This window comes from Aythya marila (genome assembly GCF_965140915.1).
Source record: "Aythya marila genome assembly, chromosome: 14".
NCBI lineage: Eukaryota > Metazoa > Chordata > Aves > Anseriformes > Anatidae > Aythya > Aythya marila.
The window spans coordinates 1,264,427-1,408,605 of NC_139055.1; the positions used below are offsets into that span (position 1 = coordinate 1,264,427).

Below are 144,179 nucleotides of genomic sequence, written 5' to 3' on the forward strand. Positions count from 1 at the left end.
CATGGCTGTGATGCAGCCTCCGTCTCAGACAGGACTCATGTTGAGTTGTATGCCAGCCAAGGCATACCAGCAACCTCTTACGAACCTGTGCCATTGATTTCACAGAGAAAAAGTCCCAAATTACAATAGGTACTTTAATAATTTTACTCACATATCTTAGCTGAAGACTGATTGAAAACTGGCAGATCTTGTAGTCGTGATTCAGCAGGTCACATCCCTGAGCTCTCTGCCTAGCTCTTCTGCCAGAGGCCACCTCTCCTCATCATCAAACACAAGCCTGTGCCCACACCTCCAGTGCCTTGGGGCACCAGCTTAGGGCTTGGCTCCAACCAGAAAACTGCTCTGGGGCAGCATCAGTGAGCCTCCCTTCTGACTCCTTTACCCTCCAGTGACCCAGAGCTGAGGTTAGCAGCTTTTAAAACTTATGTAACAAGAATCACTAGCACTCATCTATCAAGAATGACTGCACGATCGTGTACAGTAGCAGGATAAATAGGTTGGGTGTTTAAATTATGTATGGCTTACTTGTTTGCTGTGGACAGCACTGAGATTTCAACTGTGTTCAGGAACTGGACCTTCAGAAACCACCCCACTCCTTGAAGAGATTCACAGGTAGCAAAGGCAGAAACTAGGGACAAACAGACTGTACTTTAAAATAAATAAGTAAATAAATATCTTTTCACATCAAGCGTGAATGCCCTCAGCTACCAAAAGCTTCATTTACAGAGAGGCAGAAAGCTTGGCTGAGAGGATGTTCAGGTAGCTCCAAGTTAAAACAGGAGCTGGTGGTAGCTTGCGTTATAGTCTTAATTGGCTTGTGAGAGACCAGTGTTACTGCAGGGGTCTGGGACAGCTTTTCCTGCTCCCTTCTTCTGCTTCTCTTGTCTTTGTCTGGTTGGTTTTGCTTCTGCAGTGCGGGATGAAAGAGGGTATCTCCAGTATTAAAGAAAGGGTTTTAATAATATTTAGATAGTCTGAAGAAGATATTGGCTCTATTACCAGAGAAGGCAAACTCTTTTCTCCTTTATACTGCAAAATGATTATTTAGCAACTGTCACGGAATTTAAGGTTAAAAGTCACAGATCAGTTCTAGGGCGGTAGGAATCGATAAACCTTTGCTTGGGAGTTGTATTCTCTCTCTCTCAGCGCTACCATATAAACCAGAAACAAAAACCTTCTGATCTCATTGAATTGATTTTATTGCGCTTTTAACTGTGAATCAGAATGTAAGGAAAAAATCCAACTGTAAGGAGACAGTTCGAAAGTGCTTTTGCAGGAAACTATTTCATGACTTTTACTAAGCATATGAAATGCAGAATTTTCTCAGAAGACCCTCTTACCTCACTTATTAAGACCAAAAAAGCTAGGAAGAGTAATTCTTGAATATTATTTTCTCTGACAAGCTTTTTTATAAGAAATTATCTTCTCTTTCTTCCTGTTGACTACTTCACAGTGTTGGAAACAGTTAACCAACAGCAAGTGCAACACAGGCACTATTTCAACCTATCTTGCTTGGAGCCCCTGGGCACAAACCATGGCAGTTTCAATAGTAATGTTGCCCTAAGACAGTACTGAGCCAAAAATATTTTTTCTCCCATTAACAGGAAATGATATTCACAAGTTGCTGCTAACCAAAATAGCAAAGCAAATAAAACACACTGTACAAGAACTTTAGGTATTTGTCATTTTATTTAGTCTTTGGGGTACAAAAAACATTAAACAACTCAAAATAGTATAGCCTATGAGTACAGAACATGAAGGATGCTCTTCTAGAAAACTCAGTCCTCAGGGTCAGATTGCACTACCAAAGACTTCTTAAATATTTTATTAAACTCATCGTTAACCTGACTGTTTTGTCTCCTATTGTTTTGATCACTCTTAACAACATGCTCACAATAAGCAGTAACAAAATACTCAGACTAGACTTCTGCTACAACACTGCTATTCCTCATAAATATAGTCAAAACATTAAGGTGTTTTTTTTTTTTTTTTTTTTTTTTTTTTTTTTCTTACAGATCCTGTGTCTCATGAGATTATATTACAAAGTGAGGGAAAAGACTCCTCTTTTTTTTTTTTTTTTTTTTTTTCCTGGCACCATCATACCACTTGTGGGAGTAACATAGCTGTCGCATCACCTACGTTTTCTCTCAGGTCAGGGAAAAATGGTGTCCAAATTGCCAGCTGCTAGCCAACCACAGCAGATGCAAGAGAAGGAGAATGAAGAAAAAGGGACCACTGCAGAGAAGACCTACATGTTCCCATTTCTCTCCCAGACAGGCCTGACACAGGAATATGGAAAAGATACAACCCCAAAAAATGTCAAAGAGGAGCAGTTTTAAGGCACATACAGTAACCTGATCTTCCAAAAGAATAAGCTTATGTTTGATAGGAAATCGTGTTAATTTCTTTCCTGCTTACTTTCATTTTTCAACAAAACAAATTTAATTCCACATACCTTGAAAAAGGTGAATAGTTTAATTAATGTTTGCGAATGATTGAGAGCTTCTGACAAGACACCATGCAAGTACATAGAGCAAATGCACAACTGTAAGTCAAATAATAAAGGCTGTGATCCTGCAAAACTACAATAAGAACACCTTCAGCTTCTGTACCTATTTGATTTATGTACTTTAACAACTATTTAAGGTCAGATTTCCAGCTGTGAGTAATACGTCTTTTCCCCAAAGGTGGCTAAAAGTAGTGATTCATGTCCTTCAAGTGCTTTGATACAAGCTTATTCAATGTGCCAAAAGGCTAAATTAAGAAAGAAGAGGTGCATGTACTTAATAGGATATTTGGCCTTCATATTTGCAACTCTTGCCAACTCACATCTTTAAAATCAGAAAAAAAAAATTCTGACTAGAAATCAGAGAGGAGTTTGGCCTGAAACCATGTACGCTAACACACACAGATGCCCAGATTCTACTGGCCACGCTGCTCAGAAAGCTGCAGAACTCCCCAAACCTCTGTCTGGCTAATTAAATTCCAGACAAGGTAGAAAATTACTGTATTATCTCTCTACTCTCTGCACTGGCTGCTTTTATAAGCAATTCCTAGTAGAATTACCTAGCAGCCTTTTGGCAAAGTAACATATTAAGTTGGTAAAAAGGAATAATGAGGATCACCCGCCTAGGCACATTTTACTTTACAAACAACAACCTGTACATGTCACATGGAAAGAGCACTTCTTAAGATAGCAATAAATCATCTTCCTAATCATGCTAATGAAGAAATGATTCACTGCACATGGAGGGAGGACAAGATGCAGAACGACAAAACACAGGAACTATGGCTTGGGAAAAAGACTCCATCCTTACCTGTTCCTTAATATCTCTTCAGTAAGTGTTAGCAGTTTGCTGTCTAATCTGGAATAGCCTATTTACAAGTTTCCTGCAGGACTCAAATCCACAAATGAATTTTAAATAAGAGGCTGTAAAATTGTTTCAGTGTGACAGCAACATTAACACTACCCAGTCTATGCAAGTATTATCTACATGAATTTCTGCTTTTGAAATGTATTTTTAACTATTCCAGGCTAAAATATGTATGCTGCATGCTCAGGCAAACCTCCAGCTGCATAGAAATGAAATATTACTGAAAGAGGTTGTTTACAGGAGCTGTCTGGAGCAGCTAATACATATTATAATACACTAAGCTCTGATAGTCCCACATCAGTTGCAATTACTTAAAAATGCAGTAGCTTTGAGATTGAGGCAAATTAAATTCTCTTTATCCATGAAGTAACTAAAACAATGGGCAGGGAAATAAAAGAATACCTGTGGTAAAAGGTAACAACTGGTAACAGGCAGATTGCAGGCAGCAAAATATACTTGTTGACAGTGCCCCAGAGAATGCTTAAGAAAACACCCAGTTTTGTTTAATTGTTTCTTAATTACATTGTTTCATCGAGGCACATAAACTCTATTAAACCAATAAAAACAGTCTCCTTTGGTTTACTCGTTACATAAAGTTTATTTCTAAATGAGACTCTGGGTACCTAGCAAAGGCTCTAAACTTGCCTAAAGAATGTCTCTGAGAACTGAATAGACAAGCACAAACCCAACACGCACGAGTGGAGAGAGAGGTGCAGCTCTGCACCTCTGAACAACTGGGACTACTCAATCCGGCTGTCTACACAAATAACTAAAATGCTTACCAAAAGCAAGAATTGAGAAGAAAAATGGTGTTGATTGGTTTGTTCTCAGTGATGCTGCACAGAACTCAAGGCAGGAATAAATGCATCACCTCCCAAGAACAAACAGCATTTGTCGTTCTGCAAATTTAAGGCTTGTAATCTCTGCTTATGTATGTAGAGTACCAGCAAATGTATGTAGAGTATCACCTTTGTTAGCCCTTGCAAGTGGCTAACAAAAACAAGTAGAAAAAAAAAAAAAAGCTGGATTACTTTCAATTTTGTAATTGGAGGAAAAACTACTCAAAGCATGCTCCCAGAGTTATTGAGACCACTCAGAATTAGATAACCTCAAATTAGGGCAGTTGTACGGAGAGACTTGTCTGCAAAGTTTCAGAGAAAAACCTGCCAAAGTACAGAATAACTCAAAGGTCTTTGCAGTCAGAGGTGTGGGAGGGCAGGAGATTGAGCACTTGCTGCAGAACCTGAGGTTGGCACAAGCCGAAGAAATGAGAAGAGGCAATTCCCAAAATAACATTATCTCAATGTTGGCACATCTCTGAAATAGGAAGAAAAAGCTTTTCAGCAGAAAACGTGTATGCTTATTAACGAACAAACCAAACCTCACTCAACAGAGCCCAGAGGTCTCCATTATAAAATATAATAGCAGCAATCTGACAAGATTAGCTTTGATTCAGAACAGTGATGGGTGAAGAGACCACGGGGTATAAGGTCTTGGTCTGTGAAATACAGGGGACATAGAGACTTAGAAAAAAGACAGAAAAAGGATATGGCTATTAGTAACATTAAATAATTTAGAAAATGGTTCTTGGGGTCAGGAAGCTTTGTAGCCCCTACCCTACCGCTTCACTATCTGCATTAACCAGTGCCCAATGGCTCAGAAAACCCATACAAGATTTGCAAGGAACAAAATGTGGGAAGAACAATCAGCTGTGCTAGTGGTCAATTTTAGTTCTCAGAAATGCAACAATATTCAAATATGGGTACAGGTTCCTAGTCCACACCACACAAATCCTCCTGAAACTACCATATAAATAAAGTGTCACTGTGGATTTAGCCAGTGATCACCTGCAGGTAAACCTCATTACCGGTTACATTAATAGGAAGATTGTAAAGAGATAAGAGAAACAAATAGCAAATAGAGTCTCTCATGATACTATAAAACAGTATTTAAAATGAACCTTTCAGAAATCTTAATAATATTATTGCAGAGATGGACAAAATATAGCATTAACGTACTTATCTTTCTGAAGCAAATTACCATTAGCCATCACAACCACTCCTCCACCCCACAACCTATACCCACAGACAAGCCTGACAGAGATTGATTTTTCAACATGTCTAATTGGCCCGAGGGTATAGGAAATTAACTAGATCCTTCTCTGCCTGAGCTAGCAGCTTTTTGTTTTGCGAGAAACAGAAAGCAAGTAAGATTGCATATTACTTATTGTTATATCAATTTTCTTGCTAGAAGAGATTAGAGATAGCTTTCTTTGCTGGGTAATTATTTCCTCTGCAGAGACACTTAACAGTTTTTGTTTTGTTTGATTGATACAGTTTGCTTTATTTATTTAATTTCTAAAAGCAATTTATTTAAATTTTTTTAAATTTAAATAATTTTTTTTAAATTATTTAAATTTTTTTATTTATTTAGATTTTAAATTATTTTTTTAATTTAATTTCTAAAAGAAATTTCTAAAAGAAATTAAATTAAAAAAATAATTAAAAAAAAAAAAGACTAGTGTTAAGGATATTATTCCTCTGGAATGGGGAATGGCAAAGAATGATTAGAATGATTCAACATGCTCACAGAGGTAAATGCAAACACATCACTGCTCTTCTCAAAGTTGACACAATAGCCCTGCAATGAAATACCTGAGAGCAAAAGAATATGCAGAGTGCTGACGCACCAGCATTAGTAACATACCGTGCATTCTTTTGAACTCTTTTTTTTAGACTTGGCAAAAAGTCCATCTCTGCATTATTTTTTTCTCTAAAAATTAATCTTTCAGTTCTTAAACCAGAATAAGGAGACAACCTCTGTGAAACACTGCTCTGAGCGACCCCACCATAAGGCTCTTTCCTGTGGCTGCCTCCCAGTTACACTTGGTGCCTAACACAGGGACTGAATGTACCCTGCAGCCTTTGCATCAGTGGGGTCTCTTACTCTCCACCTTCCAACCACATCCCCCTCCATCAGGAAAAAAAAAAAAAAAAGAGAAACTATATTTATGTGAAGCTATTTTAGATGATACTGGAATATGAACAGGACAACAGCCAATGCACACAAATGCATGAGCTCCCCTCCTTAACTACTTCCCAAACCAGATTTTCTTTAAAATATGAACCAGATATAAAGTTCACAAAAATTCCCAGTGCAGTATTCTCTTTTTTTTTTTTTTTTAACAAAAAGATTAAATTTCTTTTCATGCCTCTATGAGAATTCTATCATTTTCATATTTAAACTTCTATATTGCCTTTCTGAATCTCCCTGGAAAGAGCTCTTCTACCATCTTTCATGAAGTACTACCAATATTAGTATTCTGCTAATTCAGTTCCTCTGCTTCAGAGTCACACAGCAGAGTACCTTAACATAACCGTATTGCCTACTATCTACAGCAATAAAGATGATCTTTTCTGAACCCCGTCGCATATTGGCAGTCTGTGGTTTAACGGATTACTCTTCAGAGAAGTCTAAGTATGCATCTTAAATGTAAAACAGAAACATTAGCCTCAAAAGTCATCAAGGCAAGTTTTCTGTATTAAAACTGAAAGTTTATACTTCTTTATATTTCTTTCCAATGTGTCACTCAAAAAGACTCTATTCTGTCTCTTCAATAACCTGGGTGATTTTGAAGACCCTAGAAATATTAAGAAGTCAAAGCAGCAATGCTTATTAATGTTGCTTTTTGTATTTCTGAATTCTGCAGTAATGTTTACTGTTTCAAAGGGAGTTTATAATTATGCAAATTGCTAAGCAGTCTGCATAATGTACAACATGTTTGGGTTCACTGACTAGAAGCTGAAATACATTACTTTAATGCTGCCTGTATGCTATGCAATTCAGTTTGCATTTCTTACGCTCCACTGCTCTGTACCTGTCTCCAGCAGTATCCCTTGTGTTTCAGAATTTATATGCAACCTCAGTACCTTTGCAGACATTTGGCTCAGAAATTATCTAAATAATTTAGGTATGCCAACTTAACATTTTGCAAAGCAAAGCTACATTTTGATAGCCCTGTGGTTGCTGAATCCTAGTGAAGACTTCCACCTTTTCATTATAATCTTAGTTGTTATCATAGTTATAACTTAAACATTGTGAAAGCTGTTCTAAGCTGTGCATGACATTTAATAAAAACAAAAACAAAAAACCCCCACAATGTTGTTAAATGTACTCTACTACTTTAAATACAGCATACCTCTTTCATATCATAAACATCATGTCTGCAGTCAGTAATAGGCTGTTTACTGATCCTGTTTTCAAAGGTGTCCATCATTCTGACCTTGCTTGTGCAGGACACTTCTGAACGGATGTGTGCATGCTGCTCCTAATGTCTGATCATAGTAACTGCTGCCAGAACAGTCACAGAATATTTAAAACTGAGGTGTGCTGAAAGGCCCCCAGACCTCCATCATCCTGTTGAAATATTCTACTCTATGTGAAAGGTTGATCCACTTGATCACCTTCTTAAAATACCATCTAGGGCCCATGAAAGCCAAACTAAAGTGACTAAGTACCCCTACAGACAAGTGCAGGCAGTTATCAAGCTCTTGTGGTGTTCCCAGCTATGACTGGCTGTCACAACCTTATGAATCCTCCATCCCACATGTATAGTGTTGCTCATGAGTCAGGTTCCCTTGGCTTTGAGACAAAGATCAGGTTTCAACTGTAGACCAAGACCCAGCTAAATACTCCAGATTCACATTGTCATCCCTGCTCCAGCATTAAACTTCTCACCATACCCCAGGGTCACCTCAAAGGAAGGGACCAGGGAATAAAAAGACAGAAGTAGCATCAAGTTAAGCATGGAAACAGCTGGAAAATTTTACTCCATTCAACATCTGCTGCTTGTTGCAGAGGCCAAACAGTGCTTGCTCTCTCTCAGGGTTTGCCAGTGCTGGCCAGCAAAGCAGGGTTTCCTATTATAATTTTAATAGCAGCCTCTCAGGATCGGAGTCAAACACTGGTTTGTGCCCTGTCTGCTTATATTCCCCCCTGCCCCATGCCATAACTGGACAGTTTTAGTAGGTGATTAATTAGACCAATTATTAACTGTGGCCCAGCCTCAGGGTATGAACTATGCTATGCAAACTGATAGGCTCAAAACCACAGAAGGTCTTTGACTCAACTCTGGTTATGCTTTTATATGGTCTCTGTGGGACAGCAATGCTCAATTAACTTATATTACTGTCTATAAACTTAATAGAGTTTTTATAGCTGGAAGAAATCTGTGTTTTTTTTTTGTTTGTTTGTTTTGTTTTTTTTTAAAGCTCTCATGTTTCAGATTAGCTGAAAAGGGTTTTTGTCCTGCTGGTACAAGTCTACAGCAGGTTACACCAAGTAAGTGTAGTGTTCTAGGCATGGGAGAGGCCATGCAATGCCTGTCTTATTTTCCAAATTGTTCTCAGCAGTCAGTATGAAACCCAGTCTTATGAACTGTTTCTGAAAGAGAGTATTCAGTCCACACCCACACTTTCAAATAAAAGCAGCAAATAAAAAAAAAAAAAGCAGAATTTTTTTTTCCACCTTGTATCTGCTTTCCACATTAGTTATTTTTCATCTACTGTTCAACAGAAAAAGGATTTTATAATTTTCTTATATCCACTTATTTAAAAAAAGGTATTTCTTTCAGCAATTTCTAAGCTCCCTTGTGTAATTACATGAGGAATACAAACCATTCTTCCTTCAGGGAATAAGCCAGCTCATGCAGTTAAGAAGAAATTTTCCTTAGAGACTGGTAATTTCATAATTAGTCACTACAGGATTTCTTGCAGCTTCCAGCTATTATGGGAGAAAAGATACTCAAGCATCCTGAGTCACTGGCCTCAAAGAACATCACTGTCACTGTGTTCTGATAGAAGTGGAGTCAACAAACTCTGGTTAAAACAAAACCCAAACTAACAAAAAAGACCTCCAACAACAAAACTAGACTGCTGATGCCAGCAATGCCTTCATTTTATATATATATATATATGTATATAATATGCACACACACATTCACAACTAGTGTATACACACACGTGCACACACACTACTACTACTACTACTACAACTACCTCAAAGGAGGTTGTAGTGAGGTGGTGAGTCAGTCTCTTCTCCCAGGCAACAAACAATAGGACAATAGGAAATATCCTTAAGTCAGGTCAAGGGAGGTTTAGGTTGGATATTAGGAAAATTTCTTCACAGAAAAGTTTGTGAAGTATTGGCAGAGGCTGCCCAGGGAAGTCGTCATCCCTGGAGGTCTTTGAAAGACATGCAGATGTGGAGCTTAGGAACATGGTTTAGTGGTTATCGGTTGGACTTGATGCTCTTAGAGGTCTTTTCCAACCTAAAAGATTCTATGATTCTCTCTATATATCTTTTTCTTTTGATTTTTAATTGCAGTAAATTTTAGTTTGCCTACCAAGTTTATGTTTAATAAACAGAACATAATTTGTATTGGTTTGGTCAGAACATGAACCTTTTACATTTACTTATTTTCTGAAAGACCATTCATCTGCCATATTAGATGACACTTTTGCCATGCATTTTGAAAGTCCAATGCTGAACATGCATGTGCAAGATTCAATGACATAATGGTGTGTGGTTAAGCCAGTTGTTTCTTTGCAAGGAACTACATCAATCAGATCTTTCTTGTGTCAAGACGTGTAACTTATGAAAATAAGAAAAAGTTAGTGTTTGAGTGTCTAAACAATTTCACTGAACAAAATAATAGCAATAATGGAGTAAGAAAAAAGGATATAGAAGGATAGTGAGGAAATTACTTCTCCAGTGCTATAAGAGGCTTATCCCCAAGCCAAGTTTGTCAACAGCAGATCACTTTTATTCCTCTTTCTGAAGGTGCTCATTTTCATTGAAGAACAAGAACCATTTCCCAGCTATATGACAGGTATTGCAATGAAATAGGTGGTTTAAAGCTTATTAACATCATGGCTTGGACTTCACTGATCACTGTCACTAAACCAGATATTTAATCTCCATTACATTACAACTGTACAGTACATTAAATATCTTTCAGCCACTGCTTCCCTTTTAAGAAAGTTCAGATCAGTCATATCCTTTAAAATGCCATTCAGATGATTGGTGCCCAGTCAACTGATAAGCAAACAGTGCTTAACTAGTCACATCAGTGAATCTGGACAGCAAGAAAGCTTGAAAGAACACTTTGGATAAGAATAAATGACAACGTTACATCTGCATTCCAGACTGAGGAGTAACAATCAAAGAATAGCTCAAAGGCTGAGAAGATGAAACACAATGATGGATGGATGTTAAGGAGAAGGAAAAGCTATGACCTGAAACAGATGGAAGAGAACCATAATTTAAATATATTATTTTTAATTCAAGTTATTTCCCTGATGCCTTCTTTTTTCTTTGTTTTGTACATACATGGTCTGTTCTGAAAGTAGTAGGACTCATCTAAAAAAAAAAAAAAATCATTCATGAGAATAGAACAAACAATTTTTTCAAAGTAGCACCCTTCCGCGTCTACACACTGCTGCCATCGAATTTTCCAGTTTTCGAATGCCTGGACCGGAATGCTGTTTAGCTCCCTCATCACGGCCTCTTGAAGCGTCTCTACCGATGTGTGATGCTTCCCCTTGAGTGTTGATTTTATTCTCGGGAATAGAAAAAAGTCTGGCGGGGCCAAGTCGGGGCTGTAGGGGGGCTGAGGCAGCGTTGCCACCTTGTGCTGGGCAAGATACTCCACTATGCGGTACGCTGTGTGGCTTGGTGCGTTGTCATGGTGCAGCTGCCAATTGTTGACGATGGCTGGGCGGACACGAGCAATGTGTTTTCACAGTCTTGTGAGGACTTCCATGTAAAAAACTGCATTAACTGTTTGTCCGGGTGGTACAAACTCATTGTGGATGACTCCATGTCGATCAAAAAAGCAAATGAGCATGGACTTTTGCTTGGATTTGCTCATTCGTGCTTTCTGGGGGCGTGGGGAAGCAGGGGTGTGCCATTCTGTGCTCTGCCACTTACTCTCCGTGTCGTATTCAAACACCCACGTCTTGTCACCGGTCACTACATTGTCCAAAAAGTCGGGCTCCTCATTCACATGATGAAGAAGATACTGGCAGATTGTTTTCCGGTTGGCCTTTTGCTCCTCTGACAACACTCGCGGCACAAACTTCGCGCACACTTTCCTCATGGCTAAGTTTTCTTTCGCCATCTCAAAAACTTGGGTTTGAGGAATGCTCAAGTCATCAGCAATCATTCTGATACTCATCCTGCGAACACGGTTCAGTACATTTTTCACTCGTGACACATTTTCGTTGGTCTTGCTGGTCAAAGGGCGTCCGGAGCGGTCGTCGTCTTCCACTCTTTCCCTACCTTCTTGGAAAAGCTTGTGCCACTCAAAAACACATGATCTACCCATGGCAGCATCACCGTAGGCCTCCTTAATCACGTCGTGTGTCTCTTTGCCCGTTTTACCAAGCTTTACACAAAATTTGATCGTGTATCGCTGCTCCAGTAAACGCTCCATGATTCTCCATGACGAGGCGTCATGGAGACTAGGCGTTTCGACAGGTGTTCACAGTACAAGCAACCTGCTCTCTTTAACGGCCAACAGCCGACTGCCGATTTTTCCCAGAGTTCCCAATATCCCCCTCCACCGATCCTGTGCACACAGACCGCCTCTCGTCTGCCCATTCGCCCAGAAAAAAGCCAGTCCTACTACTTTCAGAACAGACCTTTCTCTCCTCATACAAGCAGGGATCTGCTTTGCTTCTTCATCTGCTTGGTATCATCTCCCTAATGAGGCTCAGTTGCTGTGAGAGGGGAGCATAAGCTCCTCATTTGGCAGGAGCTTGTATCTTGGCCAGAATTGACTCTTGAGCTCCTTGGTCACGGCCTTTACCTCCCTGCAGAACCTGGACTGTTCACCCTCTATGGCCTTGATATCTAACAGCACCATAAACATACAAATTAATGTAAACCAATACCCTTATAATCTTCAACACAACTTTAACACACATTTCCCTGCTGTGGAAGTGAATCAGACTACCTATTGTCTACCAGTTCAGGAAAAGTTTTAAGTTTAAGTGATCAAATAGCTTTAAATATAAATCTCTCATTGGGACTACACTCATATTGTCTATTAGTTATTATCATAGAATCATAGAATATCCCGAGTTGGAAGGGACCCATAAGGATCATTAAGTCCAATTCCTGGCACCACAAAGGTCTGCCCAAAAGTTTAGACCATGTGCCTAAGTGCACAGTCCAATTGCTTCTTAAATTCAGACAGGCCTGGTGCAGTGACTACATCCCTGGGGAGCCTGTTCCAATGTGCAACCACCCGCTCGGTGAAGGACCTCTTCCTGGTATCCAGCCTGAACTTCCCCTGCCTCAGCTTAATACCGTTCCCGCGGGTCCTATCACTGGTGTTTACAGAGAATAGGTCACCTGCCTCTCCACTCCCCCTCAGGAGGAAGTTTTAGACTGTGATGAGGTCCCCCCTCAGCCTCCTCTTCCCTAGGCTGCACAGGCCCAGTACCCTCAGCCACTCCTCATACGTCTTCCCCTCTAGGCCCTTCAACATCTTTTGTTGCCCTCCTCTGGACACTCTCCAACAGTTCAATGTCCTTTTTGTACTGTGGTGCCCAGAACTGCACACAGTGCTCAAGGTGAGGCCACACCAGTGCGGAGCAGAGCGGGACAATCACCTCTCTCGACCGACTAGCAATGCCGTGCTTGATGCATCCCAGGAAACGGTTGGCCCTCCTGGCAACCAGGGCACACAGCTGGCTCATATTCAACTTGCTGTCAACCACAACCCCCAGATCCCTCCCTGCCCGGCTGCTCTCCAGCATCTTGTCACCTAGTCTGTACATAAAGCCAGGGCTGCCCCATTCCAGGTGCAGGACCTGGTACTTGCTTTTGTTAAACTTCATATGGTTGATGATCGCCCAGCTCTCCAATCTGTCCAGATCTCTCTGCAAGGCCTTTCCACCCTCATCCAAGTCCACAACTCCTCCCATTTGGTGTCATCAGCAAATTTGCTCAGAACACCTTCTAGTCCTACATCCAAATCATTTATGAAAACATTGAAGAGGACTGGCCCTATAATGGAGCCTTGAGGAACCCCACTACTGACCATATTAGTGACCACCATAATAGTGGCCTAGAGCCATAGTACATTTATATTTGAAAAGACTCCTCAAGAAATGAACACAAACCAGTTTGATTAAGCAACACAAGTGTTTTAGGTCTGTACTCCAAAAAGGAAGCTTCCCAAGCTTCCCAAGGAAAACAAAGACTTAGAAGGCAGCCACACAGAAATCCTATCAAGGACCTTATCTCAGATAAGGTTGTCAAATTGGCAAGCAGATGAAAATGAAAGATTGGGTTTTAATTTATATAAGAGAAATACTACAACCTCAGTATTTCCAAGCAGAAAATGATTCCCTAAATGACTGATTACTATGGCTTAGAATTTGTAGACTCTCACAGTACAGTGGTACCTATACTAACACAGTTGCACCTTATGGCACCTTATTTATTTGTATAGAAGTCTGTAACTGTTATTTCTGATGGAAGTCTACAAATTAAAAAGAATAAAGTTTGCGAGAGGCCTACTGGGAATTCTGCTTTTTACTAAACTAAGAAACAGAAATATTCAAAAAATGGGGCAAGACCACTTTAGGACTAGAAACACAGTGGTTTATGGGTAAGAAAAGCAATTCCCTTGGTAAAAGGAGCACCAGCCTGACAATGTATGGTAATGTGCTAGCTTGAAATGGGATGAGGACATATGCAACGGTAACAAACAACTTAAGTGAGTAGTTATCATTTAATAATACCATGATTTTCACTAATGTAAGTGCAACTGTCTGAAAAACTAAACTTATTCAGAAGTTATTGTGAAGGACCTGGTCAAGAAAAATAGCTTACAAAGACATATGTAAACTGGACATATTAACTGATGAAAATAACATGACTGAAAGTTCAGTTAAAACATTGAGATCTCATGCATTTGCAGTCCTTTTTCCTCAACTTCAGAAACAGGTAACTGATAATATTTTACTTTTCTAGAATGTTATTCAGAGTTAACAACATACAGTGTCAACTTATATTTATTTTTTTTTCTGTTGTGAAAGAGTAAAAGAGTGGTAGTAATTTTTACATGACTATAAAATAATGAGGCTCAATAAATAACAAATATTTAACTTACTTATTTTTAATAGCATAGCCAGGTGCTCATTCCTCATATGGCACTAACATTTGCTTCCTAGAGGCTTATTATTTTTGAACACCTGTACTTATGTTAAAATAGCTTTAGAATGTTTTTGTTTTGTTTCCATTTCAGAAATAATGAAAAAAAAAATCTCTACTGTCATGTAGGAAGCTTTTTTTTTTTTTTTTGAGACATGAAATATGACAAGCAAAAAGAAAATAAAACAGTATGAGTTGTTTAATAAGTAATTCTAAATTAGGACAAATTATATAAAAGGAAGTTTGGCATACAATATTTTTTTTTGGGGGGGGGGGGAACAGATTCTAAACAGAGATACTTCTGTGACCAACTTGTAACAGATATTTACAAAACATCTAATCTTTTTTTTTTTTTTTTTTTTTTTAGTATAAACTATAGTGTTCAGATTTTTCATCATAAAGAACCCTGAGAAATAGATCAAGTCTAACCACAAAAGTAACAGATGTTTTTCACTAAACGTAGACAATGCAGTATCTGCTTTATCTCTGTATATCTTTCTATATTAGGTTTTGATTGCTTGATGATATTCAAAATGATTTGCAATTCTAATATCACTTTGTTTGGGATGAGAAACTGTAGCAATTTCAAGAGGTGAAGGGCTAATTCACATGCTATTTATTGTGTCTTTGAGTGCACCAAAATAGGAAGGACTAAGCTCCATTACATATGGATTATCAAACAATGCTGCTGAGATGATTGCTTTTGGTTTACTGACACATCTTGTGACAGTACCTGGTTATGCATGTTAGAGTGCTACTTACTACCCAAGTTGTCTCAGTGTCTTTAGAGGACTATTTTCATATCTTGGTATTCCTGAGAGCCTGGCAGAACACAGACATGGCTGACCAGCTGTTTCCTTGCTCTCTATGAGTATTACTTGAAGTGGACAGCACTTGCCTGAAATAAAGCTTCCTTCCAGTTATGGTAACATGAAGTAAAGTCCATTTAGATTAGTCACAAGAAACAATGGAAACTCCAGTTTCGACAGCTGAACTCCATTGCCGTAATGTTTCTCTGAACTCTGATACAAAGGATCTGCTGGCTGATTTCACCCATCTGATACACGTGTCTTCTTCCACATGAAATTTGAGCCACTGAGCCCAGGGAACCTTTCTGTCCTTTTAAAACCTATGACAGATATATGTATGTATGGATGACAAGCTTTATCTGAGTTCACAGCACAAGCCTGTTTAAACAACTTTAAGCCTGACATTAAGGACCTTGGAAAACTTTTACTTCCGGAGGGATAGATTCACCCCTCTAGTGTTAAAATGAGAAAAATAGAATTTTTGAGAAAATTAGAAAAATAGAATTTTAACACCTGCTGTTAAAACGAGAAAAATAGAATAGTTCTCCATAGCATGAGGCATAGGTATTTGAAGCAACTTACAGTACAGAGGAATGTAAAGACTTAATACAAGATATTAGTATGTTAAAGGAAGCCAACAATAAAATATTGCTTATCAACAGAAGTTGCTTCCAATTCAGTTAAACCCAATATGTACTTTCTATGCCAAATAAACATATTTTCCTTGCAAATCAGATTTTCAAGATTAATTTTTTCCAATTAATAGCAATTAAATATCGTAGCAATGAGATATTTGAGCAATTTTTAGCTAAAATATTTAATTTAAAATATTTTAGCAATTAAATATTGTAGCAATGAGAACCTACAAAATGATACATACTTAGAAAAAGTTTCATTATCTTTCACTGAACATAAAACAAACAAATGGGGAAAAAAGGAAAACAAACAAACAAAAAACACACAAACAAACAAACAAAAAGAACCCACAAACCAAACCAGAATTGCGTTTGTAATGCAAGTAAATCTTTCAACGTGATTTAGCAATTCTGAGTATCTTCAGGAATTGTATCATTTCATTAAGCAGGAATATAAACTAGAAACAAAACCCAGAGGTGCACTGTATAAACAAGACAGTAAACATAAAATATTAATTGGAGCAATTTATAAGTGTTCAAAAATCTGTAGAGAAATCTGTAGAGAAGTGAAGTTTCTCTTAATTGAAGAAATGCACAGGCCTAAAGGCACATTAACCAAACCTGCCCAATTTATTTCCTCATCTCACAGCCACACAGTTTAAAATTCTTACAGAAATTTTCAAAGACTAAGAATGTATAAAACACTGACAGCCACCTGCCAACTTTTTTATTTATTTTGTTAAGGGGAATCCCAGAAGGCTTTTTGGACATCTCTTGACCTATGCTTGTGTCAAGATTCAGAAAGTCTCCCAAACATTAAGAAATATTAAGAAGTATTAAGGTGTCTCCTAAAAATATAGGCAAAATACATTTCGCTATAGCTCAGCTTCAGAAAAAATAAAGTTACACCAACCACCTGTGATCACATTGCAGATCATGACTGTGAGGTCTTCTACAGTTTTCTGAAACACTGTAGTAATTGGGGTCTGACCTCCACACTTACTACCACACCAAGCTCTGCTGAAGCCCTGCAATGGGTGGACATGGGAGCAAGAGGGAGGGAGGCTGAGCTAAAAGTTCCTGTCTGGCTGGCACAGGCTGCACAGTCAGACCATAAAGAAATGCTCTTCAAAAGTGAAGGTGGTTAAGGTTCCTTGGCTCAGAAGGAAATTCATTGCATTTGTGTTTGAAGAGAGGATAAAAGAGATCGATAGCGGGAAAGCGTGCAAGGGAGTAAATCATGGGGGTGCAATGGAGCAGTAGATAAACATGCACTCTGACAGTCTGCTTGGAGCTATCAAGCTGCAATTTTGAAAGAAGCTTTCTGCGTGACAGTTCATTTTACTTAAGAAGTGGATAGACCTAAAATCAATGTATCTTTCAAAAAGGTACATCATTATATACTCTTAAGTGATGTTACAAGCACCTAGACTAGGAATGGCAGTACACTTAGCCTGCTTATTCTGCCACCCCACATGCAAGACACAAACACAGAGCCGTGGACAACCAGCTTTCTGCAAGCTCTCAGGGTTTACTATTAAGAAATGGACTTCCCCAAGAAGATACAACTCTTCTTTTTATTCAGGAGAGAGTTCATAACACAGCCTGTGGGTAGCTGGAGCTGCTAGACAGTTTTCATATTTTCCCATTTCCCCCTGCAATGACATGACTTGCATTTCAATGTATCTACATCATATTGAAACTGTTATCTTCTAACAGCACTTTTGCATAAAGATAGAAATTTATTCTTCTCAGTGTCCTGGACATGTTTCTTAAAATTCAAACAAACAAACAAACAAAAAAACACCAAACCAACCAGCTAAATAGAACCCCACAACCAACACAAAAAACAGAGCAGTAACAACATGTTTTCTTGAACTGCTGGGATATCTTGTCCAGTTTTTACAAGCTGAGCTAGACCTATGGTAAGACCTTCATTTGGATCAACCCAAGCTGTCTTCAGCAGCTCCTAGCAGAACAGAGAGAGGGACTGCATGAATAGAGTTTTGAGCTTCCTATCACTTTTCATAGTACTGATCACAATCCTTCTGAAATTGCACAAAAGCTCACATTCTTAACATCAACACAAAACACTTGATATTGGTATGATGTTAGGCAAAAAAAGTTATTCTTCTGAGAAAAAAAAAAAAAAAAAAAAAGACTAAAATGGAAATACTGGAAACAAACAATGTTTTTATCAATTAAGCATCTCCAGAGTTATAAATGATATTTTCCCCCACTATTATCAGAAAGGCTATTATCTGGTACCACTGGATTTTAAAAGTTCATATAGTCCAGTATTCGGACACTAGATGGCAATGTTCGATTTTATTTAGTCATGTGATTGAAACAATGATTATATGGGATCTTCTAAAAAAAGAAAACCATTTTTGGGGGGTTAAAAAGGAGGAAAGGAGCGTTTAATCTAGCTAAATAAGAATAAGGATCTAAATCTTAATAAATAATCTGTCTAAAATCATGGAAAAATCAACAAAATAGAAATAACCTGGATACAGCCATCAAGTAGATTAAGAAAAAAAGCACATATTTTGGTAAAAGCACAACATTCAGTAAAACCATAAGGTTTTATTATGTCTCAAAAAAACATTTTATGATATATTTTCAGTACTTCAAAGTAAATTATGATCAAAATAAATGTAGATTTAACAGTCCTTTGGCAAATTCTTCTCTTATCTGTATCGAGAGGCAATAGAGAGAGACAACTGAGTGTTGAGACAGAGGACGACAAGTTTCCTACAGTTGCCATAAATGTCTGCTTGAATTCCTTTACAACTCTGGACAGCCAGGTCTGCTTTAGTAAGGAATGGTAGTATTCATATTTGGAATATAAAACTTCAAGGAAGAAATTATTTTCCTGAGACAAATGATGACAGAAGATGAAGAGGAGCTGACAATACATTTTCAGGATATGCAGAAAACCCAGACTTTCTGGAGAACAAGTCCTACGAGGAGCAGCTGAGGGAGCTGGGCTTGTTCAGCCTGGAGAAGAGGAGGCTCAGGGTCGACCTTATTGCTCTCTATAGGTACCTCAAGGGAGGCTGTAGCGAGGTGGGGGTTGGTTTGTTCTCTCACGTGCCTGGTGACAGGACGAGGGGGAATGGGCTTAAGTTGAGCCAGGGGAGTTTTAGGTTAGATGTTAGGAAGAACTTCTTTACTGAAAGGGTTGTGAGGCACTGGAACAGGCTGCCCAGGGAAGTGGTGGAGTCACCATCCCTGGAAGTCTTCAAAAGACGTTTAGATGTAGAGCTTAGGGATATGGTTTAGTGGGGACTGCTAGCGTTAGGTCAGAGGTTGGACTCGATGATCTTGAGGTCTCTTCCAACCTAGAAATTCTATGTGATTCTGTGTGTGATTTTCCCAGACTATCTTTTAAAATACGATCTGTTTCACAGACATAAAGCTTGAGTCTTTCTTGCTACAGAAAATAAAATAAATAAAATAGAGGTAATCTCTTATTTCATCAGATTAACTACAGTACCATTTCCTGTTTGCCTTTATTTCAGAGAAGACCAAGAGTCAGGCAAAAATCTTGAGATCATACCCATTTCTGTTTCACCAGCTGTTTCATCTGCTCCTGCTGCAAAGCACCCTGTTAATCAAACCTATTTCCTGCTGAATGATCAAAAGGCTTAGTCTTGAGACTAATCAACATTAACAATCATTATAATAATTCTGACATGAGAGATGATTTTTTTTTCAGAGAAAACCAAGCCTAAGGTTACATAATTTCAAAAGGAGGTCAGGAGTAGTGATTTAAATTTTACAACAAGTTTTCCATTCTTCTTGTCTTAGGGTCTGCTGCTCTCTAACCTAAGAATCATAAGCAAATCCAATCTGTTCGGTATGATGCTATGCTACTGCCTTTCCAAAGCCACAGGGACAAAAATGCTTGGATGTTAATCTAATTGTCTTGTTGAAACACTTTAGATGGTGTGGTTAAAAAAGAAAAACACAGCAGGAGATACAATTGCTCTACTGAAACCCATCACAGATGTTTTTCTACCTGTCTTGGCCAAATTCATCTGTCATGTCTCATTCCAGCAGCTCTGTGATGGTTCAGATTTTGACTCATTCCCCTAAGTACAACCACACAGTAAACACAACAAAGAGAAGGAGGAAATAGAAAAGCTTAAATTTTATTTTTATATTATGTTTTAGATTCCATGAATTACAGATGAACATTCAGAGGCCAAGTTCAGAGCAACTTGGCCTTGGAAATGCAAATAAGTCACAGAACCTGCAGACTAAAATATTCCCTATATATTGGTTAAAGGAAATGAATAAAGCTGAAAAGAACTTTTCTATTAGTGGTTATGAGGCATAATTCTCTCTCCTCTGTTTGTTTGTTATTTATTCCTGGTGCAGCAATGCCTTGAGGTCTCAATAAAGTTGAGGCTTCCTAATACAAGACGACATAATTCTTGTCCTAATAGAGACAAACCAAGTGATGAAGAAAGTGTAGAAACAAAGGGCTGACAAAGCTAAAGGACTCTCCTAAATGATAAAGAAAGAAAAATAGATTGAGGTTTCTGGTGCCCTAGTCTAGTGCACTGACCTCAGGGCCTAGTCTCAAAGCTTGTCACCATCATTTTGTTCACTTCGGAAGTAACACATTCTGCCTACCCCAGGCTTCTGTCTCTCCATTAAAATCTCTATGTTTAGTGAACTAGTGCTTTACAGTTGAGTTAGCTGGGCTGGCAATGGACATAGATCCAAAAATCAACCATGGGCAAAACTACAACTAGAGAAGTGGGTGATAGTGCAGTTCATCGTTTACATCAGTTCAAATGAAAGTTCTTCGTGAATGACTAATACAATTGTTCTGTGAAACCAGTGTAAAGCTCTGAAGCATGGCTCACTTGAGATAAATGAGCTTGAAAATAATTCAGGTATATTAATTTAAACAAGCTTGCGTAGCAAGGACAATTGCTTAGTTTCACTAAGAGGAGGACAACTCCTGATGCTGGTTGCCATTCTCTTTTTCCAATGTGTTTGTTCCGTATAGAGAATGAGTGAAGGGATCAGGCAAAGTATTCCTGGAGGAGCTACTTTTAGCCATTGCAAAGGGGCCTCAGACTTAGCATGGATTTCCTCAGGACTTGATGCTGCCCTTTTTGGCTAGACAGAGCTCTGTGGTGGGTGCAAGCTTTAGGTCTACAAAGGCAGCAAGCTCAAACTCTTAAATCTGCACAAATAGAAAGATGTTGCTTTGTTGCAATACTGAATGATAATAGCAAGAAGTATGAAAAAATCTACAGCCTGCATTAAAGAAAGTTACTTTTTTCTACATGTAAAGACTCTAGATGTCACAATACTAGAAGCATGTACCTAACCATCATGTAGGTTTTCCTAATATATCCCATAACCACCTGAAGAGTTGCAAGAACTCTTCCACTTTCAGGATTCCCTGAGACTGAAGTGAAATCCATAAAGCCCCAAAGCACGCATTAGTGCATCTTTGCTCTGTAATAAACTGTAGAGCTTATTCTATGAACTGAAGGTCTCTCCAAAACATTATTTTTAAAATACATGATTAGCTTTAAAAAAAAAAAAAAAAAAAAAAAAAAAAAAAGAGAGAGAGAGAGAGAGAATAAAATATATATTTATTTTTTTTTAGATTGGAAAAAAACAGATTGACAATGCCAATTTTTGAAACATTTTCAAGATGCAAAGAAAGTGTATCAGGATATAGATAGTTCTGAATCCACAAGAGTTCTGAATTTATGTTGTTCATTCAGGTGAATAACACAGTTACATCAAAGATCAATAGGAAGAGAAAAGCGAAATATCCCAAATACCGCCTGTTGTTGTTTTGTAGGGATGTCTTTGCTCTGGGCAGTCTGGAATACCAAGAAACATCAACAGATTTTGTCAAATATAAAGACTGCATTATAAAACATCTATATAGCCTTTCTACTTAAATGTGTGTATTTTGCCTCCAAGGACTCGTTCTCTCTGAAGTTCAAGGACAGTACCACATCATGCACAGCTGGATGTACATTAGAGGGTATTTTGGCTTCACCTCTGGAAGTCTCTCAAGTTTCTAACAAAATCTTCTTCTTGGATTTTTCATTCTAGCTGACAAGCTAAAAAAGAAAAAAAAGAAAAAAAAAAAAGGCCATAGTGATTTTAAAGAGTTCAAAGTAAAAACCACAAAACAGAGCAAAGACCAAAGAATGGAGTCTTTCCTTTCCACTCTGACTCAAGTCACAAGCCTTTGAGCCTTTTTTTTTTTTTTTAAATGAAGGAAAGGTTTTAATCAAAACAAACAAAACCAGAACACAATCAACTGGTTTTGATATTCCACTAATAAAGGCTACATCATTTCTAAGACAAACACCTCATATTCTTTCCCTAAAAGATCTAGTACTTACATTAAAACTATAGTTCCAGTGCTCATGTAGCTTTCATGATTTAAGTGTGTAAATGAGGACATATTTATAGGGAGTTACACTTTTTAATCAGACTAACTGATGGAGTGTGGGGGAAAATAGATAAAAACGTACACAAAAAAAGAAAATCTTTCAGGCAGATGTAAACTGAAGAAGTCCCTTTGTTACTTAGAACATAACTAGTGAAGAATGCTATAAGATTGTATTATTACTGATAATCGAAATAGGGTAATATTTATTAGCTTCTTTTTCTCTTTACATAGTGCATTCTTGTTTTTATTGTTAATTAGAGGATTAAATCTGGATACCCAAATACTTTCATATGTTAGTTTTACTTGACCAATGAAAAGAATTTTCTGGGACACTTAATAATGAGAGGTTAGAAGTAAAGTAACACTGAAAAAAATCCTGGGAAGAACACCAGGGCCACAGGGAACAGACAGTCTTCATAACAATTGCCGCAGATCTTGGAGAACGCTCTAGAGGCTCCTTCTATTCCCGCTCTGCATTGCATCCAAAAGCTAATACCTGAAGCATATGCATTAAGAGACATCAAGGCACCTGCTAGGTCAGAGCTCCTAAAGGGCATCTAAGTAACACAGCTGTGTGATGAGGCACTTAACATTCAAGGGCTAGCCATTCAATGGAGTCTTGTGAGAAGAGCTCAAGTGTGTTTGTTTTTGTTTTTGTTTTTTTTTTTTCTGATTACTGAGATAGTTCAGTTAAAGGGACTGCAGGGATAGGATGCTTTTCATGGTAAGAGAGCAGAGGAAGACAATGAAAAGGTAAGTATGCCGGATGTTTCAGTGGATGTAACAGCTTTTTGAGTTGGAGATTTGTGTTGCTCTGCAAATACAAAAATACATGTTGTTGTCCACATTGTGGTACAGACACAAAGTACAGTGTCATTCTTTTTTGAGTTGAAATATCCAGTTAATCAAAACAAGAGCTTTATAGGCACTGGGACTTCAGATCAATGTATTTGTAAGATGTACTGAAATACTAAACTGCACCATTATTCAGAATTTAAGATATCAGTGCCTTATTAATGCTCCCTGACAACTTTGTGTATAGACAAAGAACATTTCTGAAAAGCTCTGAGCCATCACGAAGCTAACACAGCAAACAACAGCTAGCAAAGAAGTGGTACATTAAACACCATTTGTTGAAAACAAGCAATTCATACTCCAAGTAGTAACATTCCAAGAAAAATAGATAAATTCCAAAAATGCAGAAAACAAGCCAAGTTTAGTAAGTCTCATGGCTACTCCATTACAATAACCTTTCTTAGAGTCATGGCTTTCTTGGTGACAGCAGTTTCAAATGCAGTGTTAAAAGGCAGCAATGAAGGTACCAGACCTTGGGCTAAGCTGAATTACATTCAGGATAGAGCCAAAGGAAGAATGAAAGTTAGTCACCCTTTCTCTGAGTGATGACTGGTCTCTTTGAAACATAGGCATGCCTAAGACATAAAGCAGTCTTTAAAATCCACTTCACTGAATTTCTGAAGTTTTGCTCTACAACTCTTGCAGGCTTGGCTTAGGTCTAGAACAGATGGAGCAGATATAACACACAGCTCAGAACTGCATGCTTTTATTTGCATTTTGAGATTAAAAATATTATTATGCTAAATACGAATTGATTATCCAAACCATTAATTCACGATTAAGGAATATTAAAAACACACATCATGCATAACCACTAATCAGCAAAAAATCCAAAGTTAATAAACTGGTATTTAATTGTATCTTGTTAACTTTAACATTTTTCTTAATCATAATTTAAAGCAGTTCCAAGATGCAATTTAAATCATTACCAAAAACTCTTGCCAGTCCATTTCAAAACCAAAAATTATCTGAAGTTACTCTTGACTTTTTTCCTTCTCCAAACTGACTATAGTAATTTATACGCAACCTTGCATCCACCCCAGTAACTATGATTAACCCACATCATCCACAGCCAGAAAGCTGTCCAAAGTGACAGCCAAGACAGACAGAACAATAAAAATATAACTACACTACCAACAGCAACAAATTGCTTTGCTTCACCATACTGATTTCTTTGGAGTCTCACATGGCCAGCAGCAGGAAAGTCCTTTGCAAGATTATAAGGAGACTACAGAAAAAATGGGCTACATTTGTGCATGAACGTACAATGCTCTTATAGGTTACTGTGTAAAACCAAAACACTACAAAATGAGGCCTGTAACTCAGAGAAGTCAGATGTAACAAAGGGAACAAGGATCTTGGATTCATACATCCTAGTGAGATGAAGGATGGCAAAGCCCAGGTATGTTCTGCCAGCTGGATTTGGGTAGCAGGAAGCTTGTATTTTTTCTGTTGTCTTTCCTTCAGAAATGGGGAAGAAATTTTCAGGCAACATACACTGTGCACCAACACCTGGATGCTTTCCCTTGTCCCCAGGAATGGTCTGAACATAACCCACACATCTACATGAGAAGAGGGGAAGAGGCTGCCTGTAAATCGTGCACATAGGCATGGCTGAGGACAGAGCTGAGAACTGCTACCAGAGACCATGAGGAGGGTCCACTTTTGGGATCCAAATTCCATGGCAGCAGAGGCTGAATAGACTAGTCTCATATCTCCTGTATATCCAGCAGCACTGGCAAAAGTGGCCATGCTTATGTAATCCACCTTGAAGTTTTTTGGACACACAGTATACAACTGGATGGGCAGCAATTCGTAATGCATTTACATTATATCTGTAGCTAGGAGAAATAGAGCTCCAGTGAATTAGTGTGATAGAGACATACTTTAATTCATCTGTAGATAGTTTGAATACAGTGGGGAAAAAACAAAACAAAACAGCACAACACGTGTCTTTACCAGAGCCACTTGGATGTCCAGAACCACTGCCTGCTATGCAGGCATCCTAAACTTTATGATCAGTTACACCATTGCCCGTTTTTGTCCTAAAAATGCATTAACTTTGCCAAAAAGTACATTACCTGGAAAAAAAAATAAATTGCTCTTTTATTTTAAATCTGGTAATTCAAAATGTCACCTTTCTCGGTGTAACTGTGTTCCTACTGGTGGAGAATTGATCGTCACACAGTTTTCACCACTGAATCACCCCAAGTGTTTTTACTGTTTTGGAACTTTAAAATCTGTGGTTACAACTGCCTCACAATTCAGTTGACTTATACAATAAAATAGATGCAGAAAAAGGATTAAGAATAACCCTCCGTGGCCCAACTAATCAAGTATATATATATGGAAAACAAAAAATTGGTGCTACTTACGTGAATTGGCAAGTTTGTGGGTAACAATATAAGTAAAGATGTGTTTTCTGCTTGCTCTTTGCATTCTCCTATGTGGGCTGTAGAAATTACAGCCCTGGAGTTTTATTCTTTTACAGTTTAAATAAACTTTTTCTCTTTTGAGCACTTTGCCTGTATGCTCTATCATGGTATACATCTGTCTGCATTAAAGCTCATTTTATACACCTGTGCTAACACTTCAGTTTGGAATCCTTTTAAGTCTCCCTTACTATTTGTTCCACAGCCTCTGCTGCTCCAAATTTAGTTTCATCAGCAGCTAACTACTTCACTTTCCCTGTCAGTCATGTATATAGATCAGGCACCGTCTATGTTCAAGGACACTATGTTCCCTTTGGGAACCCTTCTTAATACTTCTCACCAATTTAGAAGAGCTTGTATGACAAGCAATTGCTTGTTTGATTTTTTTTTTTAGCTACTCTTTATCCTCTGTATCCACTCATTTACTCCCTTGGCTAGATGCAGCTTTCAGCTTAAGCAGGAGTCTGTGAAGTGGACCTTTTGCAAAGACTTTCCTCCAAATCCATAAATTAAAGCCATATATTGTGCACTATGAAGGCTACTGCTGCACCTTCAGAAGAAACAGCAAGAAAACTTGGTTTGGTAGGACCCACACTGCTCCTGCAATGTTGCTTCTGCAATCATACTGGCTAGTTCCTCTGAGATTAACATAAAAGATGAATGTTTCATCATGCATTTCATTCTAACGTGTCAAGGGAGATTCTGCTCTGGGTTGCATCAAATTATCCCTAGAGTAACTTTACAGATTTCAAAGGTTTAATGTGTCCTGCCCCTTTCCCATAGTGTAGCTGTCAAAACTCAACATCTGGTGTTACAGATTCTAGCATTTAGCACAGTTACAAACTAATATGCCTCTTAACCAATTCAGTGAGACTTCCGTGAAAACGAAAAACAATCAAAACAACTCCGAGATTGATGCAGTTCCTATGTATGGATCAAGGGCATGACACGTTTGATATTTGTTCTGTGGACAGCAGTTCAAATTGAGGATATTGCCCTTAGGGCCAGCTACTATCCTTAATCTCTGCCTACAGCTTCCACTATCATTACTGTAAGTATGAAGCAGTTAGATTTTTAATAAGCCTGCATCCAGCCAACCTTCATGGCTATTTAAAGACTCCATAAGGACTCTCTTATGATTTGTAACCAGAACATCTGCCATCTCTTGTTCAGTTGTACATCTTTTCTACAGCCTCAGAGAGCATCCTTATTCTTTGCAAATACTGGTCCTACACGCATTTGAAAAGATGCTGAAAATTGTTCCCCAAACTACTAAACACTTAACTCACTCCTCTCTCTGGGCATCTTAATGGAGTTGCAAGAACTAGCAATATATTTGCTAGTATTTTGCCCAGAAGCCCATTGACATGGAAGTAATAATCTAACACAGCCAATGCATGAGCATTTAGGAAAGTTGTTTCAGCACACTTTCACTACACTGGGAGATGATGTAAAGTCCTTCCCCTTGTGTCAAACCCCGTATCATTCAGAAGCCAATACAAATATGTACAAGAGCGAAATGAAGGAAAGAATAGGAACAAAACTGATCTGGAAGTATAAAGTAATTCTTCCTTGCTTCTCTTTTTGGACCTCCTAATGCAATCACATTTCTTTGAAGAAGAATGGAAACCGGATACAAGGAATAGATACCATACCATGTATTCTGAAAAATCAGGCATGCATATTACAAGCTAGGGTGCCCTATCTTATCTGTTCAGTAAGAATTCTCTCTCTTCTTTCAAAAAAACTTTCCTGCAGAATCCACCCATATCCAAACAATTAATCCCCTTAATTTTTTGTTCAGCCAGTTTCCTGGCAGTTGAACAGGAAAGAAAATATAAATCAGTAAGAGGTCTCTGCTATTGACAGGTTTGTTGCAACCCTGGGGCTGAGATGAAGGACCGTGCACAGATGTCCAGCCTAGGGCTGGAATATCCCCTTCATTATAACATGTTTGAAAATAAAAGTTGAAACTACACCTTCTGTTACAGTAAACAGCAAATAGTAAATATTCATTACTGTTGCTAGCAAGGACACGGGAAAGGTGGACTGCCACTAGAGCTGCTAGACTTTCCAGGTAGACTGACTGAGATCAAGGGTCCTAGCCATGCTAGGGACCCCTGCTACAAGTTATGAACTGAATAGAAAATGGCAGCCTACCAGACATCGTGCAGAGATGTTAGAAAAACCTCTCTAAAAAGTTTGAGGCTGAAATAAAATGTCAGAAGCTTTTTCTGAAGCCATTCGTAAACCCTGTTCCAAATTCTCCAATGAAGATTCAGTACAAGTTTCATTTCATACTTCCAATACAGTTTGTCATTCCAATTTTCAAGCTACACTATTACTTTACTTCAGTAACATATGAGCATACATATCATTACTAAAAACTCTGCTTAAATGACCTAACTAATAGAAAACTCCTACTGTGCCATGCATCATAAAGCAGATCATTTTTGAAAAGAAATCACAGCAGAAATAGGTAGCTGTTAACTTTATTATAGAAACAGAGGTAAAATTGAACCTTTTGTCCCAAATTCCATATTTGAAATACTGACAGAAATCAAATTTGCTTTGTCTAAATACTGTTCTTGTGCCCTCCCTCAGAAAGCCAACTTTTTTTTCTTAATTTTACTACCCTCTTTCATACATTTCCAACAGCAAATGAGCTCATGTTTATTTCTTTCATAAGGTTCTAGATATGAAGCTTGAATAATATTTAGTCTAAAATCCTGAATGAAATGTGAAACATAATTTCTTCATCAAGCCAGTAATTGGTGGTGAAAGGAGATTTACTGTTTTGGTTTAACAGCTACAAGCAATTAGCTGACTATTCCAGTAACTGCAGTTTCAGTTTTTCCCATCTCTTAGATTCTCCCACTCCTTTGCCTGCTAAATATAAAAGACACTTCCAAAACTCACTGCTCTGCCTTCTAACCCAGGATTATCTCCAATAAAATTTATTTCAGCCTTTCAATAAACATCTTCCATATCTCCAATTATTCCTGCATCATTTTTCAAAACCCTTCTCAAAATTTTCAGTGTCCTGTTTGCACTATAGGACAAAGGTAGCTGCTTCTGATAGGAGGAATAAGCTCTGTACAGGTATGAAGTCAAGTGAATGCTAGGTACATTGCCCATGAGAAGATAAGCAGTTCTGTAGTGTTCTTCTAAACTTATGGATAGGCTTCAAATTATCACCAATAGCTAAATTATTTTTGTGAGGTTCAATAAATGAACAACAAAAAATACAACTACATCATTGGATTTCCTTCATTTAATGCTTTGAACAGATTGTATTTATGCCAGCACCAAGTAATTATTTTCCTTATGTAACCACCAATGGAACTCTCATGATTCAGTGAAGAATCTATTGCATGGCAAACAGTATCTGACATTTATTCAGTGAGTTGCTTACTTCTGTTTCTCATACCCATCACTTCTGTATGCACTGCTTATACCCAGGTGTTACATGGCTCAGTTCTTGGCCTCCATCAGTGCCCCTGAGCCAGTTTGCTATAAACACTGTCTTTTCCTTTTCAGATTTATGATCAGTTATCACAGAGATCACTAGTGACTCAGCATTTAGCTGCTGCTATATTGCAGAAACCTTGTTGGACCATGAGCACAAAGAGGAGTAACTAGTGAAATTTTGCAAGATAGATTAAGAAAAGCTGCAATATTTTGAAAACTTTTTTCCTATTAGTAAGAAAAACAGTAAGCTCAAGGCACTCAAAAAAAGTCCAAAACTCACTAAACAGTAGGTGCAAGCCTTCCTTGGAAAGAACAAACAGTTTTAGTAAGAAGACAGGATCTAAGGAGCCTGGCTGTATTTACCTGCTTTTCTAGACAGTCAGAAATCTGTAAGTGAAATTGCTTGGTGTGGCTAGATATGCCATGCTGGACAGCTGCCACTGTAAAGAGTACAGAGAAGTGCATCTTCCTGGGAAAATGGAATAGAAAAGGAGGAAAATAAGCATGAAAAATAAAATAAAATACAATTTTAAATAACAAATATACAGCTGAAGTATTCATGAAAAGACTACTTATGAGCATTTATAGCTGAAGAGAGCAGGAAGTGTTGGAACAAAAGCTCTCCACTACTCCTGACATGGTACAGCTACAATGAATGATTGCTCGGGACTGACAAAGTTGTGGCTGTGCAGTCCTGTAATGGATCAGTCACCTTTGCCAACAGAAAAGAGGTTAGTGAAAGATGATATTTTAATGGAAAAGGAAATGTTTATAGTTTCTTCCAGTTGTTTTTCTGGCAGGTAGCAATCACCGGTCTACTTAGGCCAAATCATTACCACTAAATTCAGTGACAGTTGGTAGAAGAGTAAGCTTGGAGCTAACTAGGGAGAGCAGTCTACAAATGAAGCAGTATGTTTGCATCTTGTTTATTACCAGCAACAGGCATGTGGACTGCCAGATGCCAGCAATGACACACAGATGCTAAAAGTGAGATCTTGTCTCACTTTACTCCCTTTACTCCCTTGAGAATCTGAAGAAATCAGTTGTATTCACAAAATATAGTGACAAATGTGTTCTCCCACTCCCCCCCCCCCCTTTTTTTTTTCAAACCAGGCTCCAAAGGATTTAGTACAGTAGATGACAGAATCTCTTATAACATATGTTGTCAAAAGAATTAATAAAAACAAAGAAAGAACTAGAGCTGCACACTAGACAGCAAGCCCCTTAAGACAAACACATCATGTCACTGGGAAATGAAACTCTAATAATGTGAAATTTGTATTACCCTTGCAGAAAGCAGTTGTTTAACACAGCTGTTGCTTTAGACATGGACTTTGGCTGTTGTTTTTTTTTTTCCTCATCAGAAAACCTATCACATCTAACACTATGATGCCCTTTGTGGTGGACTATTCTGTCTCTCCAGTGAAAATGCCTGCCTTTATCCCCTCACTCCTCCCCCCATGTTTTAAAACGCTGTTCAGGATGTCCCCAACAGTGGAATACACATTCAATATCCCAAGAGATATAAAATTAATGGAAAAGTAAAAGGTTTAGGAACCACAATTTGATGACGCTACAGATAGCAAAATAAGAAATATTTACAAATTAGAATCAAAGCCAGAATTTACATGAGTTCCTATACATAAAGAGGAAAAAAGGGCCACAAATTCAAATGAAATGAAACATTCAACAGATGTTATTATGGGTAATTACGATAACATTCAGAAAAGAAAAACAAAACACCTGATTTGCCTGATTAGTAACTTAATACAAATTCATTTATTAAGAATCTAGAATCACCTGTTAATCCTGGCTGCATAAATTCTAGACTTTAAAAAAGTGGAAGATTAAACAGAACTTTGTGAGTCCAACCTTCCTCTCATCTGCATATAAACCTCAGCTTTCTTACATCTAAAAAGATCATATTTACAATTTCAGAGGGAAATCTCCACTTTAAGTTTGTAATGATGAGCCAGATAATAGCTTCAAATAGATCCAAGTAAATTCTAGCAAATGATGTATAAAAGCCCACAAAAATGTGGATTTTTAAAATGGCTTGGACTACACATTCTCTCATAGTGCAATGCCCCTACTATCAGATACAGATGGGATGTAATTCATTTGTTGCTGTACATATGTAATTCTAAACACAATTTACTATCTGCAAGGGAGCATTAATATAACAGCAGCTTGCCAACTGTGTACTACAGCATCAAAAAGGAAGGAAATGCTAGAACTATTCTATCACAGGGTACTCGCCTCCCACCTGAGGAATCAAAATGAAACTTCAACAGAATATGTCATAATATCACCATACCTGTCAAACACAATGCAGAGAAAAGTGGAGACTCCAGGCAAATTGTGTGAACCCTAATTCACCTTGCTTTATTAAAATGCAAAAAGCTGGGCTAAGAATACGTTTAAGAGCATAGAAATCACTTTTATCCTGCGTGCATCTTTTCCTTTTCTTGCCTCTGAAAACTTGGAGACTTGTCCATCATCTCCCTTGCCTACATTTCATGTCTTTAATCCAACACCAAGCTAACATTTTTGTGGCTTAAGTTGATCCTACAAGGATCAACCGAGACTCCAGAAGGGAGATTGCTCTAAAATAATAAAAACAGGTAGCAGAGACATACGGGTTAAACAAACATGGTATTATTACCAGTATGCAGACTGGCTGAAACAATAGCTATAAGAAAAATGGAATTTGTCAAGATGTGTTTGACTATGAAGTCAGTCAACTTTAAGCTAAATTTTCCACTACTGCATAAAGCACTGAGAAGATACAGGTTTTAAAAAGTCACAGACACTTGAAAATATTTTAAATTCCTACACAGACCACAAACTGCAAGTTGTTATTGTAATGTACAAATTACTGCAGCGGGGGATGTATACCACAGGCAGAGTTACAGAATCAACTTGTGAGCAGCCTGCCTTCAAGCCCCTTTTTTGTACTTTGCCTGTTATGAAGCAAGAGCTAAACTGCTATAGCACAACAGATCCTATGTGAAGAATTGCCAAAAGTCTTATTTTGCTTATGTGGTTGTAAAAATGCAGAGTAATCATTTTTCTGCAGTGGTAAGGACAGAAAGTGGAAAAAGAATTAAATTTCTTCATGCTTCAAAAAGGGTCTAGATCATGCCATTCATGTCACTGCTTCCCCCGCATTATCTTTGGTTTAGGATTATTGAAATGCATTTATTACTTTGTGGTATGGAAACCAATTCAGTAGCTATGTCTTAAGGACATTTCAGCTTAAAAGTAAAAGCTTTTCAAACTGATTTTTATGTGCATATTGGCTATTACACTGTGACCACGTTCTATAAATCTCTTAGTTGAAAGAATAATAGCTCTTATCGATTACTGTTTGATCATGCAAGATAAGGCAAGTGGGAATAATAAATTATCTTTAAGGATTATTTGTGTACATCAGCAAACGAGACTAAATGCATGTTTCATATGTTTGCTGATGAATCCGATTTGTATGTAACTAAGGATGTTTCCATGTATAACCTGTTAATGAACGGTCACATAGAAATGGAAGAAACATTTTTAGTCATTTCATAGCATCAGTCATCTCTCTTGAGCAAACACACTGCGAGAGCAGCACTGGGAAATACTGGCACATAAATCTCCTTATCACTGATTCTAAAAACACAGCGTTACATTAAGATAATCAAATGTCTGCATGGAACCACCACAGAAATTCGCTAAATGGAGGTAGATATGCTGGGAAAATTATGTATGCCTACTGTAATCATGCAGACAACAGCTGCTCCTTGGTACTCATAGGAATTAAACCCTTAAATTACAGTGACTCTATAATTTAACTAGATTATCTGAGTCACTCAGCAGGTATCTGCTACTTGTTAGGAAGAGCAGCTCACCGCTGGATTCTCCAGTCTTGAAAATTATGTCGAGATACTCTGATTTTATTTATTTATTATAAAGATAACCACTTAGGTACTTTTAATTCCATGAATAAACAGATTGTACAAATCCCAGAAAAAGAAGACACAAAAAATCCTCCTCACTCCTAAACTAAACTATCCCATTACTCTTGAAGTTAAAAGATAAACTATATTTGCAACAAACTTTCATAGGTGATTAGCTGAAATTCAGAATTTTGGTGAAATGCAAGGGAGTACATAACACAATAACCTTAAATCTAATAAATTTGGCATTTCCCTTCCCTGGTTTTCCCAAACTGACCTCCCATTCATTAATGCCAGCTCTAACACTGGTTTCTCTCTTACTTTTGGATCTCTACTTTTCTGCCTCCGTTCTTGCCTTTTCTTCCTTTGCTCACCTGCTTCATTATAAAAATGAAACATGGAGTTTTACTTAGCCTGTGCTCATTATAAGCAAACATAACTCAACTCCTTAGTCTTTAGTAAAAAACAACTATTAGGTATTGCACGGGGAAAAAAAATAAAATAAAAATATCAGATTTAAGTCCTCAGTTATAGGATTTGTAAGAATGCTAGTCTGGGTAAGCAAATATGCTTTATTAAACTTGTCAGTATTGGTCAAAGGATCTTGAAATGCTTTAATAAAATCATAGAATGGATTAGATTTGAAAGGACACTGAAGACCATATAATTTCAACCCTCTGCCATGGGCAGGAACACCTCCTGCTACACCAGGTTGCTCAAAGCCCCATCCAGCCTGGCCTTAGACACTCCCAGTGATGGGGCACCCACAGCTTCTCTGGGCAGCCTGAGTCACCTCATAGTAAGTATTTTCTTCCTAATATCTAAATATCCTCTCTTTTTAGTTAAAACCCATTACTACTTGTCCTATCACCACACTCCCTGACAAAGAGTCCCTCCCCAGCTCTCCTGCAGGCCTCCTTTAGGTAACGAAAGGCTGCTGAAACATCTCTCTGGAACCTTCTCTTCTCCAGGCTGAACAACCCCAACTCCCTCAGCCTGTCTTCATAGGAGAGATGCTCCAGCCCTCTGATCATCCTTGCAGCCATCCTCTGGACTCTCTCCAGCATGTTTGTGTCCTTCTTATGCTGGGGTCCCCAGAGCTGAATGCAGGGCTTCAGGTGGGGTCTCATGAGAGTGGAGCAGAGGGGAGAATTCCCTCCCTCACCCTGCTGGCCACACTGCTTTTGGGGCAGCCCAGGGTACAGTTGGCCGTATGGGCTTCAAGAGCACATTGCCAGTTATTTTGTTATTAGTTATCACAATATTCAGTGTGCCAGAGGATTGTTTCTCCCATTTTACAACCTGAAGCTGAGGCACAATGCACACAAGCAGTTACGTAGCTGAATTCACTTCTTCTAGCCACATGCCATTTATTATGGAGTGGCAATAATTGCTTTATCTACTAGTGGAACAAAGTGTCATCTCAAGGAGAGTTGGCTACACAATAAGATTATGTGGAGTGAGAAGGTTACATTCCCATTACATTACAGATTTCAGACTGCAATTACATTACTATGGTAAAGTCATGCTGGACAGAACACTAAAACTGTGTTATAACTGGGACACAAAGTTAAACAGACAACATAGCAGGAGGTAGCAAAAGAGAAGAACTGAACAGTCATCCCCTGCCTGACAGTCAAAAGCTAGTTTCTACAGAAGAGAGAGAATAAGGTATATATGAACAGTAATCCAGAAATATGCCAGATGTAAACTAAATCATGTCATATTCCTAATTCTAACCAGGACCTCTCAGACCAATGCTTAGGTCAAAATGCCATTTTATCAAGGCACTGAAAAGGTAGACTTAAACAAAACAAAAAACAAAACACACTGTCAAAACAGGATCTTCGATGTTTAGAAAGAACAGCACGTTCAATAATTTTTAACTGATAAAAACCAATTTCCTTTCTACACAGTAATGACATTGAAACTCAACTTTGGAATCCTTGAATTTCAAAGCAAGTATGATAGAGCATTGGTAAAAGTCATTAGACAGTTGTAAGGAAAAGCCTGTAACCTCTAGAATAACAATTAATTCAAATCAATATAGAAATTAGAAGGAAAAATTAGAAACTGTTGAAATTTACCCAGTGAGAATGAATTTTTATTACTAGCAAAATGAATCCCAATACATCCTCAAGTGAAGCTTCAGTTAAGATTCAAGCTGATGTTAGCAAGAAATGCAGCCATCACTATAGTTTGTAATAAACAGCTGTAAAGTTTTGGGATGTGGGCAGCTCAAAGCCTATAAAAAGAAATTAAAGTTTGGCAAAGCACACAAATAGACAAGGTAAGATTATTTAAGAGATCTAAGCTGCCTTTTTTTTCTTCTTCTTCTTTTTCCCTGTAAAATATGCAACCTAAAGACTGTAAGACTGTACTGTGATATTTAAACCTGACAGAAGAGTCAGTCACGGTGTGTTGGAAAGAATCATTTTCAGTGATCACTGAAAAGACAGACTGGTCTTACACATGCTGCAGCGACCAGCTCTCTGTGTAGGCACAGGTGTGGAGGACATGGTCACTGCCTTGCTACCCAAGTGCCACACATTTTGACATTTTGGTTCCAGTTCACCATACATGCATGCATTGAGCCACCATTCATTCAAACAGAAACAGTACACTGTAAAATGTAATACAAGACTTGAAAGCAATTTTCCCTCTGAATGTCTACCAACAAATTCTTATTATGTATCAAGGCTGACAGGCAAAGCTTTGCAACATTCTGGATAATTATCTGGACTTTCCCCTCAACAAATCAAATAAATAAGGACTCCCTACTCATGTTGCAGTCCTCCTCCTTCATTCATTTTCTCCTCATTTGACAACAAAAGAACATTTTTTTTTTTTTTTTTTTTTTTGAAAACCAGCAAGCAATGATTTTGAGTAATGATCATAAAGCATTTTTCCTACATTTTTTTTCCCCTCCAGGGGACAACAGTACTTACTGAATAGGGTTTCTTGCCTTTCCACTCACCTCATTTGCCTAAAGCACCACAACAGTGAATTAATGAAAGTCACACTTATACCAGAGGTGATAGAAGTCATTGTGGAAAGCACACTTTTGTCACACCTGCAGCCTTCTGGAAAGAAAAGTCCTGAGGGAAGCGTGCCGCTTTTCATTTCTACATGTCTGAACAACACCAATAGGTCTGCTATGACAAAAACAAGGGAAAATGGAATTTCTGGTAGAAGACTGCTTGTGGACCCCACCTCCTAATTCTGTACATTTCATTAAGAGAAATGAGGCATTTTCATTACCCTTCATTAAGGGTATCTGAAAGATAAGTGCCTATACATCATCAGCCTGTGACATGAAGAGGAAGGACACCACGTTCAGGTCAGGCTCTTCAAATGGCTTCATGGCACTTGAGAAGCCATCTGCTTCCAACAAATGCATTTGTACAGACACTGATGTTAAGCTGGTCAAGCCTTTTGTAGAACCATATGTTAACTGAGACACACAGCATAGGAAAGATGCCTGCAGGAAAACAGCTTGTGCCACCTCATGGCACAAAGACCAGAGTCACACAGCAGGAGGCTGGCATAGCTGAGATTACTTGGAGGCAAGAAGCATTACAGGTGATCCTAAAAAGAAGCACTTTCAGCTCATTAGCCTGCAAAACCATTACAATACAAACACCTTCGGATTGCTCAGTTCTCACTCATGTGTATGATGCACAGAGCCACTGCCATCTCCCCCTGGAACAGAGATTGTCATGTGTCATGTATCCTAGCCCAGAGAGGATCCCACAAGGACGCACTTGCCTCACTTTTGCTGGCCCTTCCCCATCACAGAGGTCCCTGCCAGCTGCACACTTCTGCACAGGGACCTGGCCTGTCCCTGACCAGATACCCATCTACACTTTCCAGTCTGAGAGGTGCCAGCTTGTACAGTAGCACAGTTCAAACCCTGGGGTTGAAAGGATTCTCTAGGTCCTAGGTAAAAGCAAAAAAGTTTGCATGCCATCATCTGGCGCAGGTAAAGGGCCCGTGTTGTAGTACCCAGTGAATTACTCAGCTTTGTGGATAAAACCCTTCAGGACATGAGAAAGAGCAGAGTAGGAATGTGGGTCCTAACAGCCTTACTGTGCACCTATGTTTTATTTTTCGTGGCCCCTTTGGAGGTCACTAAACTCAGTGAAAGAGCCTTCTGTTTCTGAGGGAAAACAAGGGGAGGAATAGTCAGAAGTATTGGCCAGATCTTTCAGGATAGATCTTTTCAAGACCAGCTACTGCTAAGCTCATCACCTGTCTCCCTGCTGCTGCTTTTTCAAGTAAAACCTTGATCCTATCAGCTCAGACGACTTGCCTGATGATTGTTGAACACATCCATGGAGAGGAGGGAGGGGAATTAATCAGCAGCCACATGAAGCATGCAGGGGGGATATATAGTTAAGATAAATAAAGGTTAGGGTAGAGTGCAGGTGAAGGGAAGAGGATGAAGCCATACAGACTGCAGAAATCTGGTCAAGAACCAAAGGCAGAGCATAACCTTCCTGCTGTGTTTTTCAACCTGTATTTGTGCATCCAGCAGGACCTTCTGATGAACAACAATACTGGAAGTTATTTAGCAAGCAATTATAAGGTGTCTTTATTTTCCATATGACTAAGTCACTGCAGCTGAACTCCAGCCAGAAATGCATCAACTCACATTTCATAACCCACAAAAATACCATTCCAGCCAGTATAACACAGGTTATAACCCAAAGCACCCATGTTTCCTTGCACAGGAAGAAAATAAGTGAGTCTATGGACTGTCACATGAAAACTTTAAACATCCTCCTCTTCCAATAAAGTTTTCTGTGACATGGAAGTTGCCCAGTACTATGAGCCTTAACAATGCCCACCACATCTGCATAGTAGCATTTGAACAGAGAACAACAAGATGTTTTCCTTTCTCTTTTAGGCCTATCTCTAATTAATGACCTCTTCAAAGGACTTCCCTTTTCTCACTCTTGCAACTTTCATTAAATCTGGCAGACTGGTTTCTTGTGCTGTAACTCATGGGAACTGGACTGCATTTAAAAGTGGAAAAACATGGTCAGCATATTAAGCCCTGAGCTAGACTTGCTTTTCAGTCAGCAGCTGGAGATCTTATTAAGCCCTCTATAGCAAACTTTCTAGAAATTAATGAAAAGCTGCAGATATACTTTGGTGTTAGAAACTCAGTGAGGAGGATGGGACAGAGAGTATCATCACGATGGTTGTGCAACTACTAAACATGCAGTGGTGTTAGTAATCCTACCATTTAATAAGTATTGAACAATATTATATATTACACACATATTTAAGTTTTATTCCAATATTTAAGTAACTTTTAATGTAAACTACACAAAATCAATTTTAATCTTTCTGCATGTCAGAAAGACTACATCATCTTAGGCACTGTGCAATGAAAGGCACTGAAGACATTCATTTTCATTAGTATTTTATCATATACTTTCAATTTCTAGCTTGTCCCTTTTCCAAGGAAAAAGGAAACTAGCTACAGGACTTTTTAATATGAAGATTGCATTGCTAACATATTTCCAGGCCTTCTGCACCTTATCTTGCCCTGATTGTGATAACTAGCAATCTGCTGTTATGAAATGGCCTCAGCAACAATTGTAAAACCACATAACCCATGAGCCAACAGCATCCAAAAAACATGGATGTGACCCTCTTGATCAGTAAAGAACACATTGTAGGCTGAAGGTACTGGGCACTTCTGTACCAACTGTGTGTTCACAAAATTCTACAAGCCTCTGTCCTACAGTCTTCAAGATTTAAAAGCCTCAAAGAGAAAAGGGAAACTACAAAAACAGGAAAAGTCTTGATGCCAGGTACAACTGATGAATCATGTTAAAAGACATCTAAGACATTAGTCACTGCCTCATTTGTCATTATATTTTTTTTTTGTCTTTTAATTTCTCAATAGCTGTCAGTATTTAAATATTCAAAACTTCAATATTTCACATAGCCTCACAAAGGACAAAAACTTTCACAACAGATGACATCTAAAAATCAACAGAACAAAACAATAAAATCTGCTAACAAAACAGCTTTATAAAAGAATGGAGGACTGCAGAAAAGCAGTAAGTTAAATAATCCTAATAGTAAATATAATATATCAGATGGAGATGTAAAAAACAAACAATAACATTTATGAGCACTCATTAGGCAAATTTAAGACCAAAGGGATTGAGCAGGACTGAAAGTGTTTTACATTTTTGCACTGATTTTACTACTTTCATCTGGAACCTCAAGAGATTAGCAGCAGTCACGAGAAATGGAAGATATAAGATTTCAAGAGATGACATGTGAAATGTTGCTTGAACTTGAAAAGCTAGAAAATGTGCTACCTGCTTATGTTGTGCTTTATGCAGAACTTATGGAACAGTTTTGATGCAAGTTTTGAAAACAGAAGAAATTTTGCTTTTATTTAACTGTAAAAGCCCCTTTCTAATCTAAACAGGAAGATTTGCTAACACCTGCCTATTTGGATTCCCATCTTTGCCAAATTGGAACCAGGCAGACTTGTGGAAGATAGCCACCTGAAGACAGCTTGAGTAGTGTCAAAGCATCAACTATGTCAATTGCAGCAAGTGACCTCTATTGAAATAAGGCAAAGAAGCCAGAGTAGATGTGAGCATGCCATCATAAATATGCTAGGAGCAGTACTTAATTAGAAGATAAGGAAAATGTATTAGTACAGGAAAAATAATGAGCTCGTAAAATTAAGTACATTTGACAAAGAAGGATACTGGGGAGAATACCAAAGGTTACAGGAGGAGCAACAGCAATTTCCAGCCTGAACAATATCTAAGCTTAAGATTTTAATAGAGTTTTAAAGTTCCTTTACTTTAAACTTTAAACTTAAACTTTAAAACAAAAGGCTTCTTAAGAAGTGCAAGCTATTTTGCTATTCTTGACATGTGCACTTTGGTTCTTTCTGTTCATGCTTTGCTAACAACTCTAACCCTGACTGTCTCTGTTCAAAATTAAAACTCTACCTCTGAAACACACATTCGCTCCTTAAATTCTTTCCCCACCTTGTCACAAAGACACTTCTTGGCTTTGGTGTTTACTACTTGGAGTATTGGAGTATGGGTACTTTATAAAATTGAGCAGCTCAACACAGGACAACTACAATCCACAAAGTCAAGAGAAAACTGAAAATTCAAGTATATTATTAACCACTGGAATTGGTAATAAATATTTTTAATTATTACAAATATTATTTATTATACTTCTATTCCCAGAAAGGCGGAAGACGGGTGAGATCTGACAACATTGATAGTTAAATATTTATATGTTGCCATGCTTTAAAGCATTTCATTTTTAGTCTTTGGTTGAAAATGCTAACAAATCTATAATATTTTATAGGAATTTTATTCCTCAAAATGGAGGCACTCTTAGGAAGTCAGAAACCATCGTTAGTGTATGACATTAGTTAGCTAAGTGCCTACTACATCATCATGACAACAACAAAAAAGGTTGATAACATTTTCAGAAACATTTTTCTGGTCATGCTCACAAGGCCCACCTTTTTGCCTATATTTTTGGAAGGAGTGGGAGACCTCTGAAAATTACTTACTTGTTAACTTTTGTTGACATAAGCAGTCATTTGTTATCACATATAATTATACTGTCTGTCAACACCACTCAGAGTCGGCAAGAAGCAAGAGGTATTTCTCACAGGGAGGTGCAAGTATTGAATGTAAAGAATTCACCAAGAAAAATATTAAAACAATAGGAAATACATATTTATTTAGAAAAGAAAGCAGAGCCAGACTGTTTCAGCACTGAATTCTGAAAGAACCTTAAAGTGTGTCCAAAACCCTCAGGATGTCAATGAGATTTGGGAAGCAATATCCCTTCTGTATTCGTGAAAATTTCCAGCTTATAAAGCATTGGCTATAAGTCATAATGATCTTGGTGAATTGGATGTCTTTTGCTTTGATCTTTTGGGCCAATCCAAATGCCAGAACTGAAGCCAAATGTGTGGCTTGGGAACCAGCAACTAGCAGAAACAGTAGACAGTTTACAAATCCCTGTAAAGAGATTAGTAAAGCCTGTACTTGGCTCTAATCAGAGAGGAAACGCTAAGCCATGATATAAATTACATAGACCAATGGCTTTGGTTAGAAAAAGAGAAAAATAACCCCTGGATATTTTCTATGAAGGTGTTGCAACCAGTGTGCTCTTTGAAGTTAAGTGAAAAGCAAAACTTTTAATCAAAAACTCATACAGCATACCGTAATCAAGATACCGCAAACTTGGTCATGCCTGTGCTTTTTGGCTACACAATCTTTGTCCATTGACATAATGTGAATCTCAACAGTTTGCTGTCAGAAAAAGAACACAGAACCAAACCAGTACCTCGTTATCACACTCACATAATTACCCACCAGCATTTTGAAAGCACCTGCTTGCCCTCCTGTACAAGCCAGCTTCCTAGCTAGCCTGAGCAGCATGCTCTGCCCAAAGCTCTCCCAACACTGAAAGGACAAACACACTTGAAAAACACTTTCAAAATTCCCAACGGTATTTCTGCTTGACTCCTTGTATGACAGAATTATATCCTTATTTTGCCATGGCCAACATCCATATAAACTGCTAACAGCAAATCACAGAAAAAGTAATTTTTACATCTGCACTTCCTGCCTTTAATTTTTTACAGTATTACAGAACAGTGACATTAATTTTTAACAGTAAGCACTTTTAATGGCACATTATAGAAAGAGACAGTGTCCAACAGAATCCTTTGCTGCAAAACGTCTGAATAAGAGCTCAGAAGTAAATTTGCCAACTGCAAACTAAGACCATGATTTTATTTTCCTTCAGCTATTATTAGCAGATTAAAAAAAGCCACCATACACCTCCCTCCCAAGAAACCAACCAACAAACCCCCACAACCTTCCACCCTCAAACCTAACACATTGAATTCCGTATTTCAGGATCAGTTACATTGAAAAATTTGGCAAGTGCTCCACAAAAAACAGTAACTAAATTAAATATCCGTACTATGCTTGAAAGTATTTATTTTATAACAACCCATCTGTTTCAGTTATGTTATTATGGAGTAAGGTGTCGCTAAACATGTGCAGAGTAGCAAGACAAATCCAATATTTGTTTAGAATTTCCATCAGACCTGAAGTCTGCAAATGTTTTATTCAGGTAGTTCTCAAGGTGTGTTCAGATAAATGGCTAGTGGAATTGTAACCATCCATTACATGGCTCACTCTTTTGGAAATTTCCTTCTCTAGAAAGCAGTAGTTTGAACCACAGGGAGACTGAAAGAGTAAGGGCATCTCTAAGGCGAGCTTGATCTTTCTGTATCTTAGAGAGGGAAATCTCAAGTTGCTACGCTGCAAGAACAGCATCAGCCAGTTGCCTCCAAACATAGGTGCATGCCTAATTGTGCCACTGTTGCAGCTTTGTTTTTTCCCAAAACCTTTCATTTTGTTATCTGTTAAAAACAACAACAACAACAAAAAAAAAAAACACACCACAAAAACAAAACATCAGTCACAGCAGGCAGATCTGTGTTAGTTTCAAGTCTGTTTAAAAAAAGAATAAAATAAAAATCACATCTTGTCTATGGCCTGCCTGCTTGCCAAATTGATCTTCAGTTTTATGGCTGTCCATTCAGCATCTTGCATGTTTGTAAGCAGCAGAGGAATGGCTCCTCAGCAGATCCCTAGCTGCATGACTCAGTGACAGCTAGTAACAGGGAGGAAAGAGAACAGGACTTCTGTGAAAGGTTCCTTAAAAAGATGAATTCAGCCCAGGGTGAGCTCTCTGCAAAACTCACTTGTAGAGAAAACAAATACTCCATGCAAGGAAGGCTGTGAAAAGCTCATTAGCTAAGCCGAGCACAGCATCAGCACTTGCAGGCATTCACTGCTCCAGCCGCTCTAATCACTGAGGCTTCACACATTTGCACATAGGAAGCCAATTTAAATTCCACCAAGAGTTGAACCAGAAATCAGATATCAAACCTGACTATGGAGCTATCACACTTTGCAGGCAGCACTTACTTTTTCAACAGTATAAACAGCAGATTAATGAAGATAACTGGTGCAGGTGAATCCAGGCCCTGACACAACAGACTGGAAGTTGCTCGTGTCTCTGCTTTTTCACTCAGACCATTAAGCAGGGCAGGGGGCATCTTATGAGAGGCATTTTCTTATGTGAAAATTTCAGAGGTTCTTACGAGACTGCCGAACTTAATGCATTAGATCCATCCTCAACACTGGGAAACCTTTAAATAGCAAGTTCACCAAACAATGCAAACACCGCACTGTGAACACCGCAGTTCCCTCTACCAGTTCATACTCTGAAATTATATAAGTGATCTGGATTAAACAAGAAGCACAACCCTTGGGAACATTTTCCAACAGCACTAATGAGAGAACATTGAGTTCTTTATGTCCAGAAACTGTCACCGTTTGCAGCAGTATTTAGAGCACATCTTGATGCTGACTTGCAGATGCCATCATATTATATCACCTTTCAGTGGTTCAGTTAAGTCAGCTATAAAGTTCAGCATCTGCTTCCCATTTGGGGGTTTACTTATATAGAACGTCTACTTATATTCTACACATAGGAGATGAACTGTAAAGATACAAAGGACTAATGACTAAATGGAGCATTAATGCTGATACAGAGGAACACATTCAGCTATATACATAGGACCTGGTCCAAGGAAAAAAAAAAAAAAAAGGATACAGATGATTTGAAAGGTTTACTCAGGTGTTTCAAGTTATGATTTTCAGGAGCCAGAATACATAAGTGGTTAAATTACCCAGGACAGTCACAGGGAAGATACATCCCTTATTCCTTAAATCAGTTGTAAGTTTTTAAGGTGCCCGTAAAAGTTTGTCTTATTTGCTGAATATTTTCAATGGATAAGTAAAATTGAAATACTCTGGTATTAGCACTCTCTTTAAAGGGGACAGTGAATGACCTGACGTGAAACTGTACTACTATCTCTAATTCTCACCAAAAGATTACAAAGTTTAACAAAAAGACTTATTAACAGACAACATTAATCATGCTCAAGTGTAGCTCCCCCCCACCCCAGTAGGAAGCAATGTTTCCTGTTTCTTGTCACTGTGCATATAAAGATAAGAAATTAGGTTGGTTCTGGTCCATCAGAGCATTCACTGTTGCAACAGGCTATGAAAAACAGTCTATACAACATTATACCTTAATAATAGTAATAATAATAAAGAATGTTAAAAATTGCCTTTTGGCATCCTTCATTTTCCTATGCTCACAACATCTGTTCCCCAACAATTTGTATTTGATCTTCAATTTTGCTAGAGACAAAGCTCTGTTCTTGCTATATTTTTCTGAAATAGTTTCAAACTGCAAACCCCAGCTCTCAGACCAACCTATATGCCATTCTCTCGTGTCAAAGCTAAGCCCCAGAGAGTGAGTAGGCCTTTAAACTTTGCATATTTATAACTGTAAGTATGCTGATTTCAACACAGCACCTTGGGATAGATTTAAAGGTTTAATTATTTATTTATTTTTTCTTCACTTCTCCACCAGCTGTGATGTGATGGATATTTCAGACATTTGCCACCAGAGGGAGATGACAAAATCCCACAAATACAAAGGATGGAAATTGACTAGGACTGGTAAAAATGTTCCTCTCCTGCCCCCAGTGGCTGGAAATCAACTACATTTCACAGTATAAACTAAACTCAATGTGCATGCCATATTTGATGAGACTATATACAGTCTCAATAAGAAGGGTACTGGAATAATCAAGTATAAAGTCAAACATAAAGCCTAGCTACGCTAGCTTACAAATTTCTTCCATCCTGGCTTGAAACACCAAAAGGGAAACGGATTGTATTGTGGATTTAAAATCTAAATTTTGATGGCAAAAAGCAGCTGATGGGATTCTCTTCACAGGAGAGGTCTCAAAGCAAAGTCCAGCTCAGCTTTTGGACCACAGCACACAAACGTTCCTTTGATCAGTTTATATTTAGCGCAAGACTCGCATGCAACACTGCCTTCCCCAGGATCTCCAACATTTTTGCTTCTACAAAGATCTGAGCTTGAGGAACCTATTTTGTATATGGGTAAAAAATGATCTTTCCAAAAAGCTTTGCTTATTATAAAGAGATATAATAGTAGGATAAATCTGTTCTGATTTTAAGTTTGCTTTTCTATTCTAAGGGATTTCATAACCTCTCTTTCCAAGCTGTAGGATTTATTCTGAATACATATATATATATTTTTTAATCTTTTGTAGCTAGAGGTCATATCTGTAAAATGCTCTCTTCTCATACACTGCTCTTGCCACTTCTCCAGATTACTAATGCTCCTAGTTTCTGAAGTTACATTTGGCAATTGCTGGACTAGAGTTATACCTGCTGGTGCATGTGCCTGGAGGGGAACCTACTTGGCCCAATGGCTCCTCACAGCTGTGGCAGGAAACCTGCAGCCCCTTGCTGTATGGCACAGTGGAGCTCAAGACTCTTTATATGCAAACAGTGCTGTGCTGTAGGGGCAGAGTGACCCTGCCCATGGGCCTGGCTCACTGAGGATCCTGGCCCACGCAGCTACAGTCCTAGGGCAGAAGCAGAAAGGAACATTGAAAGAGTGATGACAGTCAAACCAAGAGCAAGGGGCAGCTTCTGGGGTTTCTTCTAAACATCTCTTCTCATATTGTTAATATTCAAAACTGTTTGAGAGGGATTAGTATCACCTTAGAGAGAAATTGAAGGAGGCATATGAAAAAAATTATATTATGTGCAGGTTGGCTTAGACAGGTGAAGCAGCCAGCATAATCAGAACTAACTGCTTGGAGTTGTACCAAAGAAGCTTCCTCGAGACTGCTAGCTTTAAAAGAATTAGATGGACCTTTCCCCAAGTAGGATTTTTCTACTGGCTTCCCTTAAAATAATTAGCTTGTGACATACGGGTATCACAGACATTTCTGGCATTTGTTGCAGTATGATACACAACAAACTTTAAGACTCCAGGTGCTTGTCAGGCAGGGTGAAATACTGGACAGAGAGGTAGGTACTTGATGCAGTCATGCTTGTTCTAGAGTATGCAGCATAGGGCATAGTAGGAGGCAAATTATCAGACTGAAGGGATCGATGGTACACTCTGGTTTTCAACAGTTATCTTTCTAATAAGCAGGGCCAAATTTTTAACAGAATTCTCCTTTTAATTAGCTCCACTATTTTTAATTTTTTTTTTTTTTTTTTAAGTCTAATCAAGTAACAAGACAACAAAGAGCATTGTGCTGTAGTTTCTTGTGCACGGAGAACAATGATAAGAATGGTTCAAATGCCTTCAAACAAATGTGTTAACTAAGGCATTTTTTTCAGCACTTTTCACTTCTGAAATATTTCTTTCCCTTCAAGAGAGAAACTAAAACCCCTCTACTTATGTTATTAACCAAAATTTCTCAGTCACCAGACAAAGTTTTTGTTTGAGTATACGGAGTAAAAATGCACACCATATACTTTAACAATAGCAAAGCTCTCTTTTGAAGTCTCTACCATCACCTGGGACCCTTATTGATCCTATTTAGGATTCACATGAAAATATCTTCTGAAAGGAATCCAAACACATCTTGAGCTGTGTTTTGTCAGAGTTGCACCAAAGTCTCCGGTTGTAAGTCAGGAGCATTCCTACTTTTCCTAGCTATTCCAAGGAGCACTACCAACAAACATACCTGGCTTCAAAGTTTGTGCTCTAGAACTACCTGTGGCAGACAGGAAAAGTCCTTTGTGGCAACAAAAAGCTCCAAAGGACTGTTTCACGGAAGAAGCTGATTAGCCTATCCTTCAGATTACCCAGTAAAACCACTTCCAGTTTGTTCCTTTCAGCAAAACACTGTTTTTGGAGTATGGTTATTAGAAAACAACTTATCATTTGCCTTTTTTTTTTTTTATTCCACTGAAAAAGAAATTTTATTTCACGGGAGGCAAAATTTAAACTCCCTAACAGTCTTATTTTCCTCTCAAGAATTGCAGAGTTGTTTCAGTGCAGGAAAATTAATGAGAAAATTATAGAAAAAACACTAAGTTAATTCCAAGCCAAGCTAATTCCAAGCCCTGCTTACCAGAGAAGTGTAACTGGGTGAACAGTGTTCAAGCAGCCAGGGAGCTGTAGGAAGGATGGGTGAGATCACACCATATGAGCAAGGCCGGCTGGATCCCTTGGCTCAACAGGCTTCAGCTGGAGGATTGGCTTGGCCCAAAGCAGCAGAGACTCTCACCCACAGGTTCTCACCATGCCCCAGAAACCCCCAGCCCTGATGTGCTGTAGGTTATAGCCTCCAACAGAGGCAATTAAGAGCAAAGGTTCACCTCCTGCCCCAGGGCTACATTTCTAATTACATGTTGTTCACAGTCAGCAACTTTCCAACACCCTCTATTATACTCGGTGACTGCCATTAAAATAGTGCTTGCTAACTATTAGGGTGTTAATCATGACTTCATTAATGCATTTTTTTCCTGTATAAAATAAATTTATAGGCACTGGAATAAGAGATGGAACATGATTGAACTTGTAAATAAATCCACAGTGATTCACTTCAAGCAAGACAGCAATCTGTTAATGACTTGCAATTCTATGCTATGGAGTGGGAATAACCTCTAAGTTTATGCATAACTATATAATAACTGAGAAGAAAAGTTAGCTGCTTTTAACTCTATAGCCAAATGCCTATTGATAGACATAACCCAACTTTTGACAATGTCTTGAAACCTGCCTTCTTAGGAATATTGTTAGTTATTTTTTTTAGTAAACTGAGGTTGCAATTAAAGAAAAAAAGAACAAAATATCTACAGCTTGCATTACAGAATAGCATTCCAAACAAGTCAGATATTTGTTTTAAAAAAGAAAACTGCGCTATGGCTGTTTGTTACATCAACTAATAAGTCACCGCATCACATCCAGTTAATTACCAATTGTTCATTTTCCAAAGCTAAGTTTGAATTCGTTATCAGAACTCTCATTAAACAGTGTCTGTCACATCAGACATCACATTAAAAATTATACAGCAGCAGGAAGGGATACACTATCAGTGGATCAAGTGGACAACAAGTTGGGGAGAACAGACCTCTCCCAGTGCACCACAGGATAGAGGCAGCATAAGTCAAAAACTCCAAAATAAAAAGCAGATCATTTCATAGTTTCAAATAGTATAGATTTTCAATTGTGCTCATAAACCTTTTATGTCGTAACCTGTGTGAAACAATTTCTCTCTCACTGAAAAATGTAATTTTGAGGTCTGTAGAGCAAGATGATAATATTTAAACAGAAGATTTTAAAATAAATACAACACAGTTACAGTTGATAAAATAAATACCTATTTTATATATTTATTGTTATAATGTTACAAATATATGAAAGAACTCCTGCCACTAGAGCTGCTTGGATATTTTCTGCTATTTTTTGAATTACTACTCAGAAATCAAGTTTGTTTTTCAGACAAACTGGTAAGATCAGTTGTGATAAGCTTTCAAGTTCAATATGACTACAAAGACAAAGTTCTAGGTAGCATAATAAGATATAGAACTTATTTAAATTATAAATTTCAATTTTTAACAACACTTTGCAATTTAAATTAAAACATACTTTGAAGGTACAGCAGAAATGTCTAAAAAAACATTTTAGTTAAGCCTATGCAAGTTTACAAGGTTTTTAGTTTATTATTTCTAATAATTTTCTGCCCTACTTCAGGATGAGGTAAATTTTCACCTTGTGATGCTAAGCCAGGTAGTCCCAAAGTAACCTTTAGATGATAAGCACTACTCTAAAGCTCCTCCTTTGTTCAAGGTGAGAAAACTGGAAAGAAGCATTTTGGCAAGATGAACTGCCGAAACAGCTTGAGGCAGTGGCAGCTGCTCAACAGAACACAGCCGTATTCATTTCTGCTCGCTGCCAAATATACCAGCAGAAATAAAGAAAGATAACAGGACAGAATGAGTAGATGGAAACAAACAGACTTACCCCACTCTAAACACTCTTCAGCTTCCCTCGACAGTGTTTTAAAAATTAAATATACAGAAGTCATACAAGCAAGATAGTAAGTAGCACTGTCACACTAATAGACACTGGTGCGGGCAAAGAGGAGATAGAGGTGATGGTTTGATTTAGATATTCTTGGTGTAGAAACTTGAACAAACCAGTATTAGAAATACCGAGTAAGCTAGAGTAGGTTTATTTATTAGTTATTAATCAGTTAAGTTGCTTGCTAGTATGCACTCAGAAAACTTAACTTTGGCAAAAGGTATTTGGAATACAAAACACCTCTCCCCAAAGCATAGCAAAAAACAAACAAACAAACAAACAAAAAATGTTAAAACCATTCAGTGTTATGATCTGTTCTATATATCTCTGAATTCTTTAAAAGAAACCTACTTTTAATTTTGGCTGAAATTCTTCAGATTTTTAATTTTAAGGATTTAATATCAGTGGCAGATTCAGCAATAACGCAGGAAACAATTTCAGATGAACATAATGAACTGCAGACTCTAAACAGATATTAGAAATTGAGGACCTTATTATCAGAAAGGTTAAGCCCAAATCAATGTAAGACACAGCTACATATACAGAAAGAACTCTTATACCCTCGTAATGAAAATTTTGTTACAAGACAACTTGTCATGCAACTTTAAGCACCGCCTCCCAAATATAGCTCAATGAGCCTGAGAAGTGTGTATCATATCATTGTGCTGCCAGAGAATAATACAGGAGGAAAACCTCAACACCATCATAAACATTAAAATAGGCCATATTTGTATACTTGATCATACAGGGGTCCAAGTCAGACTGTAGTTTTGATACCCACCGGTCAAAATCAAAACTGGTGTGCTACTCTGTAACAGTATAATATAGTTCAGTCTACACAACAAACTGCATATAGACAATTACCAGGAGTTTGATGGCAGAATAAAACTGAGACTCAAAAAGAAAGTGACAGCCAAGTCACTGATGAGAGAAAAGTGGAAATGGAAGCCAAAGATCTGAACTTTCAGATCTTCTTTAGAGACATTTTACCTTCAGATAAACTTAGGGTCAAATTATTACCAATTTTATTTGTAAGCACAGAAACTGAAAAAAAAATTATCAAGTTGTCTTGGATAAAGCTCAGCTCTGAATCTTCCTGAAATTTGGAAACTCTCTAAGGGGACTTTATAGTTTCCTGCTCAATTCATCTTTTTGGATTTTAATGAGCTTTGATATGCACAAAAGTAAGCATATGCTTTTTTGTAACACCAACTGCAATAACTACAAATACAGCCTTTTGTCAATAAGCCAATTTAAATCATTGCATAAATATAGTCTAGTTGTTGGGCTTCATTTAGCTTCCCACTTCTATTGAAATAACTGCCATGCCTCCTTCAAGGAGGCAATTTGCACCAATTTACACTGAAGGCTGCTAAGGAGACTTCATCATCCCTCTAACTGACTTGCCAACTCTGTCAGAGTAAACACCATTTTTCTATTCTGCAAACGTAGAAGAGCACAAAGAATAATTTGTTCTGAGAAACAATTCTCCAGGACATTCCAAGAATGTCTTGTTTGATATAAAATAATTTGTGCCCAAAGCAGCAGAGGGTAAATGTCTTTCCATTCAATATTTTTAAAACAAGGTTTTCTCTGTGAAACATATCATTGGTGGCAGCAAATGTAACTCATATTTTCCTCAATCCAAGAACTATTTTCATTCAACTACCTCTATTCTACCTAAATATCATATTAATATAGATCAAACTAAGAAACATCGTATGTTAAAATCTGGAGAGGAAGCAGTTTACTATTCAGTGCTGCTGTGAGTTTCTTTGTACAAAGAGCTCAAATAGAGCTTAATTTTTTTTTTATATTCCCTGTAATGTAAAAAAAAAAAAAAAAAAAAAAAAGTGATGTCCATAAAGAGAAAGATGAAAAAGAATAAGAGTGAATAAATGACTTATTTAGAACACTACTCATGTTTTTCCATTCAGTTAAGCACAGTTTTGGAAAGAGTCCAGCGACCCAGGTTTTCGTCTTTTAGTCATGACCGCTTTGAAGACCTCCCAAACAGAAGAAAAATCCTTATACCTCAGAAAATGTGGACATTATCAGAGGATGAGTGAAAAGAGGCATGGGAGGAAACCAGAGCTAGGGACTGTACTGGATCTGGCTGGGATGTTAACTTTCAGCCCATACAGTGCTGTGCAGACACTTGTAGCTAGAACAGTAGTGGTATCACACCTGTATTGTGTCTGTTGCTGAGCAGTGCTGGCACAGCATCAGGACTCTCTCTAACCCTCCTAGGGAGTGGGCAAAAAAAAGTGAGAAAAGAAACATCACCAGGGCAGCTGACCTAAACCCACCAAAGGGATATTCCATACCATCTGATGTCACACTCAGCAATAAAAGGTGGAAAAAGGAAGAAGAGAGGAGGGGTGGGCTCTCATTATGAAAATCTTGGTCCTCCTCCAGAATACCGGCTATGTGCATTGAGGCCCTGCTTCAAGGACATGTTATCGCTCATTTGTGGGAAGCAGAGTAATTTCTATCCTCTGCACTTCCACATGGCATTTATTCATTTATTTATTTATTTATTTATTTATTTATTTATTTATTTATTTATTTATTTCCCTTTCCCCCTCACTTTTCCCCTTTCCTTTTTTTCCCCCCTTTAGTTAAATTGTTTAGTTAATAATAATCTTTCCTTAATAATTATTATAGTATTTTTTTCCTTTAATTAAATTATCCTTATCTCAACCCGTGAGTTGTTCTTTACTTCTCCCCCTCCTCATCTAAGGATGGGGAGTGAGAGAGCGGCTGTGGTGTTTAGCTGCCTAGCACGGTAAAACCACCACATACTGACAGACAAGAAGAGAGGCAAGAGCCCTGTCAGAGTAAATGCACCATACTATATGTGTGTTTATGATGACATGTATCCTCTGAACAGGGCTGTTGAATGAGCGTGGAGTAAGGAGTGGTGTTTAAAAAGCAATAATCCTGAATTGTGTGTGTGAGGTCCTATAATCAAGGCAAGTTCTCCCTGAAGACAATATACCCCATAAACATTAACAGTTTGGAAGAACTGGTTTCTAACTTTTTGGAGTGGCTCAGCATGAAGCCGTAACTGCTAAGCATGACATTGTTTGGAAGGATCTCTCTCATATGAAAGCAACTCACAATCTTTGATTTTTCCATCACAAAGCAGTTAAATTACATTGGAATAAACATGTTAGTCTGTGAATTTGAAAGCTTGAGCCACACACTAAAATTTAGAGAAAGAAGCAAAAATATTTGTTTTGAAAGCGTGACTCAAAAATTCATTTCCCCAAACTGGAATCCACACCGAGTACCTGAATTTGATATTTCAACACTCCCATGTTGCATTTTTTCCCTGCTAATCACTAGTATTAATATAGAAATAGAAATAATAGAAATATAAATAATTTTTAATAGATTTTTTCCTTTGTAACAATAAACCTATCCATTTAATGTGTCAGTGCTAAGACTCACAGAAATCTTTTTTACCAGATAAGTTAAAAAATTAATTAGAATATACTTGACTGTCTTTCAATTATTTTCTTTCAATTTTGCTTTCAATTATTTTGTCCTTTTCTTCTCATTTTTTTTGTTTGTTTGTTTGTTTGTTTTTTCATCTAATCACTTAAAATCAGGCAAATAAGATCTATAAAATCAGTTCTCAATATAAACATGCCTCAGCTATTTAATTCAGGTTGGACAAAATCATTGTTGCAAATGTTCCCTCCTGAAGTCATACAGATTGTGGGCATTGCAGGGGTCAAGCAGACAGGAAAGCTATACTGGCCATCCATCCCTGGGAATACAGAAGGTAGAGTCTAAGCACTTTGTAAAAAGGTTTGCCTATTAATGTTTGTAGCTTAGCCCCTGTATAGTCCATTGATGTTGTCACTTCTGTACCTATGCAGTGTGTACACAGAGCAAGACAAATTGCAGTTTGGCTGTGGCTTCATCTGGGATGGAAACAAATTGGATCTCTCTCACACTAGTGAGTTGCTGACAACAAAGCCTTCACAATCAAAGAGACCTGACTGTTTATATAACAAACATATTGATATAAATGTAGGCACCAAAGTAAGCCAGAATAAATCATTCATCCATGAAATAATGCATCAGAAACACAATAACAACTAACCAAAATAAATATTGAGAGAAGATTTCTATATTTAAAGAACATGAAAGATGAATATTTCAATTAGATTAAAACCAGGAACTATTACTCAATTTATCGTATACATTGACTACTTAGAGCATGAATGGATGAGATAAAGGACTGATCTTAAAGATAGAGTCATTTAAAGCTTATCTGTTTTTAGGCAGATAGTGAAGGGAATATGCTATTTTCTAGAAATCATTTTAAGGTCAATTAATTCTGGCCATATTTTTCCCAAGAGTAAATGCTCTTTTCACTAGAAGTGCACCAGAACTGAATTTGGCCTACAGGGCCCACTGATGAAAATAAGAGTATTTCAACCTGACTTAGGTGGGCATTATTGAAAACCACTTTTTTTATATACACAGTGGAGAGCTTCAGAGAACTTAATCCCCATGGAAATTACATAGACATAGTTTATTGTTATAGAAGGTGCTTCCCTCCTGCCCCCCCCCCAAAAAAAAAATCTTCCAAAAATCAATTACAGCCATTGAAAAATAAAAGTGTAATAAATGAAGTCTCAACTCAACCTGAATTTAGTAATATTCATAAAAGAATATTTATAAAAGGTATAAAAGGCAAATAAACAGCGCTGGGTGTGTGGGGAGTCTACGCTCCACCAACACACACACACGAACATCAAACATTGTAAATATATAGAACTTCGCTTTTACATACTAAAACTGAGTATGTCTATACATACGTACAATCAGGAAAGGTAACAATCCTTTAAGTTCCATAACTTACTAAACTCGAGTACGCCTATACATATGTACAATAAGAAAAGGTAACAAACAATCCTTTAGGTTCCATGACTTAACAGTCTCCATTTTCCATTCCTTTTGAACAATATGTCTCACTTTAAGTTGTCAAGCAACTCAGTCTTCAGGCCTTATGTATCTCGTTCTTGCCAAATCAAGGAAAAGCATATCCATCTCCTTTTCAAGGCCAATAGGGTTCAGGTCAACAGGGGGCGTAGCACCAAAAGACTTCGATGGCTGTAGCAGCAGAGGGGCCCACGGCATAGCAGTCAGATCAGTAAAGGAGCCCGCAGCTCCCTCACTGTCTGGTAAACCACACGTTTGACTGTGGTCCCACACGGCTCTTTAAGGCCTCAGAGACTGCTCGCCAGGTGCCAAGCAATCCCACCACAACCTTGTCGTTTTTAGTTGCAGAGTCCCACACCTTGACCTCAATTTGGTCCCATATTTCAGGCTCATAAACTGTCCGATTGTTAATAAGGAGAATAAGCTGTAATGTTAGCAGGACAGTCTTCGTTTCTAAGGATGTATGATTCCCCATAATGCACAGCTGCTTACCAGCTTCTTCCCAGCTCTGGTGCGCCTATTTCCAGTGACTTTCTGTATGAGCTTCTCTGAGCGGTTTGCTGAGTTTTGGCCGAATCTATCTTCATGAGGCAATCAATGTGCCTGTTCCTGTCCTGGTCTCCGTTCCACTAGCCTGTTCCTTTTCATTCCTTCTTTATTGATGACATAACTACATCTCTTTTTTAACCTGAGGACAGGCTCCCCTCTTATACCCTTCACCCCATAGCAGTTCTTTTCAAAACAACTTTTCATTGGTCAAACAACTTTGCTTATAACAACAATAGCAAACACACAAAAACTTCCATGCCTTAACAGCTGGAGAACAAGAAACCCAAGACTGCATGGAGTCTCCTGAATCACCCTTCGTTGTTCCCTCTAAACTCTTTTATATTCCTGATGGCCTTATTGTTAAGAGTCTAATGTTATCTCAACCACGGGGCTTTCCGACCCCCATGGCCACACTCCCACATCTCCCCCTTCTTTATTAATATCAACCATTTTCTCAACACGAATTACCACTCCATATATAACAAAAGTACAAAATTCTCATGTGAAACAAGCCTGGAGAAGTTTATCCCTCTAAAATTGTTAGGCATCCTTTTTGTTTCCATACAACCTTAAGTTTGAAACCATTCCAGTGAGCCACTACGGAAATTTGGAGTTAAGGAATTTAACAGAACATCACCAAAATGAATAACTTAGAGGCCCAAATATCGTAGAGGCCCAACCTACAATGTGTTTTACAGATAGTTGTATCCTTTCCACATCATTCTATCTAAAGAACTTAAGAAAAACAGAAAGACTAGTCTGTAAAAATTTAGAGACACTAAGGGAGTAATTTCTATAAAATTAACAGATTACTCAATGGAGACTTTATGCTCATGGCAGAGAATAATCAAAATCTGACATAACTATCCAGTATATAATAAACCCATCACATTTTCTGAATGAGTCTGAATGACCGGAACCATTCATGACTAGTGTGTTGTCAGTAGGCTATAATGTTTTTGGTTCCAGGTGAAAGGTTCCCAAAACAGATTTTTATTTTATTTTTTAATATTGTCTAACCACAATCTTATTTTATGTCTTGTATACTTTTTTTTTTTTTTTTTTTAATATACTTGACTTTAGCCAGGAGGACTCCTACAGGAAAGATTCCTCTTCTTTTCTGGATAATCTTTTCCATTACTTACACAGACAGGGTAAATGAGACGTGAACATAATAGTCTTGGTTTGCCACACATTTAAGGTAAGTTCTCAATAAACTAACTTGCACTAATGTCCCTGACTCACTGGCTAGGCCATTTCTAGAATCAGAGATACATCAGATATTTCTACACTACTTTGTCTCCACAGATACAAAACAAATAAACCTGAAATCTAGTCCTTAAATTATGTATTTCTACTCTTCTTATGGGAGGACCTCAGATGGGGGGACTGCAAGAATGCCTTAAGATCGCACACAAACCACCAGGCCTGCTACAGTATAATTCATTATTGTTATCTTATTAGAAGCATAATCACAATTTCCCAGTAAAATCTGTTCTCTGGTTTCTGCTCAAAGTGTCATTGTCATCACTGGCAATCTTTATAGGTTCTTGCCAAGGGTGAATCACAGATTCATGGTGACAGACACTTTGCAGTGTTTTGTCTTAGACACTGCAAAACCACAAAGGCTACCATTGGGCATTAAGGCAAAATGCTACCTGACAACAAGCACTGACCTAAACAAAAGGTGAAAGGCGATTTGTGATGAGTATAGCTTGGTGCTGCTAATACATACAACACTGTTTGTGAAGCAGTTTCAATGGTAAGTTTCAACTGGTGGCTAAAACAATTTGGAGACTGGAATCGTGGCACCAAATTCAGAGACACTGTAATGCATGTCAAAGGCAAGTGGTTTGTGCTGTTTGGATTCACACTGAAAGCAGCAGAAATTGTACACTTGTGCTCATTTGTGTACAAATGCACCCCATGATCCTATATCTAATCACTATGTTAAAATTAAGGGGAAAGTTACCACTGAGAACAGAGCATAAAGAAAATGAGTCACATGGGAAGTTTAATTCCAGTAGGGTCTCCACGTGCAAGACAAACAGGAGACTGCTCTGAGCCAGATCAGCTGTGAGAAACAAGTGATTAAAGGAACATATTGAATGTCTATTTAAGGTATCATAACGAACTCCCAGCTGAGAAATGATCAGACTTACACTGAACAGAAACTAGTTGTCAGCATGAAATGAAACAAAATGATGACTATAGTATTGAAGAGATGCACATCCTACTAGGAATGTCTGAACGTGGGGAAGTGAGTGTGAATATCAAACCCCTGTTCAGAAAGGAAGTCGGGCAATGGGTCCATTTCCATTCTGTCAAGTCCAATCAGCTACTACTATACTGTCAGCATCCAAAAGGTTTTAGCCTTGAAAGAAAATAATGTACATATCAAGTAGTAAGCTTATCAAGAAAAAATCCCTGTGTTCAAATATGGAAGAATAAAGGAATGTGCATAAATACTGAAACACAAACAGGAACTTTGTCTTTAAGATGTAATTAAAAACTCTTAATCAGGCTCCCCAATGTTGCTCAGCTATTTTCCCCTTTTTGTCAGAAAACGCTCTTGATCACCTACTTATCCCATAATTTAAAAGCCCAAGGATCTGTGACAGAAAGAAAACTTACCACTTCTGGAAACCTAGCTTTAAATATCCTTTAACTAATTTACAGAAAAGGTAAAATACCTACTAATAAATAGTATAAGTATATTCTTGGAACCACTGAAAGAAGTAATTACTTCAGCTGTATTTCAGAGATACTGATTACTACTTCAGCAGACTGTACAGATTGCCGAAGATGAAAATATCAAGGTACAATTTCTTGCTTAGCCATTGCAATGGAAAGTACCTTACTTCATTGCTCAATTAAAATCAAGATTTCTGACATTTTCTTTTGCTGAAAGGTATCATTTCTCAATTGCAAGTATTATGAAATATATCACATTAAAACCTCCTAGTTCTGTCTTCAAAATACAGCCAATTATTCTTGTGCTTGTGCATATACTGTTTCACTGCTCATGAACATTTTCATACTCAGGTGACTATTGACACCTAATGAGTATTTCTAAAACAGGTTACTTGGAAAGAAGCAAGTTTACCTATGTAAGCAGCAATGTTGTATTCTCCTTTTCAGAATTATATGGAGTAATAAAAATGCACTGAACAAAAAGCAATGTCTTAAATGCTAGGTGATGGTATTTATAAGCTATAACATCTGCAAGCTATATCATCTTCCTTCCATTTTCATGTTGCTTCTACTGCATAAAAATCTTTCCTGTACTATGTCTTTATGCGTACTCTCAGTTTTCAGTTGGAAAATCAACTTCTTCCTATAACATTGAAACAAAAAGTAGCTGTCATTACTTCTATTTACTCTCAGCTGAATGTCTTTGCCCCACTGTATTTCTTTTTTTCTTCTTTATTATTTCTCTAAGGTAATAACTGAAGAAAAAATCAGTAAATTATGTCATGTAATGGTATGCATCAATAAAGACACTTTTGAAACAGACTAAATTATATTTCTGTTTGTTATTTGATAATTTGGATTTATTAAAAAGTTACTTAGTTACTACAACCTGTGCCACGTAGCCAAGATGAGATGTGTTCCGTGTACCTCACTACTTACTGAAAATAATTTTTGTTATCAGAAGTGGTTCAGTGTACAGGTAATTGCTTATAGGCCTGGAAGCCCATCTATAGGGCATACTTTTTGTAACCATTTTTCAGGTTACAACTTATAAAGCTGCATTTTAAATATCAAGCTTCTAATCTATGAATAGTGAGTGAATTGCCTCTGCTCTCACCTGTAAGATTTTCATCTTTAATAGTGGAAATGCTAAAGGCAAGCAAGTATGCCAGATATAACCGGCAGAATCAGGGATCTTCAGTCCTCAGCCTTAAGCAGATTTTCAGGTAAGGGTTTTTACATCTTAATCCATTTATTCAAATCCAATTGAATTCAAAATGCAGAGTTAATACCAGCAAGCTGAATGCTAGATGTGTCCTGAAATGCATATAAATGTACTTTGGATGACAAAAATGAAATTCATGAATCTTACCTGTCCCTGGAGGGGGAGAAAAAAAGCCAAACCAGATTATTTACCATCTAATAAATACTAGTTGGAGAAATCTAAAGAAAGCTTCTACAAAATAATTTCTAAGCATTAATCAGCTAATTGTTTAATGACAAGATATGCAAAAACTCCCCTTGGAGATAAACACTAGCATCACTGAAAGAAGCTGTAAGACAGTAGAGAGGCAAACTGCCAACATTGAGAGGCAAAAGTACTATACATTTAATTCAGAACTCATACATATGAAGCCACCCTGCAAAAACTTTCTAAAGATGGCAAGCTGCAGAGATTTCAATAAAGCTACAGTAACTAGAAGTGTGTATACTCCAGTTTTAGGCCTACCACAGAACTGGAAAGTTGGACAGCTTCTTATGCTGCACTGTAAGGTGGGGTACTTACTCATCTACTTTGGGGAGAAATCTGTGATCATTGTTTTTGTGGGTATAATGCTCTTCAGAGCAGACAGCATTTATGCATGCCCTAAAGATGAAAGATTTTTTTTCCCCATCATTTCCAGAGTTGCCTGAAATCAAGATTATTTAAAAAGAGCCTCAGACTTTTTTTGAGATTGAGAATGGAAAGCATTCAGACTTGTGGCTAGCAGTGAGATATGGCTGTGGTCAACAGCACTACCCTTCTACGTCATTGTAAGAGACATTAAGGACCAGGTTTATGAAAACATCATGCTGAGATGTAAAAATCTACAAAAGAAAACTTGAGAGAAATAATTTCCACCATAAAAAAGAATACATTGCATTTTTTTTTCTTACTTTGCACGACAATTTCTTAATGATCCTGAAAGTCATTAAGCTCAGTTATTGTTAGAGAACCCTGTACACTGGGAGAACCTCAAGCCAGGCAGCGTGCTTTGACGTGTGCTGAGTCTAGACTTGTTATATTTCTCCATATATCTAAGCAGCAGAGATTCTGCTTTTCATTGGCACAGTCCCCCTAGTACATTATGCCAAGTAGACTTACAGTGCTGTACCATTAATAATAACGTTTCTGTAGTAGGCACTTATGCTTCTCAGTACACCTACCATTGGGACATACAGTCTATTGCATCAGTCTTATTAGGTTCCAACGTTTACCTACCAGGAAAATATGTACTTCTTGTGAATCCACTGATCACAATTTTCCTGTCATTTTTCCACAAGTAATTGCCTGAAACACCACAAAGTACAGTTATGTATCAGTGTAAATCATCCAATGGGCAAACTGAAGGAGAAAAGTGGTCCATCTCCTGGCCTTGTCCTGAAGCACAGAACACTCAATACCAGGTGTTTGTTGATAAGAATCAGCATCAGATTTCCCTCAGTCCCTTCCACTTTAGTATCATGCAGTCAACTTTCTAAAATTGACCTAAGACTTCAGGCTTGTGACCATTGCCGTGTTATATTGCTACCACAATTATTTCCTCTGTTGTTTCTTCTCACTGCATTTAAAAGTGCATTCAAAAAGAACAATAAGAATGATCCTACAAAATAAGAGGTCATAGAAAAGTGTAGCTTCACTTCTATCAGTATTTCTTCCTGAAATTCTTTTCCTATTGAGATATTCATTTACCAGTTACAAACACAGGCTTAGTCCTCTGACAACAACCCAGTTCTGATCAGAAGAGGCATTTGAAACAGCTCAGAATACGATGCAGAAAGCAGCCAGTTGAATACAGTTGAATCCATTATATATATATATATTTTTTTAATATGAACCCTATATAAGAACAGAACTCAGTACAGCCTTAATCCTTGTCATGAAGCACTTACATATCCATCTCTTTACTTGATTTCTTTCTGTTAAATCCTTTAAGATATTGATTTCTATCTGAAAGTACAATGCAAACGGGTGGTCCCAAAACAGTGAGAGCTATACGGTCAGGGAAACAATTTTATTACGGCGGAATTGTCACAGCCCTGTGTTTTCATTATTTGAACAACAACGTCAGTTAGAGATACAAAAATAGCAAGCATTGTTTAAGTTTTGATGATTTATTTATTTTTAAATTACAAGAGTATGTTAAAATTGGACTATGGACACTTAAAAAATGGAGAAGTCTGAAATAATGCAGAATTTTAGTTGGAATATGTTGGGTTATTTTTAATACAAAAATGTGTCAGACTAATAATATCTTTATTTTATTTCATCTTTTAAATAGTTTAATTTCACCAGAGAATATATTTAGAAAGTTATGAAAAAAACCACCACCATGCAAAACACAAACAAACAAAAATACACCCAACCAAATAAATCTTCCTGCTTTCCTACAAACAATTGCAGGTTTCCAGGAATAATTAAAAATAAACAAAAAAAAAGTAAAAAAAAATTTGCAATATCATCTTAGTGCTGTACTTTATTTGAACTTTAATATAAACATTTTTTTTTTTTTTTTTAAAAAGAATACTTATTTTGTGCTATCAGTCCAAATGCTTATATGCCTGGGGAGGAATTGTTAAAAATCTTTTAATCCTTTTATTAATATATGTGCATATACATATATGTAAATATATGAATATATAAAATATATAAATATATAAAATATAAATATAAATACAAAAATATAAATACAAAAATATGTACACATATGTTTTATGTATACTAATATATGTATAAATTAGTATATGAACATATGTACATGCACACACTACTACAACCAATTTTAAAATTTGAAGTTAAAGAGACGCTTTCATAAGCTGAGTTAAATCCAGACCTGCTGGTTGGGTCATGTTCTCAGGTAACAATATCCTTGAATGAGGGAAGCTCTCACATACTCTGATCTGTAAAAATCTTCTATTTTAAGTAATGTTAGATTTGCTTTAACAAATAATTAAACTTTTTTGATGAAAGCACCCTTTCCCTTTTTTAAAGGAATCTGTATAACTTGTATAACAAGTTCCAACAAAGCATCGCTATTAATAGCAAGGTGGAATATCTGTCCATATAGAAAGAAGCTGCTGTGACACACTATCTTGTTTGCCTTTCACCACTGAGAAAATTCATCTATGCAGTCCCCGATGGGGTAAAGATTTATGGTTTCTTGGGTTTTGGAAACAGTTAATTAAGCAGCTACACTGAGTTGCACGGAAAGTAAGTCCAGGACACTTTGTAAAATGCAAAGTAAAGCTCCTTGATAAACTTTCTGGTTCTAAGTGGAACAACTAGAGCAGCCTGGAAGGAAAAGAAGCCCTTTTCTGGACATGAAATGATCCGTATATTTCACAGTCTGATGTGCTGGCACTTTCATAGTTAAATATTAGGACAAACAGAAATAAGACTGGAACAAAAGAAATTTCTTACCTCCTTGGAGAATGAGCTTGGAAATGAAAGATTCTGCTTGGAGAGGAAACCTTGACCTGCAATTAGCAAGGGCAGGTGAGCTAGATTCAGAGCTTTTTCCCCCCCCCCCCCCCCCCCCGATTTGTTGACTATTGGAATCCAGGAAGAAAGTGGGATTGGAGAGGGCTTCACTGTCTGTTCAGAGGTAAGAGGAGATCTTGTGTTCTGCTGAGAGGTTCAGAAGTAACTGTTGGGCTAAAGATGAGGCTGTGGATACTTTGCAAATGCCCTTTGTTTATAAACTAGTGGTGTATGGTGTCTATGAAGGGAGGAGGTAGGAAGTTTGATATCTTTAACTTCTTTTCTTGCTTTGTTTGGTAGCTAATAGATCAAGGCTGCTAAACGGACTGAAGTCCATGCTTATGACTATAAAAAAGGCCACTGCTGGAATTCCCCATTATCCTGCAAATAAGCTCAGAAGTCTCTTTACAGTTTCATCTCTCTGGATACTTGGCCCCAGGTAAAGAGACAAAGGAGGTGATGAACTGCATGGCTTGTTAAAACCCCAGCAAAAGGGCTGACTGTGCTGTCCTAGATGTCAGAAAGAGATGAGTTAATATGTGGGTTTTGGCAGGAATGTTGCACAGACAAAGGCTTTTTTTTTTTTTTTTTTTTTTTTTTTTTTTTTTTTTCCAGATATGATACTCAAGTTTTCAGTCCAAAGCTTGTAGGTGGAAGCAAATACCTTAGTGACAGTTGGCCTCCTCACATTAACTTGTTAATGTTAGCTGAGAGCCTTGAGTAACTTACACTTTTACACAGCAACACCCTGTTAATCCTGTAACACTCAAACAAGCTCCTACTCCTTGATATTAAATGATATTTTATAGACTTAACAGTATATGATATTTTATAGACTTAACAGTATTGCATAAAAAAATAATGAAAAAGTAGTATTATTTCTAAATAAGAAGACAGTTTGGGGTTTCTATAAAAACTCTTCAGTTTTCACTGTTTTAGGTTCCACTGGCAGTTTGTAAAGCTACCTGTACTGTAGACTAATCAGTTTGATTCTCAAAATTCAGAAAAATAAAATAATAATAATAAAAAGCACTTTACTCCTCTTTCTTCTCCCTTCTTCTCTCCTAATTACTACACTAAGGGGGCTCTGTTTTTATTTTGATGCTGGTGTTACAGAAAAACTCCTGTACTGTGGGATCAAGTATTTGCCTCCAAGACAAACTAATTTCCTCATTTGATCCATATAGCTGAGGAATGTAATCAGTGCATTTGACTTATCTGCACCTATTTCATTTCTCCATTTTCTACTGTCATTAAATTGGATTAGAGGAATGGCAATTCTGTTCCAGCGGAGTTACTGAAGGACTCCACCACAGAAGAGGCATCTCCTCCTTGTGTAAGCTGTGGTTCTGCTCCCTCCAGCTGCCGTTTGCTGCCTCTCAGCTCCCTTTCCACTCCTTCCTAGGAGGACCTGGATCATTGCCCTCTTCCCATCTACAGTTCTCCCTTTTCTCCAATACAAAATGGCGCTCTGCTGTTCTAAATATCTTTCTTCTCACCAGAGACATTCAGGGAGGTATATTATTGCAATACCAAGGGCACAGAGCTTGGTATTTATTAGCAAAATAAGGCTGGCTAGATGATATTTTTTCTAATTCTGCTGCAGTTTAAAACTTTGTCCACGGCTTTCATATCTATGAATGACTGAGGGTGAGCAGGAAATCTATAGTACACCTGAAACACTCAGAATGGTTTTCATCTTTTTCAGATCTGCAATTAGTTCAAGACTTGCTATGGAACATATACAAAAAGGATTTTATATATAAATTCTATGTAAAAAGTAAGTATGTAAATACACACACACACATATATACATAAAGATGCTCAAATGATTTTCCTTTACTAACTAAACAAGCATTTTTAGCTGTGGTCTCCACGTCAGAGTTCAATAAATACATTCACATAAATGCTGACTGAATTTTGAAAAGCCTTCTATGCATAGCTTATGTGTGAGTAAGGCTGACTGTTTGGATCAGTCAATTTAGTTAATCATACGTGAATACTGTGTTTGTACTGTGTCTGAGGAAGCAAATCCTTTGTAATAGACACAGATCATTGCATAGTTTTTATAGACGGTTTACAGAACCTAAAAGTCTAAAAGTCATTAAAGTCATTTAAAGGTATTTAAGGACTGTAAATACCTTTAAAACAGGTCATGGTTTTAATAGCCAAGCAGCTTGAGAGTCAGTGGAGTTTTCTTACCACCAAAAGAGGGCTGGAAAGCAGAATTTTCTATTTTCAAAAATTTGCTATATATCTTTTTGAAAGCTATGGCATACAAAAAAGATTTCCAGATAATTACTCATAACTCTTCTGATTTGATGTGGCCTTAATTAATATGCTCATTTCCCTAGCCCAAGTAATATTCAGGAGACAAAACCCAACACATTTTCTCCTAAGAAAGACATTCTATCCTAAGATAAGCAGAGACTAGCACTTCAAGAATTTATTTCCTGTAGTATCAAAAAATGACAGTTCCTTACTGTTCTCTAACAGCTTCTTCTTGATGAATTCAAAGTTATCTACAAACATTAATTTATCAATTTTCATAACAACTCTGTAAAGAAAGGAAACTGTCCCTGTTCCACAAAGGAACAGTGATGTTTGCCCCAGAACAGTTAAAGAACAATTTTTAAAGAAGAATTTGCTATGAAAGCAAATGAAATTTCAAATATGCTATGACAGGAGATTATACAGTTAAAACTTTCACTAGAATATAATGATAAATTAGAGAAAAGTGGTGTGGTTTTTTTTTTTTTTTTTCCTTGCTTTTTACAATCTCTGCAGTCTTCCATGAGCATAACTTTAGCTTTAATTATATAAAGGAAGTACCTTAAGCTGAGCACTGACAAAAAACATGAAGATCATCAATTCTGCTAGCCCCTACAAGATATACTTAGCAAATCTGTTTTGCAAATAGTGTCTATCAAACCCTGAATCCACTGCAGTTCCCCGGTGCAGTGCCATGGTGCATTGTAGGCAATGCAGAAAATACAGTCCAACAAGGAAAGCTGTCATCTGAAAAGAACACAGACACAATACATCCTCACATCATTTATGCAATGTCCAAACAATGTCTTTCATATAGGATCATAAGGGTTGGAAGACCTCCAATATCATCTGGTCCAACCATCACGTTACTACCAACGTCACCCACTAAATCTTGCAAGTGTTGAGGAAGGGAAGCTATTACTATGACTCTTGCTCAGGTTAGGAACCTACCACTGTTAATCACTATATTATTAAATCAGCTTGAGTAATATCTTATTTGTGTATTCACTCTTAATCTGTGTATTTATTTCATCAGCCTTGAGCAAGTAAACATTTAAGATAAAAATTCTCAGTGAAACAATGGCTAGTTATCTACAGACGATCAAAAATGTTTCACATTTGCTACAGGACTTCAGCATATGCCTAAGTGCTTTGCTGGAGCAGGGCCCAAATATGTAAAAAATTTTGTTAACCCTCTGATGCATCTTGGCTGGAAGTCATCAAGAGGGCTTTCAGAGCATTTACTTTGCATTCTGGCATGAGTTAAAGGTTGAAGCATCTGATGCTAATTTTAGTCGTACTTCTGACTTCCCTGGGTTTCGTAGGGTTGAGTCAGAACTGCAATGCTATCTCAGGATAGATTATTTGTAGCAGAATTCAGCTTTTTCTGTTTTATACAGAGGAAAATGTTTAGTGTAGAACTACTGTTTTTATGTGGTGAGTGGTAATCCCATTTAACAAAACTTGTGTCAAACACACAAATCATGAATATGTCTTAGGCTATGGATAACAAACAGGCTTTGGTGGCACCTTTTCAGTTGCAATGCAAGTGGCAGAGAAAAGTGTGAGAGCTCCTAACCCAACAAATGCAAGAGAACATCCATCCATGTACCATTGCTCTCAAATTAACTGTTCTCAAGCTATGCTTTATTTAAATAAATGTCTAGGAGCAAAACTACAAACGAATACCTGTTGCAATATCTGAAGTACTGTGTTTGATATATGGGAGAGAATGTTCTATCCTTGCTTTCCCCTCTCAACACTTTGTTTTTCCTTTCTCTTTACAGATCAGGGAAAAATACCAAAATTTTGAAGTTTTAACTAATGCATCTGAAACTAAATCCATGTTCCACTTGGACAGGTGCTGACCTGACTAGCTCTTTAATTAAAACATTTCTCACAAGGGTTCCTAGATACAGAAGAAAAATAATAAAGCACACATTTAATTTCATTCAAGTTCTTCATTGAATTTCAAATTTATACAATCTGGTTTATCTCAGTGAAGGAAAGGAGCTTGAGCAACAACTCTTGCATGTTACAAATACCCCATAGGGTAGTCTGATAACCAAGAAAAGACTATCAAAATTATATTGCTTTTATTATTTAAAAATATTCCATAACACAATGTAATGCAATATCATTTTAGCAAAACAGCTAACGCCTTGGGAAGCAGAACAGTTATATTATAACAAGCATTTTAACAAGCATCTTAACATAAGCAAGGACTACAAGACTGTGCATCTAAGCCTTTAAGCCACAGAGTCTGCATTGCCTTCTGAAATATTGGCTCTGGCAGAAGGTACAACAAAATACCATCACAGTTCATGTACTGGACATTTTTTCTCTGTATTTAGGATAAGATATTGGCATTTTATTACTAAATGTATTTTAAAGGAGGGAGTAAACTGTGTGTGGGAAAAAAAAGATTTCTTAGATAATAATTTAGAAAAATGGTGGTGAGTTCATATGTTATGTTCAATGTTTCAGAAATAATATAATTTCTGACCAACTTTTACAGAGTTTTAAACAATTTTCACAGGATTCTGCAACATTTCTATTAACTATGTTGGTTATATATATTTTTTCTAAATACTATCTGAGCAACAGTTCCTCATGATACCTATTGGTGTAGTGTTATTTTTAATGCCTCTTACTTATGATTACTGAAGTGAATGGGTAAAATCTTATGCATAGTATTGTTGCTGTGTCACACAAACACTTCCGTGTCAGCTAATCAAGTAATATTGGTGTAAAACAAAGATTTTTTTTGAACTACTCTTTGCTTCACAGTTGCTATATAGTAAGGTAGACACCCCAGAATTGTTTAATCCAAATTGGATTTTTTCTGCGTTAGTGACATATTTAAAAAATCTTAGCTTCTTAATGACATTTTCTGTAGAGGTTCTATAATTACCTCTTGATTTTGTGAAGTATATAATACTTTTATAATCCTAATTTCTATAATCTCATAGAGATTAAATTGTGCAATGTTGCAATTAACATTAAACTGACAGGTAGAATCATATTGTAAGATATAACACAGACATAAAAGTGTTTCATTTCCATGACATCTTTTGTTGGGTTGGGGAAACATTGCTTAGTGGTTTGAACACTTGTGAAAAGAAAATATGAAAGGGCCAGTAAAACAGTCAGGTGACATGACTTAAAAAACAAATTACTATTAATGAAAAATGTTTTATGATGCATTTTATTTCAGGTGACCTGAAGTGTTTCAAAATCATTATGTACATAATATATAAAGAAGTGAAGTACACCTGGCTTTGTTCATTAGGAGATGGAAATGAACTCCTGAAAGACCTGTATGTACTCAGCTACTAAGAAAGTTATCCCAAGTATCTGCAGTGAAGCGAGTCTCTTAGATCAGGATTCCCTGTCCTCCTCCAAATGGGGTTGTATAACAAAGTTCGCTTGCAATGCACCACCATTCTCAGGATAGCCATTAAGAGACTTATTGCAAAGTAGCCTTTGTGGGGCCCTGACCTGTACAGTATGGCACAGATCTTGGGCAGGATCATTTTTTTTCTGCACTAAGCTCCCTGATGCTATGGCTAGACTGATGCTAATAGCTGAGCTGCTGTGCCACAACACTCTGGAATCTGCAATGAACACCTGTTTGGTGTATTGCAAATCTTTTTTTTTACCATCACTGCTTGTGTGATTGTCTTGGACATCTGAATCAAGGATGTAAAATGTAACATCTCAATATCCAAATTGTTTCTGGTAATATATCTAAAAAACTAATATGAAAATCACATTGCTAATAAATATTTCTATATGCCGGGGAGAAAGATAAAGTCCTTTTGGAGTCCATGTGCAATTTTCTTTTCTAGTACCCAGCTACACACTGGAAATTCAACAGCAGTGCCATTCAGCACTCTTGCGAAGTAGTGACAAATAACACCTGCAATGGAAATGGCAGGGAAAATTAGACAGAATGTAATTACTTGCATTGGAATATGGCCAAGATATTCAAATTAGCAACAGGATGATGAGAAAAATCTTGTAACTAAGTCTGAAGCCAAATAACACCTGGAGTGCTCTTTTTGTTAGGCAGATGCAATATCAAACACTGGAGGATGGTAGCAGCAGTCAGAAAGTTAAACAAGACTGTGATTGGAACACAGACAGACACCACTTGCAAAAACACACACAGCATATCTGCCTGAAGAATGTGGCAAACCTCCTTAAGGTGTTCCTGAGTGAACAGGAGAAGAATCCAATTCTGGACAAAATGATTGAAACCCACTGGAAACTGGCCAGTGACCTCTGTTCCAGGAAGCAGAGGCAAAAATTGTCAAGTGTGTAATAATTTGAGTAGGGTTTTCTTGATGCATTAAGATCCATGGTTTTCAGGAGAGATTAAATAACCACAAAAACTAGCTTGTTCACTATGACTTAATGACATTTATTTTAATATTCAACCTGTAAATTAGTTCTGTAGAAGCAAAAAGAAAACAAATCAGATGCTCTGAAAACTAAACACTTTTCAGGAAGTCCTCTATTATAACAAGAAAAGGAAGTGTCTGGAGCTATATTGCCTGCAGAGGATGTGAGTTTGCTGGCATAACAACACGTAAGTGTTTAAAAAGATTTGAATTTTATTCTAGAAACCATCTATTTTCCCTTTTTCAACCCCTCCTCACTGTAAAGTGGGTAAAAAAAAGTTTTTTCATACAGAGAAATAAAGTTATAAGAATGGTTTGTGATTAAAGACAACACTGAAAGATGGGGCCAGAATTCATTGTCCATGACTCAGAAGCTGTGTGGTTAAGGGATAGCCCTAGGATGCAGAGAGGTGCTTACAGGATTCCCCCTGCCTGAAGCTCCTTCCTATTCAATGAAGATAACAAGGTTTGTTTGCCTCCTGGAGAAAGCAAAAGATAAAAATAATTGGTGTCAGTAACTGATGTGTGCAAGATGTTATGTTCTCTTATATAAGAGAACATAATCAAGAAAACTTGTTTGAATCAAGAAAATGAAGATGGAAAAATAAAATCTAAATTTGGGTTTAGATTTTCTAGAAGACCAGAGTGTGAGACTCCTAATTGCTACTGATTTTTGCCATCTTTGGGACTTCTGGGAAAAATGGAACCACATTTAAAAAAACAACACCACAAAAGGAGCGCCCCCCCCACCCCCCACCCCCCAGTTGAAATGACAAATACAGTAGAAAAGAAAAAGTTTAACTTTCTACTAATCTGCTAAGAATTCTACTTAGCAGATTCCATATGATTCATCACTAGAGCTAAGGAAATGCTCACTGTGATGGAGCATAGACAGCGCTCTCTTTTCTTCCTCTGAATGTGCTGGCACATGCTCTCGTTGGAGCTCCTTAGCACTGATGAAATAACAGTTTAGTTTTTGGTCTTGAAGATAACATAGCTGGCAGAAGCTTGGAAACCCTAAAGTATGTTTCATAGAGATGGATGCTGCTAAAGGAGAGGAGAAACACAACCTGTAAAAGAAGTTCCCAAATCTGGGTGTAGTGACTTCAAAAGTGCTGGGCAGTTCTTTAGTACCACCAGAAAGCAGAAGAAGAAAAAGAAAGGACAGAGTTTCACGCAACTACTTACTGTAACTACTTACTGTAAAAGAAAGAAAAAACTGCTGAGCTAGAAATTGCAATGAGAATCACAACAGTCAGTTCTAAAATAACCTCAAATCACCTTATTTCTGTGAAACGTTGAGGGGCTTTTCATGAGACCCTGCACTATACCATGTCTATTCACTCCAGCTGTTAAAAATTGGTTTCAGCTTATTACCTGTCATATGTTTTCCCACAAATTAGTATTTATATATTTTTTTCTAAATCATGCTCCCACACTTTTGAATAGTAAATTTTTATTTCTTTAACTTGCAGGCAAGACAACATCAGAACTAGCAAACAAATACAGATCATAGTCAGAGAAGCAAGGAAAATGCAGTAAAGCTTTGAAAGGGCTTTTAATGTTAGGAAAAATTGGCAATAACTAAAGTTCATAGTATTTTCTGAAAGCAATGTTCTAGGCCTGAAGCAGCCTAGAACAGAACAGGCTAAAAATAGCCTCAAAGATTAATGCTGCTCAGATGTCACCAGCAGCATGAAACAGCCCACAAGAAAGGTACACAAGGTACAGCCTCTTGAGCATGCTTCTGATTTACAGTCAGCAGGACAAGTATTATTGTGTCATCCAGATGAGACAGTTTGATATTTTGATATACATCCCCAAAATACCTAGCATATTCCTTACAAAGTAAACGAAGAGTACAGATAACTCAGCAAACTGGCTTCAAATCATTAGAGTCCATATGTTTTCCAATGCTTGGTTGTATACTGTATTGTTACTGTTACAGAGCCAACTGAACTCTTTATATCCCTGACTGAGGGCCAAAAACTGCAGCCAGGTTCCCTGTGCAAATGGATTATACTGGGCAAGAGTGCCATGAGGTCCACAAGGCAGACAGTCTCCACAAAGAGCAATAGCTGCCTGCCAGCTACCTAATTGTAGAGTTGGTGTCTGCTGGGAAGCCAGCTGCCTTCCCAGCCTTCCAGATGGAAGTGAGAATGTACAAGAAAGTTGACAATGAAAGGTACTTAGAAATCAAATAAACACAATTTGTACTACAACTGTGATCTGCTTTGACCAGCCCTCTTTTATGAAAAGCACTTCAGGGTTTTTCTATTTCTGCAATAAAAAAAAAAAAAAAAAAAAAAAAGTGAGTACAGAAGAAAGCAATGATGCAGAGGACCTAGACAATCTCTTACATTCATAGCAGCTGTCTTCAATATCCAAGTACACAAGCACATTTAGCAGCTATGAGTGAAAAGTTCAGAGGTTTATTTTCGGTTACCAGAGCTTAGAGTTTTACATGAATCTTGCCTAAATCCTTTCAGCCTGCAATCTGAAACAACTGGTTTGTATTTCCTCCTCTGGCTGTTTCCATTCAGGGCAGTAATGCTAACACTTTCTTGAAGTCCTAATCAATCAGAACAAGAGACAGCAGCTTTCTGGAGGCCCAGAAGAAGTGGGTAGGTAACTTCTTGCTCATACTACACTTAGATGATGCCTGAGATAAGATGAATGCATCAGAACAAGCTTCCTTATACAGAATATTAGCAGAGCATTTTCGGTAGAGCTCCAGCTGGTCCACTGATGTCAGTGATAAGATATTTATTTCAGTGGGGCATATTTATTCTTAATTACATAATCAACCATTTTCAACACTGTGAAATAAATATAAAATTAACACTTGTGTCCCTATTTCTAGTGCACAGTTATGACCATCAAGCTACCGCTGAAGAAGTCTGCGGAAATCCAGTGAGGTCAATGCTAGACCAGTAAATCACTGAAACACCATTACTGGCAAGTCCACCCAAAAAAATAGAGAATCCTCTCAGAGCATTTGGCTATCATTGTGAAGAGAATATAAAAAGAAAACTACATACTTCTGCTTAAATGAAAGCAGTGCCAAAGTAGAATGAGAGCCACTTCAGTTAATACCTCAGAGCGTTTTTAGATTTTTATAAAGATACATGAATTTCATTACACAGAACAAAAAAGAGTGCAGATGGGATCTAAACAAATCAGGATACAAACAATGAAAAGGGCAGAATTCTCACCTGTCTCTTTTCTTGAGCTAGAAATATTTTGCAGAGATGTAAAAGTAATTTTTATGTTTCACTGATTTTTTTTATTCTTTTTTTTTTTTATTATTTATTTTTCACACAGAATCACAGAATCATCTAGGTTGGAAGAGACCTCCAAGATCATCTAGTCCAACCTCTGACCTAACACTAACCAGTCCTCCACTAAACCATATCACTAAGCTCTACATCTAAACATAGATGGAAAATTCCCCATGGAAACAGCCCCATCAATTTTTATTTGCCAGAAAGACTATCTGAATATGTATTTCTACATTCACATCAGTTTTCATATGAAGCAGTCAGTTCATTTCAAGTAGAATAACTAGGTGATGTACGTTTTTATAGAAACAAATTTTCAATACTTTACTGTAAGTCTAGCCAACTAATTTAAGTAAATGCATGGTCAAGATTGGAAAGGAAAAGCATATTTTCAAGTTTCTAAACCCACCAAGGTTTCTAAATCTATCAAGTACAATGTACAAACAGCAAACTGACAAATTTAAGGAAAAAAAAAAAGTTCAAGAAAAACAAAACAAAACAAACAAAAAAAACCCGTATCTATGTTATAATGAAAACAGTTGTGGCAAACTTTAAGAGATTTCTGGATTGCTAAGCTTTCATCTTTATCTGTCAAGGTGATAAATTTTCTGTACTGATCATCTGTTGCTTCTGTACTGAGCTCCTCAACTATAATACATGATAGAGAGGATAATGGTATAGTGGAACTTCCTCTGGTATATCTTTTTAGACAATAAAAGAAATATTAAGCTAGTAATGTTGGTAAATATGGAGTGTTACAGTTTTACCTTTCTAGTTGTGTTGGTTCCAAAAGTATATCCTAAATAAATATTTTCATAAAATCCTACCAGGACATCAATTGCCTTCCAAAGCATAAGATGTAGAGAGAGCCAAAAGCCATTCTAAATATAAGTTTTTCATATTACTGTTCATATTACCTTCTTGGATGTCTTCGATGTCTTGGATGTCTTCTTAACATACATGGTAGCTGGAATAAATCCAGACCCCTAGAATTATACTGCATCCTGATCAAAATTAACATTCATTAAAAAATGAGTTTTCTTACTACCTTTTTATGGCTGACTTGTGGGTCCTTTCCATAGATACAGATTTGTCAGTAAAAGAAGCTTTGAACCAGGTTCAAAATGGATGGAAATAATTTAAATGTAGTTCAGAGTTGGTATGAATTAGCAGAGCCCAGCTGACCTCATTCTAATTTGATAGCTTCTATCACTACAAATTTGCTTTTAGAAATTAAACTCATCAAGATAAATTCCAAATACTTTCAAATCCTCTCCAGTCAGAGTTCATGAGAAGTTCATGTTCTTTGGCCTTTCAAATGTAATTATCAGTCAGAAAAATACTCAACTTAATGAATATCTCCCTCTTGCCATCTTCTCTCTTCTTCTGGTCTGCTTTACAACACCCCCCATTCCCCCCCCCCCCCCCCCCCCCCATTCTGTGTTTCCCTCCTCCTTTTGTTTCCAGAGTTAATCTTCTTCCTCTGGTACTGTTACTGAATTTAATTAGTTGATTTTACCATTAGATGAATTTACTATTAAAACTATGCAAAATTTTCCTTTGTCTAGTTTCATACATAGCTCAGTTCTGTAAGTTATCCAGCCTCCTTTGTTCATAAGAGGGGATGTGACATTACAAAGCATTTCACAAAAACAAGCATGTAAGTACGGCAAGCCAAAAAATTTTTTCATAGATCACTTCCTAAGCAAATACAAAACTTGCTCACTTGCTCAGAGTAGCAACAGACAAAAAGACACTAACTATATTTTTTGAGGATGCCCACTTGATGACAAAAGACTTAAACAGGCAGTCTTGTGGCTAAATCAATTAGTAGAATGACAAATCTGCCAGGACTATGGCTGTGTCATCAACGAGTGGATGCCAACCCAAAGCCCCCAGAGATTCACAGGCCTTAGAATTCCTACAAATACTGTTAGGTAGCTTAGAACAATCAGTTTATATTGCTGGAGTTAACCTCAATTGTCAACATACATGCAGCTGTCCCTGGACCACGAAGAAGCTGAAGTTTCTTAATAAGAAGTTTCTTATTCCCTCTGTGTTTATTCAGAACTATTTGTATTTCCTTTTGACATTATAGGAGTTCCTTTATTTCTTCCCCATCAAACTGATATTTATCAGGAAACCATTTTGGCACCTAAGACTTGCACAGCATCTTTGCTTTCTGTTTTTATCAAATCTATGACCTTAGAAAGCCTCCTGTAGCTTTTCCACCTGACTCTGTTGTAGCTATATGCCAGGTATCTCCAGGTATAACAGATGGCAGAGGAACTGTCTGTATTTTCACTTCAGAGTCAATCTTTTCAACAGGTTATGACAGTTTATGCCACTATCTTTCTTCTTTATGCTTTTCCTGACTTAAAAACAAACAAACAAAAAAAGAAAAAAAAAAAACACCCTACGTTGTGCAGTCAGTGTGGGCAGTTGGAATGAGGATAGTGTTTGGTGGTATAGGATTAATTACAGTTTTGAGTTGTGGGTAGATATGAAGTAGTTCATATTATCAGGATAGAGAAGATCTATTACTTTAAGCATCTTTGTAAAATGATCTATAAAGATGGCTGTTCATCACAGTTTCTGGCCTTAAAAGCCTTCTGTCATTTCAGTGCATGGGAGAGAGAGGGGAGGGGCAGAAATCCAACTCTATTTAGCATCTCTATTGCTTCTTAATGATCTCTTCAGCATCTCAAACGATCATTTAATATCTTCTGTCATCATTTTTCAGAGTCCCACACAATCCTCAGCATTACTGTCTGTTTTCATGGCTCTTAGCTCTCTAGCATTGCAAGGCGTCAGCAAGCTTTTACTCCAGTCTAAACTGGCTAGGATAATAGTCATATCCATCATAACTTCGATTCAGTGACAATTCATTGTGCTCGTCCTAAACATCCTCATGCACTTCATCATTTGCAGTCCATAAAGCCTGTTTTTCCTCTACTCAGTGTCCTGTTCTATTTCCTTTCAGTCCATTGTCCCTTATATGTGGAATATCAAGTGCTGTATATTCCAGCTCACTTACATCAGTGCCTGTGAAAAGCTACTGCTTCTCATTTGGGCCCCCATCTACCTTTAAAAAGTCCATTATTATTTTTAATGTCTGGTACATTCTATTGTCTTTCATTTTGTGGTATTCAAGAAATGTAAATGATTTTCATTTAATTCTTCTTTAAAAATTTATACCATCTCCTTAGTACCCTGTATTCTTGAATCATTTCCTAGACTCTCACTAAAATTTTGATGCGTACTCCTGATAATATTTTTACTATTATATCTCCATTATACTCATCCATTCTGGCTTTCAAACATCTATTCTACAGCTATTTTTAGCATTAATATAGAATTTATTGGTATTTAATTTGGCTAGAAACACCTTGAATGTAGTTTTTATGTTAACCTGTATTTCTTCTTGCTTCTCATACTGCATGACAGGTACTTTTTAGAAAGCTATGAATTATTTCTTTTATTTCCCAGAGAGTTCCAAGAAATCGTAGTGTCTGGTTAGATTTTTATAAATATGTTTATTAGTATGTTTGCAAAATCTGGCAAAGTAAAAACTGATTTATCAAAACCAGTGTTTTATTTCATCATTTATATCCTCTCAAAAACAGAAAGCATACACGAGCACTGGAGAAACAGGCAAAAATTTTCTGCAAGTACAAATTACAAACAAATGTATAAATAAGTAACTAAGAGTAAATGAGTAACACCCATCTTAGTAGCATTGTAAATACATAGTTCTATATAAAACTGTAAATGCACATAGATATCTTTAAGCTTAGAAGCCCAGTATTGACAGTCTGAAAAAGCATGAAGTGCAAACATTCTTCTGAGTCTCCCTGAAGATGCATTTTTTGCGTGCCTGTCAGGAGTGCTACACACTCCTAGATTGCTGAGGCAGTTTGAGAAAAGCAAGCATTGTTCTGGGTCTTTTCTCATTTAACTTTTTATTTCCAAACAAGTTTTTCAGATTTAGAGTTGAGAGAGAAAAACAACAATTCCATATGGAGATGTGTTCAAACTGAAGTAAATGTGTGACTTTTTATTTACAGTGGCCATGAGACAGGCTTCCTCAAGACGAGGAAAGTTTAATACTGAATAACATTTTTTTTCCTAATGTGAGTTTCTTTCTACTACATATATATATATATATATATATATATAATGTACTTTCATCTAGTTTATGACTATTCAGGAAGTTAAAAGGAAAAAAGAAAGGCAAAAGTATGTCAATTCTGCTTTCCTATCCCTTAAAAAATTTTGATTTAGAAAATTTCAGAACCTCAGAAATCATCAACATGGATAAAAAAAAGTGTTGAAAATGTTTATTTTTCAAATGGACAGAATAATCCAATGTTACTTTTTCCTTCAGAATGCTAATAGAGTAAGTGCATTTGAATGTACTCATCTGGGGAGACTTGTGCTGATCTCTCATTCCAGGAGGATTCTTAGGGCAGACAATGCTCTGCAGAGATTGCAGAATCTTTTCCCCTGCTTTTTGTGGGCAGACTAGTCCTTATACACAAACCAGAACTGCTTTTTTACTGCCTTTTTTTTTTTTTTTTTTAATCTTTTTAGAACAGTACAAATAAATTCTCTACTGTATGAATTTCTTGTGTTTGCTCCCCATTGCTCTTTCACTCCTTACATCAGGAAAAAGGCAGGAAGTATTCAAGGGCAACAGAACTGGGACTTGGGATGAAAGATATTGATAGGCAATGGGTGATAGGGGAAAAAGTGTCCAAAGGGAGTAAAGAAACATGGACCTTGAAGATTTTGAAAATCTTCTACCATTTTCTTTTGCAAGAGAAAGATCGAGGACAAATACTAAACACTGCTCTGAAGTCTAGAGACTCAGCTGAATTCCCCAGTTTTATGCCTACCCAGATTAATGTACCAAAACATAACAAAATGGAAGGGCTTTCTCCCCTTCTCTAAAAGAAATAAAGTTTACAGCAACGCTGGCAAAATATAAAAGGTAGCTTTGGCACAAACTAAATGCAAAGCTATGTAGAAAAAAGAACTCAAAGCTCAAACCTACCATCATCTTCATTAGGAGGAAGTAAACAGATCAATACATCCACCCCTCCACAGGAAATTTAGCATTTGGCTAAATTTATTGATTGGAAAGCCTTTATTCTCCTATTTTTCTCACCACTGGGGGGCAGAGGAGTTGGAAAGTGCTCAATTTTGTAGCAGAGGACAGCATTACTAGAAGAGAAGAATTAGTTGACAACTGGGCTCAGAGGCACAATTCTTTAGCTGGAATACTTTTAAAGCTTTGGATTGAAAAGTGGGGTAGGGGTGAGAGAGAAGATTTAAAAAGCAGCCTTTGGAAAGAGTTAGAGGGCAGGGCAGGAAAAGCAGCAAGGTCAGCAATATATATAGATTTCTAGGATCCTTTGTGTTTCCTGAATAGGAAGCTTATCAAAAAAGAGCATAAAGCTGGTCTGACAAGATAACACAGTCAATGGAAATGGAAAAAAAAAATCTGTTAAAGAACCTTACACATTTTTTTGTGTTACATCATGAATGCCCAAGCATACATATTAAGTGACACAAGGCACACCTCCCGAGGAGTGGTTGGAAGTTTAGATGGATGGTCTCAGAGCATATGAAAAATGCTCAAGGAGGAGTTGTTTACAGAAAGCTAAAACTTTTCAAATGGTGAGATATTGACAGGAAATTCATTGCATGTCAGAAATATCAAAGTAGTTTTTAGGAACTTGTAAGGAAACTTATCTCCTGTCATTATTAGCTTTCTATCTGTGACTCTCAGCTTTTTAGTAGTCTTTAGTTCTATTTGAGCCTGGGAAACAGCAAAAACAATTTACGTGCTCCATCTGCCCAGTGTAAATAATGTTTAACAGCTTGACTCCCTTGAAATAGGACTCCTCTTTTGAAATCTAGGTTGGATTATTGTTGCCTTGGGGTTTTTATCCACATTTGTTTCATTTAATAGAACTGCCAGCATCTTCTGCTAGTACTGGATATTGGGCATGGAGTTCTTATTCACACAGGCTTGAGAACCCAGGTTATGATGAAAAAGTATCATGTTATTTTTTTAAACTAGTATTGATCTCCAAAGATAGGTAAGGACTAATAGAGCCATAAATATTTATCTTGCTGTAAACAATTAAAGAATCATCAGGTATTCCTGCAGGCTTCTCCAAGAATGTTACAATTAAAAAATTCAGCCTACATTCATTTGAATTTTGTTGAATTTTGAAGTGAAGAGATAAGTTACTTGGAGCAAAAGAATACAAGATAAAATCTGAAACAGGTCCAATACTAGTCTCTCCTGTAAAGGAGAGCATGTGCAAATATATATATGTGTGTATGTGTATTTATAGGCTCTCATCCAAAGTTAGGCAGGTAAGAAAGATTTCACAGTTCACCTTATGAGAAATTAAAACCCATACTCTTTCAGGAGAATATAAGGAATGCCCTATGGAGAAAGACATCATACAGCCTAGCCTGATAATCTTCTCTGGACAGTGGCATAAAACACACTTTTAATGAGAACAAATAAGCTTTGCCCTTTTCTACCTTGTTGTTTCCGTGCACCCACCATTACAGTACTAGTAGTCCTAGAGCATACATCACTGCCGATTCCCTTTAACAAGTAGTCACCTTCGTCATATCCCCTGCTTCTGCCTCTTCTTCTTCAGACCAGAGTCCTAGATTTTTTAGTCTCCTTACAGGGATGTGCACAGTCTTAGGCATTGCAGTTGCCATCCTCTGCACATTTTCTAACCCTATTACATTCTTCTTGAGATGCAGAAAACAAAATTACCAACAGAACTCAACACAAGGGAAATCCAAGGCTTCATTTAGTCACAAAATATCACCATTCCTTCTGTTCCCATGTCTCTCCCTGACTGTACCCTGAATTTTACTGCCTTTTTTGGACTACCCTTTTTGACTTTTTTTTTCCATCACAAGTGATGCACTTTTACCCCATTCATTACTTCCTCTCCTTTAACTAGCTGGAAGGTCAATGGACATCATAATGTATGATAACTCCCCTTGTCCTTATGGGGGACTTCAACTTGCCAGACGTTAACTGGGAGTGCCACACGGCTGACATGAGCAAGTCCAGGAGGTTCATGAAGCACCTAGATGATAACTTCTTGGTGCAGGTGCTAACGGAGCCAACTAGGAAAGGTGCCCTCCTAGACCTGTTGCTAGAAAACAGAGAGGGTCTGGTGGGAGATGTGGTGATTGGTGGCTGCCTTGGTCATAGCGACCATGAAGTGGTTGAGTTCAAAATTTACGGTGACAGAAGGAAAAGTGCCACCAAAACCTCATCCCTAGATATGGGGAAAGCGGACTTCAGGCTGCTCAGGGAACTAGTCAGCAAGGTCCCCTGGGAAACTGCTCTTGAAGGCCTCGATGTCCACCAGTGCTGGTCACTCTTTAAGCGATGCCTCCTAGAAGCACAAGATCAGGCAATTCCTAAATATCGCAAGTCAGGCAGGCGGGGCAGGAGGCCGGCGTGGCTGACCAGGAACATTCTAATGGAGATTAGGCGGAAACAGAGAGTGTTTCGCTACTGGAAGGAGGGCCAGGTGTCATGGAAAGAATACAGGGATGCTGTTCGTGTTTGTAGGGAGAAAATTCGTGTGGCCAAAGCACAGCTAGAGTTGAAGCTGGCTGTGTCTGTGAGAGAAAATAAAAAGGTTTTTTTTAGATATGTGAATGGAAAAAGGAGAACTAAAGAATACATAGGGCCACTCCTTGATAGGGAAGGTCTCCTCACAGACAGTGACATAGGCAAAGCAGAGACGCTTAACGCCTTCTTTGCCTCCGTCTTCAATGCCGATGATGGGCTTCGGGACCCAGGGTGCCCTGAGCTGGAGGACCGGGACGGTGGGGATGACAAACTCCCAACCGACCCTGAACGTGTGCAGGATTTGCTACTCCACCTGGATCCCTACAAGTCCATGGGTCCGGATGGGATTCATCCCCGGGTGCTGAAAGAGCTGGCGGACGTCATCGCGGAACCTCTCTCAATTATTTTTCAACGATCCTGGGAATTTGGAGAGGTCCCAGTAGACTGGAAGCTGGCAAATGTTGTGCCGATTTTCAAGAAGGGTCAGAAAGAAGACCCTAGCAATTACAGGCCTGTCAGTCTCACATCAGTGCCTGGTAAAATAATGGAGAAGATGGTTCTCGAACTTATTGAGGCGCACCTGGGGGACAAAGCAGTCATTGGTCCCAGCCAGCATGGGTTTGTGAAGGGTAGGTCCTGCCTAACTAACTTGATTTCCTTTTATGATAAGATCACCCGTATGGTGGACCAAGGGAAACCAGCTGATGTGATTTTTTTGGACTTCAGCAAGGCTTTTGACACGGTTTCCCATAGGATCCTACTGGACAAAATGTCCACCATACAGCTAAATAAAAACATCATACGATGGGTGAGCAATTGGCTAACGGGCAGGGCCCAAAGGGTTATGGTAAATGGGGCTGCATCAGGCTGGCGGGCGGTCACCAGTGGGGTCCCTCAAGGCTCCCTTTTAGGGCCGGTACTTTTCAATATTTTTATAAAAGATCTGGATGTAGGAATAGAAGGTATTTTGAGCAAGTTTGCTGATGACACCAAACTTGGAGGAGTTGTGGACTCGAATGAGGGTGGAAAGGCCTTGCAGAGGGATCTGGATAGGTTGGAGAGCTGGGCGATCACCAACCGCATGAAGTTCAATAAGAGCAAGTGCCGGGTCCTGCACCTGGGACGGGGAAACCCTGGCTGCATGTACAGACTGGGCGATGAGACGCTGGAGAGCAGCCTAGAAGAGAGGGATCTGGGGGTCGTGGTAGACAGCAAGTTGAATATGAGCCAGCTGTGTGCCCTGGCAGCCAGGAGGGCCAATCGTGTCCTGGGGTGCATCAAGCACAGCATCGCTAGTAGGTCAAGGGAGGTGATTGTCCCGCTCTACTCTGCGCTGGTGCGGCCTCACCTCGAGTACTGTGTGCAGTTCTGGGCACCACAGTATAAAAAGGACATGAAACTGTTGGAGAGTGTCCAGAGGAGGGCTACGAAGATGGTGAAAGGCCTGGAGGGGAAGATGTACGAAGAACGGCTGAGGTCACTGGGCCTGTTCAGCCTGGAGAAGAGAAGGCTGAGGGGAGACCTCATCACAGTCTACAACTTCCTCGTAAGGGGGTGTCGAGAGGCAGGAGACCTTTTCTCCATTAACACCAGTGACAGGACCCGCGGGAACGGGGTTAAGCTGAGGCAGGGGAAATTTAGGCTGGACGTCAGGAGGGGGTTCTTCACAGAGAGGGTGGTTGCACACTGGAACAGGCTCCCCAGGGAAGTGGTCACTTCACCGAGCCTGTCTTAATTTAAGAAGATATTGGACTGTGCACTTAGTCACATGGTCTGAACTTTTGGGTAGACCTGTGCGGTGTCAAGAGTTGGACTTGATGATCCTTATGGGTCCCTTCCAACTCGGGATATTCTATGATTCTATGATTCTATGTAATAAAATGGAAAAACAAAAGGGTGTACAGAGCATAAAATCCAACTAACACTCTCTTTGAGTCCTTCTTGAGGAAAGGTGCATATACAAAACTATACCAATTGGGCCAGGCTCCCTGCTTCCAAGGGAGAATCACTGCAGTATAATCAATAGCAGAAATAAGATCATGGTTTGTAAACTGGTCCTTATCATCCAGCATATATGTTATGCCTGTCTAGCTAATAGTGTTTCCTCTGAAGTTTAACAGAGATTAAAGCTGAAATGAACAGGAAAGCTCTTCCCGGTTAATTAAGACCTGTCAATTACCATCTTTACATCAGTATGTTACCAAAGAGCTGTTTTTTGCAGAAGACACTTGCAGACTTCCAGGTTCACACACACACAAAGGATTAAAACACACACACACAAAAACAACCAAACAAAAACCCAATGCAGCTGCAACATTAAATCAAAGTATTTTAAATAGTTCAAATTCTAATGAACAACTGTTGAAGATCAACAGATCTTTTTTCTCTGAATGCTGAAATAACTTGTAGAGTTAGCAAGACCCCTAACCCATCATGACATTTTTCCCTTCAGATCTTGTACTGGGTCTGGCTGGAATGTTAACTTTCCCTGCATCAGCCCCTACAGTGCTGTACTCTGCACTTGTAGCTGGAACAGCAGTGGTATCACACCAGTGTTGAGTCTACTGCTGAGCAGCACTAGCACAGCATCGGGCCTCTCTCTAACCCTCCTAGGGAGTGGGCAAAAAGTGAGAAGAGAAACATCACTAGGGCAGCTGACCTAAACCAACTAAAGGGATATTCCATACCATGTGATGTCACACTCAGCAATAAAAGGTGGAAACAGGAAGAAGAGGCGAGGGGTGGGCTCTTGTTGTGAAAACGTAGGTCCTCCTCCTGAACACCGGCTACGTGCGTTGAGGCCCTGCTTCAAGGACGTGGTCAATCATCGCTCATTTGTGGGAAGTAGAGAGTAATTTCTTTCCTCTGCACTTCCACATAGCCTTCATTTATTTTATTTGTTTGTTTTCCCCCCTTCTTTTTATTTTCCCTTTCTCCCTCCCTTTTCTCCTTTCCCTTTTTATTTCCCTTTAGTTAAATTGTTTAGTTCATAATAATCTTTATTTAATTATTATTATTATTTCCCTTTAATTAAATTATCCTTATCTTAACCTGTGAGTTGTTCTTTGCTTTACTTCTCCCCCTCCTCATCTAAAAAGAGGGGGAGTGAGAGAGCGGTTGTGGGGTTTAGCTGCCCAGCACGGTAAAACCACCACAGATGTCATACAGAAATATAATCCCCACTTGAATTTTGAGAGAATTTTAAAGACAATCATTTCTAATACATTGTTTCAATTACCCGCACACAAACATAATACTCACTCTACCTGATTTTTAAAAAAAAAAAAAAGAAAAAGAAAAGAAAATCATATGCAAACTTGTTTAAGACTTTGTTCTTTTCCTCACTTAAGCAAAGGCTTGTTTATTTTTTCAATACTATGAAGCTTTTCTAGCTAGCTCCTGTCATACTGAGAGGAAAGCATGCTTCATCCATTACTTTCTCTTCAAACCTCCTAAGGAGATAATTAGGCGTTGCAATTGATTGCAATTTATTAATCAGACAGTCTCTTATACATTAAAAAACAAAACAAAACAAAACAACAAAACTTTATAGTTAAAGAAAAAGGTGTAGAAATCCAGCTAGATTTCTGTAACTGAGATTCATTCCAAATCATTCTCATTTTCTTTTATCCATTACATCTTGCCCAAGACTTTAAATGGAAAGTGTTTAGTTATACAGTTATGGCACACAAATTTATTTCATATCAGAAAACAGATAACATTTGATCCACACATAGCATACCACCAATTTTCTGGCTCACTGTTTTCTTGTAACCACCACTACAAATCTGTATTGTTTATGACTGATTAAAAAAGGATGCTCTCTCAATATTCATACCTTACCATTACTTCAGTCATCTGCAGCAGGTTGGAGTATAATGTTCCAGCTGTTACCCAAATAAATGCTTTTTTGGAATTAAGTGTAATTTAGCCATATATAATTTCCTGAGGGAAATACACATTTGGAAACAAACACATGAAAACACTGTTCACCAATGCTTTAATTTCTTTTGTTCTATTGATATGTGTAGTAGCATTGCTGAAGAATTTTCATGACATCTTTAATGGTTACAATGAGGACACACTACATCAACATTGTATGTGTAGTGTTCCTAATGACATTCTAAAATCAAATGTTGATTTTGATCTCTCAGACCAGAAGCCCCCAGAAATAGAAGTATGAGTTTTTAACGGCTTTTGATTTTTTATTTTATTTTTATTGTTTCTCAGGAAAGATGAAAAAAGACTGTAAATATACTAAAACATCACCGAGCTGTTAAGAGTTCTGCCATCTTTATTTTATGTTTTGCATTAATATTAACTCCACTTTCAAAATCTGTTGAACCAAGAAGACTATAAGCTCTCCTTTTTCTCTTACTTCATAACCAAACACGTCTCAAGATTAAAAGATAGTACATAATGAATGACCCATCCTGAAACGGAGGCTTTGAAGCGTAGCTGTAGACTCAAAAGGAACATTGTGCTAGACCTGAAACTTTTCAGGACAGGTAAACTGAAAGCATCATATTTTATTTGTCTCAAGTTACAGTTTTCCCCTTTTTTCACATGATGCACAAAACAGCCATTGTTTCATTGTTTCTTAACAGTATTATTTCTTGCCAGCTCTCTTTGGAGTCAGCAAACTTAGTTTACCCCTTCGTGTTTTCACTTGATTGGCAAAATTGTTGACATCCAGATTATCAAAATTGGGGAAAAAACAAAACAAAACAAAAACAAAACAAAACTTAAAAAAAAAAAAAAAAAAAAAAAAAAACACTACAAAATACCCCCCCAGTGCTCCCCACCCCAAACAAAACAAAACAAAACAAACAAAAACAAACCAAACCAAAAACCACAATAAAAACCACAACACACACAACTAGAGCAATAGATTTTCATTTATTTCTGCTTTGGCATCTCCCAGATGAAGGAATGACAAAAATGAGAGCAAAAAAACTAGTGCAGCAAGATATGACTGGCCCAGGCTAAGAATCAACACTCAATACTGACGGACTCCTACCTGAGACTTTGCACAGAACAATGGATAACTATTTTATCGACAAAACAAAAATACATTGGCTCCCTACCCCAGCCCCTCATAACCACTATCTCTAAACAGAGAAACCTGGCAAAATTTTACCTCAGAAAAAAAGCTAAAGTCACACAGCTAAAATCACAGCTAAATCACAATAGACAGCAAGTGACTGGAAAATAGATGTCATTGCTTATCTGACTATGTATAAACCTCTGATATGTTTTATTTTTGTAGAGTGTCTCAGTCTAAGAACAGACACATTTGTGACAAAGCGGAGATGCAGAAGAGAAGATGAGCATACATACATGTACTTGGGATGGTCATTGTATCCATTCTCCTACCGTTTTGCTTTTATTTCATGAGACTGTTGAAAGCTGGAGTTCATGCTTGTGAAATATTCTCTATCCTCTACAGAAACATGCATTATCCTCTGTAAGTTTTGTTGTCAGCACAGTTGCTGCAAGAAACTGTACAAATTTCTTGTTAAAAAAAACACTTTAGTTAGGAAAAAGCATGAATATGCCAGATAGCCATGTAAAAATATTATCAAATTAGGTGAAGTCTGTAATGTCCTGAAGCAAGATTGCCATTCTCACACTATTCCTTATTATAGTCTGGGATGGATTTCTAAGATCTAAGCAATAATCCCAGCTTGAAAATACGGGAAAAAAAATCTTCAATTTGGATGAAAGGACATGCTAATAAGACCTTATTTACAGGAAAAATAAATAAATAAATAAATAAATAAAATAAAAATAAATAAAAAATAAATAAAAAATTCCCAGCTCTAGAAATGCAATGATGTGACTGGTACTCACAGACTAATTTTGCCTGCCTGCCAGCATCTTTGCCATGAAGAGTTAGACAAGTCAGTAATTTACATGCAGCAGCCTAGCCCCAGGGAAGTAGTGCCAGTAGGAGCAATTACTTTTCATTACTTTTCAGAAGTAAAAAAAATAATAAATAAAATTCTTAGAGTCTGCATTGGTGAAGTGTCTATGCCCAGAATATTTGACGCAGAATCTTGAAGCCTAAACTGATTAGTGCTCTTTGTTCAGTTAATACAAGTAACAATATTCAAATGAAGTGTAGCACCCTGACAAAAATGAGCCATTTCTAAAGTACAAACCATAATTCCCCTCTGTGATTTCTCTCATACACAGAAAACCAAATTATAGCTTCCTTGATAGTACAGTTAAATACTTCTAGTTCTGTCCTAATGGACCCAGAACCCAGTTTTTTTTCTGATCATGAAGAATTTTGTTTAACATTTGTAAGCTCATCAGGCTGGCTGTCCCATTATACACAGCATAGTGGAAAAAAAGGTTTTCACTTGCTCTCCCATGGGTTACCACAATACTAAATATGTTTAAAGGCAATGATTCTCTAAAATTAAGCAGTTTCTTAAATGAGATTGCCCAGGTTATCTTTAGTAGATGATTTTAAAAGTTGTAATCTGAAACAGTGTTAAAAAAGAAAAACTCAGTTTTAAACTACATATCCCTCATTAGTGACATCTCAAAATTGAACCAAAGAAGTTAAGGAAAAAGCTTGAAAGCAAGGAGAATATGTAACTGGGATACTCAATTATAGTTATCAGCATAAAGGAAAGAAACTGTTGCAATCCGTTCTGGATTTTACTTGTTCTCCTTCCCCATCTCTCTTAGAGAGTGACAGTAATTACTGCATAAGACAGATTTTGGGCACAGTACATAAAAGTGAGGAAGAGAAGGTAAGATTAGAAGCCTAAATCTAGCAAACCATTCAACCCATTTGCTAGAGTTCTGGCATTTAAGAGGATCAGGTTCAGTCAACTGGTTCAATTATCAACAACTTGAAATCAAGGTGTTGTGATGACAGTGGAATATATATTCATTCTATGAAGAATCCACAAGAGTTCCAGTGACCTCACAAAATACTCACAGGTGTAATCTTCTAGCAGAATGTGACTTTATATAATGAAATCAGACTGTGTATGAAGAAGTTAAAAAATGGAATCTCATTAAAACCTTACTGAAAACCCAAGTTTTACCTCCATGAATGCCTACATGCAAGAAATAACACTGAACCTGGTGAGGAAAATCAACTTGTGGTAGAAGCCTTTGATGTTAGCATACGTTTATGCCATTAAAAACGAACAAAACAAACAAACAAACAAACAAACAAAACAAACCCTTTGTTGGGAGAATGAGTCATGTTTTTATTCTCTGTTAACATGAAGAAATTATTCATCAGCATTAATCACATAACATTCTTTGGATGTGGCTCCCTCCAGAGCTATGAAAAAGATCAAAACTAACTTTTTGCTATACCTCAGCTGGAATTTAGGAGAATCCATTTAAGAACACCAACAAAAAGGCATCATTAATAAGTGTATGATTTGTAAATATATTATCTGTGTTTGCAGTGTTAGGGTTTAATGGAGGACTTGTTAGTGTTAGGTCAGAGGTTGGACTAGATGATCTTGGAGGTCTCTTCTAACCTGGATGATTCTGTGATTTTGTTATGTAATGGAAATGACTGTGTACATCTGGATAAACCCAAATTTACATTCAGGCTGTTGAATGTTTTTTCTAGGAGTCTACATACTCAACCTCTGAGAGCAGGGAAAAAAGCTACAAAATGACAGTTGCTGATGGGCAACAGATAGAAAAAATTTGACAATAAAGTGATAAAAGTTGCTAATTCTTCTTCTACCAGTTGACATTGGCAAAAAAGTAGAGAAATTACAGTGCACTTGGACTGCTTGCTCCATTCCATGCTACTCACTTAAGCTTACTGTACAGTGTTTAAACAGAAATTTGGCTGCTAACAGGCAGTGAAGATCTGTCTTCCTTTCATCTCCCTCTCTCCCCCAATTTTCTCATCCAAAATATTGTGTAAACACTGTCAAAATTCTCAGCATAGCAAGGTTATGCATTTTGTTTATTCTTCATTTTCTGTATTATTCCTGTAGCTTTTCTCAATATATTATCACAACTTGGTTATCTTCCCTTGTTTTCTTTCCTTTTTTTTTTCTTTTTTTTTTTTCTATGAGTCAAATAAATAGAGTTTCTTTATATGTGAAAGCAATAAAATGGAAGAAACCTCTAGTTCTGAATTCACAAGAACTCTGTAAATAGCATTTTTTAACTATTTCTCTTCTGCACACTCATCTTTGCAGACTGCATAAAATCTGTTTATCTAGATGTATTGAATTCTGACTTGTATTAGGATAAGAAAGAATAAATACAAGGGATAAAATGTCTCCTATGCTCCATTTTACTGCTGGATAACACTGCTATTTTTCAGTGGGATGCATTGCATTTTAAGAAGCTTACATATCACTTAAAGCCTAGTTCAGAAGTCTCTGTTGCATGGCAATGAGGCTTACATTTGGAAAATTCAGACCCAGCAATGTAGTTTCTGGTTTTGTCCACATTGTGCTGTCCTCTTCATCTTCCTCAATCCTTTAGTAAAGACAGTAGAGATTTACAGATTTATTCTCCTCTGGCTCTGATACCCTCAGAGCACATGACACAGAGCAGCATATTCTACTTTGCTGCTGACCCAGGACAGGGTGAAAGATGCAGCAGAAGCCTGTAGTGAAGTGTGCATGTTGCAGTGGTAGGCTCAGAAGGAAGTCTCCAAACCAGCTCACCACTCTCTTGATAGTGACCATGACTCGCTTTCTCCAAAACTTAACCCTGCGGTTGGCTGATAAGCCATACACAAATCTGGAGCAGGAGGTTTGATTGCGCTCTCTCTACTGAGGAGTGTTCTCACTCAGACTGCTTGTTCCTATGATTAAAATGTGCAGACAAGAATCTGATGTCTGCACTAAAAGCCAAGTTATGTACTTAGTAAATTTATGTCATGATTGCTAGTCCTAACACCTCCATTTACAATTTTTTTTTTCCAGTCTGAATGCATGAGCACCACTAATGAATGGTGATTAGACAATTAAGTTCTCAACAGACATTCTTCTCCACCATCAGCTTCCAAGTATAACAAGTCCTTTGGAAACAGTACCTCTTGTAGAACATACCTGTGTCATTTTTGTATTTCATGTCATGTCTACATTTAAGAGGCTTTTGTAATGCACAGATGAGATATCAGGGACTGAGCAACATGCAGTTAATTCAGTCAGGCAAAAACACAGAAGATCAGCAGTACCTAAACAATGATAACTTGTTTATCATATCAGGGCAAAACCCACTGAATGCCATACTAAATGATGCAGATGGTGAAGCTATTAAAATTTATTGCTTGATATCCAGCCAATTTCTTCTACCCTGAATGTAAATTGACATGATAATCAAATGCCATAAACAAAATTAGAGTGCGATGCAATACAGCATAATATATTAAAATTTCATATCAGATACCGTATAAAAGTTACTGCTTTACAAGTTCAAAACTTTTTTAAAAAGTTATTTATTGGTAGACATTATGCAAAGTATTACCTAGATACCTTGAAATCAAAACAAACAAAATACACACAAAAACTGAAAATGCAAACACCCTACAATGCAGATTATTATTTTTATGAGCACAAAAACAACAGCAGACTTATTTTCTTTAAACTTTGAACCATAAAAACTCAGGCTTTCCCTGTCTAATATATTGTCAATACGTAACTGATCTGGTTTAATTTGGCTTAAATTAAATGACTGCAAAAGCAGTCAGAGATCATGGAATGACCACGACTCTCCGCCTGAATACACTGCTTACAGAGTGCTAAGCATGTTTTATAGGATAAAAATCATGATCATGACTAAATTCTCTTTCCTCCTTTCTCAAGGAAATTTTGTGTACATAAAGAGTGGAAGGTCTATTTCAAAATACATTTATCACACCTCAGAAACATCTCCTGTCCTTTCACAATTCCCATTATATTAATCTTTTTATGTGCAGAGCTAATCCTGATAGATGTGTAGCATGCTAGAGATGAGGTTAAACGTGACAAATTTGTTATTGTAATAGTAAACATGATTTGGACTGACTCAGATACTGAGCTCTTCTTTCTAGGGTAGAAAATCATTCTAGTCATCAGAATTTAGCACATGCTTTAATCTGCCACTGTCTACTTTTAAAATCGTTTTCTATTGTTTCTATTTTCTATTTCGTGTTTCTACTGTGCACCAACATGCACACACAACCGTCGAACTTTCTAAATATACAGAACATTGCTTTTACATATTCATAAGAAACCCGAGTATGCCTATACATATGTACAATCAGAAAAGGTATGGCAAAGTTTTCCGAATTCTGGCAAGTGCTTAACAAACAATCCTTTAAGTCTATTACTATTAATGTCCATGACTGGGGGAGCATAGCTGGAGTTTGGAATCCTGGTTCAAGTGCTCCCCTATCTTCCATGACTTCATTAATTTTTCTCAGATCATATAACAGTCCCCATTTTCCATTCAGTTTCTTGATTACAAACACCAGAGAATTCCAGGGCTAGTCGTGGGAACAATACATGGGAACAATACATCTCGCTTTAAGTTGTTAAGCAACTCGGCCTTTGGGCCTTATGTACCCTTTCAAGGCCAATAAGGCCTGGGCCAAAAGGCACGTCCAGGTCATCAGGGGGCGTAATAGCAATGGCATGCGATGGCAGCAGTGGTGTGGGGGCTGATGGTGTAGCAGAAGGATTGGTGGATGAGTGCAGCTCCCTCACTGTCTGGCAAACAACATGTTTCTGACTTTTTTTTTTTTTTTTTTTTAACCTTGAGGGCAGGCTCCCCTCTTATACCCTTTTCCCCACAGCAGTTCTTTTCAAAACAACTTTTCATTGGACAAACAACTTTGAATATAACAACAACAGCAAACACCCAGAAACATCCATGCCTTAATGGCTGGAGAACAAGGAACCAGAGACTGCATGGAGTCTCCTGAATCACCCTTCTTTGTTCCCTCTAAACTCTTTTACATTCCTGATGGCCTCATCATTAAGAGTCTAATATTATCATCAACCACGGGGCTTTCCGACCCCCATGGCCACACTCCCACATCTCCCTCTTCTTTATTAATATCAACCATTTTCTCGACACAAATTACCACTCCATATATAACAATTCGGTCTCAAATCCTGTATTTTTGTGTTAGATACATGCAGAACATCAGACTACACACATTGGACAGTCTGCATTCAGGAAAAAGCTGAAAAATACATGTTTCTAGATCTTAAAATTAAGTCATTGTCCCCTTTAAACAGGGCTATGAGTGCTTATCAGAGTTAGAGGAAGAATATTCTATTAGAGGATTTGTGAGAACAGCATTATTTTGTACCTTAAAAGTAAACCATGAATCATCCAGCCAGGTGAGCTGGCAGCCATCATGTGAGAGTGCACTGCCAACAGTTCTAAGACAGGTCCTACAACTTTTTCTTTTTTTTTTTTTTTTAGGGGGGCGGGGGGGGGGGGGGGGGGGGGGGGGCGGAAATCAATCACTGCCAATGGAGATAAGCAAGCAGTTTGGGATGTGGATTGGTACAAGTGAAAAAAGTATCTTCTACCAGAGACTTGCAAACACTATCAGATGACTCAAGAAACACACCCTCTTGGGGGAAGGCCCATTCTTTACTCTTCTGATCTACAGCCTGCTGCAATTGCCCAGAGGGTTCTAGATGCTGGGTACACCTCTGAGCAACCTCATGGTATAGAAATATAGAAGCTGCTGAGAATGCTATGGTAGAGATTAAGTGTAAGCAACAGTATCACAAATAAGAGTATGTACTTTTTAATGCATTTTAACTATACTCTAGTGAAAGTCACTAAAACCCCCAATTATTTCACAATATCTGTCAGTCTACAGGGTCCTGATCTTCACCACAGTCTAGGAAAAAGCTAATGTCAGAAATAGCTGCAGTCCAGCTGAAGTTGTTCAGAGTATCATAACCTGTCCTCATTAAGGGAAGGGAATGTTTCTCAACCAAGCTAGTGGCTCATAAACTAACTAGGATCTGAATGCAGATCTTAAATGCGTAGAAGACAGAAAGGTTATTAATGAAAAACACTGGGACTCCATAACTTTCTAGACCAAAAGTGGGTAAAACATTCACAACAAAAACGCTTAAGTCAAAAATCAACTTTCACAATGCGTTTAATAGGGTTAGGAGCACTCTTCCCTTTCACTGTGAGTAGATTAACATTTTCTTTAACCTAACCAATTGTGTGCTGTTTGCTTCACTGATAGCCTTGCATGCTCATCAGCACAGAATTGATTCTCTGTTCTGGCCTGTTATTCAATCACTTGTCTGTGTTATCTCAAGAGAACAGGTAATCGTTGTGGCTGAAGGGTCAAGTCTGCATGCCTGACATATTTAAACAAGCCCCTTGAAAGTACTGTCTTCAAGAATACACAGCTTTGAAGTGTTCTGTCTGAGATACTAGATTGTCTCAGGATTATCATTACAATGGCCTTCCTCACAATCTGGTGGTAAATTCTGCTTTTGTATTGAAGTTATAGGCGGAAAAAACAAACAAACAACAAAATAACATGTAAATCTGTGTTTGGGCCAAAGTTTTTTGGGGGTCTTTTTGTTCTCCTCCCACTCGCAAATAATTTGATCAACAAGGCTGTCCACACAGAGACCTCATTGAAGGCTGCTCCACCAAAGTCATATGGTATTTGGGATAGAAAGGGGACAGAAAACAACGTTTCTTCTCCACAGAGCACCTTAATTTCTGCAACATGGCTTTTCTAGCTGACTGCAAGGATGAAGAACAACAATATTTTTAACTTCTAAAGAGGGAAGAAGAAAGTTTAACAACTATAATTATTACACAATTAATAAATGTCATTTTCAGTTTGACATCGGCAATTTAATTATGTGCCAGAAGTTGCATAAAATTCTAACTTTTTAAGAAGCTTATTTTGTTTCTGTTTCAACCTTGAGTAAGAAGAGGGTTATGCACAGGCAACCCATAGTTTATAATTGGAAAACTGCAGAGCATGCCAACCACCAGTTTCCCTGCCTGTACCAACACCACAAAAAACCACTCTGTACCCCTCAACACCTCATTATCCTCCTTAAACCCAGATGTGAGATGCTACCTTGTTTTATTTATTGCCTGGATACATACATTTCCATGAGGCTGGCAGAAAGGGATTAATCATTTGTCATTCTTGATGTTTCCACAAAGAATAATAATTAAAAACCAAAGTCACAGGAACAAGGAAAAACCCACCACATACATACACAAACAGAAAAAAAGAAGCTAATGCAAATGATGAACTGTGCAAAAGGCAGAATGTGAACCCACAGTAAATCTAATTTGAAGTATTCATAAATTTACTCCTATGGATTGTTTCAAATCAACAGAACTTTTCCCCACTAATTCCAAAGTTCTTTGAAGGATAAGAAGTCATGTCCTTTACTTTACCAATTCTATATCAATTTATAGTTTCAGTTTTTCCCCTTCAAAAAGTTATCAGAACATATAATCTTTATGCATTAAAAGAATCAATTTCAGATGTCATTTCCCTCAATACCCTTTTAATCATATTCTTATCACTTCAATCCTCATATGAATAGGATTATATAATTATATAATAGGATAGGTAAACACAACAATTAGCAAACACTGTGCATAGTGCTCAGATATTTTGGCTGCTTAAATTTGTCCTTCAGTAATTAAATCTTAACACCTTAGTTAAAAGAAAGAATATATTCACTCTCCAGGAACAATTTAATATTACACAGAGGATTTTCATTTCAAAGAATTTGTTGTCCTTCACTAACTAAACAAGATATTTGAGCTATTCCAACCAGATCCACAGAACAAAAACAATGTCCATTACACATAGGTTGTTTTACAGAAAACAAATTTTATGGAACAAGTTACATGAGACAGCTGACCAGATCTGACAGCTCACTGATATATTGATGGGGAAGACTCATTGTCCCTGACCCTGCTAGCTACATCTTATCCCAGCCATGTAGTCCTGCCTCTTCCTCATGGTCACGATGTCTTACAACTGAGCTGATCTAGCTCATTAATCCAGAAGAAACTTCTCTAATTTGTTTTGCTGGTTTAGTAAGCCATTTCAGATCATGGAAAGATCCGATGAATACCTGAGCTGGCAGAACAGGCACTTGAGGTTTTGAAAAAGACAGTTATCAATCATCCAAAAACAAACAACCCAAAAACATTTCCTAATAAATCATGGTGTTATAAATGAAGTCTCAACTCAATATGAATTTTTTAATATTTATAAAAAGTATAAAAGGTATAAAAGGTATAAAAGGTATAAAAGGCAAATAAACAGCACTGGGTGTGAGGGGAGTCTACACTCCACCAACATGCACACACAAACATCAAACATTCTAAATATACAGAACTTTGCTTTACATACTAAAACCGAGTATGCCTATACAATCAGAAAAGGTAACAAACAATCCTCCAAGTTCCACGACTCAACAGTCTCCATTTTCCATTCCTTTTCTTGACTACTAACAAGTCTCCATTTTCCATTCCCTTTGAACAATATGTCTTGCTTTAAGTTGTCAAGCAACTCGGTCTTCAGGCCTTATGTATCCTGTTCTTCCCAGATTGAAGAAAAAAATATCCACCTCATTTTCAAGGCCAATGAGGCCTGGCCCAAAAGGGACGTCCAGGTCGCCAGGGGGCACAGCAGGAAAAGACTTCGATGGCTGCAGCAGCAGAGGGGCCCATGGCGTAGCAGTTGGATCAGTAAAGGAGCCCGCAGCTCCCTCACTGTCTGGTAAACCACACGTTTCTGATTGTGGCTCCACATGGCTCTTTAAGGCCTCAGAGACTGCTCGCCAGGTGCTGAGCAATCCCACTGCGACCTTGTTGTTTCTAGTTGCAGAGTCCCACACCTTGACCTCAGTTTGGTCCCATATTTCAGGCTCATAAACTGTCCGATTGTTAATAAGGAGAATAAGCTGTAAGGTTAGCAGGACAGTCTTTGTTCCTAAGGACGTATGATTCCCCATAATGCGCAACTGCTGACCAGCGAGAGGCAGTTGTGTGCACGGGTCCGCTTCTCTCAGCTCGAGCTTCTCTCCAGCTCCAGTGCGCCTATTTCCAGTGACTTTCTGTACGAGCTTCTCTGAGCAGTTTGCTGAGTTTGGCCGAACCTATCTTCATGAGGCAATCAAAGTGCCTGTTCCCGTCCTGGTCTCCATTCTCCCAACCTGTTCCTCTTCACTTCTTTTTCCTGCTTCTTTATTGATGTAACTTCATCTTGCCGCCTTTTTTTTACCTTGAGGGCAGGCTCCCCTCTTATACCCTTCTCTCCACAGCAGTTCTTTTCAAAACGACTTTTCATTGGTCAAACAACTTTGAATGTAACAACAACAGCAAACGACCAGAAACATCCATGCCTTAACAGCTGGAGAACAAGAGACCAGCTGCAGAACAAGAAACCCTGAGACTGCATGGAGTCTCCTGCATCACCCTTCTTTGTTCCCTCTAAACTCTTTTATATTCCCGATGGCCTCGTCGTTAAGAGTCTAATGTTATCTCAACCACGGGGCTTTCCAACCCCCATGGCCACACTCCCACATCTCCCTCTTCTTTATTAATATCAACCATTTTCTCGACACAAATTACCACTCCATATATAACAATGGCATATTCATCAATAGGTAGAGAAAAATAAAAAACTGTTGTTTTTTAATTTTATGCATACATATTCTATTTTATTCAGTAACATAGCTCAAAAAATTTACAGCAATTTATAACAATGTGGATAATTATAGAAAAGCATCATTATAGCTATCTCATGGAGAACAACAAGTAATAACATTTTGGAAAGAACATACTAAATGCTTTCCTTAACAACAAATACTTAAAGTATTCCAAGGGTAATCTGGTCAAAGTAGAAATTTCTCCTATATAGTACAAGTGTAAGCAGATGCTTTCAAGACAGATATGTAAAGTTAATAAACAGAGTAACATCTGGGCAGCAGAATCAATTCACAGCCATGTGTGGACATTACTACTGAGCTGAAATATGGCAGTTTTTATTATGAGGGTGGGAACTTCAGATGAAGCTTACTTTGAAGTTTTAGGTAGTATGAAGCATGGTTGTTGCAACCTCTACAATATTTATTGGATAAACCATTTGGAACTCCCTAATCATCAACACTACCTGAATTAAACAGCTGATCTACAGAATAGTACATCTTGAACCATAACTCTATATTTGTAGAGTCCTAAACCCACACAGAAGCTAGTCACTTCATAGAGATAGGATTTTTAACCCTACAGCAGAGCTTGTTCTTCTAAAAATCATGGTTTAAATGCAATCCTCATTAGCTTCTGAGAAGTGACAAGACCTTAGGCTGGAAGTGTAGCTAACATTATCAGAGGCATCTTGAAATCCTGGTGAGCCTCATGTAGTCATCTATTTCTGCCTGAAAGATTAGTATGGGGAAAAACTCAGTCCATCGAATCATGCAGCCCTTTGCTTTACAGGCAAGTTTAATCAGAGATGATCCTAAAGAAACATTTCAGAATGTTATTTATGTTGAATATTCTACAGTTAGATCTTGGAGATAATAGGGCAAGCAACACATTTAAAGCTTTGTAAATTGTTTCTGTCACCCAGATTAATTTATTTGGACAAGAAAGCCCTTTCAGTGTTAGTCTTCAACATCAAAGGGGCTAAAACACATCACTGAAGCCTTTGGTGTAAAGTCTGAGCCACAAAGCCAGATTATATCACTGTACAGTTATCACTCAGCTCTGATATTTCTGTCATGGATCATTAACCAGGTGCTAAGGAGACAAATGGCAGCATTTGTCACTTGATAGCTTGCACAGTTTTTGTGCAAAGAGCTTATTTTATCAAGGGTTCACATTCTAAATGTTTATGACGATTCTGTAAACACATTAAAGTACAAAGTTTTAGTGGAGAAGAAATGACTATGCACAATTATCTCCAAGTTTAAAACCCTAATGGCAATTTATTTGCTATATTAGCAGTTTCCAGGTGTAATTTACTTTCCTTCAACCTCATGTTTTCCTTTTCATTATACTAATTCACTCTTTTCAGAAGAGCAGTGTTTTGCAGCGTAGCCAAACATTTTAAAGTAATAGCTGCTGCCAGTTTTCAGTGGCTGCACCAAAGTGCCTTCAAAGCACTGGATGACAGCATGCAAGTCAATGCCCAATTCTTTTCACTGCACAGCCATCACAAACAAGTGGAGTTAAACAGGCTCGAAGAGAAAGAACTAGATTGGTTTAGAATGGTCCAACACAGTGCATACTTCCAGGGGCATTACATTGTTACACTGTTGCACAAGAGAACTGCATCTACATTCAGAAGATATTGGAACAATGTAATTTTTGCCTGAATTACTTGAATGCTTTACAACTAGGAGAAAACTGATCTAAGTTGTTTATTTATTTTTTCTTCCAATTTTTTTAATACCCAAGATCATGATGGATTTTAGTTATACTTTTGCTTTATATATATTGCTTGTGTTTCACTAGAAGAGAAACATCTCCCTTCTCTTCAAGTGAATAGGACAAGACTTCAAAAACAACGAACCAAACCCCAAATGTTTTATTGTGATTAAAGTAGCTAACAGCTAGCCAGATTAAACCAAAATATTTGAAGAAATTAATGTAATTGATTACTCAGAATCAGAAGACAGTAAATAATTACTCAACAGGTTCCAAAGGTGAACATAATTTGAATAATTAACTATGTCAGGCAATAAATTATTCTGCTCAGCACAGGTCCAATAAAATAAAGAATCTTTAAACAATGACTAGCAAGAAAATGACTTGTTCCAAGTATTTTCCAAGGCCTGGACTATAGGAATGCAATATATGAAATTGTTTTTTTATTTAAGCTTTTTTTTTTTTTTTTTTTTTTCCAGGAGGTTACAATATAACCTGAGAAATAAGTGGTTGCAACCCATGAGGATTTGAATAATTAGTTTAGGTCAGCCTATGTATTTGTAACAAGCTTAACAACTTTCCTTTGAACAATCTCAGATTCATTAGTTAAAAGTGAATTTCTGGGATTCAATACAGAAAAACATATACTACAATGGAAAAAAGAAAAGGGCAAACACATTCACTAAGGGGTTGACACATTTTTAATAGAGTCTTAAATAAGGTGACTTAGAATGGTGCTCTACATAGGCACTGTATCGAGCAAATGCAGTGAAAATTAGCCTCTGTTTGAGCAGGAGTTAGTTACTGAAGATGTAGGCACATAGCAGTTGCCCATAAATTAGCAAAGACTGCCAGAATTTTGAGGTGCACTCTGCTGTTCCCTCTGCATTCTTTGTGGTAAGCACTACATGAAACAGCAAATAAATGGGAAGGTTGACATAAATTTACCAAACAGTAAACCTAATGTAAAGAAGCTGCAGTATGGTATGGTTATGATATCAGGCAATCTGTAATTTAACATATAATTTATGACTATATATTGAGATAATGAAATCACGTTTGTCTTGGGGTTTTCCTGTTGTTAAGTTAAAGGGTACACCAGCAAGATTTAGTACAACAGGTGTTGTTTAACTTGAGATCATAAGCACTTGGAAAGTTTTTTCATTAAATAGCAGACCTACCTACCCCCAAAAAAGGATCTCATCTCCCTCCCAGGCCAGATGGGTAAGAAATCTTGCCCTTCCACAATATTTTCTATAGCTGCTGATGCTCTGAATACACACAAGACCAGGTTGCATAGAGAACCATCCTAACAATCCCACTTTTTCTATACATCTCCAAGGTCCTGTTCCTCTCCCTCCCTAAGAGAATATTGCACATAATTTAAATAAAAAGTTGGGAAATGGCAAGGTACTTGTCTAAAACATACTCAGTAAACCCTCAGATGGAGAGGAATATTATTTGCATGAATTGATTTTAGCAGTCACAATGTAACTTTGACATTCCCCATGGGGAGATTGGGTTTTGCAAAATATGTGAGCTTTCATTCTCCAGTTAAGGTGGAGGTCTAATCTAAATAATATAATATCGACTTCATTTATATTGATTTGAACTTTCCTTACTGTGACTTGAATACATTAATTAGGCAATAATAGAAGCAGGAAAACCAAAATGAAACAAACAAACAAAAAAAACACACTGTAAAATATAAATCAAAAGTTTCCTCAGTGATCTAATGTGGACAATGCTTGCAAGGGAACAAAGTTAACAATCAGAAAACATCAAATGAATGAGTTCATACAGTGTATTTTTGTCTTGAAATACTATTTTTGGCAAGACAGCTCTGTCAGGGTCTGTAACAGCTTTACAGTACATCGAAGACACAAATGTTTCCCAACAAAAACATGATCCCAATACCAGTAATACTGAGTATAAAAGGGGCATCTGGACTTCCGCTGGTGTATCAGGGTGTATAGTAAACATTACACACTTATAGCACATTACACCCACCCTGAATAGAAAGCCTGGATCAATCTCTTAAAATCAGGATAGCCAGTTTTGTAAGTAATGAGATCAGAGAAAAGGAAAGCTCACAAAACAAGATGTTTTCAGTTTTCCAAAATCTATCTTGCTAAAAATAAAAACAAATAAAATTCTTGACTTCTACCCATATCAGGAAGAAAACCCCATTATTAAGAAAATGAAAACATTTTTGGCTAACAGAAAATAAAGCTTGAATTCAAGAGTTGTTTAAACAGTTATTCTTCCAGAATACACTAATTGAAATAATCCAGTTAGGGGTCCACATACTCAGATATTTTGCAGGTATTTAGCAGATTCAAAGAGGCAGCAGGAGACACAAAACTGGTGCATTATGAACTTACACTGTTGAATTTAATATTTTATCCTGCTGAGTGCATTGGCAAGACAAGTCAATTGTTCAACTACCAGACAATAACAGGATGAAGTTAACATGAGATCTTGTGGAAATATTTATTGATTACAATAATTTGAAACTATTAATGAAGAGACTACACTGCAATATACTTCATAGTAATACCAGGCTAACTTATGACTCTACTTACTGTAGTATGGACAACCAAAATCTGACAGCATTTTACTGCAACTTTTTGAACCAGTAACCTCATATTTTACACACATACATAATTCAGCAAATTAGTAACATAATTCCCTCCATTGTGATCACCTAGATTTTCAAAAACAGGAGTACATATGGACATTTTCTGACAAGCTTTTGAGCAAAAGTAGTTTTGCTTTTAGGTTTGACCAAGATCAGCCTGGTATCAATTATTCATGATATTCCTGGAGGACAAACTGGGTAACTGTGATTTGTCAGAGAAGTCCCATATTTTGACTGTTTTCTTCCTTAACTGGTTGTTCCTGTGCAACCAATGCTCAATTGTATAATGTGAACTATCCTGCTTTTCTCAGGAAGATTCTTTTCTTTTAAATTTTATTAATGTTATTATGTTGAACTACACAAAGAGACAAGCTGCAGATGATCAGACAAGATTCAGGAGAGTGACTTTGTTGTGCAAACCATGATTGTGTGAGGAAGATGTGAGGAAGAACAGGAGACAACTGACTGTCTAGTAAAAAATAAGCACAACTGTTGCGAGGACATTTGTTGTCGACGGAAGGAAGACACAGACGCTCAATATGAGTGATCAGTGAACTTCGATTTATTGGATAGCTCAGTCGTCTTTTATCTAATTCAATATAATTAGCTCATACATATTGCAAAAGCTAAGCTCATGATTGGTTAGTACATTTCTCTATTCTATCAGCTAGTTTCCCACCAAAGTAACACAGTTAGTACTTTCCCAGCATACCAACAGATATCATGTCCTTGTACCTGAAACCTCCCTGAAACCTCCCTAAAACCTCCCAGAACTTACATTCCTTCCCAGGCCGCATTCACGTATTTTCTCAGGCTTATTTACGTACTTTCTCAGGCTCATTTGAGCTGTGTTCGATACTTTGTTAACTTGCGGCCTCCTAGCTGTGCAATGTTCACATGGCCTACTTCGCTTAACCATTCCTCCACAATTCCCCCGTTTTTATTTTGGGCTACAAACACCTTTTCTGTGAGTTGTTCTAGTTTCCTAGATAAGCAGCTAAAGACTACCCGCGCAGCAATTATAATCAATACAATTATAAGCAAAAGGCGAAGTCCCTCTTTGATTAAGTAAAAAACCCATCCCCCTACATTTCCAAAGACAGATTTAAGCCAATCATCAAACCAATTATTCTGTATCGTAATTTTTTGTGTATGATCCATTAACCATTTTAATTGATTGTGAATTGATTGCCCATGATCAGAGAGATTAAAGCAACACATTCCTTCTACATCTTCACACCCATGTCCTTGAGCTAGTAACAAGAAATCAATAGCGGCCCTATTTTGTAATACAGCATGTCTTATGCTCTCCATATCTTGCGACATTTCAGAAAGAACTTGTGTTGTTACATTTGATTGTTTAACAGCCCAACAAGCAAGCTTATTAATGTTAGTCAAAGCATGTGCAGTTCCTACAGTCAGAAAAAGATCCATTAAGCAGAGTAATACTGGCAGAATATGGTGCTAACATTTCACTCAGTTCCTTTGGATCCCCTATTGGGACCCCAAACAAGCATGTTCTGAAAGGATACATAACATAACACAACTATACAACTTAACCCTAATAACACTACAATTACTGTAAGCACTTAATGGTAACACAATTAATAGTAAGTAACACAACTTAATAGTAACACACTTAAACCTAATCACTTGATGGTGATCGAAGGCTGTTCTTGACAGTTGTCGAGGTGTCACAACCCACGTCATTGTCAGAATAATTATCAGCAACCTCTTCCTGGTCGTCTTTGGCGTGTGCAGATTCTAAAGCTGCTTCAGTCCACTTTGCAGTGATCCACTGGGTACCTGTTTCTGGCACCATTTCAAAATCTCTATAACATTTTTGATCAAAAAGTTTTAAACAGTACGTTCCCTTAAGTTTCTCCTAGTGGCTACTTCACACAATGACCCCATACTTGTGAAACATGATTTTGCTTGACCAGTACTAATTTCCTATGATTTCAGCCTGTACTATGGCAATAAATGGGCTCTCACTAACACAGTACACAGCACACTCACACCCAGAGCACACTTGCACACTCAGAGCACAATTGTACACTCAGAGGCCTCTTGCACATCTCACTCTCAATCATACCACAACCTCAATCATACCACAAGAATATAATTTAGAATGATAAGCAAACAAACAAGTATTGCCTCTCATTGTGTTCCTCCTGAAGTGACTTGCAACACTTTGTTTTAAAACCTTACCCTTACACAAATACTTTCAACACAAAATACCTGGACATTTAAGAATAACACATACAATTATTAACACTCCAGTTAGTATCCCTTTTTCATTGCAAGGTAAACCCCTTATAAAAAGAATGCCAGAGAGAAGCAGCACAGCCGCCGCTGCTTCCATGGTTACGTCAGACAGGCTGCAGGGTCCTGATGTCCGTCCCTCTGCTCTGTGCCGACTCGCCACACGGTGAGGGTCGGCTGCCGTTCGATTCCGCGGAACTCCGAGTGCAGCGCTGCTCGTGGCGGTGACTGAGGGGGGGGAGGCTCCCATTGCCCCGTAGCCCCCTGAGGCAGCGTTATCGTTCTCACTGAAGGCGGCAGTGGGCAATCCACAGCTCCAGCACTTCCCGGCAATCCCAGTCGCTCTGTAGCGGTAGCAGCAACTCTCTGCTCAGCCTGATGTATAACTAAGGCGTTAGTGACTGCTCTCCAAGGCTTCAATAAATTTTTTAGCAGTCTTATTTTCATCAAACAATTTGTCCCCAAATTTACGCCACTCTGTTTGTTCAAAAACTGTATCAGGATTGATAAAACAACCCTTAGCTACCCCATATGCTAATAATCCTGGTAAATCCTTTTTGCAGTCTGTAAGCTGTGTGCTCCGCTTTTCTAAAAAGCATTTGAGCAAATCATACGCCGCTTGTCTCTCCATACCTTTATATACGTCGGTACCGTTGCAGCCTTTGCAAAGACCTCGGCGACGCTTTCCGGCGGGACCCTCTATAGGCTCATCCCGGGTGCGAGGACTCCCTTTCCGAGCTGCGGGTGTGGGGATTCCAGGTTTCTTGTCCATTCACCTTTCAGACCTCAGATGCAGGGATTCAGCAATTTATAATCCTTTTCACCTCCTGAGCTGCGTTGCAGGACCGGTCCTCGTATTCCGTCCAACCGTGGCTCGCAGGTACAATTCCAGGGTCCAGGGTTCAAGTCCCTGTTCGGGCGCCATTTGTTGCGAGGACATTTGTTGTCGACGGAAGGAAGACACAGACGCTCAATATGAGTGATCAGTGAACTTCGATTTATTGGATAGCTCAGTCGTCTTTTATCTAATTCAATATAATTAGCTCATACATATTGCAAAAGCTAAGCTCATGATTGGTTAGTACATTTCTCTATTCTATCAGCTAGTTTCCCACCAAAGTAACACAGTTAGTACTTTCCCAGCATACCAACAGATATCATGTCCTTGTACCTGAAACCTCCCTGAAACCTCCCTAAAACCTCCCAGAACTTACATTCCTTCCCAGGCCGCATTCACGTATTTTCTCAGGCTTATTTACGTACTTTCTCAGGCTCATTTGAGCTGTGTTCGATACTTTGTTAACTTGCGGCCTCCTAGCTGTGCAATGTTCACATGGCCTACTTCGCTTAACCATTCCTCCACACACAACCTACAAAGAATCATTATTAGCTGGCCTATATAGTAACCTCTGAAAACAAGAGACAAAAACCTGAGATAGCCATTCTACTGAATGAATGATCTGCCTTTTTCTTGATTGAATCCTACTAATAAAGAATGATTAATCTAATACTGAAAACATAGAGTGAATATCTACCTAGTTATCAAAAATAAACTTTATCTCATAAATTCTAAGTATCTGCAACAAATTGCTTTAATTTGAAGATAGAACTATTAGGTGAAGGCTTTGTCAATCAGGTTTTAGAAAAAAAAAAAATCATACATTTTTTCCATCATTTTTGCAGGTGAATTGTCTGTTAATTTTGTTACTTCAACAGTTAGCTGGAACTCATTTTATGTGCCACCTTAGCAGATAAAAAGGAAAAGAGCCTGCTTCAAAAATCAGAGATCTACTTAAAATAATGAAATTCTCATTTGGAGGCAGTGTTCAGCACAATTCACTGTATGGGAAATCATACTGGTGCATAGGGACATCATTCAAATGTCTTCACTAACTGACTGGAATGCTAGGGGAGAACTAGGGGAGAAGGATACTTACATGGATTAACCTGTTACCTGATTTCCTTAGGTTATCTCTAACTGCATTGTGAAAAAAAATTAGCTTCTTTAGGGAAAAAAATCAGAACTAAAATTACTAAACTCTAGTAGAAGGAAGAGGGGAAGAGGGTGGTGGGGATAGCTTCACTAGAAAAGCATTAGAATTGGCTTTTGCAAAATCTCACCCTGTGGTTTCAACATTGCTAGTACTGTGCAAAACAAATACTCCAGTGCCTTTTTTGAGTACTTGGTTTCTCAAGGAAGCTAAAGAATCCTTTTGTGAACAATTGGAAGAATTTGAAAAATTCAAGTAACATAAATGATTTGTTACTGTTCTGAAAGTGAAAAAAAAAAAGTACATGCTCACAATATGTAAAAGAAACAAATACTAAAAGATTGCCAAACATTTTGAGCAATACCACATATAGATAAAAAAAAAAATCCATTATTTGTGTGGTGGAGCAGTATTTTTGATATAGGTTGTAATATTTTGTTTTGTCTGAATATTTTTCCCAAACAGTTTGAACCTTCATTACATTGCTACCACCAGTGAGCATTTTAACTGAAATATTCCAGCTTAAGTAAAAAAGTTCAGGACAAACACTTATCCCAAACTATCAGTTCACAGCCATACTTCTTATTTTTTTCAGTTAAATATTTGTCCCATATGTTTTTTTCCATTTTATTTTATTTTATTTTATTTTATTGCCATTATAATGACAAAGATTATCTATAGAGTATAGTTTGCACAACAGCTTGCACAGTGCTCTCTTACTAGTACGTAAGTGGATTTCATGGTAATGTAAAAATATCATGTTGTTGTGCAACAAAGCATGCCGACCTTCAACTCTTGTTGTGTTTGCACTGAGCAATGAGGCTCTTTAAAGGAGTGGCTTTTCTCTAATTCCTGACAAAACCTGCTGAAGTTACCAAAATGCCATGCCCTATGAGAGGCATTCAATTTGACAATCTAATTTTCAGGTCAACTGGTAAGTTTCTCTAACCTTCCTTGAATTGTAATGACCTTCCATGACAACCATCCTGTAAGGATTGCCATAAACTAATCCTAGTTTGGGCTTGCATAATTGGATGTTCATTCAAAAAAGGGAGAGTGTGCTTTGCACATAGATGATATTTGAAAAAAAAGAAAAGGTGTGTATATACATAAAACAAATTCAGTTTTGAACAGCACTATGATGAATGGAGGGTAGAAAAGGTCCAGGGCAATTGAACAAAAACGTATTGGTTGTCATGGTGAATAAAGTCCTATAGTAAGCAAAACATACTTCATTTTATTTAAACTTTTATTCAGAAAACAATGATTTTTTTTTTCTTTTGGAAAAAGAAAAACAGACCATAAAAAATAATTTTGTTGACAAGAATACATATGGTGTAACATAAATATCTTCTACCTTAAGGTAGAATATTTATCACAGCATTAAAATAAACTTAGGTAGAATGCCACCAATAGAGACTGCTGGCTCAGTACGTTAACTACAGTTAAATACAGCATGAGAGTCTTCTATATCCTAGGTATCAACTATTAAGCCTGAAGCCATAATATTGTGCCATTCAAGTTGTTAGCAAAGAGCATCAAGCAAACCGTTTGTCTGACAGGTCTTTTGAAACAACACTATTAAATGTGAATACCATATTCAATGTTCTGAACTGTATATTATTTTACAGAGGATAATTTCATAAGTGCAACTACATGATGCAGCACAACTGCATTCCATATGCCCATAGGAGAGCTAAAGCAGTTTCCACACACTCTTAGTCCTGCGCTAAGATAATTCTTGCTGCAATTCCTCGCTCAACTTTACTTTTTAGTTCAAAGTGTCCAACAATAAAAATATTTATCTTCGACAATCCTAGAAGCCAAACCAATTTTTAAAGCACTACAAGAGTATCTTATTCTCTGCACCATTTTGTACTTTAGCTTCGTGCCTTTGTAGTCAAGAATACCTGTTGCACAAATGCCTCACTTTCTTGCAGCTGCCACTTCCCAGACAGGAGCATATCAGACACAGTGAATGGCCACATATAGAATACTTAACTAAATCTTTATGCAAGTAACATGCGTTGCATGAAGTCATTAATTCCCAGTATATGACAGCCATAAGCTTGCTGTTATTTTATACTGCAGCCAGGAATTGACTGTGCAGAACATTAATTTATTCGAGTTCACATTCAGATAGTTACCATAACTATGGACGATGTTCCAGTTCCTGGTGAAAAGCAATGCCTTGCAGGGGAGTGGATAACAGGCTGTGTTTTAATCCAAGTTTTGGGAGCAGAGTAGGAAATACAAATAAATGACTTAAACCAAAGACATCTGGAAGGAAAGTTCTGAACCACCATGCCTGGTTATCTGGCAGTGCTAGTTTTCAGTCATGTTGTATGAGCACACCAAATTACTTACTTTTACTTTGGAAGAAACTTATGAAAATGTCTGTCTGTATGCAGTTATGGCAGAACTTTCAAAGAAAAGTCCTTATTTTTACCCTCCTTTGATCTGAGTTAGTTCTCTTTCACACTGCTAATTAATTGTAAGCTTTTACTTTTTCCTCTGGTCTTATTCACTTTAGATTAGATTTAAAAAAGACTTGCAAAAGTGCTGTGCAATACTAGTGGTGAGCACGTATTGTAAAAACAGACCAGTAACAGGAGATGCACATGTGCTCTGCCAGTGAAATGCACATGTGCTCTGCCACTGTAATGCAGCAACAGGAACTTCATTGGTTGAAGACCAATGACGGTAAAGCCAATGACAGTAGAGCCAAAAATACAAAGAGTGAACAGCAGTCAGATATTCAGCCAGAAAGGAGGATGTAACAAACACTGCTGGAGACATTTTTTATGCTGAGGGGATCATGAAGGCAATCATGGTACAAACAAGAAATAGAAACTACTGCTAAATCCAAGAGCAACACTAAGAGTGAATAGTGTTTCTCCCTCTAAGTTTTGCAAATCCAGATATTAGACTTGAACATCTTTCAAATAAATTAAAATACTTTTTCTCTTTCTTTGTCACTTTAAGGGGTGTAGCCAATTAACTGTTATGGGTCCGGTCGGATTCAGGGTACTGAACTATCACAACCACAGATTCACCAATATTGCATTAACCGATATGGGTCTGGTTGGATTCAGAGCACTGAACTACCATGGTCACGGATTCACCAATAATGTATAACCACCCTTATTCTAGTCGCGTTTAATGAGAATTGTCATGACTAGGAACAATGCAATCAAGTGCAATTTATTACAGCAACAGGTACACAGGTTCTTTAGATTGCCGGTGATAGCTACTGTCTGCAAAAGCAAGCTAGCATGCATGAAATACACAGGTGACAGAGGTATGCAGCCTGGCAATTAACGTGTTAAGAGGCACAAAGACTCAAGAGAGATTTATAACCAAGTGTTCAAATCTCACCCAAAGGTGTCCCAATATGTGTGTGGGGGGAGAGAGGCTCATCCCGTTGACTGATCCTAGGAGTCAGGATGTCCTCAGGATAGTATCTCTCCTGACAGTGGTATGTCCCCTGACATCCCCTCTCTCTTAGGCCAATTTATATTATTTTCTATCTTTTAGGTGGAGCTTGAGTGGCTCTAGTCAAGCATATCTTAGTTATGATTGGTGTAAAGTTTTCCCGTCTCCGTTTAAAGTAATAGGTTCCGAGAAATTCAGAGCACGTGCTCAGTGAGGGGTGGTCACAACTTGAAGGTGGGTAGCTTTTGGGATGGAGGTGTGTTTTGGTATTATAATGAGCAGAAGTACACTAGAGTACAGCATTTGTCAAAACATGACAGGTCGTTGGCTCAGGGTAACAAAAAGTGCAGCTTATCGATCTTGGTGTGCACAAGAACAATCGAGTCCCCACCTGGTCACAGAGCCTAGCCGTGGTGTCTCCACTCCACTCCACGCTCTGTACTATTCCTTAGAGTCAGCACAGCAGGTTCCCCCAGCTCGATAGCATCTAAGGTTGAAAAGCCTACTGTTATATATGGAGTGGTAATTTGTGTCGAGAAAATGGTTGATATTAATAAAGAAGAGGGAGATGTGGGAGTGTGGCCATGGGGGTTGGAAAGCCCCGTGGTTGAGATAACATTAGACTCTTAACGACGAGGCCATCGGGAATATAAAAGAGTTTAGAGGGAACAAAGAAGGGTGATGCAGGAGACTCCATGCAGTCTCAGGGTTTCTTGTTCTGCAGCTGGTCTCTTGTTCTCCAGCTGTTAAGGCATGGATGTTTCTGGTCGTTTGCTGTTGTTGTTACATTCAAAGTTGTTTGACCAATGAAAAGTCGTTTTGAAAAGAACTGCTGTGGAGAGAAGGGTATAAGAGGGGAGCCTGCCCTCAAGGTAAAAAAAAGGCGGCAAGATGAAGTTACATCAATAAAGAAGCAGGAAAAAGAAGTGAAGAGGAACAGGTTGGGAGAATGGAGACCAGGACGGGAACAGGCACTTTGATTGCCTCATGAAGATAGGTTCGGCCAAACTCAGCAAACTGCTCAGAGAAGCTCGTACAGAAAGTCACTGGAAATAGGCGCACTGGAGCTGGAGAGAAGCTCGAGCTGAGAGAAGCGGACCCGTGCACACAACTGCCTCTCGCTGGTCAGCAGTTGCGCATTATGGGGAATCATACGTCCTTAGGAACAAAGACTGTCCTGCTAACCTTACAGCTTATTCTCCTTATTAACAATCGGACAGTTTATGAGCCTGAAATATGGGACCAAACTGAGGTCAAGGTGTGGGACTCTGCAACTAGAAATGACAAGGTCGCAGTGGGATTGCTCGGCACCTGGTGAGCATTCTCTGAGGCCTTAAAGAGCCATGTGGAGCCACAATCAGAAACGTGTGGTTTACCAGACAGTGAGGGAGCTGCGGGCTCCTTTACTGATCCGACTGCTACTCCATGGGCCCCTCTGCTGCTGCAGCCATCGAAGTCTTTTCCTGCTGTTCCCCCTGTTGACCTGAATGTGCCCTTCAACCGAGGCACATTGGCCTTGAAAAGGAAATGGATATGCTTTTCTTCGATCTGGGAAGAGCGGGATAATAGAAAATGGAGACTTGTCTGTAATCAAGAAAAGGAATGCAAAAATTGAGACTGTTAAGTCATGGAACTTAAAGGATTGTTTGTTACCTTTCCTGATTGTACATATGTATAGGCATACTCTGGTTTAGTATGTAAAGCAATGTTCTGTATATTTAGAAAGTTTGATGTTTGTGTGTGCGTGTTGGCAGTGCATAGACTCCCCGCGCACCCAGCACTGTTTACTTGCCTTTTATACCTTTTATAGCTTTTATACCTTTTAGAAATATTTGTTTTATAAATATTACAAAATTCAGATTGACTTGAGACCTCATTTATAACACTAGGGAACACTCAGGTAATGCAGCTACGCCCTACCCTGAAAGCCTCTTCAATGACGTACATTTTCTTTAAAATGTGAATGTTAGTTTTATTTTCCTAGTTACTTTAGGCCATTTTACCACATTCTTTTAAGGAAGAAGACTCTCTGGCTGCCTCTTTCCTTTAAAAAGAAAGGGCCACCCCAAACTGCCTGGGAAACATATTTCACAGAATCACAGAATCGCAGAATTTCTAGGTTGGAAGAGACCTCAAGATCATCAAGTCCAACCTCTGACCTAACGCTAACAGTCCCCAATAAACCATATCACTAAGCTCTACATCTAAACGTCTTTTGAAGACTTCCAGGGATGGTGACTCCACCACTTCCCTGGGCAGCATGTTCCAATGCCTCACAACCCTTTCGGTAAAGAAGTTCTTCCTAACATCTAACCTAAAACTCCCCTGGCGCAACTTAAGCCCATTCCCCCTCGTCCTGTCACCAGGCACGTGGGAGAACAGACCAACCCCCACCTCGCTACAGCCTCCCTTGAGGTACCTATAGAGAGCGATAAGGTCGCCCCTGAGCCTCCTCTTCTCCAGGCTGAACAAGCCCAGCTCCCTCAGCCGCTCCTCGTAGGACTTGTTCTCCAGGCCCCTCACCAGCTACGTCGCCCTTCTCTGCACCCACTCAAGCACCTTGATGTCCTTCTTGTAGCGAGGGGCCCAAAACTGAACACAGTACTCGAGGTGCGGCCTCACCAGAGCTGAGTACAGGGGGACGATCACCTCCCTAGCCCTGCTGGTCACACTGTTTCTGATACAAGCCAGGATGCCGTTGGCCTTCTTGGCCACCTGAGCACACTGCTGGCTCATATTCAGCTGACTATCCACCATCACTCCCAGGTCCTTCTCTGCCTGGCAGCTCTCCAACCATTCCTCTCCCAGCCTGTAGCTCTGCTTGGGGTTATTGCGACCCAGGTGCAGGACCCGGCACTTGGCCTTGTTGAACTTCATGCAGTTGACCTCAGCCCATCAGTGCAGCCTATCCAGATCCTCCTGCAGAGCTTTCCTATCCTCGAGCAGATCGACACACGCACCTATCTTGGTGTCATCTGCGAACTTACTGAGGGTGCACTCGATGCCCTCGTCCAGATCATCGATGAAGATATTAAAGAGGACCGGCCCCAGTACTGAGCCCTGGGGGACGCCACTAGTGACTGGCCTCCAACTGGACTTGGCTCCATTCACCACGACTCTTTGGGCCCGGCTATCCAGCCAGTTTCTAACCCAACGAAGCGTGCGCCAGTCCAAGCCAAGAGCAGCCAGTTTCTTGAGGAGAATGCTGTGGGAGACGGTGTCAAAAGCCTTGCTGAAGTCAAGGTAGACCACATCCACAGTCTTTCCCTCGTCCACCCAGCGCGTCACTTTGTCATAGAAGGAGATCAGGTTCGTCAAGCAGGACCTGCCTTTCATAAACCCATGCTGACTGGGCCTGATCACCTGCTTGCCCTGCAAGTGCTGTGTGATGACTCATTACGAGTGATTTCATTATATTTAATGAAATATATTCTGGGCATGAAAGGGAATGAAAAAAATTTATACAGTATTTTCTCAGCCCCCCCCCCCCCCACTTTTTTTTTTTTATTTTAAACATACTGACATTTTAAAGTAGGCTAGGAGCTAAAATAAAAACAAAACCAAAAACCACATGAAGCAAGCAGTTGATTAGATTTGCTTGATTGCTTGAATGGTTGAAGAATTAAGGTAGATTCCAGCCTATCATTTCATGTCATCCCACTGGCTTGTGAACCACTGAGAGTAGAGAAAGAGAGATCTAATTTAATAATAACAGATTTGACACAGAGACACATGGGATGTAAGAGGCAAGATGACATTTTCATGGTGGCTTCTGATCTTAATATCTTTCAAAACAAGCTGCTGAACAAAGAGCACTATCTACTTCTTTCTCTGAGTTGCACTATAGTAGCTCACCAGATTCTCAGATATCCTCCTCACACCTGTGTATAACATCCCTAACTCTGTACAAAAAAAATCAGAGTTTGGAAACCAACACCATAACTTAGGGCCTGCCTAATGAATGGTTAAAGTACTCTTCTGCTGCTACCTTAATTTCATTTTGTGGAAAAAGTGAAATTATCAGATTTATTCTCAATATTGGAACACATATCAGTATATTTGCATGTTATTAATTTAAGAACTATTTTAAGCAATATAAAGCAGTGTAAGAGTGAATGAAAACCTTTAAGGTGGTATAGAAATGGTAGAATTTATCCAATGCTGGACCTGCTAAGATCCCCAGGCTTGGTTTGGATTTGCTCCTTTTTAAAAATCACAGCTATTTTTTTCCCTATTCCAGTTAAGTGCCAAAAACAAAACAAAACAAACATCATCAACAACAAAAAAGGTATTTGCTTCCAGGTAAAAAGTTTAAAAAAAAAAAAAAAAAAAAAACTTTTTTTTGCAGGGCAAAGTTTTGACTCTCCCATCCTCAGAAAATTGGTTTCTAATTTCTGTTTAAAAAAATGAGAAAGAAAAACAAGCGACATAGAAAACACTATTTGTGTCATTAAATATTTAAAATTCAGTCTTTTTTTTTTTTTTTTAATAATCTACTGTCAATTATGACTTGGTGGAAAACATGCACATGCATCTTGACCAAAGTGCTATCCTTTTTAGCAATCTGCACTTTAGTCAAAGGGTCAGCTCTCCTGAATGAAGGCTGTGTCTGAGAAGTGATCATCTTCATAATCCTATAATCCTATAGACAAATGAGAAGCCATCACTTAGCAGGTGACAAGCAAAGCTTATTGAAACACAGCAGGCTTTGGCCACCACCAGTCATAGATTATGTATACATAAAAATATACATGAAAATACAGTACTGAGAAGGACAAAGCTACTGAATAACCTTGACAACAAGTGCATATATTAATACCCACATCTCAGAGCACTTTTCAGTGATTAGCTTCGTTTTTCAGAGCAGTGCAGATTAACCTAACCTAAACTTTAGCTTCTATTGAGGAGAATGTCTTTTTACTTTTACAAGTAGAATTCTATGCTCCATAAAATAAATAAATAAATAAATAAATAAATAAAATCATGTATATATACAGTACATTTAAAGCACATAAATTGGAAAAGATAATTGACTTCTGTCATGTGTTTTCTTGGGCCTTCAGGTGACTAATCCAAATTGTATGTTGCTAAAAGATTAGGTAACTAAGAATTCCTAAGAATTCCCCACTACAGCTTCTCTTGCTGTTCTGGTAAATTCTGCAAACAACTGTGTTTTCTTCACCAGAAATACACCATTATTCTAGTCGTGGGATAACTTACAGCTTCTGCCAACTGTAAACTCATTGAGGTACCTGTTAGAGATGATTGAAAAACATTTTGAAGAACTGACGCCATACAAAAGAATTCAGGGAGACAGCACAAACAAGCTAGTCTGATGAATTGAAGTGTTACCTGTGGAAAAAGATGTGCAGAAAAGAACATGAGTCCAGGTTTAGTTGGTCACTCAGGCTCTGAAAAACCCATATGCTCAAAGCAAAGCAAGGCAACCTCCAAAGAAAAGAATTACAAAACAAATGAAAACTTTTAAGTATTAATCTGAATTAACACCATCTTTCTGGTTACTGATAAGCTCGAGAACATGTCTTATATGTGAGCTAAAGACTTTAAAGCACATTACAAATTAGGGTTGGGATTTGCTCATCCTGAACCCATTTGGAAAGACTGTTTCCAGTTTTCTACAACATATATTCTCTTTGGTTTTATCTGTTCACATTTCATTTTTGAAAACACATACAGTTTAAGTCTTGAGGCATTCTTTTCATGCTCAAGGACAAAGAGAATGAAATTTTATTCTTAGAGAAATGTACAGCCACGCCAGTTGAAGTGTACTAGCCCTCATGCATCCAGCCCATGGTCTAGGGCAAAAATGCCTTCAAAGGAAACTGCGTGCATTTGCCAAACAGAAACAGCTAATGCCAGGAATTAGAGATGGAAATTCAAAGCTATAGATCTTCATCCAAAAGTAAGTAGGAAAACCAAATGTTGTCTTAGTTAAATGATTCCACCAAGAATGTGTGCAAGTGTTAAACTTCAATAAAATTAAGTTATTCAGAATAGGATACGCAGTACTTTTATCAAGTATGGATTTTAAGGGTTGGATTTCAAAAGTATTGTGAAGGAATGTAATAGCCACAGTAGGATAAAGGCTTGAGATTTTACAATAATATAACATCACTGTTAGATTAATCCATTGATAAAGCTCTTTTTACAAGAGGTTTCTGACTCAAGATCTTACTTTTCATCTTTCTGTATCTCTCTGATGCACAAAAACTGGCTTGTTAGCTTGTTAATAAAGACAGCAAATAAATACCCAGGACTACATAGTAGTCCACAACATACTAGAGGCTTGCACTTGTCCTACCAAATGCTGAACTCAGGCTCAGCTCAAAGGGTGCACACCAAGCCTTGCTATAGGACGCTCAGCTGGCCTAAGAGTCTGAGAAAATGCTGATCAACTGCACCTATTAGGCAAGACCACATTATCGAAAAGAGGGGAGGAAATGGTAGAATTTTATATATATATATATATATATACACACATATATATATATACATACATATGTATATATGTATATATATACATACATATATATATATATATTATTTTTTTTTTTTTGAAGAGGGCTTACATTTAAGGCTTGGTCTAAAGGAGATCAATTTTGATATTCAATATTCAGCTTTCGTTTGGATCATTGCAATAACACAACAGGACGTATGTATTTTTAAACTATTATCTGAAAACAAAACAGTTCAAAGAGACCACAGTCCGCATAAGTGTGGACCATAGCTCTCATTGAAACATACATAGGAATAGTACTTAAAAACTTCGCAAATAATAAACATTGTTCTAATAAGTTAAAATGGAGGAAAGAGACTTTCTTCAGCAATAAAGACAACAAGAAGGACCTCTATAGACTATAATCAAGGCCTACAAGATAGTACACAATTAATAAAAAAAAGGAAAACATAACCAGAACAAGCCATTTCCCACAGGTTATGCATCTGCTAAAGAAGATATTTATCCTTTGCACCACTGCCACAAAATACGGTTCAGTTATTAAAATACATACAAAAACAAATCACCCAGGTATTTCTGATACAAACATATTGTTAAAATGGTAACCAAAAGCCCAGTAAGTTAAGATCTAGAGGTTGCAGTTAGCAAACAGTACAAATAAAAGCGTACAATAATGGGGCCTGCCTTTCTCTGTATTCCACCGAGTATTCCATTGAGCAAAGTGAACAAAATGCTCAGCTTGTTGCATATTTAAGAAGTGGGGAAATATAGTAAGTGCACAGAACTTAGGAACCTACTTCCCTCCTGCATCCACCCCTCACTTGCAGCTTGAGCAAAACATTTAAGCTAGTCTATGAATTATTTTCCTAACCAAAACAAAAGAGATCTTCCCTAGAACAAGATAACCTGAACAACTCTATCTGAACATTTACAAGCAGTTTGCACCAACCATTTGCCGAGGACGATCGGCTCCGGGGCAGACGGGTTCTGCAGCGGAGCGGGGGATCGGGCCAGGCAGGGCTAATTTTTTCCGGCATCGAGCCTACTTGAGGGAGCCGCCAGGACCCGGCAGCCCTCGTGAGGGAGGCTGACGAGGCGAAGGCGGAGCCAGCAGCGCCCCCTCCCCAGCCGTTCAAAAGCAGCCCTAGGGAGCGCGAGCGACCAGGGCGGGCAAACAGGGCGGGCAAACAGGGCGTGGCGCGTCAGAAGGGAGTGGCGCGGCAGTTCGCGGAGGCAGGGCGCGCAGGCAGGGCAGAGCGCTCCCCCGACACACAAACAACACCTCGTTAACAACAGCCGTAACTAGGCGATAATGGTCGCCACCAGGCACGGCGCGCTCTCCAGAAAGTCGGTACACACGCAGACCGACTACCCGTTAAAAAATGCAGCAGTTCAGGTCACCGGATGCAGGGAGTGTCTGAGCCTGTTGCTGCCATCGGCGGGAGGCAGAGAAACTGCGTGTGTGAGGTGCGAGCAGGTGGATGACCTGGTCCGCATGGTGGCAGAGCTCAAGGAGGAGGTGGAGAGGTTGAGGGCCATCAGGGAGTGTGAGCGGGAGATAGACTTCTGGAGTAACTCCCTGCAGGGCCTCAAGGGGAGGTGCCGAGGTGAGACTCCTCAAATGGGGGTGGACCCCCTGCCCTGTAGCCGTCGGGCAGAGGGAGGGGATCTGGGAGCTGAGGAGGAATGGAAACAGGTCCCTGCTCGACATCGCAGGCGATGCTCTCCCCTTCCGGCCCCACCTTCCCAGGTGCCCTTACGCAACAGGTTTGAGGCCCTAGAGATTGAGAGGCCGGTGTGTGAGGAAGAGGTAGCAAATGTTCCCAGGAGGATGCCTGGGGCGAGGAGGTCAACTCCGCGCCTCAGGACTGCCTCCACCAAGAAAGACAGGAGGGTTATTGTTGTTGGTGACTCGATTCTTAGGGGAACAGAGGGCCCTATTTGTCGGCCTGACCCTACCCGTAGGGAAGTCTGCTGTCTCCCTGGGGCCAGGGTCAGGGACGTTGCCAGGAAGTTTCCTAACCTGGTACGCCCCTCTGACTATTACCCCCTTTTGATAGTCCAGGCGGGCAGTGATAACATCGAAGAGAGAAGCCTCAAGGCTATCAAAAGGGACTTTAGGGGACTGGGTCGGTTAGTGGATGGAGCGGGAGTGCAGGTGGTGTTTTCGTCCATCCCTACGGTGGCAGGGAGGGGTTCAGAGAGGACACGGAAAGCCCACCTGTTAAACACGTGGCTCCGGGACTGGTGCCAACGCAGAAATCTTGGGTTTTTTGATCATGGGGCACTTTACTCAGCACCTGGCCTGATGGCCGCAGACGGGTCCCTATCTTTTAGGGGAAAAAGGATCCTGGGCCAGGAGCTGGCAGGGCTCATTGAGAGGGCTTTAAACTAGGTAGGAAGGGGGATGGGGCTGAGGCTAGGATTGTTGGGGCTGTGCCAGGGGGAACAATGGCAAGGCCGGAGGATAAGGCAATGGCCCAGCTGAAGTGCATCTACACCAATGCACGCAGCATGGGTAACAAACAGGAGGAGCTGGAAGCCATCGTGCGGCAGGCAGGCTATGACTTGGTTGCCATCACGGAGACGTGGTGGGACCAGTCTCATGACTGGAGTGCTGCAATGCCTGGCTATAAGCTCTACAGAAGGGACAGGCAGCATAGAAGGGGTGGTGGTGTGGCTCTCTATATTAGAGAGTCTTTCGAGGTTGTAGAACTCGAGGCTGGAAATGACAAGGTCGAGTCCCTTTGGGTTAGGATCGGCAGGGACAACAAGGCTAGTGTCCTGGTCGGGGTCTGCTATAGACCGCCGAACCAGGATGAGGAGACGGATGAGGAATTCTACAGGCAGCTGACAGAGGTTGCAAAATCATCAGCTCTTGTACTCGTGGGGGACTTCAACTTCCCTGACATATCCTGGAAGCACAACACAGCCCTGAGAAAGCAGTCTAGGAGGTTTCTGGAGAGCGTGGAAGATAGCTTCCTGACGCAGCTGGTTAGTGAGCCTACCAGGGGTGGTGCCCCGCTAGACCTTCTCTTCACAAACAGAGAAGGACTGGTGGAGGACGTGATCGTCGGGAGCTGTCTTGGGCAGAGTGACCACGCAATGGTGGAGTTCACTATTCTTGGCGAGGCCAGGAAGGGGACCAGTAAAACCGCTGTATTGGACTTTCGGAGGGCTGACTTTGAGCTGCTCAGGACACTGGTTGGTGGAGTCCCTTGGGAGGCGGTTCTGAAGGGCAGAGGGGTCCAGGAAGGCTGGGCGCTCTTCAAGAGGGAAGTCTTAATGGCGCAGGAACGGTCTGTCCCCACGTGCCCAAAGACGAGCTGGCGGGGAAGAAGACCGGCCTGGCTCAACAGAGAATTGTGGCTTGATCTTAGGAGGAAAAGGAGGGTTTATAATCTTTGGAAAAGTGGGCAGGCCACTAAGGAGGACTTTAAAGAAGTAGCGAGGCTGTGCAGGGACAAAATTAGGAAGGCCAAAGCTCATCTGGAGCTCAATCTGGCTACTGCCGTTAAAGATAACAAAAAACGTTTCTATAAATACATCAACACAAAAAGGAGGACTAAGGAGAATCTCCATCCTTTACTGGATGCGGGGGGAAGCTTAGTTACAAGAGATGAGGAAAAGGCGGAGGTGCTCAATGCCTTCTTCGCCTCAGTCTTTAGCGGCAATACCGGTTGTTCTCTGGATACTCAGTACCCTGAGCTGGTGGAAGGGGATGGGGAGCAGGATGTGGCCCTCATTATCCATGAAGAACTGGTTGGTGACCTGCTACGGCACTTAGATGTGCACAAGTCGATGGGGCCGGATGGGATCCACCCAAGGGTACTGAGGGAACTGGCAGAGGAGCTGGCCAAGCCACTGTCCATCATTTATCAGCAGTCCTGGCTATCGGGGGAGGTCCCAATCGACTGGCGGCTAGCAAATGTGACGCCCATCTACAAGAAGGGCCGGAGGGCAGACCCGGGAAACTACAGGCCTGTCAGTTTGACCTCAGTGCCAGGAAAGCTCATGGAGCAGATCCTCCTGAGAGTCATCATGCAGCACTTGCAGGGGAAGCAGGCGATCAGGCCCAGTCAGCATGCGTTTATGAAAGGCAGGTCATGCCTGACGAACCTGATCTCCTTCTATGACAGAGTGACGCGCTGGGTGGATGAGGGAAAGGCTGTGGATGTGGTCTACCTTGACTTCAGCAAGGCTTTTGACACCGTCTCCCACAGCATTCTCCTCAAGAAACTGGCTGCTCTTGGCTTGGACTGGCGCACGCTTCGTTGGGTTAGAAACTGGCTGGATAGCCGGGCCCAAAGAGTTGTGGTGAACGGAGCCAAGTCCAGTTGGAGGCCAGTCACTAGTGGCGTCCCCCAGGGCTCGGTGCTGGGGCCGGTCCTCTTTAATATCTTCATCGATGATCTGGACGAGGGCATCGAGTGCACCCTCAGTAAGTTCGCAGATGACACCAAGTTAGGTGCGTGCGTCGATCTGCTTGAGGGTAGGAAAGCTCTGCAGGAGGATCTGGATAGGCTGCACCGATGGGCTGAGGCCAACTGCATGAAGTTCAACAAGGCCAAGTGCCGGGTCCTGCACCTGGGTCGCAATAACCCCAAGCAGAGCTACAGGCTGGGAGAGGAATGGTTGGAGAGCTGCCAGGCAGAGAAGGACCTGGCAGTGATGGTGGATAGTCAGCTGAATATGAGCCAGCAGTGTGCTCAGGTGGCCAAGAAGGCCAACGGCATCCTGGCTTGTATCAGGAACAGCGTGACCAGCAGGGCTAGGGAGGTGATCGTCCCCCTGCACTCAGCTCTGGTGAGGCCGCACCTCGAGTACTGTGTTCAGTTTTGGGCCCCTCGCTACAAGAAGGACATCGAGGTGCTTGAGTGGGTGCAGAGAAGGGCGACGAAGCTGGTGAGGGGCCTGGAGAACAAGTCCTACGAGGAGCGGCTGAGGGAGTTGGGCTTGTTCAGCCTGGAGAAGAGGAGGCTCAGGGGCGACCTTATCGCTCTCTATAGGTACCTCAAGGGAGGCTGTAGCGAGGTGGGGGTTGGCCTGTTCTCCCATGTGCCTGGTGACAGGACGAGGGGGAATGGGCTTAAGTTGAGCCAGGGGAGTTTTAGGTTAGATGTTAGGAAGAACTTCTTCACTGAAAGGGTTGTGAGGCACTGGAACAGGCTGCCCAGGGAAGTGGTGGAGTCACCATCCCTGGAGGTCTTTAAAAGACGTTTAGATGTAAAGCTTAGGGAAATGGTTTATTGGGGACTGTTAGCGTTAGGTCAGAGGTTGGACTCGATGACCTTGAGTTCTCTTCCAACCTAGAAAATTCTGTGATTCGGTGAACCTACAGTTCAGGGTAATCAAGATGCTCTAATCATTGCACCATGAACAGAAGCCGGGGGGGGGGGGGGGGGGGCGGGAAAAAGTAGCTTTTGACAGCCTGTGTCAAAATTTCTCAGAAAACATTGCCTGAGTCTTCTTATCTCTCCAGCAGATCATGTACCTTCTATAAAGACAAAATTCAGACTACATATAGCTCCTGTTAAGCTGGACTTCTGCCCCATAATATTAATCTTTCTGGTTGTTTGGTTGGTTTTGGTCTTTACCAAGTACAGCTTTCTCTCTAAAATACACCATCTTCATATTTTTCCTTCTCTCCTACTTCTCATGAATGTTCTAAACTAAGGGCTATGTTGCTTTTTAAGAGCCCAGGACCCTCCCATTTCTTACTCTGGAAAAATTAATGGTTAGCATGAGCCACCTGCTTGAATTGTCCACTCTCGTTTCCTGTGTCAGGTGTGTGAAACCCAAAGCAAAGAGCTTAAGGCATGGAAATAACCATGGTTATTCCAATATTCATATCCACTTCCGTAATAAAACACGTGACTCATAAGGTAGGAAGGAAAAGATCATCTTTTTAGTTTTCTGTATGAATCAAAAGATGTCAATGTCAATATAAAGACAATTTGATTGAGATCTTGAAATTTGGTTGATTATTTGTCTATCACTTCAATTAAAAGCATTCTAGATACATACATACATTTTACTACATTTTGCCAATATCAGACAGTGCAAAATCTATCCTGTTTTTGTTATGTGTATTACAAACTCCAAACAACTTGCAATGAACAGTCTTTTACTTGCTTTTTAAACTTGGAATTCTTTTAAGTGTTTCAAATTTAATTTTATTATTATTATTATTTTTTGACAATAAACTCAATGAGTTCAGTTGTTCGATCTGCAATTGTGCATTTATATCACTGGATTTCAACTGAAATCAACATTAAACTCAATAAAACAATGAATACATATATGAAGAACAAAAGTAATTTAAAATCACTGAGTGTGAAAATAGAATAATTAATTCCCTGCTAAGAAAAATAGAGGTATTCTACAAAATACAGTGTACAAAACAAAAAATGAAATGTTTCACAAAATAACTATTGTACAAATGCAGAGTGAATATCAAGTTAAAGAACTCCATGGAACTGTGAGTATTATTTGGCTCCATCATATTTCATCATCAAGAACAAAAGCAAAGAAAAAAAAAAAAAGCCCAGCATCTTTTTGAGATGCTTTTTGCCTAATCAAACAATGAGAAGTCTTCTTTTTCCTCTTTATAGAGAAAAGACTGACCTAGTCTGGCAACAATTAGGCTGACATAAGTGAAAATTATGTCCTTATTTAGAGCCAAATAAGTAATTAATTGAATTGGATCCACATTGCCTATTGTACCTCATTCATTCTGAGTGGAAGAGTGCACTCAGTCATTAATTTGGATAGCTATTTATATACTACCATATACTTAAAAATGTAATGTATTCAATACACCATCCTCTGAGCCAGGCAGCTACTTTGTGTTTAGCTCAAAGCAGGCTATCATCATTTGGAAATACTGTAGCTAACATTCCCCAAAGCACTTGGCATGTCTCAGTGGAACCAAATTTTCAATAGACATAAGTCTGCTGTGAGAGAGGGAATACTGTAAAGCTGCTCATACACACAGTCCAGCTGGGAGATACTGTATCTAAATTCATACTCCACATTTGGTATCTAAATGGAAACTCATTTACTTTGAAAAGTTGGTCCCAAAGGGGAAATAAAGATGCTAAAACAAAACCGAGAGCTGCCTTGAATATCTGCTCTAACCTTTTATTTTCAAAGAGCTTTGACTCTCTTTTAAAAAATGTTTTTTAAAAAAAAAGAAAATAAAAGACACTGAACCAAACCGTGTTTTCAGTTTTGGCATGTTAGAGATTGGTGGTTGTTACAACAATCATTTAAGAGCTAAGTCTTTTACCAGAGTCCCCTGACTCCATGAAATACTTGGAGATTGTAGTTTGGCAAATTATCTTTTGGTGACATTGCCTCACTCACACTCTTTTCCATTCATCCAGTCCCAGTCACCACTTCAGCCAGAAAAGCTACAAGTAGAACAGCGTGATGATCCAGACCATGAGAAATAGCTTGTACAAAAGAAGAAGTGAATTAGCTTCACAAGTTTCACTATGAAATCTCACAGAAAGCTGTACTGAAGCTCTACTAAAATTGAAGAAATTAAAATTGTCAGTGTAAGAAGGGGTTGTTGAGGGCTGCTCATCAGCTGGGATCCACAGCTTTGTGATCAGGCCTCAGATATTCATGCCAAAAGTTGGAGCTAATATTCTCTCGTACTGGATGCTTACAATAATGTTAATATGATAGGAATGATAACTGGACAGTGAAGTTGAACAAATAAAGGGGAAAAATTGGCAGTCCATTATCAGACATGCAAATGGATCACAGCTGCTAAAAGAGAAATGGTCAGTTACACTCTCCATTCCTTTCTTCCCACTTCCTTTTGGTGGATATGGTACTCTTTTAACATACAACTCACTAACCCATCAGAAAATGTACCCCATGAAAAAATATGAACTTTTCTGTCAGGTTAATGAATCAAGTAGACACAGCAATGGGTCAAGCAACCACACTGGGGCAGGAAATGGAAGAGAGAGGGTGTTTGTCCAGGAACAGGTAGGGAAGAAAGGAAGAAGTGAAATGCTCCTGTTGGCAGTAGGAATTTGCTTTGTCCGGCCAGCCTCTGTATCTTCTCTAGTAGTAGATAACAAAGAGACTACAAAGCGAGAACAACTAGATCCTATTTTACCAAGTCAGAAAAAAGGAAGAGGAAAAAAAAAAAAAAAAAGAAACATCTGGAGACATAATTTGTTTTTTGCATAAGAAAGTAGAAAAAATCATTAGGGTAAAAGCCTAGTTAGTGAGCCCTTCGCATTTCCATCCACTATAAACAAAAGATAGGAAACATAAAATGTTCCTAGTAAGAGAGTTAAACTGAATTTATACTCAAAGTAGGAAAAAAAAATACTTCTGGTTACTTGTATACTGTTAACAAGTTTTTTTTCCTCAAAAATGTGGCATGGTGGATCATTTAATTGTTGACAACAACCTCATCCTTGACATTGAAAAACTGACTAAGACTGAAAGAAATTGAAGAACACCCAACACATTCTTGTCTACCCTTTTCCACATGTCCAACTTCAGAAATTAGTACAGACTGCATGTTGTCTAGAGTGATACAAATATTTTTTGATTAAACAGATTGTCAGGAGAGGGTGATGAGGCACCTGTTCTGACATGCTTTAAATGATGTCATATTAGTCAATGTGTCTTTAAAAAAAATGCTCCAGGTTGCATTCTTCCACTAAGTCTCAGGTTCTTGGCACCTTTGTCTACCTCAGATTCCATGTTCTCACTAATTCTCCTGTTTCTTATTACCATCTACTCTTGTTTTGTTCAATGCCTATTTCTAATTTAAGAACAACCAGTCTGTTCATTAACAAAAGATGCTGAGAAGATACAGAGAACACTTTTAACAAAATCAGTGGGTTTTCTTAGGCAAACAGGCTTCAAGAATGGTTAATATAGTTGAAACAAAAATCTATACGGTCTCTGGAGTAATATCTTTCTATATTGTTTAGACTTCGAATCTGATCCTCAGAGACGATAATCATATCACACAGTGATCCAAGGCTCTATAAATAATAATGTATTTTCACCATACCCAACACCAGCCCTCACAGTATCATCTTGTCTGTGTATCCAGGAATGCTTCTTCACAGCTGGTTTCAGCAACAATTTTGTGTTATTGTATATAGAAAGCTACACTGAAGTTGAAGATTTTGTCAGATTTATTTTATTTTATTTTATTTTATTTTATTTTATTTTATTTTATTTTATTTTATTTTATTTTATTTTATTTTATTTTATTTTATTATTTTATTTTATTTTAATTTAATTTTTGGCTAAAAGCAGATTCTTATGAGAACTGTTACAAGAAATGCAAAATTCTCAAACTCTTAAGGACCTCTCAAGGTCTTGAGCGAGTTCCCGTACTTATTGCAAATATATGCTATACTGAAAAACTGGATAGTGTAGCGGCATCCTGCAGCAGAAAAGTAGTGTGACTGCATTGTAACCAGGGGAATGGACGTTATGTCTGTTAAACAATAAATTTTTCCTTAGTCAACAGCTCTCAAGACATGCAAGTTGCATTGTGACTAAACAAGTGTGCAGTGAGTGCCAAACTGGATTTTGTAAATATAAATCCGCATCAATGCTAAATTCAATAGGTACATTAAATTAGCTAATGAAAATTTATCCCATAGATTAGGGAGGGCAATGAATCTGATCAAATGCATATTGCACAACTAAATCAGATATTTTGTCACACTTCCAGTAAAATTTACAGGTTGGGTGGTAAAAATACCTTTTAAAATTATCATCACTTCAGAAAGGAAGTTTTTTTGCTCAGTCTCTCTCTATACTATTAACACAAAACTTTTCATAAACGAATATCTTGTAAAAAGAAAATAAACTGAATTTATGTGCTTTTCTAATATTAAGATTAATAAACTCAGCAGAGCTTAGAGTATACTGACATCTCAGTTTTAAACTAATAATGTTACTAATAATTCTTATATAACTATCTATTTTTATTAGCTTGGCTTTCAGTGATGATTGATACTGAAGTCAGTTCAGTAATCAATGACTTCCAGGAGAAGGCTATGGAAGTCCTGACCTGACACCTGAGGAATACCAGCTGTCAACCTCCTACAGGCTAATGGCTATGATAGTACGTAGGTATTTAATTGCAGTCATTCTGTTGTCCACATTCATTTTTATCGATAACTTTAAATAACTAGTCTCTGAAAAAAGTGACACATTGTGACACTATATTTTGACAATATTTTGACACTTATTGTTGAAAGAAATGATTTCTCAGCAGTTCAGAAGAAATCAGCAGCACATTCTAATGCAACACAGTTATTACTGTGAGTGGAAAAAGGGAAACATCACAGCCACTTTTAAAAAGGGTTGAAAGGAAGATCCTGAGAGCTATAGACTGGTCAGCTTCACTTCCGTGCCATGGAACAGATCCTCCTGGAAGCTATGGTAAGGCTTATGGAAGACAGGGTGATTTGAGGCAGTTGATATAGTTTCACCAAGCTTAAAAGTAATGAAGGACAGAGAGACAGATGTAAATTACATCTCTGGCCTTTTCCAACTCATTATTAATTAATTCATGACTATTTCAAAGACATTAAAATCTCCAAATTCTATTGAACTACAAACAAGCAAGACTATGTAACAAATACTTTTCTATTCATCTATTCAGAATCAGAGCTACTTGGGTTTTCTGACAGATGGAAAATGTTATTGCTATTTGGACTGTTAGGCCAACACAGCTCCAGTGAGGGAAATGGAATTGTGTTCTCTAATCCACAAAGATGTTATCAATTATACAAGGTGGATATGTTTTACTCTGAAAGAAATATTGCCAGGAATCATATATTCTAGGGGTTTTGTCCTCCAATAGGATTAAATTAGGATTAATAATTTTTTATTATAAATAATGAAGTAAAAAATCTTGATCTGAAACAATGCAGCAGGAAAGATTTTGCTTATACATTTACAGAGCTATTTGCAGTACATTTTAGTGGCAGTGTTTGTCCCAGCTGTTAAACTCTGAAAGCCTGTTTCCCAGACTAGTGTTGCATGTACTATTTGCATATACAGTACATTTTCATCAATGTCAAATTCAAAACCAGCCTCCAGAATATATTTTGTACTTTGTATTCTAGGGGGCTTTAAATCTTTGTTTAAAGACTTCTGTCTGTTCTTTTTATTTTGGGATTTAATTTAGTCATGGAAGGTTAATTAGTCTTCAGATTTATAATTAGAGCAGTGAGTCAGCTCTTCCTCACCACTCTTCCTGTCCTGTGGTTTATCCAATTTTATACTAGAGTCTCAAAAGAAGAGAATTCAGTTCATAATTTTATGCAAATATACTATCAACTTTAAAGGAAATGGAGATGGAAATCTTTTAAGTTCTTGTCTGTGCAAGAATTTTACTCCAACAGATTTCATTAGAAGCACTAGAAAAATATAAAGGAAGAAAGAGGCCCTTGTTGAAATGTAACATCCATTTATAGTGAACTATTCATATTAGAGGGGACTTTACTGAAGAGAGAGTGAGGCTTTGTTTTTTAACCAAACTGCTGTACATCAGGAAGGGTTGATTACACAAACCTGAATCTTTTCTAGGAACACGTAAACTTCATCAGCACATGGTAAAGCCTTATGCCAAAGCTTTCCTTCAACCAGCATTTGTATGCAACTAATAATGAAGAGTTTCAATGTTTATTTTGCAGGAAATATTTTTGTAATTTACGTAGAAAGGAAATTGGCCTATTGTCAGAATTGTTCAAATTGAAATTCAAGATTCAGTCAGTTCAAGATATTCAGCTACCAACTCTAAAAAAGAAAAATCCTTAACTATGTTTATTTGCTATAGTCTGGTTTATATTATAAGTTGCCTATGTGGCTTAGCAAAAAATTGTATCATCTACAGACAATGGATTGCTTTGGCTAGTTGTGCAACATATCAAATGGCACATATTCCTCATTGAGAATAGACCAACAAAGTAAGTAATATTATGGCTGTAATGAATAAATTCCTTTGTTAGATGCAATGTTATGAAAGTAAAGGAAACTATTTGTACAAAGATGGTTCATTTTTTCTCTATATGGGGGGAAACATCTTTGGTTATCCCATTATTGTTAAAGACATCTGAGAATGTCTAAAGTAAAAAGACAGAAAAAAAAATGGAGAAGGATTTGACAAGTTTCAGTCATTGTATGCATGATGTATGTGTTCAGATTGGTAAAACTGTATTGCATTTTTATTATTTCCTGTAATAAACTTTCTGCCACATCACTGTCCTATACATTAAACAAAATAAAAATAGAGTAAGGATACTAATTTCTAAGCTGATCACCATAAGTGCCCTCACTTGGAAAGAAATAAGTGCTTTCAGGGGTTGTCTAATTTAATTCCAAGCTAGTATGCAAGAGACACAGAACAGACTGCTTTTTAAGGTTCTTTATTCTCCCCATTGATTCTAGTGGGAGCCTAAACTAGATGCCTTATTTTTGTATGTCTAGAAGAAACATTGAGAAAATGCAAACATATATTAAAAATTATTTAGGAACTGAATTTAGCTAGTTCTAATTGACAATGGCTAAGTGTTAATGAGAGTTCTGAAGCTAAAGACACAATCTTGGAGATTATGTTATTTAAGCTTGTTCATATTTCCTTTTCTTTTCCCTGCTCCTTAAACTCGAAAATAAGTCCCTCATTCAAAGTATTTGTCGGAAAAAACAACAAACAAGGCAATGCCAGCTGGCTTTTAGATATCATATAATATTTCTTTAGATAACTCAATACGAAATGGCAAAAAAAACAACCTACCTCATTAAAAAGTGGTTTGAAAAATATGAATTCAATTGTAAAAAGATTTTTCTGAGCCTATGTGAATAAATACAGACAAGAGTTAAGTCATTATAGCATTAATATGGAGGAAGAGATACCTGTAAAGTTTTGCACTTCCGTGCAAAATTTCTCTAAAATTTTACTCTAAAATTAGATGAAAAATTATGACTGCTGAAGACACTGCTGCTGCACAAAGGTGACCATAGCACTACTGGACCCTTATGAAGGTAAAGTTTCATTGTGTTATGCTTCCATATTCAATGAAACAGTGATGGAAATGTTATACCTTCCAACAATCTACACATTGCTTGCTGACAATATTCTGTTTTAAGATACTGAAGAGCATCATAAAACTTGATCCTGGCATTCAAGAATTAGACATTTTGGGCAGAACACAGAAGAGTCTGCATTCCACCTTATGGTAATTCCATAAGGGGTTAACACCACATTCCTGTATCACAGCTGTGATCAGAGAGGAAGCTTGAAAACTTCTGTATGAAAACTTGTGCATTCCTTTAAAATGGAACTTCCTTTAAGTGCCTCAAGCTACCCCATCTTACCTCTTACACAAGATGTTTGATCCATGGATTTTATAGTACAGTTGCTGGAAATACGTGCTCTAGGCGATTTTAAAGACCCATATAGTACATAAAAAACTGCTGGGAAGACGAAAAAAGTATTTTCAGTTTTAAAACATGTTTCAATTTTTGCCCATCTCTTCCTTTTTTTGCACGTCTCTTTCATTGAAATCTTTATTTCTTCTCTAAGCAAAAGAATTAATTGGGGAAAAATATAATATAATTAGATAGAATGGGCTGTTTGTGGAATAAATTGTGAATTTGTTGAATAGATCTGCACATTTGTAGAAGATGTTTTAGAAAGAGCAGTGATTTTCCTTAACTATCAAATTGCATCCTTTATGCCACACTGACAATGGCCACATTTAAATGATTTAATGATTTTTTCCAGTCCCCTTTGTCTTATCTACACCAACAGTAGATTTAAAGTTTTGAGCAGTGTCGTATATGGACACTTTAATGCCCCAAAGCTTTTTTCTATTCTATATAACTTACAGAAAGGGTTCCTACTAGAAAGAGAATAAAAGAACAATAGTGAGAACTGTTCAAAGTATGGGTATGTTTAAGCAGTGCACTAGTCATCTACTGTATCTACGAAGGATCACAACAATTCACAGGATGAGTACCTTCATTAAAGTGGAAATGTAAATGGAAATACATTATCTGGATTAGTCATTCAGAAAGAATTAGAAAATGTTGAAAATGCTCCTATACAAGGAAACTTTAGTAACAAAGTGATGATGTTTTCTTCACTAGTGACAAGTTTTACATTTAAATGCAGTATTAAAGGGCATACAAATGAAAGGCTCTAAAGTTGCAAGGTAGTTTCCAAAAGATTCAAGATAATAATGTCAAAAGCAATGCCATTCTGCATTTTTAAGTGTTCAACTCCAGAATACCTAATGTTTCACTGATGGAAACCAAGTTCTTGCTTCTTCTGTTCCTCATGACAGTGGAAGAAGAAAATAGCATGTTTGAAATGGACACCTGCAGACAAAATTCACTTTGCTGACTTCAGGCAAAATAAATACCCAATAAGTATGTTAAAAGTTTTGAATAACAGTAATCATTGCTGTTTAGCAAAGACCTGATCTTTCCCAGGCCCTAGCTGTAATGTGTAAAGGATTTCCTAGAGGCATTTTTACAGCAGATTTTTCAATGTGCTCACAGATAAGTGTGAAGATCTTCACAGAGTCTCATTATTACTAGACAAAATTTGAGGAACAACACCACACAAATAAATTTATCAAACTGGCAGCTTGTTGCTGAGAAATGACCACTTCAAGGACATACTTAATTTATCTACTATTGAAAGACTAACAACTCCCCTTCAGAACCTAAAATAATAGATTATCAAATAATGTGCTACAATCTGCATATAAGATGGAATGAAATATATTCATAAAGATGATTATTGCTTTTGTTACTCAGTGACGTTTGTTCCCTGTGGTTTTTGAAATATAAATTATTTAAATTAATTGAGAGTAGCATGGTTTAAACATTAGATATAATCTAAATATTCACAGTACAAAAGCATTCCTGTTGCTTAGAGTGTTTAATAAATGACATTATTTGCCATAAAGAGTCTACAAGAGGCAACAAAACTATTAACTTCACATCTCTTTAGCTTAATATCATTCCTGCTTACTGCACAGAACACTAATAGACAATAAATCCTCACATTAAAAGCACTTGAATTTACAGAATAACTTACATCATAAGTCATGTAATCAACCCTTTTATTGTTTCACCTCTAACATTTTTGGGGGGATTTATCATCTAAATAAGTTTTAAGTAGTTTTTATAATTCTGTGCTTTGGTCATAGTTTTCTAAATGATAGTCAATTATTTATTAATGAATTCAAGCATGGTTTATGGGTGAAAACACTCTGGCATATCAACAGATAATCATGCATGCACATTAAAAAAAGATTAAATACAGCTCAACAATAAAACAAAACAAACAAAAAACAGAAAATATAAAGTCTCTAAGGGGGTATATATTTTGATGTGCTGTGCTTTTAGTCACATTACCTATCCAGCCTGTGACTAAGATAAATTTGTCCTGTTCTGCTTCTAAGAAATGACGAATGGAGTAATCCTTTTCTAATCGCTTTGTGGAACTGACATCAATGGTACGCCTGCTCTCATCTCTGCATAAACAAGAGCTAAAGTTGTCCACTTTTTTTCAGAACTGTTGTAAAATGGACTTACAACAGTACATCAATATATGAACCGCAACTTTCAGAAGCTATTGTGTTAAAAAAATTGCATGAGTCAAATACACTAAGCATCCTTTGCCTACCACAGCCTGAATAGAGAAATTTGAAGCTGCAACTTGAATATCAATCAGACTTGGACTCTTTGTTTTGGTCTTACCACAAAACAGTTTCTGAAACAAAGAGCTGGTGTTCTACTAAAATAGAACAGCTGCTTTAACTCTACAAAGCCATAGAACCTACAAAATGACTAACATCTGGCTGTACTACCAAACATTTGATTATCTTTTACATTATAAAGATGTTATCGGTGGCATAATTGTGATTCAAGTTCTTTGTAATTATTGTAAAGCTCATGAATCCCTTCTTGCATGTTTAAATTGACTGAATAGGTATTTTGTAACTGCTATATTGAATTTAATCTCTTCTAATTCTATTTTATTTCCTTCACCAGAACAAGCCTCTGCAAAAACTCTAATTATTTTTCTTTGGGAACGAGTTTTGGGCACCCCTTCACTTTTAAATTTCCTTTGTGTAATTTTGGATAATGATATTCATCCAAGAAGCAAACTGTACTAAAAAAAAAAGTATTATTTTAGTCCAGAGAATTTTCACAAAATGATGACTTTCTCTGCTGGGTTTTCTTTATCATGTCCTGTTATTATCTGCAAAACAGAAGATTTTTATTTTATTTTATTTTATTTTATTTTATTTTATTTTATTTTATTTTATTTTATTTTATTTTATTTTATTTTATTTTATTTTATTTTATTTTATTTTTTTCCCCTCAGAATTACTAGCATAGTTGGAGTAAATAGAGAAGGGAACTACAGAGACAGTACATTTTCAAATTTGTAAACACTAGAAATGAGAAATAACTACCATAAAATGATGCATTCAATTCCTGCACAAATTTCAAGCAACATAATGTGAAAATGTATTCATCTTTACAGAGACCATTTGTCTTGCAATATGTGATTTTCCTTTCATCGTTTCCAGCCAAAGCAACTAACCTCTGTTGCTGAGGATGTTTGTGGATTATTTCCAGTTGCCCACTGGACTGACTGAATAGGAAAGGAAGGACTGTCCAGAGGTTAGAGTGTGTATGTAAATTAAAGACTTTCCTTCTGACTTTAGACTGAATGTTTAGGCTGAGATTCTGCTCCCACCTAACCCTAACTATTTCAAAGTCCTTGCACTTCTTACTGTCTACCACTGGCTAATTTTAAGGGCATATCATTCATCTGAATTAAGTGACTTTTGGCTTTAACCTCACAGAATCTCATTTTAGTATCTGGAATTAACACCATTATTGAATCTTAGAGGTTGCTGTGGGAATAAAGATTACAGATCTATGTTTGAATATTTGGAATGAGAAAATAATCTAATAGCAACTAGAAAATTTTAGTCTGTAATCTTCTAAAATTATGTACTGTAAGTTATGCTGAGAAGTTAAAAATAGTCTACAAAGTGCACATCTCCAATCACGTTAGGATTTACAGGTGTGAGGAAGACAAAGTCATGGTGTTTTAAACCCTATCTCACTACAAAAGCTTTTTTTTCGTTTTTTTTTTTTTTTTTTTTTTTTTTTTTTCTCATGTATTGTTACAGTCAAAGGGAAAATGAAGGAACAAAAGGGAACACATGGGATAATGAAGGCAAAAAGGCTTAAGCCACAGCAGCATGAGGCTGTGCTGTTATGTCCGGAAGATGGCAGATGGTCTTAAAACCAGGCTTCAAGCCTGGCTATGGTAGTCAGCACCAAGGACAGCATGTTGCCCTGGGATGGGTTTGTATAACCTACAGGTTATACAAAACCATATTTCCCCCATATTCATATCAAGGCTTTCTTCACCTCTACATCTTGTAGCAGGGATCAAAAAGGACAGCTGAAATTGTGATCAAAATCTTAATTAGGAAGGAAAGCCAAACTGATTTGCAGTTCTCTGTACTTTTTTTTTTTTTTTTTCCTTCTTCTTAAATAATAAACAGTGAAGTGGCATTTCCTGAAGATTCTGCCTGTGGCATTCAGGCATCCTGACATTTGAAAAAGGACCTGTACTGAAGAACACTAAGGCAACACAGCATCTCCCTGGAACAGTATGGTCTGGTCATTTTATTATTTATCCTTCACTAGAAGCAGTGGATAAAAATAGCCCTAATCAGAGGAAAAAAAAAAAAGAGATTGCTTATGAAGATCTGATTATCTTCTCTTTATTTCTTCTTCACAAGCACATAGTATACCCTAGCAAATCTATTAAGCATGGCTTTTTAAAGCTTGGATTCCACACCACAAAGCAGGCTAGGGGGAGGAGCATGAGACACGCAGTCCCACAGGCCACGTTAGTTTTCAAGAACCCAAGCGTTATTATATCATGAAAGAAAGATAAATAGACAATCTCAGTAATCAGTAATATGGTGACTGGGTAAATAAGTGTCACAAGACCCCTTAGGGAAAAAAAAAAAAAAAAAAGTACAGTTGAAAAAATGTCACTTCTTTCTAGAACTCCTTAAAATCTTGTTTTCCAACAGATGGACACACAGTACTCCAAAGCAATCTACTGGAAATCACATGACCTTCATTTTAAAACTTATTTCACAAAGTGTACACCCTAATGATGTGAGGAAAGCGAGTGTAGCTCTATAAAACAGTTCCTCGTTAAAATCAGAAAGGAAAAAAAGTCAGCTTTTTATTTAAGAAGTCTATCCCCACTTCATTATATTCAGACTTAAGTAAAAAAAGATATACAATAGTCTATTTGCATTTCTGCATTATCCTCATTTTCTAAAACAATAAAAGAGTGAATTTAATGATATCTGAAGATAAAAGATTTGGAACATTTAAGATAAAAAATAAAAAAAAGAATCACCACTGCATAGTACAAAGATCTAGGGTAGCTTTTAAATTCTGTGCAAGTACATCCTTATCAGCTATGCTAGATTTCAGAGTCTAGTGCTGTCATTTTAAAAAGGAATAAAGTACATTCTTTTTTCCTCATTATGAATCATCAATTTTCATGAGAAGCGAAGAGGAGAGGAGAGGAGAGGAGAGGAGAGGAGAGGAGAGGAGAGGAGAGGAGAGGAGAGGAGAGGAGAGGAGAGGAGAGGAGAGGAGAGGAGAGGAGAGGAGAGGAGAGGAGAGGAGAGGAGAGGAGAGGAGAGGAGAGGAGAGGAGAGGAGAGGAGAGGAGAGGAGAGGAGAGGAGAGGAGAGGAGAGGAGAGGAGAGGAGAGGAGAGGAGAGGAGAGGAGAGGAGAGGAGAGGAGAGGAGAGGAGAGGAGAGGAGAGGAGAGGAGAGGAGAGGAGAGGAGAGGAGAGGAGAGGAGAGGAGAGGAGAGGAGAGGAGAGGAGAGGAGAGGAGAGAAGAGAAGAGAAGAGAAGAGAAGAGAAGAGAAGAGAAGAGAAGAGAAGAGAAGAGAAGAGAAGAGAAGAGAAGAGAAGAGAAGAGAAGAGAAGAGAAGAGAAGAGAAGAGAAGAGAAGAGAAGAGAAGAGAAGAGAAGAGAAGAGAAGAGAAGAGAAGAGAAGAGAAGAGAAGAGAAGAGAAGAGAAGAGAAGAGAAGAGAAGAGAAGAGAAGAGAAGAGAAGAGAAGGGAAGAGAAGAGAAGGGAAGAGAAGAGAAGAGAAGGGAAGAGAAGAGAAGAGAAGAGAAGAGAAGAGACAGCATCAGGAGATGGGGGTAGGGAAGGAGTTGGAACCAGCAGAGAGCTTAGGGCATAGAATGAAAGGGGGGCCATGGGGTGGGGAAAAGGATGCTTGAAACATCCAAAAGTATCTTTGATCTTTGCTGTGAATTGATCCTATGATTTTGAATCTCCTAAGAACAGTATCTTTTTTTATTCACTTCAATGGACTTGTATCAGACTCTTAAAGTCTTGTCAGCTAATTAATTCCCTACAAGGCAGCTAGTGAAACTTTTGAGCGATATTACTATTTTTACCTTAATTTCTTTTTTCAGCTGAAATAAAACCAGATCACTGACTAGATTATTAAATCTTATACATACAAACAGAAAAACATATTTTAGTAGATTTTTTTTTCCGCCCCAAATTTCTATGGGTTGGTACACAATACTTTCTGTAAAAGTTATGTTCTTTCTAGAAAAGATTCAAAGTCAGGAAGCCAAAAATATACACACAGCCTGATGGATCTTGTTTCTGAAAATCAGGTGAAATTTAGGCTGAAAAATTTTATTTTCTTTCTTACCATGGGAATTATTATGAAGAGGTAGATTGTATATATATATAGTATATATAACTACAAACTATATATAACTATAAATTATAAACTATATAAACTATATATAGCTATAAATTATATAAATATATAGTATATATTAAGTATATATAGCATATATTAAGTATATATACTAAATATATATCATATATTACATAATATATAAATTAAAGTATATGTTACTTATTTGTAAGGTAGTTAGAAGGCTTAATATAGACTTTTAGTGAAAATATAAATCTAAGTGTCTCATTTCAAGTACTTAGATTTTGTTATTATAAAGTAAAATGGAAAAAGTACATTTCCTGCTTCCTAGTGTTTTTAATATTTCTAACTGTTACATGATCAGCTAACTTAATAAGTCTCTCATTTTTTTTTTATTTGGCTCTTGTGAGTCCAAGTATTTTAATACTTTTTTTTTTTTTTTTTTGACTAACATTTACTATACCCTAATCCCCAAAATTTATTTACTTATTGCCCAAACTTTAGTACTAGTTCTGTATGTTCTCCAATACAAATTAGTACTAGAATATATTTTAGGACTCCAGAGAGGTAGGATACTGCATCAGCTCAGAAAAGAGAGATAAGTTTACTGGACACAACATTAATCACAGAATCACAGAATCACAGAATTTCTAGGTTGGAAGAGACCTCAAGATCATCGAGTCCAACCTCTGACCTAATACTAACAGTCCTCCACTAAACCATATTCCTAAGCTCTACACCTGAATGTCTTTTGAAGACTTCCAGGGATGGTGACTACACCACTTCCCTGGGCAGCCTGTTCCAATGTCTAACAACCCTTTCGGTAAAGAAGTTCTTCCTAACATCTAACCTAAAACTCCCCTGGCGCAACTTTAGCCCATTCCCCCTCATCCTGTCACCAGGCACGTGGGAGAATAGACCAACCCCAACCTCACTACAGCCTCCCTTGAGGTACCTGTAGAGAGCGATAAGGTCGCCCCTGAGCCTCCTCTTCTCCAGGCTGAACAAGCCCAGCTCCCTCAGCCGCTCCTCGTAGGACTTGTTCTCCAGACCCCTCACCAGCTTTGTCGCCCTTCTCTGGACCCGCTCAAGCACCTCGATGTCCTTCTTGTAGCGAGGGGCCCAAAACTGAACACAGTAATGAGAAGGGGAAAAGGGAAAACATACAGAAAGATTACTTGCAGAACCTCAAAGATATAATGAGGAGGGACCTGTTCTAAATGAAGAGAGGATGAGAATGTGTATAATGAGAACTGTCTCTTATCTGACATGGGGCAGCTTCTGGGCTCTTCCCACAGAGACCACCCCTGCAGCCACCCTGCTATCAAACCCTTGCCAGATAAAACCCACACACAAACAGACAACCTTTGAGTCATTCAAAGTTCCTCAGCAGTATAATCAATTTTAAATAACTTCAAAGTAGGTCACGGTTGAGATTACAATATTTTGTGATTAATCAAGTATAAGTTAGTTCTTTCATTAGTGCATGCTAAGCATCACAGGTTACTCTGTGAGCACAAAACCAGAAAAACAAAAAACATAACAGGTAGAGTTTGTGCTGGTATGTAGACCACGTATACATGTAAGATACAAGGTAGACAAACCAAAGCTAATGTGCAATCACATATCATCAGAATGTATGCAAAGCAAACGATATGTAACCAGTATGAACCAGAAGGTTGAAAATGGATTTTTGGGAGCACAATCTCACAAGATAAACAGTACCTAGGCAACCGTGTAAGTAACACCACAGAACATGAACATTACCTAGGTAACGATATCAGATATATCAGTTGTGAGATTTAGCAAAACTAGGATTAACAGGAACAAATAGTTGGGAAATAATGATAGTATCTCTATAAGAAAAAATAACAAAACAGCTTTAACAAAAGTCAAAAGCAAGGCTAGTAACATTATAAAAAACAGCAACATTTCATTAGCTTTGTGATCCTGAGTTATGCCATGAGAGGACCTTGTCTGGACAAACAGTTTGTCTGGACAAACACACACATACAGAAGGAAAACATGCTAACTAAAAGAGTAGCAGAGAAGTACCACTTGCAACAACTATGGGCAAAACAATTGTATTGGCCAGCTGCTTCTCTAGCAGATTTTAAAGGACTAGTTTCAAAAGAGCACACTGGGAAAGGTTCCTCTGAAACAAAATAGCTCCATAGCATCTGGCTAGTTCAGCAGAACTCTTCTATACTGGATTATGTAATAGATTTCTTAACAACGGTATAAATACAATTTATGTTAGGAAAAGTGATAGATCAGTCTCAGTGGTAACCTGGTCATGAAGAGAAGTAGCATAGGAATTGAACTAAAGATTTGTGAATTTGAACCTAGTGAACCAATTTCCTTGTTGCCTCCTATCATCTCTTTCTGAGTTCAAACAAATTTTCACTTTTGTTTAAAGTGCTGGTTTATACCTTATTTTAGAAAGAATACTTCACTTCATCAGAGAAACTTCTTGTTTCCAAAACTTTCTAACTGCTGAACAGGCTTGCAGCACACTAGGATGTACATATGCATCCCACAGCTCAGCCAGTAATCATTCTGGGGAGTGCTAATCTCAATGGGAATAACTTTTATGTTTCTCCTTCTGTTAAAGCAAACAGCACTGGTGTGTGACATTGCACTGAAAGTGAATGCACGTTCCATGCATTAAAAACATCCATGAAATGTGTGCATATTGAGTCTCATTTTCAGTATAACTTAAGACCAACAAACTTGCAAAGATATACAATGTTCCTAGGTGCTTGAGGCAGTTTTCATTATTTTGGTAGTTCTGAGCTTTTTTTCTATTTAATTTTATAAAAGAACAGATAAGAAGCAAAACAGAAGGATGCACTGAATAATGTTCCACAAGTGTATGTTCTTATTCCATAATTTCATGTTATCCTGGCAGATGAAATAAAGATTAGGTTTATTAAATTTGCAGACTAGTATTAGTACTTTGCCAGTATGCTGAGAACTCATATTGATCTTGACAAATGGGAGATTTGATCTGGAAAAAAAGGATGCTATTCAAAAGGACAAGATAAATTTGTTATATCTAGGAAGAATTTTAAGCTACATAAAATGAATATGGGCAACAGTTCTGCAAAAGAATTTCTAGGTGCTGTTATGGATCCTTAACTGAGACTATGTCAAAATAACAGGTAAAGTCAGTCACAGTGTTACGATGTAGCATCAGCTGATCCTGTGAGAGACATGAAGTTTGTTTTCTTGTCTCTACTGATATGGAATACACCCCAGCTGATGCTCTAGATCTTAGGCACTGCCAGGTGGAGTATCCAGAAGAGAATAAAGAGAATGATACAAGATGTAGAAACAGGTCCTAAATGTGAAAATATATGTATATATCCTTCATAAGGAATAGAATAGATACTGAGATACAATGAAAAGGGTTCACTATATAAAACAGTGTTTGGGAGCACAAAGAAGCAATCTTTCTTTGCTGTTTGGTGGAACAGGACACGAAATAATAGCAATAAATTTCAGGAAGAAAGATTCAGGTGACACATTAGGAGAAAATTTTTTAGTAGTAAGGACAGTCTAAAGATCTCTCAGTGGGACTATAAGTAGGCATCAAATAATGGAGGTTATAGTAGCAGCTTATAAAAAATATGATAGCACAGTTGACAATGAGTGAAGATTGGCAAACAGAGGAGATGAGATGAACTTTCTGTCCTTGACTCTTTTACTGATATTTAATTGTGACTGAAAATGCATATGAAGTTAAAACATGCATTTTAGTAGTGGGGACTATGGTGGGAGAAGGGAAGAAAACCCCCAAAGTATGATTTGTGCATGAGCCTTGCTAGTGTATTGACATTACTTAGAATTTATCCTAGGACTTTTGGAGTAAAGTCTCATGAAACACACAGACATCAGGGTCACTTTTGAATTACTTGTTTTAATTTCAGAAACCTGGCTAGAATGATTCACGAGCATGTTATGATTTTGAATATTTTCGTAGCATTGCCATGGCAACCTGATGTGGTATAACAGATGCAAGGGATACAAAAGGCATAGAGATCTGTCTGAAAAGATGTTGAGATGTTAAGGAGAAGAAAAGATAGTGAAAATAAAATATAGAATGCATACTTGCAGCACCTAGATGTTACTAGATAGAAGGAAAACAAGAATTTTCCATGTAAATATGGCATTCTTACTGCTACTAAATGCTAGTGTTAAAATAAAATATTGTATCACAAAAGGATCTAAAAAAGATTTTTCTTTTTTTTTTTTTTTTTGATCTAATTCATTACAGAATTTCAAAGGAAGTACACGTTTTAGAAGTCACGATGAATACTGCAATTGATGCGCTACCACACCACGTACACTGGAATACGAGAAACAATCAGATTTGGGAGCACACTGCTCTACAGATCAGCATTGACAACTAGTGATTCAGAAGCTTCCACGGGGGAAAGAAAAAGAAAAGGTTTACAGTGTGGGGTGAGAGATTTATCCCATGACTTTGGTGCCACACTACACAAGGGAAAGACTCAAACTGGTACAGAATCTAACTAAAAGTGTTATTTTGAAAATGACAGCCCTGAACTCCTGAACTGCTACTGTTGTATGGTTAATTACATTGGTACAGGCAAATCCATGATAGTTTTCTAAGTAAATAGAGACAAAATATGCAGTGGTAATGCCACAGGCATCCAAAAGAATTGGCGTAGATTGCAAATGCTCTTTATGTGTCTGTGATTTCCTTCACCACTCCCAATTTATCTAATGAAGAGGGGAACAGATGCTGAGGGAGTCTTGGACCAGTCTGCTCATGTTAAATTGATTCTGTTGGCAATATAGACTCAGAGTCAATGGAAACGTAAGATACTGTAATTTGTTCCCTTCCATACTAAGCATGGCAATTTTAATGAGTAGTTGATTCATAAAACTCAGTCTGTTTTGATAACCCAATACTATAGGATATCTTGCAATATCATGCTAGAGAATGCTTATGGTCTAGATACAGTTAATGGAAATACTTGGTATGGAAACATATCTTTATAGTATATACTGTGCCTGATTGATAGTATATGGGTGCATATTGATATGCATATGGATATGCATATGGGGAGACCTAAATGTTATTCTAAACCACACCAACCAAATTCCCCCTTGCCCCCCCCCCCAACCAAAACAATATGAGAAATAAATAAATAAATAAATAAACAAAAAGAACCACAAGCCCCCCAAAACACAAACATCCCCCCAAAAACCCAAACCACACAAACAAATATAAGCATGACTTACAGAGGTGGGTTGGAAATATGACTTCATTTCCACTTATACACCATTTCCACTTTTATACCTTTAAACTAATTTATTTATTTGTCCCATTTTGTCTTAAAGTAATAATAAACAGAGGCTGGCATTCTCTAACCTGGAACTTCAATACCAGGATTTCCATTTCTGTAGGAGAAACTCTCCATAAAATATCCAGTTAAAAAGCAATAACAGTAATATCAACTTTTATGAAGATTTTAATTTTTTTTTCCCTTATGCACAATCAGATTTCATTACTTCTTCTATTTTGTAATAATTTTATTACAAAAGATTTTTAGTCATGGATAACAAATCACAGCAGCAATTTCAATCAGCAACTCCTCCCTTATTTCCAGTTATTTCCAACTTCTCCTGTCTTCAGGGCTTCGATTCCCCTAAGATTACAAGGACTAAATCTTGATATTATTCCTTCATTGGAACTTCAGTTGTACAATCTTCTATTTTTCTTAGTCAAACTCCTAATTAGATAACCAATTAAATAAAAGATTGTGATAAATTTATTCTATACTCTTGGACACGTAAATCTTTGCATTTGCATCTCATACAGGAATTAATGCATTTTCCAGAGCACTGAGTCCTGTGACTGTGAGAAAGGACAGGAAAATAAACATTTCATACTTGCATATTTTCACCTATTTATGGAAGCTATGATGTGGCAGTTCCAAGAGTTTTGCATGCCATTTTCTCTCATAACCTTGTTTTAGGCTCAGTTAAAAAGGCAGTTAGTTCACTGCCTTTTTAAAGGGTAGTCATTGGATGCTTATTAATTTCAGTAACTCATATTCATTATAGACAATATCTTGAGAGGAAATAAAAACTGTAAATAAGACAAATGCATTGCATCTCTTGACACCTTGCTTTCACTGCCTGAGCACACAATCACCTTGATTTTTTTTCCCATTTCTAACAATATTCTTGTTAATCAAAAAGAATAAAGCAAGTGGCATAAGAAGTTAAGAAGTTAATATGACATTAGCATATAATTGCACTTGTTCTTTGAAAAGATATCTCAGGGGATAAACACAGAATAGATGATTGAACTGTGCTGCCTTTTTCACTTTACTAAAAGCTCACACAAAAGACTAATAGTTTGAAATATTTGAATCTAATAAGCACACATATATTTACCTATTTCTACCTTTAGCAACATTTAAAAGATAACCCTGGAAATATCTGTATTTAATTAAAAGTCTATAATTGTATACTGAGTGAGAAGAAATGAGAGCATATTCTGAAGATTCAGATAAAATGGATTTAAACCATCTGGTTGTTTCCTTTACTTCCTCCAAAGCCTGAAGAATGACATGCAGTGAAATGAAAAAAGCTAGTACGTTACTAAAGGAAATTTTGAAGATTTTCATATTGCTCAATTGTTGTTGGTAGTCAAGGTCAAAATTGGAAGATAACTGTATTTGAGCTGTAGTTGAGGAATTTGAGACATCAAAGTCCTATTGATTAAGTCTAACACTACTTTGTCTTGAATTCATTCATAATGCTGTTGGAATAAAGAAAAAAACAGCTTATTATTCTGTGCTTGTATCTCATGGCACAATGAGATTTTTATCAATGAAAAGATACTGCAGATAATAAATAGTTCTTTTTTATTTTTATTCAGTTTTTGGGAGTCTGTATAATCTTTTCAATGGTTAAGATACTTTAATACACTATACAGATGGCAAATTCATGCTGATAGCAGAGTAACTGCTCTGGGAACATAAACAGCTCTCCTAATCTAGAGAAATGCAGTAAGTGAGACTTGAGAGTTTCACAGTTGTTAGTATAAGACTTTATCTGACAGAGATCTTCCTCGGTGTAGTTTCACTACCTGGAAATTGCCAACAGAATGTGGCATGAAGAATAGAAAAGGTTTATTCTTTGGTGAACTTCTTAGTCACTACAAGAAGATTTTGAGGTCTCTGAAAAACCCTCTTCTATATTGTAATTATAATATTCATACACAGATAAAGAGGCTTGCAAGATACACCTACATTTCAAACAAGAACTATCACTAAGTGTAATTTTTTTTAAATTATTTTTTTACAACAGTGAAATTATATAATTATAAAACATTTGAGCATCAGAGCTGTGAACTTCTGACCTAGAAATTGCAGAAATGATAAGAGGTGGTAAAAGTGGAGAACTGAGTTATAATTCTTTTTTTTTTGATGTCACTGCGGCAACTAGAAAAAATGTGAGGCGTTATATATTATATATATATTATACTATACATAATATATATATATAATATAATTATATAATTATATACAATATAAACAATATATATTATATACACCACACATATTATATATGATATACATTATATATATCATATATATGTATTTTATATAATGCCCAAAATATTATATTTTGAGCATTAACATGTAATTAGAATTTAAATGGATTTTGTTCTTGTAAAATATGGTTTGTGATATATTTTGCAATTTCAGAAACGGTTTTGTGAATAAATATGAAACTGATATATATATTTGTCAACAAATATTATTAAAAGTGTTACTAAATCATCAGATTTATTTATTTTGACATTTTATTTCACTTGCTGAGATTTTAAACCGTTTAGGTAAATTAACAAATACTTTCTCCTACACAAAATTGTATCAGAAAGAAACTCAATAGCTTGGTTTAACCAGTAATTATCATCATAAATTTACAACAGGGTCACTGTGCAGCTATAAATCTCAGTGCTATCAAAGGGCAAGTCTTCTGGATACCTTAAAACTGGGATACTAAAATCCAAAGAGATAAGAAGAGACTATATATATACAGAGAGAGAGAGATTTTTAACTAGAATCTTCATTTTCCATGGGTCTATTGTGAAAAATTTAGCTTTGTTTCAGGTTATTTCAGAAACCTGGAGTAAATACTTTATTATTGTCATTATTATTAAAAACTATCAATATGATTGCTCAACTTTGGATTTATTTATTTATTTTTTAAATTTTATTAGCAGTACATTATTGATAATGTAGTAATGTTTGCAGTAAACAGTAATGCAAAAAACAGACAGTTTTGTATATATGCTGAAATTTAACTGAGTCTGCCGAAGCACCATGGATGACAACTGCTATTGTATTCAGGTGTAGAATTTAATTCTGAACACTAATATTGATGCCAGTCCACTAATAACTACCTGAAGTCAGCAATTAAAAGCATCTTTGAAAAGAAGGGTGGTTGCTGGTTTCAGATGACCATTACAAGTAGTCTTTCCCAATCCTTCACTGTCCTCAGAATTGTAAAATATGGAAAACTAATTTTGACTATTATTCTACTCAACCCACTGTAGTACTTCCTGACTTATTCTTGCTTGGTTCTGAAGATTAACATTACGTTTATCTCCTAAACTTCTACAGGGATGTCCCTACTTTTAAACTTCACTATTTATAAATTGTTGTCCCAGCATTTTTTCTTCCTTTTAATTTTCCATCCATGTTTATTTTGGAAGTGGATTATACAGTAAGATGTGAGACTGAGCACACTTCAGAATATTAACGCAGAACATCACCTTTTAATGTCTAAATTATTGTTTTCTAAGTTTTTTTTTTTTCTACCTCGTTTTGAATTCAGATGGCCTCTAGGTAGCCATTTTATGTAAGGCAGAAGCACAAAAAATATTACTGAATTCAATTCCAGTTTCTGTAATCCATCATTTTTTTTTGATTTCCATAAAATAAGTACAGTTTATTTTCAAATATACCTTTTGACTGTGACCTGATCAGAGCAATTATTTCTGCTGCTAAACCTTCTATCCCCACCTAATTCTGAAGCGTTTTTTTTCTTCTTTTTTTTTTTTTCTTTCTTTTTTTTTTTCTTTCTTTTTTTTTTTTTTCTTTTCTTTTTTTTTGTAGCTGGGTACTTAATTTCAATTATAAAGCAGCAAGCAGCTTTCGCTTATGTCAGAAGACTAAGACAATACAGGTAGGGAGACAAGGCCTTCCATTGCCTAGACAGCACAAAACACACTTCTGTCTCCTTTCCAACAAGAAGAGTGCTAGTTACAGCAAGGAAATTAAAAGTATGGTAATGATCTAGTTTGGCCCTCACAGTTGTCTCAGTTCCTTCTTGTAATGACAGATGAACTTTAAAACTGGTCCTGCCTCTGGATTAATCACACAGCAGATAGGTAAAATTGATTTTCCTTTTCAGTGATGTATTGGGTTTACGTGACAAGGCTTTGGTAGCAGGAGGGCTACAGGGGTGGCCTCTGTCAGAAGAGTGCAGTAGCTGTCCCATTGTAGATGAGTCAGTGCCTGTTCACTCTAAAAGCGACTTGCTGCTGGTGGAGCTTGGTTACCTACTTGTATTAAACAAACATAAATGATCAGTGGTTTAGAAATAATTACTGCAGTGTCAAAATATGTTCAAGTGGTAGGATTGCATGATGATGAAAGCATTCCTCTCTGCTAGAGACTTGTCTGGGAGACTTTGGAATTCCCTCAAGAGACAATCCGTCTCCTTTCCTACATGGCTCCATCTATTCTCTGCTATGCCTATGCACTGAATTAAATGCCAACATATTATGCATGAGTTTGCTCAAGGAATTTTTCTGCTGTTCATCAGTAATAGTTAATTGACCAAGAAATTTCAGATCCATGTCAAAAATGCTCAAATTAAAAGTATTATACCAAAGAAGCTTTACATTATGAAATATTATTTCTGGGATGGTTCTTTCTTTTGATTTATAAGGTTAATTCAATTTTATTGTGGAATAATTTTATTTGCTTTAAAAAATAATCTGAGCTTTTTTTTTTTTTTTTCAACATCATTATGAAAAAGACTCTGTATATAAAGAATTTCATACCTGAGAGATATTTTTGGTAACAATCTATTTTTATTAGGCACAATATCATCATGTTATCACAGAAACCAATGGGAGTCTTTTGCTTTGGCAGAAGGAGGATGTGATGAATCCCACTGAGTTTACACAAGCTTTCAGGATCACTTAGAGGAAGCAAGAAGTGTCTTAATGATCTGCCTACTATTTTTATACTTTTGGAGGGTATTATATCATTTAAATTATTCTTTTACTCACTTCAGAGCAGGCAGATACAT

At 37.8% G+C, this 144,179-nt stretch overlaps 1 long non-coding RNA gene across 2 annotated transcripts; it reads right to left on the reverse strand.

The window, feature by feature from the left end:
* Window positions 1-22,028: 22,028 nt before the first annotated feature.
* On the reverse strand, window positions 22,029-115,040 carry LOC309883602. 2 transcript variants are annotated; one of them, XR_014318485.1, is made up of 3 exons: window positions 114,920-115,040; window positions 112,745-112,844; window positions 22,029-22,151 (listed from the first exon to the last, which is right to left on the reverse strand). It is a non-coding gene; the product is annotated as an uncharacterized lncRNA (long non-coding RNA). The 2 variants fall into 2 exon arrangements; XR_014318486.1 differs by lacking the exon at window positions 22,029-22,151 and adding an exon at window positions 102,912-102,976.
* Window positions 115,041-144,179: the final 29,139 nt, after the last annotated feature.